The sequence below is a fragment of the Neomonachus schauinslandi genome, chromosome 6 (genome assembly GCF_002201575.2).
Source record: "Neomonachus schauinslandi chromosome 6, ASM220157v2, whole genome shotgun sequence".
Taxonomy (NCBI): domain Eukaryota; kingdom Metazoa; phylum Chordata; class Mammalia; order Carnivora; family Phocidae; genus Neomonachus; species Neomonachus schauinslandi.
Genome location: NC_058408.1, coordinates 84,279,752 through 84,423,930, shown reverse-complemented (window position 1 = coordinate 84,423,930; position 144,179 = coordinate 84,279,752). Strand labels below are relative to the sequence as shown.

General features: G+C 45.3%; 1 protein-coding gene across 2 annotated transcripts; it reads right to left on the bottom strand.

The window, feature by feature from the left end:
- Window positions 1–25,243: 25,243 nt before the first annotated feature.
- On the bottom strand, window positions 25,244–131,308 carry SIPA1L2 (signal induced proliferation associated 1 like 2). 2 transcript variants are annotated; one of them, XM_044916027.1, is made up of 21 exons: window positions 129,832–131,308; window positions 112,655–112,788; window positions 110,781–110,969; window positions 104,109–104,283; window positions 100,430–100,533; window positions 90,692–90,849; window positions 84,734–85,310; window positions 81,086–81,360; window positions 68,277–68,534; window positions 66,218–66,301; window positions 64,613–64,713; window positions 64,120–64,223; window positions 61,562–61,950; window positions 54,795–55,019; window positions 52,025–52,175; window positions 50,130–50,349; window positions 40,964–41,095; window positions 30,452–30,505; window positions 29,754–29,877; window positions 28,714–28,795; window positions 25,244–26,560 (listed from the first exon to the last, which is right to left on the bottom strand). In XM_044916027.1, exons 1-21 carry the CDS (start codon window positions 131,306–131,308, stop codon window positions 26,414–26,416), a joined length of 5,160 nt encoding a protein of 1,719 aa, XP_044771962.1. In that variant the 3' UTR covers window positions 25,244–26,413. The 2 variants fall into 2 exon arrangements, with proteins under 2 accessions (XP_044771962.1, XP_021551805.1); XM_021696130.2 differs by lacking the exon at window positions 30,452–30,505.
- Window positions 131,309–144,179: the final 12,871 nt, after the last annotated feature.

The window sequence follows — 144,179 nt, the reverse complement described above, 5'->3', positions numbered from 1 at the left end:
TCCAGCAGGAGTGGGGAAGGGCTGGAAAGTCAATAGATTTTAAGTCTATCTTGAAGGCAGAATTATGGGGTTTTGTGATCATTTAGAAGGGAAGGGAGAGAGGTGATTCTCTGCAAATCATATTTATTGAGACAGAAAACATAACAGCGTATGAGGGTCATAAACTCGGTGTGGAACCCAATGTGTAAAAGATGCTCAGGCGACATCAAGACCGAAATGTCAGGACCCCAAGTGCAGAAGATGCCTCAGTCGAAGTCTGCAGGGATCGTAACCAGAATTCGGAGGCCAGCCTGCATGGGCTGCTCAGGAGCAAACTATACTCTGTGGAGACTCTCACAGGGAGCATAATTCTTCTCTCTTTTGGAACCACAGAACCATGACAGTCACAATGCAAACTGTTGTTTTGTGAATAGAGCATCTTGAATACATATGTTTATCTCTGGCATTTTTGGCGATTGAGACAGTTGCCCAGCTCCGTTGGCTTTCTGCATTCCAGACCTTTCGCCCCATGCCACACTGTGCCTCCTTCTATTTCCTCCAAGCCCACAGGAGGGGAGGATCCTAGAACCCCCCAGGAGTGGTCTAACATGCAGATCCCTACCCAGGGCAGGCCCAGGAACCTGCACTTATCATGACTAAAGGTGATGCCAATGCAGGGAATTCTCAGACTTGGGGTCATCACTCTGTTTTCCCTTGTGACTGCTGCTGAGTTTTAGATGAGCTGTCAGACTGTCTTGTCCCACTGCTCCCCGCCCCCCACTCACACTGTTAATTGATTTGGTGTGAAGGTCCCTGGCACAAAGAAACCTCTGACTCATCTTTATCCAAGCTCTGGCAGGCCTCCCTGTGGGTCTAGCAGCTTCTCGGGTGGTTGAGTCTATCCATGCACACACGGGCTCCAGCTAATGGACCTGGAGCCCCAGGGGCCCCTGTGTGACTCAGGAGGCGCTCCCAAGGCCACTGGCCAACAAAAGAAGGAGGGGGTTGGAAGCACAGCCACAGGTGGAGGTGGGATTAGGGGGCCAGTGTGCGCAGGGCTGGCAGCTCCCTCCCCCAAGATTCCCTCAAGGATGCCCTGTCCTATGATGTTCTGTGACTCTACTCAGTGGCTGGACCCCAGTGCCAACAGTTACTGGCTCATCTCAGAGAGCAATTAGCTTCAGTTCTGAGGCTCCAGTGTGGATGAACGTGCTAAACAGCCAAGGGGGGTGTTTTCTTGTCAACTGGGGAGAGCTCATTTTGCCTCTAACTCTGGGATTGGCCTTGACGCCGTCAACAGAAGGCAAAGCATCTCCTGCTGGGGCAGGGGACAGAGAATAAGAGTGGTCAGCTCCTGTTCTGGTTCAGGATTTCCAAGTCCTCTTCTCTGAGACCATCATTCAGATCACCTGCCTGGTGAGGCTCTCCTCACTCAGACTTCCTTCCACTTGGAAATGTCACCCAGAGCAGCTTACAGGTCCCGGGGCTGGTTCGCAGGCGGGCGTCTCTTTGGGCCCACATTTCTGGCTGTGGGATGTGCTGGCTTCTCTATACCCATAGCCAAACACCTATAGTTCCGCTCAGAGCTCTGGGTATTGAGGAAAGGCCACATCCAGGCAGAGGGGACATCGTCTGCAGAAGGCAGGTGGCCATGCAGACCTGTTGCCTCAAAGTGGCATCAGGCTTGGTGAATGACCACCGTCCCCAGTCTGGCCCCGTCTTGCTGTCTCAGGGTCCAGGAACCATTTGGACTGGGGATGGTGCCTCGCCCTAAAAAACACTTTGGAAAATTAGGCATACAATCATCATGCCGATTTCCAATTTTAGAATGAGAAATGTAGCTGTCAGGTGGACCAGATGTTCACATCAGCCTGACTACCAACACTTTCTCTCCCCGTGGACAAGTTATCTGGGAAGCTGAATATGAAAATGTTGTTTGCTGAGAACAGAGCTAGAGGAGAATGGACGACTATATATAACATCGAGAGAATTGAAGGTACTTAAGATTTGCTTTAATCAGCTCTGATAGGAGACACAGACATGGAAGTGACTGCCATGGAGAAGAAGTTTTTATATTTGATCCCTAGAAACAGGAGGCGTAGCACATCACGTAGGGTACATGAGGAAGCACCATGCTTGGTCAGGAGGTGGAGGGGGCAGGGGAATGTGTGGGCAAGGGACTTTACTGTGAGTTCTAGGAAGGAACATGCAAGCAGGCCAGGCAGGCTTGATATTGGCTGGTTTGAGTAATTTCAGGGCTCTGAGGCATAGGGACTGTCCCTAGTTGTCTGACACCTGGCCCCGGGTGATTAGAGTAGGGGGTTAGTGACCTGAGTGTGAGAGCCCCATAGAGGAGCTGGTTGGAGTGTTGGCTTAGTGGCTTGTCTGTGAAAGGCACACTCCAAGATGAGTGGTTTGCCATCCTTAGGAATTGACTAACTCTAGGAGGGACACTCAGTCCCTCCACCGTTACCGAGGCCCCAGGATATCAAGGCATAAGAATATATAACAAAAAGACATGATTAATACAATCTGTAATTTATGTGTGCATACAGATCATTTGAATGTTTAAAGGAGTCAACCAGTTTATTTCCCAAGCATTTGTTAAATGGCTGCTATGGATCAGGTCCTGTGAACAAGTTGGGCATATTAGAGCTCAGAGTTTAGCATCAGTCTCTGAAAGCCCAATAAGTCCGCATCCAAAATAAGGATACACCTGGTTTGGTCGATCCGAGACTTGCTGTTGGCTAGACAGGCACTGTCAACATTTGACTCCATGACTGTCCTTTTTCTGACTTTCTATGCCTGTCCCATCCACGTTCTAAAGGACACCCACGGCACACTCAGGCATCTAATTAGGTCACAGACCACTCTCTCTGGCTCGGTAGCCTTTCACGTTCTTGCGAATGACTTTACATAGCTCAGTTTCCATCAGTTCTGCACCAATGTCTTGATTTGAAGGGCATTTTTCCAAGAACCATCTTCAGGCTGATTTCATACATTCCAAGAAAGAAAAATTGGGGGAGTGAATTTTTTTTTTTATGTCTTATATGTGGTTTTATAGGCAAAGATGTCCCCGAATCTTATCAATTCTCACTGTCATGGGAAACATCCCTTATCATACTCCCCAAGTGTGGCTCTCAATGTGTCTTCAAAGACCTCAGGCAGACCGTCTGCAGTGTACCCAGTCCCAAAACCTTGAAGAGAAGGTCCACAGGAAGCACAGTGAAACGTGCCTGATTTTGGCAATCTCCATCTCAAGGTAGGTCCAGTTCTACCGTGTGGTTTTCAGGTCAGGATTTTGCAATGGGAAAGGCAATTTTCAATAGCAACAATGTTATAGAAGTCACATCTATGTCGATTTCCCCCAAATCAACTTCACTTTCTTAAGAAGATCCAGCTCTGGAGATGAGCAGCTTATACGAGGATTTGGCAATTATCTGAGAAATGAAAATGCCCAGGGTAGAGCAAAGCACAGAAACATCTGGAACCACATCAGGGAAGGCTCCATTCATGAAGGAAGGAGAGGTTGAAGTTGGCTGCTGTGCACAAAATAGGGGTGTGAGGATGTACAGATGACGGGCCCCCCCAGCTCAGGTAGGTAAGTCATCTTTTAATTCCACCTTCAGTGTTCCCTGTGGGCATCCATGTTCTTCCTTCCTGGGTCCCCACTGCTTCCTTAAATGCCAGTTATAGGATCACTTAGGATGAGATTTGGCATCATGGGACAGAAAAACCTAAAGAAACGAGTTTATGTCTCTCTCAGGTAACTAAGAAATTATGGCGGTCGGCAGAGCGAACAGTGGTGATCCCACAAAGGCCACTGGCACCCAGACTCCTTCCAGCACTTTGCTCTTCCATCCCGAGCAGGAGCTCCCGGTGTCACTTTCCAGCAATCACCCCTGCTCTGGCCACCAGCTGGGCTGCGCCTCTTCCCAGATTGTCCAGTCTTTCCACATCCAAACCTCTCATTGGCCAAAACTTAATCACGTGGCCAATAACAAAGTGTGGGAGAAATTGGGAGAGAGTCGTTTAGCTGGGCACATTGCCACCCAAGTGAATCAGGACTCTGCTCCTGACGCAGAAAGGAAGAATTGCTGAGGTGGGCACCTAGTGATTGCTCCACAGTGGACACGGGATTCCACTCCCATGTGAATGTCACGGCCACAGAGTGGTACCCCGTTTGGGACGATTTACTCTGGTTGTGCGGAGTCCCAGGCTAAGTGTTTAAAATGCATTCGCTCTTCATTCTCCTGGTAACGCTATGAGTTAGGTGATTATTATCCCCGTGTAGAGACGCAGGAACTGAGGCTCAGAGAACACACCAGTGCGTGGCAGAGCTGGGCTTTGAATCCTGCATGTTTATTTAACCTTTTTGGCCCAGAGAGTGGCAAATGTCTAGAAACATAGAGGGGCCGATCTGGGCAGGACTTGGGGCTGTCCCGGCCCGTGGCAGCAGACGTGCCTGAACTTGGGAGTCTCCTTGTTGATACTGTGGATGGGAGCTTGCCTTCCTGCCGTGCGAGGCTGAGCCGAAAACTTGACTTTCTTCGGGTCTCCTGGCCCCTGCTTTGCTCTCATTAGGTCACAAGGTGCCACCTTGTCAATCCCGCTTTCTTTTAGTGTCAGCCATTGGTTGCTTCAGTGACATTGTTCTGGTCCTGGGCATAGAGAAGGCCACCAGCAGCACCTGCCAAAATAGGAATGTGCCATTTAGCCAGCACGTGTCAGGGATCAGAACTGTGCGGACAGGAAATGGAGGTGGAGTGGAGACCAGGAGGGGAGAGGGTGGGCGGGGGACCTCATGTCCACACTGGTGGAGCCCTTACATAGGGACCAGACACTCGGGGCCCCCGAGATGGTGTTGTAGCTGATCCCGTCAGACACCTACCCTATGCAAGGGGGGGCCATTATTATCCCCACTTTACAGACAGGCACCTCAGATCCCAGGGATGCAGGCAGGGACTCAAAGCCACTCAAGTTAAAGCACAGAAGAGCTGGATTCTTTCAATCACCCACCGAGAATCCAAGCCAGGGAGGCGAGATCTGGAGTGAGAATAAGGGCCGGGCTGGGGGTCATGGAGAAGCAAACACTAAAGTTGGAACCAAAAGCCAAGGGCAGAGTTCAAAGCTGGAGAACAGAGGAGGAGTGAGGAATGGTCATCAGGGCCTAAGGACAAATGGTAGGACCACGTGGGAAGGCTGACACTGAGCCTGCCGGCCACCTGCCTTTTAGATGGAGCTGATCAGTACGCTGATGTCTGGGAAGCAGACAGACCCACGGACTGTGTGCAATGGTACAGCTTGGGATCAGCATGGAGTGGGTCCTGAAGTCTGGTCGGGGCACTGTTCGCCCGGTTGTGGGTCTGGTCTTAAGAAGGAGGTCTTTTCTAAAAGAGGGGGTCCTTTCTGAATTCATACAAAGATGCTTCTCAGGCCAGCAGCAGCCTTAGAAATAGATGTGGGTCTGCCAGAGGGTGCTGCATTCTCTAAGGCCACACCTCTGCCATCTAGTTCCCACCCTAACACACACACACACACACAAAAGGTGTCTCCTGGGGGTACAAATCAGAAACCCAAGTGTGTGGAGGGGCTTCATGGGATCTGTGTTGGGTAGGAGCCCTGCCCCAAATGCCACCTCTTGAATGGGGCTCTTTCTCAGGACTCAGACCCCAAGTTATGCCCCTCTGCTGAACTCCCAACCTTTCTCTGCCCTCCATGTGCTAAATCCACTCTAGTTACTTGTGTATGTATAAGCCTCACCTTCCTAGCAGGTTCCCAATCTGGTTGACCTCTGTGTCTTCTAGAATATCCAGCCCAGTCCTAGGCACTTAACATAGAACGAGTATGGAGTATTCCCGCTGCCTTTTCTCTGAGACCTGTGGATTTTCTGGAACTTCACAGATCTTTACTGACAAATGGAAAAGGACTAAGTCCATTTCCTCCCACCCTACAATGATAACACGACGATCAATAGGAGATTCTTTTTTTTTTTCCTTTTCAATAGGAGATTCTAATAGCACTCCTGAGCCTGCTGGGAAATTTTACTCACTGAGCTGTTGTTCCTGGCCAGACATTTAAAGATATTCTGTCATTTAATCTTTACCACAGGCCATGAATTTTGCATTACTATACTCACTCTACACCGATGAGGACCTGATAGCTCAGAGAAGTTAAGGGATTTGTCTAAAGGCAAATAGCAGAATTGGAACTCAAACAGTTTACACCAAAATCCATGTACTTGTCCTTTCTTTCTCTTTCCCATATAGCATTATTATGTCAGTTTGCAACAAACATTTTATTGTACTTCTAGCACCTGCAAGGCACTGTGGATCCAATGACAAATAAAATACGATCCCTGCCCTTAATTTTGCCTGTGGGGACACCTGGGTGTTTCAGTTGGTTAAGCGTCTGCCTTCAGCTCAGATCGTGATCCCAGGGTCCTGGGATCGAGCCCCACGTCAGGCTCCTTGCTCAGCAGGGAGCCTGCTTCTCTCTCCCTCTGCTGTTCCCCTGCTTATGCTCTCTGGCTCTCTCTCTCTCTGTCTGTCAAATAAATAAATAAAATCTTTAAAAAAATTTGTTTGCCTATGGATTCAAGCTAAAAAGGATCGTGTGAGTGGAAATGACATAATTGTATGAGTGTTGGCAACACACTGGTTAAGCATAGTGGCCTCTGGAAGTTTTCCGCTCACTAACTGTCTACGACCCATGATTAAAAACAAGCAGGCTTCCCAGGGCCCTGCCCATGTCAGGGAGCGAGGTCCCCATGCCTCTTGAAGGGCACGGTCTGAAATGAACAAGGCCTGCTCGGGGGTTTGCACAGTTGCCTTGGAAAGCCGCCTGGGGTGGGGGGTGCTGTGCCCAGAGCCGACTGGTGCCCAAGCCCCATCCTCCATCCCCCCGGACCCATCCCCTTGTCCCTGTCATGCCTCAGCACACAGGCAGCCTGCAAGGAGGGGGGAGCGAGGGGGCCCCTCCTGGCGAGCCCGAGGCCTCACCAAGGGCCTGCTGCTCCCATGAACCTGAATCAAGTACAGCTCAGCCGCGCAGCCTCTGAGACCTGGGAGCTGTAATGACAAAGGAGCTCAAGTCGAGAAGGTTCTTGCTTCTCAAAGGAACAGCGAGGCTGCCTTCGGCTCCTTTGTTAGGCACCAGAGCGGAGGGTTAGAACCTGCTTTAAGTGGCCGGGCAGGGGGCCCTCTGCGGGAACCTTCCTCAAGGCCCCAAGGATCCCCCTAGGATGGGCAGCACACCCCAGGGGAGAGACTGCGTTCCCAGGGGCTGCCCCACACTCCAGGCGGGGGCTGGGTCAGGCGCGAGGACAATATTTGTAGAGTTGTTCCTTGAGACATTTCCCATTGTTCCAAACTTTACCCAGGGAGTTGTCTGACAGAACCAATAGTAACTCCTCCTTTGGCGAGGTGGGGCGGGTGATGGAGGAGGCAATCTGAGCCAGGATTTTAACCCAGGCAATGGCACTGGAAGGAACGGTCAGCCTGTTGTCAAGTGTTTTATGGGGCCCGCGACTCCGGTTGCCAAGTGGTGGACCCCACGGAGCTTGGCCTGCTCCTCCCACCTCCCGCTCCCTGTGGGCCTTTCTCATGACCCCTTGGAGCTCTGCGGAGACCTTGACAACTAGGACTTCGCCCACCCGCCTGGGAAGGAGCTCTGACGGCAGGGGCCGGAGGCAGAAAATGTCTGTCCAGGAGGGTGAGAACGAGTGTGAACCCAGTGCGTTCCCTCTCTGGGAGGCCTGGGCCAGCTCTGCACCAGGGGAGGCTCATAGGGACAGCTTCATTGTGCTCCTCTGGGGCCAGGGAGTTTGGAGACTCAGCTAAGCTTGCCCCACAAGGACTGCTTTTTGGAAAGGTTGCTCCCTTACTCAGACATGGTCTCGTTCACATGTCCCGGAGGCTGGCCATGTGCTTTCTGGCCTTCAGGTGAATGAACAAGAACTTGAAAGGGAGCTACTTTAAAGGCAAGGAGAAGTGCTTGGATGCAGCCGTGGGCCAAGCTGGGACAAGCTCTCCACTGACCGGCAGACAGGTGTCTAGGCCGTGCAATCGAGCGCCTTGTTCAATGTCCTTGAACAAGTGAAGATGCAAAACAAAATGGCGGTGGGGCTTATGGGAGAAGTTCGGAAGAGAAAGTGGGTGTAGAGGGAGGTGCGGAGGTGAAGGGGGGAAGACCCATGGCACAACCCTGGGATGCTTTACTCTGCCGTGCCACCAACTGCATGGGGTGGGAGGGAACCTTGCGAGGCGTGCAGCTGACAACCGGTTCTTCCTTGACATTGGAGGACCCAAGGTGCTGGCCTCATTCAGGAGGGTGCCTGGGGGCTGCCTGCTTAGCTCTTGCTCTTCGCACTCCCTGCAAGCTTGCAGGTGCACACACGCAGACACACAAGTGCACACGGCTCACACGGGCACCAGGGGTCTGTAGGTTGTGCACCTGTGAGCTCCAGGAGCAATAGAATGCAAAGCCACTTACGTAAATTTAAATTTTCCAGTAAATCCGTTAAAAAAGTAAAAGGGACAGGCAAAATTCACTTTAAGGATCTACTTTATTAACTAAATATATGTCCAGTATTACCATTTCAACATGTAATCAAAATAAAAAATGATCAATGATCTCACAATGTCTTTCCTTGTAGTAAATCCTGGAAATTTGGTGTGTATTTTCCACTGGCAAGACATTGCAATTTGAGAAAAGCTGCCTGGAGAAGGTGACCGTGACATGATCAGAGCTGGTGAGTCCCAGGGAAGGGGTGGGTTGGGGGACATCTTCCTCCCAAGAGAAACGGACTTCATCTGAAACATCCGAGAACACTCCAGGTGTGTTAAAGGAAATGACAAAGCAAAAGGTAGTCCGAGCCGCATTTTGGGAGTCAGCAGAACCACAGGGGCTGTGGGTGGGGAGAAAGCAAGTCTGGCTACATCATGGCGGGCGGCGTCTCTGACATTTCCTCAGTTTCCCCTCTACGGTCGGTGGAGTTGTGAGTACGTGGACTAGGCCCACAAGGGAGAGTGGTATAACTAAAACAAATGCTCTGATTCACTGAGGATCGGCACTCAGGTGTGCCTGGGAGAGCACCTGCTGAGAGGCGAAGCTAGGGACAGCCGGGCGCCAGCAAGCAGCGGGGGTAGAAGCCAGGAGACCTGAGTTCTGACGCCAGCTGGGGCTCTCCCCGCCGACAGCTCCCTTTCTCCTCTGCACCAGCTTCCCTGCTGTAGAATGAAGGGGTGGGCCAAGAAGACACCGGGCTGGACACACTCCCCCTGGAACCCCAGTGCCCCGGCTTCAGGACCCTCCCACTCTGTGTGGTGTTCCCCCTGACGCCTCCCTGAATGGGTCCTCAGACGCCAGCTCTCCTGCCCTCGGGGCTCCCCCTCCAACCAGCAGCCACCATCATCTTCCTGCCCAGTGCAGAGCTGAGCACAGCGACTGAGGGGGTCAAGGGACCCAGTGTGGGCGAGCCTCCTGCTCTCCCCTGATCCAAATATAGAGCCTGTGTTGGCCAGGAGGTTGCAATCGCTTGGGGGTTGCTATGGGCTGAGGCACGGTCCCTCATTGTTGTGGCTGGCAGAAGAGGGGGACCCTGCTGAGCCCCAGGGTGAGGTCCCCAGGAGCCTGTGAGGGTCTGCACTCACCCAACAGATACCCCTGTGTCCAAGGAGGTGATGTGAAATAGCCAAATAAAAATGCCATGGCAGCAGGTAGTGAGAGAGAGAAGGAGGAAGAAAAGCAGTTTTACATTTTAGTATCTTTATCATCACTGTCTCCTTGCTGTCGAACCAGGAGACCTGCATTTCGCCTTGCCCCGGGCCTGCAAATTATATAGCTGGCCCCAGGCAGCACCTGCTTTCCGGCCCAGACCAACAAGGAAAGAGCAGAAGTCACTAGGTGGAGCTTTGTTCCCTTCCTTTCTCTTGGTGCACAGAATTGGGTTGACAACACTTCTAAGTTCTAAGATCAAGGCAAACTTAGATCCATATAAGGCTGCTCTTTTGTTTTTTTTGTTTTAATTTTTTCCCCTTTAACCCCTATCCTTAGTCCCTCCCACCTGTATTTAGCATTCACTTTCATGGGGTTCATCCGGTCCATCCTCTAGATGTTAATCTATGCATATTTATATTTACAATAAATATAGTTTGTTGCTTTGTGGAGTGTTTGTTTCAAATTATATCTAAGTGGTATCAAGTTATATCTAAATTCTCTTCCTTTTCCTTACTTTTGGGCTCACCATGATGCTTTTGAGGCCTAATGGTTGGCTCTCCGCACACCTAGTTTACACCTAGTTTATGCTGCAGGGAGTCTCCCCATGGAAACAAAATCACATCTTATTTTCCCTGCTAGGGATAGATGCCTAGGTCTTGCCCAACATTTGACTGTAGGAAGTAGCACCATGAAGAATATCCTCAGACATGTTCTCTTCTGCACAGTCGTGCAAATTTTTCTTGATATACATGCATTATATACATATGAGAAAAAATGGGTAGTATGGTATTTTTTTCCCAAATGGCACTAAACACTGCCTGGCTGCCTTCCAAAGGGCCACACTCGTCCCCCCTCCAGCCAGTAACGCCTGAGAGCTCCAACCCCTTCCACAACGACCTCAGGACCAATTGCTGTCGTGCAACTTTTGCCTTCTGGCCAATCAGTGTGGGTCCCATTTTATTTCTCTGGAAGTTTCCTTTGTATTGTTCTGATTGCTGGTGAGGATGAGAGTCTCTCCATATACTCATTAGGCTTGGAATCCCCCCTTCCGTGACACGCCCACCCATTCACATACATTGACTGCTTTTCTATTTTATTTATCCTCCTTCCCTGGATAATTTGCAAGAGCTCTTCACATATTCTAAATGCTAATGTTTATTTGTTATAGAAAATGGATACAATTTATCCCAGGAAGTGTTTTCACCCATTTGTTAACTTTGTTTCGGATGCCAGTTATTGAACGGAAATCCCGACTTTCGAATTTGTGAGGTCAATCAAATTTTTTCTCTTCTGGTGTATCCTTTCTGTACCCTGTTTAATAAAGCCTTTCCCAATCAAAGTTGCAAACATAATCTTCTACCACACGGATAGAACGAGTGGTAGTGAGCATCAAGGAACCAACTGAGAGAGAGTCTGGGAGCTGGAAAATCCACCAGTCTGAACGTCTGAGAGCTGATTAAGGGCAACAGCCTGGAATTTGGCAATTAGACAGTCCTGCACGCCATTCCTATACATGGTATGAATGCCTAGGTAGAGATTACCCTTTGTCCTCAGCTGCATTTGTAGCCAGTTCTTTGTCCCTTTGGTTTTATGCTGTGGTCCTTTGATGTATTTAGCCCTTGAGGTGAGGCCAAGGAGGAGTGCCGGGCCTGCCCACCCCGTCTCCACGCACACGAGCACGCGCGCACACACAAGGACACCCACTAGCTGTGGTCCCTTGAGGGCTGCTCCGTCCCCGGCAGAAGCTGGAATGTCACTGTCCGTTCCTCATCCTTCTGACTGTGGAGGACAGCAGCCCCTGGGATCGGCTTGTCGGCAGTGACACAACCATGCATTTCAGTCACGCTCCCTTCAGCGCCACGAAAGGAGGCTCAGCAAGGACTTGCTGCATTACTGATGGTGACAGTGACAACAGAGATCTCCTCCTCCCGGCGTGGTGCTTGTCCCCTTGAGTAGGCAAGCGCGAAAGCTGTCAGCAAAGACAACCAAACTAAAGTGGCCTCCGAGTGTCCTGGCCGGGGTGCCATGTACTTCCCATGGCCTTTCTGGACTGGACGCTGACTGCCTTATAGCCTCTCTCCTTTCCACAAACATCCACTCAGCACCTGATGCTTGGTGACAGTCTGCTAAGGAAAAGGCAAACATTTGCACAGAGACGTGGAAAAGACACTCACATGCCAGCTGGAGAGACCAGCGTCTGAAAATACACCCTGAGAAGTGTGAGTCCGATATGTTGAGTTCATACGTTGCCAGTGTACATTTGTTGAGCCCCTGGCATGTGCTGGGCAGTGTTCTAGGCACCGGGACACAGCCACGAACAGGACGGACGGAGCTCCCAATCCCGGAGCGCACGATGCCCCCAGTAGCTAACACGTATGGGGCAGTGTGTGCAGGTGCTTTCCCAAGGGCTTCCCTTGTATGCGTTCTTCTAATCCTTTCAAAAGCACTACAGGGTGGGGACTGTTAGCATCCTCCTTTTACACATAGGGGCACGGAGACACCATGGGGCTAAGTAGCTAGTCCGTGGTCGCACAGCTCATGAGATTGGAACCCAGGCGGTCCGGCGCCAGATGCCCTATGGAGGGGCCTCTTGGACAAGCCCTGTGCAGAAAGGAGCCCAGAGGGGAATGTATACAATTTTCTAGAATTCAAGTGTCCCCCTGGCAGCGGTGCAAGAATAAGGGGACTCCCAGGATACATTTTAGCATTCCTTCCACATGAATGGGCACACCACAATCACAAACGTGCACTAGGCGCCTCCTCTGTGTCAGGGAATGTGCTAATTGTAAGGGACAGAAAATGTGCTGCCAAGCGGGCAGCAGGCACTTACTAAGTGTTTGTTGAATGAATGAATGATTAAGAGAGTAACTGAATAAATGAAAAACAAATCTCTCTTGCAGGTAGGTGGCACAGGTGAATGATGACATTGCAGGGCACCTGCCAGGTAAAAGGCACTGAGGTCACACACAGAGACTGTGGCTGTGATGTCTGGAGAGGGGTGCGGCAGGAGAGTTCACGTGCAAAGTCATTCCCAAGCATGATTTTGAAGGACGTGAGATCGTTAGGCTGAGAAGATGGGAGGGCATCTGGCAATGCACTAGGTGTCAGGTGGGGTGGGGTTAAGAAGCCAGTGACCGTGTGAGGAGGGAGTGGGCACAGAGGTGCTGGTTTGCTGGACAAGTCAGGTGAAGGGGGCGGGGCTTTGTTCCGAGACACAGGGTAGCATTTCAATCAGGGGTTCGGCAGGGGAAGAAGAATATTTCACAACACCCGGCTGCCTGGGGTGTGGCGTCTGGGGGCACGTGAGGTCAAGGGCGAGGGCCAAGTACAGGAGACCACTCAGGTTAGGGGCGTTGAAGGCCTGGAAGAAAGGGTGGAAGCTGGAGGTATTTAGGACATGAGAACCACCACCACCACCACCACAGAGTATCTTGGTGATGGATTCGATGTAGCCAGGCAGGAGGAGCTGTGACCAAGGCTGACTCTCCGACTCCTGGCCCGGGTCTGGGGTGAATGGCCGTTACCCACTGAGATGGAGACCAGGACGCCGGGCACGAGCTGTTTGGGGAGGCAGGAGAGGACGGTGTTGGGTCTGCTACTTAGCACTGACTCCTCCTCCCCTTCAACACGGGGCTCTGAAGGAAGCCTGGGTAGTCCCCCCTTTCCTATGCTCCACGTACTCTTGGGGAAAGCTGACCCCAGGCCCAAGTTTCAGCGGGGCTTTAAAGGCTTCGCTCAATCCCCGCCTGCTGTGATTGGCTCGGAGATGAGGGTGTGGCCCAAGTTGTCCAATCAGAGTGACCCTTGGGGTCTCTCTGGACTCTTGGGGCAGAGACATTCTCTCTCTCCCTCTCCCTCTCCGCAATCCGCCCCCCCCCCGCCCCCGGAGGTGAAGAACCAGGGTCTTGGGAGCATCTCTGTGCCACCAGATGAAAACCACTCGGAAACCTGTTTGACCTTGATTCTCTGTTCTGCGAGCCCAAAATTCCCCTAGGGTTCAAGTCTGTTTGAATTGGGTTTCTGTTAATTACAACTGAAAGCATACTAATTGACGCAGAAGAACAGACTTCTGGTTTGGGAATCCCAAACTCCAAGCGGGAATTGAAACAGAGCCGGGTGATCTAAGCAAAGGTTCTGCTACAGGTAAGAGAAGCCACACTAGCTGAAGGCTAGTAAGCCGAAGGTGGTTTGTCTAAGTGACTCCAAAACCATGGCGAAGCTGGCTTGAGGCAGTGGCCCCAGAAGGACTGGCCGCAGGAGAGGTGCAGCGAAGGGTGGGGAGCAGTGGTCAGAGAAGCAGCATAGCCCAGCGTCCTGGGGAAGGTCTGGAAATAGGAGGAGTTTCTTAACTGCGCTGAGCCAGTGGCTGGTGTGTAGGAAATCTGCAATAAAAGGTGACTATCGTTATTAAAAATAAATGTCCCAGGGCGCCTGGTGGGCTGAGTCAGTAGAGCGAGCGACTCTTGATCCTGGGGCTGTGAGTTTGAGCCCCATGTGGGGTGTAGAGATTACTTCAATAAATAAAAACTTAAAAAAAAAAAGTCTCTTTGTTTTGGCATCTGGTAGGCCACCGGTGGCCACCGGGGCCATTGGGGTCAGGAGCAGTGGTGGCAATGGAAGCTGGTACTTGTCATCCCAGGTGGGCATGCAGACAGCCAGTGTAGACAGCAGGGGCAACCTCCCATGAAATTAAAGATTTAAATAGCTTTGAAAAGGAAAGAAAGAAGACAGTAGTTAGCAAGTTTCTCAAGATTCAAGAAGGTAAGCAACGTGTCCAGGTGGCATTGGAGAAATGACAAGGAGAGGGTGAAGGTATGAGGGGTGGGGGTGAAGGGGGGAGGGCAAGAGCCTGGGGGAGGTGCTGGCCTTGTTGCAGGGGAGGACCCACTCATCTTTGGAAATGGGACAAAAGAGAGAGACAGAAGAGTAGGGTGAGCAGCCGAGAAGGACAAGGAGGGAGGGAGGCAAAGGCTGAGAGCCGGGTCAGAGGGGGCATCAGAGCGTAGGATTTCAAAGCCAGAGGGTGTGAGGGAAGACAAGATCCGGGGTGTGGCCTTGGCGGTGGGTCTTTGCGGCCGGGTGGGTGTGCAAAGACCCATCCTCCATGCACCCACCCCAATACCCAAATGCACACGCACCACCTTCCTTCCATCCTCCCAGAAAGCACCTGTTCGCCCGTCTCACCTCTTACCTCCTTCCCATTCTCACACAAAGAGCAAAAATACACGCAATTATCCATTTAGTTTGAAAATGAGCGAGTGGACAGAGGGGCCACTGAGAAAATCACATATTACTTTGAGTATATAGTTGGGTGTTGGAGAATGTGCTCTGAGGGAGAGTTGCACTGCTGAGGCTCGGGGTCCCGGACGTTTGACAATACTCTGTATTTAGGGTCCCCATGCACAGACACAGGAAATGCACCCTGAGTGAGGAGAGGGCTGATGGTTTCCACTCTGAGCAGTCCTGAGCTCATGCTGGTCGCTCAACCACAGGTGGTTTTCACCCAGCCACCCAGCACATTCTTTGCGAAGGGGTCACCATTCGCCAAAAGGGCAGCAAGGCTTAACCTCCTCCAGACCATGCTCTGTTCTCTCCTTCCAAAGTCTGGAGAATCAGCCTCAAAACCAATGGCGTTGAGCACCCAACCACACTGATGTGTTGGATCCCACCTGCTGAGGGGGAAAAAACCCCAGGAGCCCCTCCCCAGGAAGGGAACTCTGTCTCCAGTCCTCCCAATATCCAAATACCCTTCTGCCATTGCCCTGAGCACGGACTCTGGCTATGGGCTGGCAGCTTCAGCTCCTTCCAGCAGAAGCAATTCCATGATAGAAGCTTGAAAACTTCTAGCCTGAGCTACAGCATGAGCTATCATGCTGACCCAGGCCCCACACAGTGTAGACCGATTGAGGCGTCTTCCACGGAGCCACACAAACAGGCAACAGTCTGCTTGTTGTTCCCTGGCCTTGGGAGAGACGCAGGGGCTGGGAAACCGGGTTCTGGAGACTTGCAGGAGCCAGGCAGAGCCCTCTAGATGGCTTCTGTCTTGCTGGTTTTAAAAATTTAAAACTTGGAGAGGGAGAAATGCTTTCACTGCCAGGCGTTTAGTTTGGTGAGGGAGCTGGGCTGGCAGAGTGACTTGGTCCCTGGCTGGGGAAGTGCAGTGTTGGGTCTCTCTCCATTCCTGGCTCTCAGGATGCTCTAGCCAGCTCTGCCCTGCTGCGGTTAGCAGGGAGCCCTGAGCCCAGTCTCCACCGGTGTCCTCGGTTCTCTAGGGGGAGAGGGAGGACCCACCACCTGGGATCTCCCCGGGGCTCCTCCCAGGCCCAGCCTCTCTCATCCCCACCTGGCCCTGGGTGACATAGGCAGGGCAGGGCCACGGGGCGCTCAGCGGTGGCCCCGGTTAATCCCACTTGCCCAGGAGCCGTGAGGTGGCTCCCTGACCCCTGTACTCTGGCTGCCTTGGGTTCCCCACTTGACAAAGTGTCTGGCCTACCTTCCACACTCACTCTGGGTTTCTGTTGCTGCTGCCGCCGCCGCCACCAAGTCCCAGGAGACACATACGAGGGATGACTTAGGACCCTCTGCCCAAGGGCCGGGTTCCCACCAGCTCTGTGCATCCATCACCTACACAGGCGTTTGGGGGTTTGAACAGAGCATTAGTCCACATCTGTACCCTGGCAGAAAAAAATGTCTTTACAAAGTTAATACCCACATTGTGTTTGATTCCTGGCACCTACGACGTAAAATGGGGTGAACCTCTCTTCTCTTCCTATCATGCCTGGAGGGGGCACCCGGTCATTGCACTTCTCTGCAATGAGGGGTTGGGGGGAAGACGCGAAGATGAGACGAGTCATGGCATGAGGTCAGGCAGGCAGGTGCTCCTTGGCCCACCCTTGCCCACAGCCTCCCCTGTCCTCCCACCTGGTTGGTCCAGTGCTGTCACACCCTCCATGGGGCACCGGGAGTCCCCTGTCCATAGAGTCATCTCTCCCCACAACCACCCCCTCCAAGAGGCTGGCTCAGTTCTCCTCCCAATGCCCAGCACAGGGTCTGCCCCTCACAGGTATTCAGAATAGTCTCTGGGTGAGCAGAGGGGCAGGGGTGGGACAGGGGACATGGGTAGGGGAAGAAGGGGGCATTGTCTTTGGGGGTGGTTAGGGGTTACGTCACAAAAAGATATGATCCATGCATGTCAATTTGGGGACAAAGCTCCCATGAATACTAAACTGTACTTGAGAGTATTGTCCATACATCATCTAGATCCTAGAATCTGCTGAGAAAAAAGTCCCGATATGGGATATTTCCTTCTAGGGTTTCCTAATATTGACAATAAATTCAAGGCCCAACCGACACGCTCCCTGGCTCCTTAAAGCTGCCGCCCAGGTAGATGACAGGCAGAGAGTGTATTTAATAAGTAGCCACTGGGCATCTTTCTCAACCTTCTTCCTCTTCAGGCCAGGTTCTGCCCCTTCTAACCTCAGCTCGCAAGCGCTTTTGGTGGAGGACAGCAGGGAGAAGCAATCTGTGGGGGTCATGTATTCTGTCCGGGCAACTGTGTACGATTATTTGCCTCTTAGCTTCACAACGGATTTGTGCCCTGAGCAGCGGGGTCAGCCAGGATCTTGTGAACATCTAGTCTCCTTTCTCTTCCTGCCAAGGCTGGGGAGCAGAAATGCATGTTATATAAACAGTTCCCTCTGTTCGTGAGCACTCGAGGGCACCAGTGGACATTTCTCAGTCCCCTAGTAGCAAGCATGGCCTAGCATGGCCCACAGAAGCTCCGTGAAAACACAGAAAGCCTACTCAATTAGCCTTTTCAGAACTACCAGTGGCGCTGGTTAGCCATGACCTTTCTAGGGAAGGGTACTCACGAGTGAGTCAATGTGAAGTGCCCAGAGGCTCTGAATGGAAGTGTGTGGCCTTGATCTAATGTCGTTCAGGAGCACGGATTCCATCTGCCTTTCTCCCTGGGCTCTCTCAGCCTGCATGCGGGGCTGAGCTGGGTAGTTATCCTTTTTGAAGAACGGGGAACTGAGCGATGCTCCTCGCCCTTCTGAAATGATGATGTGGGGCAATGGAGAGTCTTGAATCTGACCTGTTCTGCATCTGTGCCTTGATTATACTCAAGTGTTCAATGGCCTGGGTGAAAATTAGTGTGGGAGCTGGGCCCTGAGCAGATCGAATAGGGTTCAGTTTATGATTTAAGGCAATACTGAGAAAAGAGGGTCTCCCCAATAATTCCTCATCTCAGAGATGTCCCATGATGCTTTCTTCTTCTTACTTTTCAGTCTTGATTGTCCTAAGTTGATGGAGATTAATCAGATCTGGAGGACGGATGGCCAGACCCAAAATGCAACCAGTGCCCTAAATTCACAAACACGATACTTCCTTTGCCATGGTGGCCAATGAGCAAGTCATGGCAGACCACCTTATAAATTGGGGGTCGCCTGAGTTCCCCAGCCCTCAACCCATCTATCTGGGATGCAGTTGTCTCTTCTGTAGAGTGAAGATTTGAAGGTTTTGGTCTCTCCCAGCTCGGGCCCTCCCAGTCAGCCCCGAGGCCTTCTCCTAATGGCCTGTTTCTTTCGAAGCATTTTCTTGCCCATGGTTTCCAGGCCTCCGAGTCCTCCAGCACCCCTGAAGCTACTCATCTTTAATCCCCTCCCCTGCTGCCCTGGTGTCTGATCTCGCTCTTCAGCTCACCCTGCCTCATTGTCCTGCCAGATGCTTCAATTGCTGAGCTAACTGTGAAAATTTAAGGCCTGGAGCAAACATTTCAGAATCATTCTTCCTCTTCTACACATTAATTACCAAATTAATCACTCTTCAGGGAGAAGGGCTCCTTTTCCTCCGTTGCTTCTCCTGCGGGCTCCAGAGCCAAGTTTCTGGGATGACGCGTCTTCTCTCTGAATATATGGCAATTGATCAAAGTCTGGCTGCTCTTTAACATCCAAAGACCATGTCACTAGTGTCCTTAGATTTTCCTGTCTTGTTCCAACAGCTCTCTATTTTTTGGGAAATTAAGCTTTTTTGGTTTCTAGATGCTTATCCATCTCAAGTCCCGCCCAGACTAACTCATTCAGGTCCCTATTCCTATCCTTTATTTTTAATTGTGGTGAAGTGCATATAACATTAAACGTACCATCTTAACCATTTTTAAATGTACAGGGCAAGTATATTCATGCTGTGTGCCAACATCACCACCATCCATCCACAGAACTCTCTTTATCTTCCCAAACTCCCCTAACTCTGTCCCCATTAAATAACAGCTCTCCATTTCCCCTCCCTCACCCCTGGCAACTACCATTCTACTTTCTGTCTCATGAAGTTGACTATTCTAGGGACCTTGTGTACTGGGCATCATAGAGTGTTTGTCCCTTTGTGTCTGGTTTACTTTACTCAGCATGATGAACTCAAGCTTCGTCTGTGTTGCAGCAAGTGTCAGAATGTCCTTCCCTTTTAAGGCTGAATCAAATTCCATTGTATGGCTAGACCACGTTTTGCTTATCCATTCATCCATCAATGGACACTTGGGTTGTTTCCTTCTTTTGGCTACAGTCAATAATGCCGCTGTAAACATGGGTGTGCAAATATCTGTTCAAGTTCTTGCTTCCAGTTTTTTGGGGTAGTGACAGAAGTGGAGTTGCTGGGTCAGATGCTCATTCTAGGTTGAATTTTTTAGGAAGCGCCATACTGTTTTCCATAGTGGCTGCACCATTCCCCATTCTCATCAACAGCGCATAAGAGTTCTATTTTCTTTTTTTTTTTTTAAGATTTTATTTATTTATTTAATTGACACAGAGAGAGAGACAGCGAGAGAGGGAACACAAGCAGGGGGAGTGGCAGAGGGAGAAGCAGGCTTCCCGCCGAGCAGGGAGCCCGATGTGGGGCTCAATCCCAGGACCCTGGGATCATGACCTGAGCTGAAGGCAGTCGCTTAACCAACTGAGCCACCCAGGCGCCCCAAGAGTTCTATTTTCTTCCCATTGTCACCAACACTCACTCTTTCCAAGTGTCCATTCCTTTATAATCAATTCATCGTAAGGCAAAACTGTGGAGGAACAAGGCCATGCACAATGAAGTCTCAGGGAAGAATAAAGGCAACAGATTTCTACTAGAGCCAAGGGTTACTGCAGGAGGGCTGGAGGAGTCAGATTTTCCAAGCAAGAATATTGAAAATGGCCATTTATACTGGCAAAAACCTTTATAAGTAAAATGTACATCCATAAGTCCGATGTTCACATTCATTAATATAATGTATTTATATGGGAGAATGAAGTTCATGCACCCAAATTGGTTCTTTGGACAAAAGAAGGGAGGATTCTTGTAGACATCTTTCCACATGTGGCTATGTTATTGGATAATATTTAAGCAATATAATCTTGCATTTGGAAATCAGTCAAGGGCAGCAATGATCCTCATACAAACAATGAAATAGGAGACAATTAGGGCAGCCAAGTTTAGTTCAGTTGTACATTTCAGGACAAATCACCGAAGAGGCTTTTGCTTTGAAAGAATAGAACAAGATCTGCTAAACTAGGGAGAAATACTTGATTTCAGAGCTCATCTCAATGGGATTAGTATAAACAGTGTGGCCCCATACACCAGTCTCTTTACCTGGGTCCCTACCAAGCCTCCACTTTGCACAGCCCTTCAGAAATGAAATGGTTTTAGGACAATGTTGGCTGAGCAATGGCCTTCAGATAGTTCAAGAGTAGCAACAAAATAGAATCAAGTAGGAGTTGAGGGGCTAAACCCACCGGCTTTGGTGCCCTGCTGCAGGAAAGTGCCGTTTTCTCTCTGGAACAGTGCTATTTGGGTTCTCAAGTATTTAATTTAAAGGGATATAGAATGCCCAGCCTTGGAATTCTGGAGTCATGGAAGTGGAGACTGTGAGTCTCTGCCTGCTGTTTGGCAAGCCCTCAGCCCAGATGGGGTTCTGTAATGACTTCTACAAGGTGTCTAATCGGATCCTAGAAGAGCACATGACTGCCATATTTAATTATTCCAGTTTAATGGGGCATTCAGCTAGGTCCCTCTTGGTTTCCTATCACTGATTCCGGTTGTGGAGAAGAGGGGCAAGGACCCAGACGCCCAGGCCCTATTTCTGTTATGCGCAGTGATAGAGGAGACTGCCAGGGCCTGAAATCTCCATCTGCAGATGTGTATTTATAGCTATTCTCTCAGCCAGCACCCATTCAGTTGAGGCAGATAATTTACTGAAATGCTACGACTCTGAATCCCCCTTGAGCACAGACTTCATAATGATTTCACTGCATGTGAGGAGGCTGGGAGAGCAGCTGATATTCAAACAACAACATCACCCGTGCCTAACCGTCCGATCGATGGGTATTGATGCCCAGGATATTGGTAGTCTAACCCTTAATTTTGTTCTTTAATAACTTGGCTATAGCTCAGCAGCCAAAGGACATTTGCATGTCAAGGGAGCTGATTTTTTTATTTGCTCTTCTGAAAAACCAAACTGCTCTGCACATATTAGGCAGGTCTCTGATATTAGGGATGAAAACCAGAGGCTGGTGTATTTCAGAGTCTGCAAATCGCTTTACCAAAACCTTGATTGTAAGGATTTAAGAGGGCAGTGCATTTTCTGATATTAAGATAAATGGGAAGGGCTTAAAGGACTTTTTAAAGGTAACTTACAAGCCCCCAAATCTTCCATGTTAAAAATGCAAGAATGTCACCTTTGGGGGTGATGATTTAAGCCTTTTATAAAATTCATAAGGGGACTTTTCTTTGTGCTTAAGCTTCTGCCTAATTCCTATTGTTGACAAGCCAGGAAGCTTGGTCTTTGGGTTAGTTTGGAGGTCACAGGTCAGAAACCTAACGCATGCCTTGGATTTGGACAGGTTTCTTGCCATTTTCCATCCTGTGGAGCATAAATAAACACATTTACCTCCCACCTGCCTCTAAGCAGGTGTTGAATGAAACCCAGTCAACTCTATTTACTTTATTTTCCACTACTGAGTAGCATGCCTGAACTGGGTACACTAGATCTAGGGGAGTGGTTTAAAATTTTTAAGCATCAAATCCACAAACACTCAAGCGACCTGCAACTTACCCTTACCAGTAATTCCAAGGAGCAAAGTGTCTGTAAAAATCTGTATCGCTTCCTTTTGTCCCTCCCCCATCCCCAACTTGGAAATTCTGAAAGACCTACATTGGCTTGACATCAGAGGATCTGAGGTTATTTAATAATCTCCAGAAGCTGGAACTTGAAGTGATGGGCCTTTGCCTCTTACAAAGTTTTGCCCAAATGTATTTCACGGTGACTCCAGTGGTGAGGAGGGTGGCCATAAAGATGGCGTCTTGTTGGTAGTGACATGCTTTCCACCTGGTTGGAAACAAGAGTGGGGTTGACTCTTCAAGGGGCTATGTTCACAGTTTCTCCAAAACTAGGGAATTCATCGCTGGTCAGTCTAAATTATATGTCAGCTTTCGTTCTAATCCACAATTCCAGGTCTCTCGGACTCATATTTTTATATAAGGAGCAAGTTATTTTAATATCCTGGTATTCCAGTATTAACCAGTTATAGTTCTTCGTGAAGAAATCTTTCAAGAACATTATTCTTACTGTTTTTTGTAGATATCTCTTTGAATCTGTAGATAGGAAGCTCTAGTTTTATGGTTTTGAGTTTGATGAAGACTTTGGTTACTGATACATAATCAATTTCTGCATTTTAATGGGCCATCAGAACAACAGACTCCTGGCATTTCAAAAGAGAATTGTGAGATCAGCAGAGGCAGGACTGGGATCATGCCCCTCCCAAATTTAACTTGTATTTTTAATGATAAACCTTGATACAGAGAATAGCAGGATGGACGCCTCTAAAATACAAATTAACTCTGTCACATAGTTGACTTGCCTTAATACATAATAGATCACTCCATGTGGTTAGGAAAAAACCTGCTGGATATTAATTATTCCAAAGTAAAAATAATTTTAGTGGATGTATTCCAATATTTAATTAGTTTGTACTTGGTGAATGTTCCAGAAAGTCAACGTGTTTAGTTGGTAAAGGGTACATCTTGTAACCAACAGTGTTCACTAGGATGCCAAGTTGCACAAAACCACTTGTACTATAGGAGCATGAGGAGACTTTTCTATGGCTTGGCTGTTGACTGGCAGCACCGCTTTGAAAAAGGTTTAACAGGCCAACATCACTTTGGCCATTCTTTGGCACGGCCCTTTAGGGGCAGACTTGAGAGATGATTCACTCTTACGCTAGTGTAGCCTGAGAAGTACTTCTTCAAAAAATACCTTCTGGTTTTGTCTGCAGGTTCACTTTAGGAAGGTGGGATTGCTCTCCATTCAGCTAGGTTTTGGTCAGATTTCTGTCTTTTCTCTAAACAATGTCAACATTTCTGTCTGCTTCTTGCCCTCCATAGCACACGCATCCACTGCTGGTCAGCGATGCTCTCAGGCCCTTGCCAAGGACCACCTGCTGTCAAGCTTTTATTGAAAGTTGGACAGATTTATGGAGAACTTTCTGATGAACATGGAGTCCATTCTTTCTTCTGAAGTTTAGGGCTTATCTCTGAATCAAAACTTTCCCTCCTGTCTCCAACCCATCAGCAATTCTGTGGGCTCTATCTTCCAAGGGTGACTTACCTACTTTTCTCCACCTTTCCCGTTCCATTGTAGCTGTGCTGCGCCCACCTCTCCCTGGGACCTGTCTCTTTTTTCTTTTTTTTTTAAATTTTTATTTTATTATTTTGGGGAGAGAGAAAGAGGGAGAGAGCAAGTGAGTGCAGGGGGATGCGCAGAGGGAGAGAATCTCCAGGAGACTGTCCACAGAGCGGGGAGCCGGACGTGGGGCTCAATCTCATGACCCCGAGATCTTGACCTGAGCTGAAACCAAGAGTCGGATACTCAACAAACTGAACCCAGGTACCCCTGGTCTCTCTTTTCTACTCTTTCTCTTATCCCAGGGTTGGTCAGCTATGCTGGTGGGTGGCCTGAAAGCAAAGGGTGGAGTGATCTTCCAGCTTTCAGGGGTAACCAGAATTTAAAAATATACAACAGAGATAGAATGTGACACCCAAGCTCTAAAATATACTACGTGTCTCCACACAGAAGTTTGCAGATGCCTGACCTAGGTGATCCTTTCTCCTTCAGAGGTCCAAATAGTCATTCATTCATTCATTCATTCATTCTTTCATTCATTTTCCTAATAGTGTTTAAAAACACAGATCTTATTTTGCTCTTTCCTGCTTCAATAGCCTCCTTTTGACTTAGAACAAAATCCAGACTCTACCACAGCTTATAATTCTTTAATGATCTGGCTTTACCTATCTTTCCAACGCGTTCCTATCACTTTCCCCATTACTACCTATGTTCCGTGCATCCTGACTTTCTACAGCCTCAGGGCCCTTGAACTCTGTGCCCCCTCTTTCTAGAATATTCTTCCCCCAGCTTCTCATGGCGGGCTTTCTTTCCAACTTCAAAGTCTCCCACCCACAGGGGCCTCCCATGAGCCACTATGTCTCAATTCCTGATTTGTATAGAGGGAGTGCGTATAATAATTACCTCACAGGCTGCTATGCAGATATTAAAGGGCCAGGATGGTGCCTGGCACATAGGACCATCCAAACAATGTCAGTTGTTATAATGATTATTTAAGGAAGCCATCCCAGGCACTCTTTATTTCTGCCTCTCACATTTTGAAATAATCTTATGTCTGTCCCCCCACATAGACTGCATGCCCCAGGCAGACAGGCCCCGCCGGGTCTTGACCCCTGTTGGTTGGCTCTTGGGCTTCTGGCACAATGTCTGGCACACAGTGAGAGGAAAGAAAGGGGGCGAGGAAGATCTCTCCCTGGTCCATAACGTCCTGACTCCCTGAAGAACTGCATTCACTGGAGGCATTTTGGAAGCGCACCTGTATCGTTCACAGGGTGGCCTCAAGAAACAGCCTGAGGAAGCCTACTTCTACATCAGGTATAGGAATGTTAAGAATATTTTCAGTACACCTCTCAGATGCAGCCCATGAAAGACATCCCTTTTAGGGTAAGTTCTAGAAATCACCTTCCTTCCTCCAAATTCTTCGTATGATTTCTGTTCTCAGAAGGTTGAGAACTTTGTACCTTACTGGGGTTCCCTTCCCACTTGGGCCCACATTCTGTGTCTTCTTCATCCTACATTTGATTCAAATTTATAGTTTACCTCTTCCCGATTATTTTTCAAATTCCTACTCTTTTGCCTTCTGTATCTTCTTGTAAGCAACACCAAATTCCTGGCTGGGGCAAATCATTTAACTTGAGCCTCAGTTTCCTGAGCTGTAACAATGGGAATCCTGCTAATGAAATGTGCGGAGGGGAGTGTGTGGCACACAGCAGCTATTAATACGAGTTACTCTTTCCTTCGAATGAGTCTGTGATTCAATAAGAAGGCCGCAAAGCAGGATTCAGTACTGATTAAGATACTTAATGACCCCGAACAAATTCCCATAGACTCAAATTATTGACACAGAGATGCTAAAAATCCACATTCACCTGACAACACCGTGACTGACGTGGCCTCTTTTGAACATTTATTAAAAAAGCAAAATGTATGTTCATCTCAAATAGAACAGTTAAAAATGGTAAAGCAATACAAAGGACTTGTTACTAGCAGCATCCAGTTGTTAGAATTTCCAGCCCTGCTTCTCAGTCTGTTCTGGGCAAGCTCGGCCTTCCAGAGCTTGCTGCTACCTACACCTCCCTCGTCGTAGTGCAGGTCAAACCAAAGTTTATAAAATTAACAATTTAAGGTTAAATAAGCTTAAATAAGGGCGTTAAATACAAGACACTTCATCAAAGCTTCTGTACAAAGATAAACAAATTTGGCATTGTATACATGGGATTCTGCTGGCTCCCCGCCGACGGGAGGTTCTAGAAGGTTCTAGGACGTAAGCAGGCGTGCGCTACTCTCAGCAGAGCGTTAACTATACACAGTGAACTAAGAGTTGAAGGGACTGCTTACTGAGCCATATACAAGGCATATGTATCTTTTTTTTTTTTTTCAATCAGAACACTGTTAATATTCAGGCACCGTTTGCTCCTGCAAATAAATAAGTCTCTAAATGAACTGCATTCAAACTAGTGTTCAAGACATCAGTGCTTTTTTTGTTTTTTAATTTTCCCACACGGCTTCTCCCAACTAGTTAACTATGCCTCTTTCTTATTGCTATGATAATGTGGTTGTGAGAAATAAAACTACTATACATCCAAAAAAATAGAGCACCTTTAACATTAAAGTATATGTCTGATTATTTGTTTCTGGGTTTATGTTACAATACTAAAGCCCAAACTATGGTCAATTGCTTTTACCATCTCTACCAGGTCACCTGATCCATAGGACGTGAAGCCCCACCGTCTCCCCTCTTGAGGTATGCCCGCGCCTGAGCACCGGGGCAGCGGAGTCCGACACAAAGAGGCCCCAACCGACGCCGGGGTTTACATTCATCTCGACACCGGGAGTTACATTCATGTGCGCACGGCCTCGCTGTCCTCTCTGCTGTCACCAGATGGCTTCCAAGGAAAGAGTCGCCTCCCTACCCTGTGGGGGTGAATGGTGCTAGACGGGGTGGGACGGCAAAAACATCTATGATTGGCTGCAAGCACACTGAGAAACCACGCGTTGGCGAGTTCCCGGGGGGTGGGAGGGGGGTGCGGGGCGTCTCCCCGAGGCTCCCCCCGGCGGGCCAGGGCCGGGTTAAGACTTTTTGTCGATGGTGTTGAAGAACCACTCGGTGAACTTCCGCAGCTGCGCGGTGGCCGTCTGCGACTCCTCCTGCAGCCGCATGTTGTCTTGGCGCAGGTGCTGCACTTCCGCCTGGAGGACCGCCTTGTCCTGCTTCTCCTGGGAAGAGCGCACACAGACGGCGTCACACGTGGGCCCGGCACATCCCCTCTCCCAGCGTGCCTCCGAGCATCCCACGTGCCCGAGGCCACTCAGCGGCCAGCCTCTCCAAGACCGCTTCGCCCCTTTTGTTGTGACCCGTGCAACTGGGACTCTGCCCTGAAAACCCTGGAAACGGTCAACCTCTTCCCTGAAAATCCCTTCATCCTCACGCCTCTAGAAGAATCCCGGCTCTCTCCTGAGCACACTGCTTCCCCGGCTGCTCACTGAGGGCAGAGACGGTGCCCGCCTGTAGCGGAAAGACTCAAGGCTAGGTGGTCTGGCAAACAGCTTATCTCTCAGTGCCCGGGGAGTTTCTTCCCTAAAACTTCAGCTCCTCTGAGAAGTGAGACATCAGGTTAGAGGACCTGCCACCCCTGCTCACTGCAATTATCTACGCTGTCTCCAGTCCCTCCCATCACTCAAGGAGGACTCTAGAATGTGGTTCGCTTTTCTTCTCTCCCCTGCCACTTGTCATGTTTGCTGATGATTCCAAATCCAATCCAGTCTCTCCACCACTTCCTCTCTGTGATCTGGAAACCCACCCCTCCTCAACCCCTGCTCCCACAACCACATCTTGTACCTTGCCATTACCCATAAAAAGCACAGTGTGCTCCTGCGTTAGCCTCCCATTTCCGGACCGCCACCTCTTGTCCTTTTAGAACCGTCTCTCCAGTATCCACCCCTCCAATAATTATCTCATGCACCAGGCTTACCTTATTTTCACTGTCCCCTGCTGTGACAGCATGTCTCCTCACCCAGCTCATACTCTAGGTCCCTCAGTCTAATCCCATCCTATAGATACGCCAGGGGCTTTGTCTCTTTCTCTCTCTCGTTGTCTTGATTTCCTGTCTCAATTCTTATATTCAACTCTCCAACTGTCCTACACCTACAGCCGGGGGAGGGGTGATGTCCCAGTTTGCTTGGGACATTTCCGGTTCTAGCTCTGGAGATTCTGTATCTAGGAACCTCCCACCCCAGGCAAACAGGTGGCCATCCAAGCTGGAGAGAAACACCAACTCTGCCAACAGATGATCGCTTTAACTGAGGCTGCAAATTCAAATGTACCTTCAGCCTTGCTTGGCAAATCCTATCAAATTTCACCCAGTGCATTTACTCACTACTCTGCACCTTACCCTCTGACCTCAAACCCTTCCTACTCCTTCCCACCACCACTCCCTCTCAGCTCACGACTGGAAAAAAGAAACCATCAGAGGGGAACTCTGCCAACCTATCTCTGACTACGTGCGTGTGAATGTATGTATGCATGCACGTGTGTGCAAACACATACATGTGCGTGCACACGCACACACACACCCTGTTCTACTCTGCTCTCTCTATAAACTGTCCCCACGCTGAATCAAGGCCAGTCCCCGCCTTGTGCGCTAGGTCAGGGCGTAACTCTCTGACTCTTCCCCCCACCATTATCTCCTTCCCAACTGGATCATTCCACCAGCACTGACACCAGCTGTAATGTTCTCCCTTCTTTAATGAACTAAGCAGTAACAAAACCCTTCCTGTGACATCTCCCCGCTACCCTCCTGCTAGCACACTCCATTGCATTCCCAGGAACAGCACGATGGTTACCCAGCACAGTGCTGATGATACAACATGGGCTCAGCAAATGTTTGGGGAATGAATTAGTTAACTTCTTTGGGGACCGACCACGCACACCTGGACGTGTAGGGTGTAGAGCAGAAGTTGTGAGGGTCATGTAGCTGACTCGGTGGGAATACAATAGCTTGGGGAGAACAGGCTTTCTGGCAGCAACTAACTCCTCCAGGTCAGCTCATAAATAGTTGGTACAACTGATCACTCACCGAACCAAAAAACGCTAGCCGCCTATATGTTTCTACCTCGTCCTGAAGACTGCCCGTCCAGAGGGCTCACCCTCATTTCGTCCTATTTCCTGCAATCCTTGGGTCCCCTTAGAGTGAAAAATATGAGCTGGAGGCCAGAAAGGAGAATTAGATCTTAGGGCTCTCTGTTTCTATTGTTGGCTTTGACTAGGGCGGTTATCTTTCCTGAGTGTCTTCATTTTTATTTCTACTGGTTAGAAGGGGGTGATTGTGCAAGGCAGACTTCTGATGACAGATTGTAACGGATCCCCTTACCTTCCGAAGGTCAGTCTGCAGCTGTCGAAGAATCAACTCCAGCTGATTGACTTTCCCGGTCAGTGTAGATGGAGACCGCTCCCTAAAGAAGAAGGGTGGAATCAGAAAGACTCAAGGCCAATGAGGTACAGACACAACACTCAGTACTTTTGTTGGTAAAGTTTTCACTCAAAGAATTATTTCATGTGCTTAGAGCCCAGCGAGGAAATAAATAATATTACGCCAGATTTGGAAAAGGAACATATGGTATTTTGGTAGAAAACCCCTTCTGGGTCTCTGTTGATTTAAAAAGGGATTCAGAATCTCTACAGGCTTATATGTTGGTAACAAACAAACAAACAAACACAACCCAGAAGATAGATTATCTAAATCAGTTTAGCCAACTGAGACTAGGTAGACCACTGAGGTCCTGGGAACCAAATATAGGTTCGATTTCCCCAATTTGCCTTTCTCTGTCAAGAAAATATCATGAAGCTCATTACCAAGATGAATGGGCCAGTTAATGGTCACACAAGTTCATATAAAAGTTGCAATTAGGTAAAGCATATAGACTCTGTGGGTGATAAACATGTCAAGAATATAGGGGAAGGAGATGGTCCCTTCACCTGAGGCCGGGGTCAAGGACCAGGCTCTGGGGGGCGCTGTGCCCTTGGCAGGTGCGCACGTGCAGCCTGGCAGCGGGACACTGATCAGCAAGGTCCCTGTCCGTCCGGGGCTGTGGCAGCAATTACTGGCAGATGTGGAGCCCGGCTGCCACCCTCCCTCTCTCTGTCACAGAGCCTCGTCACCATGGGCACGGGGTGACATGTCTTAGCAGGCAGGGACCGCCCACAGCAGAGCACTTCTGCTACCAAGAGCCGCCCACCCCAGCAGGGCAGGGAGCAAGGTTGGCCCCACTCAGTCCCATATCTGGATCCTGAAGGACCCAAGTGGGGGGCGCAGGCTGGAAGTGATCTCCTGGTGGCCTGGGGCTCCGCTGAACCTGTTACTCAGGGGCCTGGGGAGAGGAGGGGAGGGGGGCTCCCCAGGGGCTCACATACCCAGTTGCGTCCATGAAATCTTTGCCGCTGCCTGGGTCTACACATAAAGGCGGCTCCGGTGCGCCTTCCAGGTCCTGCCCGTGTTGCATATCGGTCAGAGTACAGAAGGACGCCACTCTCTGGTCTGAGGAGGGGAGACACACACACACGCCAAGGAAGTTTAGTACTAGCTGTTGGGCCATGTTTGCGGAAGCGAATTTAGTCACTAACCCCAAACACCCCGCCCCGCACCCCCGCATAAGTGACTGCCCTGTTTTAAACAAAACAAAGAAAAACAAACTCAGGCAAGCTGCTGACAATCAGAAAGCGTCAGGATTGGCTGTCCTCAGGGGCGGTATGGCATGCGCACATCACAGCCACAGGGACGATTAGCAGATCCTCGATTTGCTAGAGCCAATTTGCTTTCTTCCTTCCACATCCCAAGAAATGCTAAAGCTGCCGGCTGGGCACGAAATAACGAAATAACGGCGCCGCAGGATGATGTGGCTGATTAACAGAACAGAGGAGACGGACCCCTCTGCGAGGGGGCCCCAACCCCGGGGTGGGGGGAGCATCCCGGAGACACAGCAGCCAGGACCCACGTCCCCTGTGCGTGCCAACCCTCCGAGCTCAGAGAACCATGCAGACGTGCAGACACGGGACATAAAAAGAAAAGGTTACAGAATATCCAGAGCCCGTGGTCAGCCCCGGACAATCACCGAGATAGGACGCGTGGTGACAGAGCAGCCCAAGTTCTTCATCTGAGTCAAGACCTGAAATAAGATTTAGAATTTCCTGTGAACAGTGGTATCTCCATGCACCTGGAAGCCTCTGGGGCCCACACAAGACTCAGATAATGGGGTGCCGGAGAGCCTGTGTGTGTGTCATGCTGGATGAGGCGTGGCCCATGACAGCCTGTAACATGCGATGCCGAGCGATGTGGCTCAACGTTGCACGTGTAACGGTCCTGGCTGGATGCACGCGCGTCCATGTGTGCAATGAAGAGATGCGGCATGCCTCACACAGGCGAGTCCAGCCGTAAGAACACGAGACCATTTGGGGTTTGCTTAAACGACCCACTCCGTGAACGTGAAAAGTGGGGTGGTGAGCGAGCTTAGCTTCGTAATCTTACTAGAAACAGCCGTGCTAACAATGGTCAGCTCGACTACCCGGCCTTAGCTCAGCATCGGGCCATTTCTATTCTTGGCACCAGTAACTTCACATTCAACGTTTCCCGAGCTAGGGCAGGAAAGGGAGTGTGACAGTCTTTGAAACAGGCACCAGCCTGGCCCAGCTCTGCAGGCTGAACACTCACCCAAGAGCATCGGTCCAGAAATGCTGAATGACATGCAGAAAAACAGTCCCGCGTTTGAACAAGGTGGAGGTGAGAACCAGGAATATGTCTAATTATCCACTTCCCCCATTCCCTGGTCTCTTTCCTTGGTGCCTGAGCACATGTATGCATCTACAGTTGGAATCCAAGGGATACAGCAGGTGTATGAGTGCTGTGGTGTCTTTTTCATATGATTTGATTAATGGCTGAGAAATTGCACTCAAGTCCGCGTCAGGGGTGCTCTGTTCTTGATTTATCCCACTCTGTCTCCCTCTGGCTGCTGGACGAGTCTCCTAATGAGGCTACCTGCTTGTCTGGTTTATGGAGGGTCTTGCACTTCCTGTTAATTAGAAGGAATGGGGGAGGCTGCCAGGGCGCATGAAGGAAAGCGAGCTGGAACGCCGTGGGCACTGTGCTGGGAGCTCCCACCAGGGGCCCCGAACCCTCTAGGAAGTGGTGCTGAGCGCCCTGCATGACCGCAGGGAGTTCTCCAGCCTTGCAGCTCGCTTTCCTAGATCAGATTTTCCAACATCTGTGACAGGTACACAGATGTCCTTCAACCAATAGGTCTATAAAACTTTAAGCATGTCCTCCACACTTCAAACCTACAAGATGATGGGACATTCTGTAACCATGCATTCCTGAGAGACAACCACGTTCCCAGTTTGGTACTGACTCGTAGGATTTGTGCGTATGAGGAGACAATTTGTAATTTAATTAAGATTAATGGCACAATTTGGGTACTGCCTGCTTCTACACAGGACAGGATGTAAATGGCAGAGGTGGGGGCAGGAATCATAGAGCACACTGGCCAGGGGCTGAGCAGCTCCAGGGGTGGGGTTGGGAGGGTCTGGGGCCGCCATGACATCCAAGAGAACCCTCTGTTCTGTGATGATCCTGAATAATGCCTCACACTTAAAAAAACAAAACAAAACAAAACAACACAGCGGATTTATTTTTTTCTACAGTAAATTTACTGACAAAAAAGGAAGGTCAAAACAGATAAAGAATTTAGTTTTCTCACTCTTTAAAAGAGTTCTATTGACTCATCCAGATTTTATGCAATCCAGTGATAATTTGGTGAGTTTCCATCTTTCTTAATATATTTGAGTCTGATGGTCCAGCCGAAATCTCTGGATGAGAATGTCTTCGCTTGCTCCATCTATTTTTACCTTAATTGATAAAATATCCACATATTTGACAGAAACAGAACTTGCTGCTGGCAGTCATTCAAGCATTCCTTGGGGAGAAACAAGGTCCTACCGGTCAGGAGGCAAGAAGCCAGAAGGGGAGTTTTGCCAACAGTGTAATTTCACAAGAGGATTTCATTCTGGATCTGAAAAGCTGGGAGGTTGAAATCCAAACAGAACGCTGCTTGATTAAGTCCAGACACTTAACTGCTCTGTAAAGTAGCTAACCTTAGTGACAGTTTCCAGTGGAAGCTTTATTTTTCCACAGTTTATTTCTGTGATGATAAATATTCAGTGACCTAGTAGTTACTGACATTGAACCAAGTGGCACAGACAAATCCGTTAAGAAGACAGGCAGGGGAGTATGAACTTCATGTAAACGGTGACTGTAGCAGATACAATCACCCACAATCTACACAGATAGCCTGTTAGTCCTTTTCCTTCCCATTCTTCTCCGTGCAAGAACATCTGGCTGGGGAGGGGGGGCACATGGGGCATGGGGTACACATGGAACACTCCACCCCTTTAAATCATCTTAGAAAATCTTATTTCAGTGCAGGTTCTTGTTAGTGCATTTGGCACTATGCAAGAGGATGAATAGTCAACAAGATATTCCACATCAATCCACATCAAAACAGTTGCCTGGGAGTAACTCCCGTGGCCCAGATGGGCAGCCCGGAGCACTTCGAGATCGGGAAGGCCAAGCCCGCATCAGGGAGGAGGAGGGCTCTGATGGATTAGTCATGTCTGCCGAGGGCATGAAACTAGGAGAAGGGTATACGCACCGGATAGGGGCCACAAACGCCATGCAAGCGTGAGGCTCCATCTAACCGAACCCACGTCCACAAACAAAGCTCTTCTAATGTGTCTCTGCCACATCACTACAAATGACAGAGAAGCTGGGGCTTTGTAGCTCCATGTACCAAATTAAAGGTACTGATACCGAGCACTGGGCTTATCAGATCGTGGAAAGCTGACTTAACTGGCAACAGGGAAAGAAAAATAAAAAGGTTACACTGCACTTTGGACATAAATGCTTTGACTTAAGCCTTTTGCAGCCTGTTCATAAATGCTGCAAGATAATGGTCTAGAGTCTGCCTCGCAATAATGAGCAAAGAAAAGGGCTGGGATTATGCTTCATTTAAGAAACAGCTACTGTTGCTGGCCAGAGACAATTTCCTTACTTTTGAGATCATTTAAGTCGATTTACTATATTAAATTAACTTTGCATTTTTCATCTTAATAGCATTTTTCTTTTCCATTTTTTTAACTAATTATGTCACTTTGTTTATGCTTGTACATGTGCACGTGCACGCACACACACACACGCACACACACACACACACACTCTGTCCGTGGTCAAGTACCAGTAACTTCAGCGACTTTATCAAGGTTGAGCTGCCGCTTCACAACTGAAAACAGTGCTCACTGTAAAAAATTAGGCTTATTACTCTGTTTAAAAACCAAGGGCATATGGAGCCTAATAGATTAAAAAAAAAAACTTGTGTTCTTTTCGGACGACCTGTTTGACTGTTACACTCCCACAGTGGGGCCTGATGAACGAGCTGTTGACTCTGCACATGTCCTGCACACAGAAGCTCAGGGCACGCACACCTCCTCGTGCTCGTGGGAAGATGGTGGTTGTCACCACCAATGGCAAAGGGTTGAGATCCAGAGGGGAGGAGAAGCCTGGCCTGTTGTTGGCTGCGGGACGTAGCAATCCAGAGTCTCCCATCATTCGTTTGTAATTTCACCTTTTAAACCCCATTTGCATTTAAAACATCACCCGTTCAATGGATGTGCACCACCCACTGCCTACTGGTGATATTTTGATAAATGAGAACTGCTTTAAATTCTAGCACTTTCCAAGAGACTCCTTTCCCCGGCTACACCACTGGCCCCACAGCCAGCTTTTCTCGTTGGGTTTGTTCCCTTGCCCACACTTGCGGGGGATGGGCTCTACTACATATATATCACTTGGCACACCCACACCTTACATTATTCCACCTAATAGAGGGAATGATGCTTGCAAGGCCAATAAGCGGATGATCTTACTGGATCGCACAGATCACTGAGGAGTTCTCAGGCACCAAGGGTCACGTCACATCTCGCCCCTGACAAACAGAAGGGCTGCACACACTAAAACACACTTGAACTGTGACTCCGCCCATTTTTTGAACTTAACTATCGCAGAAGAGCGGAGTCCAGGGCATGAGCTCAGCTCGCTGTCCTTGACCTACCTTCTCCCTCACAGGCCTATGAAGGAGATGCCGATGTTCTGACATTTGGTCTGGTGGGCAGAGTTTGGTTTTCTGCCTATTTCCAGTAAGCAAGTTCTCAGGAATTGGATTTCTGATCAAAGGGGGGTCCACCATTTGGCTCTAACTCATATTGTCGTACTGCACAAAAAGATGGATCATTTTATCTTTGTAATGATACCAGCTGTGAGTATTCTTCGGGGTTTCCCAGAGTGTGGGGCCATTTTTCATCCTCCAAAGGTGTGAGCCGGTAGCTCATTATCATTTTGAATTTACATGTGTGATTGAACATTTCTCAAATACTTATATTTTGTCATTCTACTTTTGTGGACTGGGCATCCATAAGCCTTGACCGCTTGTTTATCAGGGATTTTGTGTTTTTTTGCTGGTTAAGCCCCTCCACGCACTTGGGATAATGGTTTACAAATCCTCCCCCATATTCCCATTTATCTAAATGTTCCCTTTCAAGTTCATAAAAATCTAAGTGTTTAAATACTTTTATCTGGCCACATTATATTTTGTATGTTCTCTCATTATCTGATAATTAAAGCATTACCTTGCTTCTAAAATGGTAATCCTACTGTACTGTTTCTAGAATTGACTTTCCTAAATCCTAAATCCAAGTGGAATATATAAATTCCTTTCCCATTTAGCTCTAAATTTTATTCCAGTCTTTGGTCTGGGCTCTCCCTCTTTCTCCAAAAGGACTAATTTCTATTTTTTTGAATCACTACTATGCTGTTTAATTATTATTGATTTACAGGAGACTTTTTTTGTGGAATATTTTTCATCTATTTCCAACTGGATGCAGTCAAGCTCTTTAACATATCCTTTAGATATCTGAATTGAAATTGTACGAAATCTACAAATTAACTCAGGAAATTAATTGATTCAGCATCTTTACTATAAGCTTCCTACCCATTCTTATCTTTACGTATATTAGGACTTTTCAGTTACTGAAATGTCCTTTGCTTTCTCGAATTATAACTCTAATGACGGCTTAATTTCCAAAGAATGTATAATCTGATCTTGCAGATACAGCTAAATGCCCTTTGTTACTGTTCTGGTGGAAGACTGTCCGCAAACATGGTTATGTGCACATGGCAGCCCTCACACCAAGACGTGGAGCCCACCTCCCACCCCTGGGATGTGGGCTGGCCTTCAGCATGTGGGGGATATCATGTTCTGAGTCTTGCAAGACCAGGAGGCCCTGAGAAATCATGTAGCTTCTGCTTTTGCTCTCCTGATCGGATTCCCTGAGCCACACGTGAAGAAGTACAATTGCCCTACTGGAGACAGGGTCCAGCCAGAGCCCAGCTGGACATATGATTGAAGTCACCTTAATGTTCCAGTTCCAGCTGAGCTCCAGCTGAATACAGCCACCTGAGTGACTCCAGCTGAAGCCACAGGGAGCAGAAGAACAACCCAGCTGAACCTAACCAACCCCCAGAATCATGAGACATAAATTATCACGAGACACTCTTGTTCCCAGTCATAAATTCTGGGGTGGTTTTTATACAGAAATAGATAACTGAAAAAATTAACAACGCTTTTAAACAAGGCTTATAAAATATATTTTAAAATATCTTACCTAGTTACTTTGTTTTATAATTTTGGATAATTTCTTAAAATTTTATTTTTATTTTTTTAGTTCCAGTATAATGAACATAACAGTGTTATATTAGTTTCAGGTGTATAATATAATAGTTCAACAATTCTATACATTTTTCAGTGCTCATCAAGTCCTCCTAATCTGAATAATTTCTTTACCTTTCATATTTTGTAGATACAGAAGCATATGTATAAAATTTAAAATTTAAAAATTTTAAAAAAGGATTTTTTTCTGCGTTGGTGATAAATGTGTCAAGTACTTTACTACAGAATGAAAGGACACAGTCTCAAAGGATGACCCTGTTTAGTTTCTGGACTGAAGGCACCTGCTTATAGACCATTTTCCATTAAGTATTATGTAACTACTTGGAATAAAGTAGATCTTCTTCATTAGGTTTCAAAGGTATCTCTCAAATCTTAATTTTTATTAGAAATGGGTCCTCATTCTATTAGATACACCCTTTTTGGGAAATTGGTATGATAACTTTTAATTATTTCATCTACTATAACTTTCTATAATTAGAAGTTTTTCTTTATTAAACTGGCTAAACTCTCACCAATAACAATGGATAATCTTTTCAATCTCCTCCTGAATTTCATCTAAGCTTAACGTCGTGATTAATGACTGAGACTGTCTCAGGATTTTTCTTGTGTGTTACCAGGAAAGAATCCTCTCGTGCAATTATTGGCTGCTTCTGAATTTCAAGAAAAATTTATACAGGGACATCATTATTCTTTGAAGCTTTGAAAACAATGAACTCTAAGCATATTAGTTTCAGATGACATTTGGGATTTGGGGATATTCTTAGATAATTTTTCAATACCCTCCATATTTGGGCCATTGACAGTTTCGTATGCTCTGTCCCATTTTCTTGAAAGTAATATCCAAAATTCTTATTCATCATATTTCTTCCTATATAGCTGCCTGACATACCTTAATAATTTTTTTATTTCTCTTATGTATTGGCGAATGCTAACCTCTTTTCTCATTTCTAATCTTGTTCATTTGTATTTTCCATTTTTTGATCAAATTTATGTTGCTTTAACAATGTTCTAAGAAACGTTAATCATTGATTTTATTTATAAATTGCATTGAAAATTCATCTGTCAGTTCACAAAAAATCTATTTGATTTCCTTCTTTTTTGTTTGCTTTCACAGCTTTTATAGAATCTTTTTAAAGTATAGTTAAGTTGGTTAATTTTCATGGGTTTTTTTTTCCCCATTTAAATAAATGTTTCTGAAAACAGTACATTTTTGTTTAAGGACTATTCCCTGGCTGCAGTCCAAAGATTTTAATAGGTAGCATCTTTTTATCACCACTTATTAAAAAAGAAAAAATGCCCTGTATTCCCGAATGCTTCCTAGAATAATGATTATGAATTACATTAAGAGTTCCAAATGCTGAGAATTTTTTGTGTTTTTCTTCTATTTTTCTTAATTCTATTTTCATTGCCTTGTGGCCAGAAATGTATGGAAATGCTCCTGTCTTCGGAGAAGCCTCACTCACAGTTATAGACTATCCATTATGTTCTGTGTACCAACAGAATTTGGATGTATTTAAACAACCCTGATTGGGGCAGATTAGTGTGGTGCCCCTGCTCTGTTCTGGTTTTTATCTTTTTCTTTTTTTTTGAAGATTTTATTTATTTATTTGAGAGAGCAAGAGATTGAGCGAAAGAGTACAAGTAGGGGGAGCTGCAGAGGGAGAGGGAGAAGCAGGTTTCCCATGGAGCAGGGAGCCCGATGGGGGGCTCGATCCCAGGACCCTGGGATCATGACCTGAGTCGAAGGCAGACGCTTAACCGACTGAGCCACCCAGGTGACCCGACCCTGCTCTATTCTTGAATGGTATGGTAAAAAAAAAATCTAAATTCTTACACTCACATATGCAGTGTCAATTTTAGCTCTTAAAAAAAGGTAAATACATCATATGCCAAGGTGTGGAACACAAACAGATCAACAGGGAAGAGGCATACCTGCTTGGATGAATCACACTGCTGGATTCTACGAGGGTCACGGTGTTAATAGGCAGACACATTCCATTTTTTGAAGCGCATTTTCAGATGTGTTGACTACTTATGTCAATATATGGGCACAGCATTATTCTCAGAGCGCTCTGAGCTCAGTAAAGCATTCTGAACTGCCTTTGTTAGCTTGTAACAATTAAGCAGACACATAGGGGATTTTCTGGACTATCTTTATCATGTTTAGTCTAGCTCAGAAATGGTTCTGTGGAACTGGTACAAAAAAGATCAAGTCATAGGCAGGGCAACTGGGTTATCTCGGTGAAGACATTTCTTTGTAAAGTGCTGAGGTGACTGATGATGCCCACTCGCCACCACGCCAGCGCGTGTCAGGGTGGACCTGACACCAACACAAGGGAATCTAATTAGCAAAAGTCTGGAGCTGCAAATTCCCAACTGTGTTTTCCTAAGTGGGCTATCGTCTCAAAGTGGTATGCTGCCCTACAGAGTAGCACTGAACATTACTGCAATTTTGAAATACAATTTGTAAATGTTTGGAAACTTCAGAAAGGTCAGATAACTAAAGTCCTCTCTCCTGGCAAAGAGAATCCCATGCTCGCTCTCTTTGGCTCAGGTGCAGTGCATCCGAGGCACCAGCTATCTGGTGTTTCCATGCCATGATTTTTCTCCTTTGCCCGTGGGTGCCAACTCCCACCCAGACTCTAACTCCAGCTCAGAACTACTCTCAGATGAATAGGACCGCAGAAGTGGAAGTTTAAGACTGTCAGAAGCCTTCCATGTTCTTTGGTAAAGGTCTTCATTTTATAGACAAGAAGGCTGAATGAAGCCTAATGCAAACAGTAAGGACCTCAGAGGATTACTGTTGAACATTCACTGTTGGCCCAAAGTGTGGCCATTATGGTAGTTAAGGGACATGTCCAAAGGCTCACAGCCTGGCTATTGAGCTGTGACTGTGACCAGAGTCCCCGGGTTGAGACCTTAGTCACTGTTGGGTGTGCCATTTTGCTTTCTCCACTTCCTGCTCTTAGCCCATCTTCTGAAAAGATCCATTTCAAAGCAGTGATTTTATTCTGAAGAGGTAGAAGGGAACCAAGCAAAGACAGAAATGGGGGGGGGGTATGGATCCAGAGATAAGCCGATAAATATTGTTTTAAAAAAATGAGCATAAAATGCAAATGGACCTCCAGAGGTCAAAAACTATGCCTTGAGTTGGTACAGCTCAGGTTTCCTGTGCATTTGATACCTACATACTCTTCGGGACTAGCTCTTCTCATTGAGTTATCTTGGCATGTGCTTGTTAAATAAAGACAAGATAAATAAAACAAGCAGCCTACTCTTGAGATACTCATCACCTAATAAGAAGACACAGACAAGTGAATAAAGCAGAATTCAGCCTGGTAAGTACCATGCAAATATTTATGCAGTGGAGAAAACCGCAGAGGACAGAATAGATGTTCTTATATTCTCCTGGGGGCAGTAAGACAACACAGTGTGTACAAAACATGCCAGAGAAAATGCTGTTACCTGCTGCCTGGGTTGCTCTGGACAGAGGTAAAGACAGCGTTCCTGTCCTTTGGGGCTAGGGTGCATCTAGGTCAGTTTGGAAGCCCAGGAAGTAACTGGGCCATGGGCCTGGGGTTCTAGAACCAACTTCGGGTAATGTCAAGGGAATGAAGGCGACATCACAGAGCAGATGGGGCATTCTGAGGCTTCCACATGGAATAAGTACTTTGCAAGGAGGTGAACCAAGGACCCTCACTCCTATTAAGGGAGCACTAAGAGCCTGTTCGTTTTGCAGAAATTTCCTAACAGAGTTTCCCTTTACTTACCTACTGGAGCTAAACATCCCAGGTGTCTGAATTAGCCTGCAAGTAGCCTTCAGTTTCCCCCCTGCCCCACCCCCAAAGCTTAGGACCGGAGGCACTGATCCCAATTACTTAGAGCAGGAGAGAAGAGATGGGCTGCTCAGGCGGCTGCAGCCCCTCCTGTGGGGACGGCCGCGAACATGGAACTCCATGGCCCAGGCGCACGGGGATTCTCGAACAGGGAGGGCCCTACTCAAATGGGCCTGTCTCCCTTGTCAGTTCTGCCAGTCACCCAGGAGCAGCTGTAATCCTAGAAGGACAGCACCAGCAAATGGCCTGTCATAATCCTGGGTCATGTGTTGCCCCCGTACCCACAGGTATGACAGTCCTGAGGATGCAGGTGAAGCATCTTCCTTGTTTGGGTCTGCCCTGACCTGCGAGCTGGGAAAAGGGTATTTCCTACGGAGCAGCTTCAACCTTCTAAAATTCACGTCGGTGTGGCAGCTGGAGGGGCCCTCAGAGATGGGTGTGCCCAGCTACCCTCAGCGACCACACTGTTGGAGGAGGAAGCTGAGGCCCAGACAGGGAGAGCCAGGGGCTCAGGTTGGGCAGATCATGCTGCATCTGTGTTTATGCCAAGCCACCAGACCCCTCTTGCGTGTGCTGGCCCCGCCAAACCAGGTCCTCTGAAGGCCCTTCCCTTCTAGATGCCCTCATCACACTCAGAGGAAAGAGATGATTTGTGTCCTACATATTCACTTCTACATGCCAGGTAAGAACACAGAGGTCAAAGAGGAAAAGTGACTTGTCCCAGGTCACAGCTGGTGCCTGATCTGGAATTCAGGTATGGGGTCCTCTGCCCAGTGCTTGTTTCATGAAATGGCACCGTCTCCCTAAGGAAATGTACTTAGTCACAGCTCAAGCCTTCCCCTGCTAGTTTTCATCCACAAAGATGTGCCAAGTATCCAAAACCATAACTCAGACAATCCCAAATACAGCCATGTTCCCTATGTTGCCGTCCCAGGCCCTGGAGGCTGCGAGTCTTTACCTTCAAATGCCCGCGCCGCGTCCACGAGGTGGGACCAATCCAAGCCCGTGGCCGTGTCCGGGAGGGGCATCAGGCCAGGATCCGCGCACTTGGACTTATCCGATAAGGACCCGTCGGAGAACCAGAACTCATCTAAACAGAAACAAAGCCAGAGTGTCAGTCGGATGGCAATGTGGGCGCGGGCGGCCCCTCCAAGTTGCTGGGGAACTTCGTACAGATCTCTGGCCCCCAGTGAAAAGGGCGACAGTACGGTGCCATCATCCAAAAGACACATGGCTGGAAGGATGGTTTGCAGAGAACCCGTGACCTACAGACTCATTTCAAGGTCAGCCAGCGACGCCCTGGGATGGAAGGGATTTTAGAATGGTTCGATGGTGCAGTATTGAAATCAGGCAGCTTCCTCCCAGGCCGGATTTCTCTGGAGGACATCCATCCACATCTGACTAGCTGCAGGACTGATTCCTGTTTTCTGCAGGATTACTTTCCCCTTTCAAGTGTTGCAAACTTCTAGTGTACACACGGTTTGGTACAATCTTTCTCTAGCCTGATGGTTTAAAAAGCTTCCAGAACGCAGTTATGTAAGCTGAGCACCACACGTTCAAGATGCCCCAAATATCAGTTTATTATAAAAATGCAGGAGGACTTTGTCTTCATTATTGACGGGCAAGAAAGAGAAGAGGCGGTCTTTCCAATACGGGGGTTGGACTGCTTTGCTGACTTACTGAGCTGGTTCATCACTGGCTAAACCAGAAACTCCTCGCCGTCCAGCACGGAATTTTGTCTGTCCTCTGTCCGTACAAATGGACCTTTTAGGGACTGGAAGTGTTTATGTCAGTGATAAGACTAGTTGTTAGAACTCACTACGCCTCTGAGGACAAATTTTTCAAAGGCTTCACCCGGACTGTCTCTGACATGTCTTTTCTGAACCTGCCCCATATGCGGCATGCAGCTGCCTGTGAACACATCTGCCTAATGAGACCAATCAAAATAATGACCACCTGGCTGTCTGAGCCTGCAATTAAGTTAAATAAGGGGCATAATTAACCCAATGCACCTGTAATTTTTGTTCCCACACCCTTTGGGGAAGCTATGAAAGGCTGGCATCTGGACGGAGAGCGAGCGGTGGTGTTTGACCTTGACCTTGACCTTGAAGGGCACTAACGGTCTTCCACCTGCTTGACACCTTCACAGGCAGCTCTCAGCCACCTTCCCCAAGCCCCATCGGAGTACTGACAGTCTTGGGATGCTTTGACGATTCCTGAGCAGCCTGAAATTCCACGATCTGTGGCCATCTGTCATTGAGCCATGGCACACATCTGATCCTGGTGGCCAGGAAGCCAAAGCCCAGAGTGAGTGAGTGAGCGAGTGCACCCAGCTATTCACCCAGCAGGCAGGTGAACCACTCTGCTCGCTGCTGCCCTGTACACAAGTCTCGTGGAGACCACTTGCAAAGCACGTGATGACTCTGGATCTAGGAAGATCTCAGGGCGTGAAATTTCACAACCAGAGGCATGCCCAGGGCATGCTAACTCCCTCCAGCTTGTATGGAGAAGCAGAGAGCAAAAGGAGGGAAATACAGTTAGTGGTCTTTCTTTCTTTTTTTCTTTTTTTCAGATTTTTATCTATTTGTCAGAAAGAGGGAGAGGCAGGCAGAGCAGAGGGTGAAGCAGACTCCCTGCGAAGCAGGGAGCCCGATGTGGGACTCGATCCCAGGACCCTGGGATCATGACCTGAGCCAAAGGCAGATGCTTAACAGACTGAGCCACCCAGGCACCCCTGTCTTTCTTCACTACAAACTAATATCTCCTTTTCCCCAGTTTGTGAATGGAACTTTTGTGTTTATTGGAGACTATGGAACTGGCAAAGATGATCAGTAGATTAGAAGAAGTCCCCTTTCCCCCAGGGTTTACTTGGAGCATATCCACTGACCTGTCTGTGATGTATTTACTAAGTGACTACCACATGCCTCACATTGTGTTCACTGTGTTCCGGACAGCGGTGGATAAGGCAGACAAGGCCCATCCTCTCTGGAACCTTACAAGAGATGGGGGGAAAAGACAATAAACAAATAAACAAGGTAATACAAGGAGTGACAAGTCTTTCAAAGAAAACAAAACAGGGGGATGGGACTGAGGAGCCTGAGGGCATGTTGGGGGCGGGCTTATCTTAGGAGGTGGCATCCCTGAGACTCCAATGATGATAAGGAGCTGCTGGATGAAGAACACAGTTCTGCTAGAAAAGCTCTAGGGATTTAAATCAAAATCCATCATTTGTCACTGAGCAGGAAGATCCTTGTGTCAATGACGGTCTCCTTAAATGACGTAAGAGCACCTAAATTCTCCTCTGAATTATCATGATGAAAATCACCTCAAATTCTTTACAGTTGTTTGGAAAATTATATAATTGGAAAAAAAAAAAAAATTACTGTTTTTTTGCCTGAGACTCCAAACCACCCCAAATCCTTTGTAATACTTTTCATGGATGTTAGGTATCACCACTGCCATCACCTAGACGGTGCTTACTGAGCATCTTCTACATTCCAAGCGCCACTGGGTACTATGTTAGCCCCCAGGGACAGGATGACTGGGAAGAGCCAGGCTGGGCCCTTGAGGAGCCCAGTGAGCAAGCAGATAAGCCTTGCTGGGGCTGCTGGGGCTGCTGGGGGGGGGTCTGGTATGGTGCAGGCAGGTGAGCCACTCCCACCGCTGGTGCACACCATGGCAGCTGTAAGTGGCTAGCTTCCAGAGTTTTGCAGAGGAGGAAGGAAAAGTACCACTTAGGTTATCAAAGCCTGTTTCTTCAAATCCGGCTCTTCAGAGCTAGCGTTCCATCAGGAGCACACACTGCTTTTTTGGCCAATTCAAAGAAGAAAGTGGCTTGTGGATTCCCAGGGATGGCTCATGTCCAGACACCGATGCCCGGGCCCTTGCTCTCCTTCCCAGACATTGATCTTGTGGCTTCCTGTTTGTTTATCCGCGACCGGAAAGGGCTCCCTATCTCTACCGAGTCCGACTTTATTTGTTGTTATAAATGCCAAGGAGCCTTCCTGATGGTCAGATAGCTAGGGTTTCGCAATTCTGCTCCAAAAACCAAGGAAGATTGAGAACATTTGAAGAAAGAGAAATAAGGGCCCTATGGAATCAGTCAAACCCTGCCCTGCTGCTGACGGTCCACGGATGCCTTCTGTAATGCCAACTGTAGCCAAGGGTCATCTTCTGCCTATCAGCAGCTCTTACCACCTACACCCCCCACGCTGAGCCTATACCGGAGTCTGCAGCAACTTGCATGAGTACTGAATTATAAAGAAAGTACTCATTTCATTTATTCTAAACTCTCCCTCTATTCAAGCTTCAAGGGGCATCCTTTGCGAGGTGCCTAGGTCAAAACTACAGGACTTGGAAACACACGTAAGTTGATGCTCTGTTCTTACCTTTTGAAATTTAAGAACTCTTTTGAGTCTATGCTCATAGGAAGATTTCTACCATTCCTTGGAGAGCTTTGATCTCCATAAAAAAACAGAAATTCTCACGAAAGACCCCAAATAGGCAAAGCAACCTTGAAAAAGAAAAGCAAAGCTCTGGAGGTTTCACAATTCCAGATTTCAAATTCTATTACAAAGCTGTACTAATCAAAACAATACGGTACTGGCACAAAAACAGACACATAGATCAATGGAATAGAATAGAAAGCCTAGAAATAAACCCAAAACTATATGGTCAATTAATCTTTCACAAAGGAGGCAAGAATATGCAATGGGAAAAAGACAGTTTCTTCAACAAATGATGCTGGGAAAACTGGACAGCCACATGCAAAAGAATGAAACTGGACCACTTTCTTCCACTAAACACAAAAATAAATTCAAAATGGATTAAGGGCTTAAACATGAAACCTAAAACCATTAAAATTCTAGAGGAGAGCACAGGCAGTAATTTCTCTGACATCAGCCACAGCAATTTCTTTCTAGATATGTCTTCTGAGGCAAGGGAAACAAAAGCAAAAATAAACTATTGGGACTCCATCAAAATAAAAAGCTTCTGCAAAGCAGGAGAAAAATCAACAAAACTAAAAGACATCCTACTGAATGGAAGAAGATATTTGCAAATGGCATATCTGATAAAGGATTAGTATCCAAAATATATAAAGAACTTATACAACTCAACATCAAAAAAACAAATAATCCAATTTAAAAACGGGCAGAAGACATGAACAGACATTTCTCCAAAGATGGCATACAGATGGCCAACAGACACATGAAAAGATGCTCAACATCCCTCATCATCAGGGACATGCAAATTAAAACCACAATGAGATATCACCTCATACCTGTCAGAATGGATAAAATAAAAAACACAAGGAACTGCAAGTGTTGACAAGGATGTGCAGGAAAAGAAACCCTCATGCATTATTGGTGGGAATGCAAACTGGGGCAGCCACTGTGGAAAACAGTATGGAGGGTCCTCAAAAAATTAGAAATAGAACCTCCATATCATCCAGTAATTGCACTATTGGATCTTTACACAAAGAATATGAAAACACTAATTCAAAGGGATACATGCACCCCTATGTTTATAGCAGCATTATTTACAATAGCCAAACTATGGAAGCAGCTCAAGTGTCCACTGATAGATGAATGGATAAAGAAGAGGTGGTATGTATGTGTGTGTGCACACACACACACACACAGGCACTGGAATATTATTTGACCATAAAGAAGGATGAAATCTTGCCATTTGCAACAACATGGATGGAGCTAGAGAGTATAATGTTAAGCGAAACAAGTCAGAGAAAGACATATACAATATGATTTCACTCATATGTGGAATTTAAGAATTATTATAAACAAAGGGAAAAAAAGAGACAAACTGAAAAAGAGACTCTTAACTATAGAGAACAAACTGATGGTCACCACAGGGAGGTGGCTGGGAGGATGCGGGAAATAGGTGATGGGGATTAAGGATATGCTTATCCTGATGAGCACTGAGTAATGTACAGAATTGTTTAATCACTATATCGTTTGCCTGAAACTAATACAACATTGTATGTTAACTATACTGGAATCAAAATAAAAGAAAAAGAAAAAGAAAAAAAAAGAATTAAAAAAGGAAAAATAAGGGGAACAGCAACAGTTTTCGGAGGGGAACACGAAGGATGTGAGCCTTCTTAGTAGGCAGTAATATTTACATAAATAAGGCCTTCATATTATCCTCTTGAAGGTTCTCTTCCCATTTCAAATATTGTTTAATCTTGAAGACGGATTTTTTAATCAACCTGTGGCAGTTCTGTTCAGGATAGAGTCTCTTATGACAGTTTGCAGATCTAAGAGTATTGGTATGTCTTGTTATTGTCTTAAAATTACATTCATAGCCTTCTTTGTAAAAAAAGTATTTAAGGGCGCCTGGGTGGCTCAGTTGGTTAAGCGACTGCCTTCGGCTCAGGTCATGATCCCGGAGTCCTGGGATCGAGTCCCACATCGGGCTCCCAGCTCAGCAGGGAGCCTGCTTCTCCCTCTGACCCTATCCCCTCTCATGCTGTTTCTCTCTCTCTCTCTCTCAAATAAATAAATAAATAAATAAAATCTTTAAAAAAAAAAAAAAAAGTATTTAAAACGGCAAAATTTTTATAATAAACATTTACCAAGAAAAAAATTACAAATAAAAGAAAATCAGGAATTCTCTTTAAACATGTTGGGAATCTGCCAGTGCTCAGGACTGCACTGAATAAAGCCAGGTGCCCAACTGGTCAAGGAGGAAAAGGATACTGGGAAAGCTTTTCAATATCACTGGTTCTCTGGCCTGTGAACTGTGTGTCCAAAGGGCCACTCCCCATTTTTTTCTATCTGGGCCACCGAAAAAAATTTGTTCTGAAATCCACTCGTAAAGAAAACAAAGGCCCTAACTGCAATGCAGAAACATTTCAGAATTATTTTCAATTGCTTGATCAGGTCATAGTCTCACACCTCCAAGTTGAGGACACAATGATACAGCACATTTCAGTGACTTCACAGGAAATATACATGAATCATGGCATGAATCACATCCAAAATGTGTTTGTGAAGTACCTGTCTCACCAGGTTGAATTAAGATCTCGGTCTCTAGAGAAGAAAGACTGAGATTCAAATTTGGGACATTTACCAGCTAAAAATATCTGAACGAGAAGCCTGTGATTATTGTTACAGATACCCGTAGAAAAGCTGCAGCAATATTCGCTGTCAGGAGATGAAGCTGCTGACCCTTTCTCTGCACTATCCTTCCTCCAAATTAGGAACGAGTCTCTACTAGGGACAGACTCTCTCTCTGAGGATCCCATGCTAGGAATGCATAGGTTTAAAGCTTCACATGTATGCTTTCTGAGTTTCTGCCTAGCTCTTCCTATGTGGTTCCTTGGCCATCCAGTGCTCGAAGTTGGACAGAACTGACCTCCCCTCCAAGCTTTCACGTGAGGCTAAGTCTCTGAGAAACTAAGAGAAACAACTGGACGACCTCCAGTAGTCCTCGTTTCTTGCTCACTAGACATCTGTTGTCCCAGTTTTGAACCATACTCCAAGAGCAGGATCTTCTCACCACTACTCTGCTGAGTGACCTGAAACCACAGAAAGGGAAGGATGACTAAAGTGTGTCGAGGAGATAAAAAGTGTACTCACACACCAGGTGAGTGCAGGAGTCAGACACATCAACGCAAATTATGGCCCACTCCCTTGTTTACATTTTGTCATTTCACTCATTGAACTGAGAGAATTTTTTCTGAGGAGTTGCTACGGTAACTCAGAGAATTGGAGAAGTCTCATTGACAGATGAGGTTTCATTAAAGAGCAAATGGCAAGGACGGCTCTTACTGCTTTTCCTAGAGAAACGGACAATGAGGACAAGTTAAGGCAGTTTTGAACTTGGATAGTGAATAAGTAACGTATCCTACTTGTGTGTTTATGCTTTGAAAATACTAAGAACGGATGCAGTCCTTCAGTCGGTGGATGGATAAGTAAACTGTGGTACATCTAGACGACGGAATATTATTCAGCACTAAAGATTAGAAGTAAGCTTTCAAGCCGTGAAAAGCCATGGAGGTAAGAGCCAGTCTGGAAAGACTACACACTGTAGGATTCCAACTATATGACATTCTGGAAAAGGCAAAACAAGGGAGACAGTAAAATGATCAGTGGTTGCCAGGGGTATGGGGGAGGGAGGGATGAACAAAGCACAGAGGAGTTTTAGGTGAAATGAAATTATTCTGTATGATACTGTAATGGTGGGTACATGTCATTTTACTTTGTCCAGACCCTCAGAATGTACAGCACCAAGAGTGAATCCTAATGTAAACTATGGGCTCTGAGTGATGATAATATATCAGTGCGGGTTTGCAGATTCTAGCAAATGTATCCTGCTGAGGGATGTTGATCAGGAGGGAGCCTGTGCCTGTGTGGGGACAGGGGGATTTGGGAACTCCCTGAGCCTCCTGCTAAATTTTGCTGTGAACCTAAAACTGCTCTAAAAAAAAATTCGTTAAAAAAAAAAAAAGTAAAGCTAAAAAAAAAAAGGATACATATCTTTCATATGGAAGCAAGTAAAGGGTAGGATGGAAGAATTACATCAACACAGGCCATGGATGATTTCATGACCACACATCAAGCATTTTAAATAAAAGAAATTACATATGCAAGAAAATAGTTTCACTGATTTTATGAAGGCTTTCAAGAGAACATTAAAGTTATCTATTTACAAAAAAGGAAAAACATTTAGAGAATTATTAGGTTATTAGAATGTATTTGACCTTTCATATGGTTATCAAGAAGGAGTTTGAAGGTTTCTTCAATTTAGGCAAATGGACTCGTTATAATAGGTAGGCTATTATGTTACTTAAAGAAATAGATTAAGAATTTCATGAGACAAGGTTCATTTCCAATTAGGTTACACATCAGAAGAAGCATTATTAGAACTTTTATTTCATTTAGCCTGAGACTTCTATGTGTATGATGAAGTTTAAATTGGTTCTAAAGATAATGCTTTTTATGATGAAACAAGGAAAAAAAAACCTGATAATGAATATATTTCTGATTAAGTCCTCATTCTTTCTGTACAATAGAAATTAAACTCTGAAAGAAAGAAAATAAAGCTAGTGTAAAAATAATTATCACCCTTAAACTCTGACACATTAATAAGAAATGGACACTATATAAATATCAAAGATTTCAGGGTGTGAAGGAAAATCATGCAGAAATTGCCTCATCAATCTGTGAGCAGCAAATGGGAGGAAACTGGACGCAGAGAGCTGAGGGATGAGCTTGAGGACATGCTGCCGCCCGTGGGGAGAGCCCGGTTAAAGACCCGGGTCTCCTGACGCCCGTCTACCACCTTGACTGCCACTGGGTATGTAATGTCAAGAAGAAACAGAAACAGAAGGCTACCCACCAGAGTATCTACTTCCTGTGCCATAGGTTCTTCTTTATAAAATCAGGTCTTAAGATATTTTTTATGAGTTTAATAGCTAAGATATTTACCTATACACACACACACACACACATAGGTATCTATAGATATATGACCACTACTTGATAAAAATGTTTAATATGAGTTTTTGGGCGCCTGGGTGGCTCAGTTGGTTGAGCAACTGCCTTCGGCTCAGGTCATGATCCTGGAGTCCCGGGACTGAGTCCCGCATTGGGCTCCCTGCTCGGCGGGGAGTCTGCTTCTCCCTCTGACCCTCCTCCCTCTCATGCTCTCTGTCTCTCATTCTCTCTGTCTCAAATAAATAAATAAAATCTTTAAAAAAAAAAGAAAAAAATATGAGGTTTTTAATTTTCTTCAAAATTGGTAGTATTGCCTAACTTTTTTTTTTAAAGACTTTGAGAGAGAGAACAAGTGGGGGAAGGGAGAGGCAGAGGAAGAGGGAGAAGCAGGCTCCCCAGTGAGTAAGGAGTCCTATCATGATGTGAGCTGAAGGCAGATGCTTAACCATCTGAGCCACCCAGGCGCCCCCGGTATTGCTTAACTTTTAGAAAATGTCCACTCTGGTGCTTTTTATCATATTTAAAATTAATAATAAAAAAGAAGATACCAAATAATACATTTATTTTAAAAAATAAACCAAACCCCCCAAACCTCTGTAGGAGATGACCTGAAGAGCCCACACCCACAGAAGCTCAGCAACCCGCCCCCCGCAACCCTGCACTTACTTCTCAGGTTCCCCATGCTGGGCGCAGGGTGGGTCCGGGGGGGCAGCGTGCTGTGGTAGGGCGGGGTGGTGCTGAACAGAATGTCGTTGGGCAGGGCCTGGTCAAGTACTGAACTTCGAGAACTGCCGAAGGAAGACCCCCTCCGATTGCTGCATATGCTCTCATCCGAGAGGGTGCGGTACAGCGATCGTCGCGGAGACAGGTTCCCATAGAACGAAAACTAGGGGTTTAAATGTAAGGGGAGAAGGGGGAAGACAGACGTGAAAGAGTTGAAAGCACGGAACTGATTGGAATAAATCCGGGGGGTACACAGACCCCTCGCTCACCCTGCTCTCTGGGTTCGCCCTAGGCAGACAGGCAGGCATGGAGCATTAGCTCAGGAATGCTAAACCAGGCGTGTGGGTCATCCAAGCACATGCACCAGGGCCCTGGTGCAGTTATTGGATTTGAATGTTTTCCTCCTTTGACATTCTGTGAAATATGATCACGAATTAGACATGCACAGCTTTATTAATTCTGAAATGTTAAACGGAACCTCCATAACCTCAGAGCAGTGCTCCTGGAAATGTAGAAGTTGCAATTTCCGGCACAGTTATTCAAAAGCATACATAGCGCTGGCTTGATTTTAATTTGAAATGACTACGTTTTCAGATTAGGCAATTTCTGTACCAATCAACTGCATGGGAGGTTCAAGCTCATCTAAATAATAATAAAACTAATTCTGAACACGGTAGCTTTCTAGGCCATGCAAACAGGTTCAAGAAAAATGCTATCAGTCCAGGAAAATCTTCTTGTCTACTTAAAAGTCATCAGCCACAAAAGTCCATTACGATTATTGAAAATGGAGCTATAGAAACCGATCATAACCAGATTTAAGGGAACCACTGAAATGACTGTGTGTTAACTCCCAGATAGGGTGAGGAAAGTTCTTAGTCAAGAAGCAAGTGGTCCAATACTCAAGAAAAATGAAATTGAATCTGACTTTTCAACTTTTTCTTCTGCATACTGAACCACATTCCTTTTATATAAACAGCAGTAAAAGCCAGAATGTTTGCATCAAACAAATACAGAAGTGGCTATTTACATTTGTGAGTGCAGCAAGGAGGCTAAAAATATTTCCATTGTATGTGTTCCTTCCATTCTGTCAGGCCTGTCCAACTGATGAATGGTAACTGGAATGTGTGCAGACTACAAAGTTAAATTTACGCTATGAAAAGAAGGTGATTTGTCTTGGGTGGGGGAAGACCCACATGCCAAGGAGAAGTTTATTCCTATAAAAAGAAAAGCTATTTGCACTTTTTGCACAATGGTCTGCACCCAAGCTTATACAGTACAATATACACGATTGGATACAAGTTTGGAAAAAAAAAGGGGACTCATTATGATTGACTTCTTCTGGGATTCCCTCTTCACACACACCAGCAGGTCCTTCAGAACATGATTACAGGCGCATTAGATTAAAGCGGCTTTGAGGTAGTATCTAATTAGAGTGTTATTCTAAGAACACAATTAGGTTAATTGCAGTATTGTTTTATTATAGGAAAGACAGAAGCAGACAGACTTGCTGTTTACCCTGATCACAGTCAACATGGCAATGCCTGATTTTTTTTTTTTTTCCTTCTCATTTGAATAAGAGTGAGCTCCGGATTAGAAGGGAAAATATCCAGATTCCCTGTCCTCTCTATCCATGCTAGAAAGCTGCCCTTCCTAACCTCTCCCAGGCTTGCTCTGCTAACCGATACAACAAACCCTGAAGAGGGTCAGCCACGCACAGACTAACAGGTAGAATCACGAGAGAATGCTTGTGGGTGGGTGGGGATTCCTGAAACTTCTGAGTCTCTTTAGACCCTTCTTGAGTATTTCTGGTAACTTCAAGGCCTCTGGGAGTCGCTAACCTTTCTTCGCCCCTCCTCCACTAAGGGACTGTCAGGTAGCATCAGTTTCAGGAAGTCTTCTTTGGACAGCACGTGTTGAGTTTCTGAAGCAGCATCCCCCACCACGGTCTGCTGAGCTGCTGCGGACAAGAGATCCATCTCGCCATACAGCCTGTGGAACAAACCAGAGGGGAAATTAAGAGCAGGGGTCAGTCTCTCTGTCAAGTGCCTGTAGCCTGAAGGATTGAAATCTGCTGTTTCGACAACTGCATACTCATGCACATGATGCTTAATTATTAAGTCAGTTCACTGTTGCTGCATCTGCGCCAGACCCCCACGTCATTTTACATCTTTGAAAGGAGCTCAACTGCAAAGTTAGAGTTCTGAATAATTCAGAAAGAGATCAGATCCCCGAAGCCCTGGATGGGAAAAAATAGAGCCCATTTTTTTTTTTTTAAAGACCCATGTCAGAAAACACATTTTCAATAATTCATCAGAGATTATCATATGTCCTTTGCAGGCACGCTTCCTTGTGTTTCTTAGAAACTCGAGAGAGGCTTTCTCTTGTGGCTAGACAGCCACACCCCCACATCTCACCCAGGCGACACGGAGAGAGGCACCCGAGGGAGCCTGAAGTTTACGAGTAATCGATTCAGGCATGTGCCAAGCATGTTTTATTATCAGCAATTCCGCAAAGCCGTTTGGATAAAGAAAGCAGCTGTCTCCCTTAATTATCAGGATATAAAAATGTATTTACGGACAACAAAAGACTGTCTCACAGAATTACTGTTTTCAGCTCTTTTCCAGGGAGAAAACCAGGGAGTCATCTTTGAAAGGTTTACTCTGGAAATGCAATCTGAGCAACCAACATTCCTGAGGACACAGGGAATCACCGTGGGCAGAGGTGAGCGGTCCTTGCCGCACGACCTCCAAGGTCGTGTTCCAGGAATCCGTGGCCCAGGGCAGCAGGCCGCAGAGGATGACCTGGGTGTTACTGTCACGTGTTACTGAGATGACTCTATTTCAAAAGCAAGGCTATCATGTCACAGGGCGAGAGCTCACTGGGAAATTACCAGAGTAAGAAACTCACACAGACATGCTCAAAATTTTAACAATGGTTATCTGGAAGTCTCTGTGGCTTTTGCTTTGTTTCTGAGGTGGGTCAGGTTCAATCAGTGAGCGTTCCACAGTATGATTTTAAAGGGATAACTGGAAACTTGCAGAGGGCATAACCGATCTTCTATTTTATGTACAATGAGACGGTAACATTCTGTAGTTCTCTGTGGCACAAACACACTATGCTTGGCTAATCCTTTTCCGAGCATCTTTCAGTGATCTGGTGGAACACTGTTTTTGCAGTCTGCAGGTGTTAGAGATTCATCACTTCCACATTAAATGGAGTGTTTCCTCGTTTTAGGAGCCCTTGACTTAGCTGGACAAGGCCGGGGGTGCCTGTTGCCCCCACAGGATGAGTACGGCCCACCACACAGAGGCCTGGCCTGAGCACTGACCCCATGTGATGCTCTGCTACCCACATCCACAGACCCCTTCCTCACAATGCCCCTGAGGTTGCCCTTCTTTGACTGAAGGTCAGTGCCATCAAACCTGTGTGTTAAAATGCACAAACTCTGGGGGCTCTGGAGAGAAGAGCATCCACACGGGCACCTGTCACCCCTTCCTGACTCTCTGAGAGAGCCCTCCGCTCCAACAGTGCTTCCATACAGAACTTAAAAGGCTTGGGATGCACTTCTGGGAAGCACTCAGAAGACATATTAAAGAGGTAGAAATACCAACGTTATCATCAGGAATTTGCATTTATGGTCCAAAAGGGTGGTTATCACTATGAAATTCCTTTCTAAATAACTCATCTGCAATTATTGACATGATGGTTCTTTTTTTTTTTAACAAGAAGATTCCATTTTTAGTTTCAACACTGAAATGATTTTTTAATTGAGAAAGCAGTATCAGGCTCTCCCTATTTAAGAAGTGGGATCATGTTTTAAGGGGAAAAAGTGATACTAGTTTACCAACCAAACAAAATCACTGCAGCCCCCAGCGCACCCTCCACGCGTGCTGGTGTTGACAGTACTTGTGGACACAGCCGAACACGGGGACCTCATAATTTGGTGCATGGGAGGGTTTTTTTTCCTTAAGGCTGTCCTTTTAAAAATAAGCAAACGAATAGCGAAATGCATTTGACTGCCCTTGCTTTGTATCCTTGAAATGTGATTTCTTTACCTGTCTCTTCAAAGAGACAGTAGCAGTTTCCACATGTCCTATCAAAGAGATTATCGGTGCCTTTTTTCTTTTTTCAAATAGGTACATAACATCCCTCCCTACCTGTCCCCATAAAACTTAACGACTGAAAGGGAAACCAAAGTCATGTTAAAATTAGGTAGAGTACTTTTCCTTTGATGATGTCACTTACACACCAAATTTAAGAAACACACTCACGGACTCTGTGGGAATTCAAATTGTCCTTGAACTTGTTTATTTACAGGCTCTACGGTTGCACCATCAATAGCATATTACCATGACTTTTCTATTGCAGGCAGCTTTTTGGAAATAAGAATAAAGAACAGAGATTTCTTTCGATTTTATATGCAAACGTCAAGGAAAGAGAAGACTTTCAAAGAGAAACATAAATGCTAACATTTCAGAAGTTTTACAGAGATGTTTCTAGATTACTCCTTTTTAGAAAATCTATTTCTGTCGGGGGGAAAAATACACGTGCTTAGTCAATCCCCACAGTGTGTAAGGTTGCCTAGAGACGAGCCGCCGGCCACCTTACCCCTGACACTCAGTCACTTCGGGCTCCTCAGGTGGCGGGCTGCCCTCCGATTTCTTCCAGCCGATGACGTACTTGCTCACTGCCCCTTGCCTGTGGTAGGGCTTGGACACGGACCCAGGGACCTGCTGGGCACTGCTGTGAGACACGATGTAGACTTTGGATGTATCCAGAGACCCACTATTTTTGGAACAGTGAGCTGAAGGGCTTCCTGAATGGTGTGAACCACTGAGGAGAAAAACAAAGACTGTCATAGAACCAGATTCCAGCAGTGCTGGCATGCCTCCAGATTCAGGGCCACTGTGCGTTACCCCTGGGAATGAGGCAGGCAGACCCAGCCGTCCTTCCACCATGGGCCTTGATAGAATGCCTAATTTTCCACAGGCTGAGGACGTTCATGTGAAAGCTGTACCCCTGTGGCTGGAAGGATGTTAAAAACAATCAGAAGAAAATCAGAGAGAAACACAAGCAACGTACTTAAACTGATGCTTCTAAAGACAGGAAACCCAAAAGAAGGTGCTCGAGCTCAGCTGCTGTCCGGAAAATGCCAATGTAAATCACGACAGAGTATCACGGCGTGCTCACCACATGCGCAAACATGGGAGTGTCTGACCATGAGTGTCCAGTGTTAGCCGGGCCGGGGAGCCATGGGTGCCCTCCCGCTGCTGGTAGGAGTGAAAAGTGTGTCAGACAGTTTGGAAGGCAGTCTGGACATGACCTGCGAAGGTGTGCACTGCACGGCATATGACCCAGCAATTCCGCTCCTCAGTGGACACCGCAGATAGACCCCTGCACGGATGCAATTGGAAACAGGTAACAGTGTGGACAGGAGGACTGATCTTAATAGGTCCCCAACGGTGCAACCTGAATCATCAGTAGCAAAATGGACAGTCAATCAATAAACGAGAATGGGTAAAGGGAATATGCCATGAATAAATGAGCTGAGCACACAAACAACTCGGCTGAGCCTCACAGACGTCATGCAGAAAAAGAAGCAAGTCACAAAGAATACGTCAAGTGTGATTCCATTTTTAAAGGAAGTTTATAAACAGGCAAAATAGCGTTCAGAAACATACATATTCGGTTAGTAAAACAATGAGGAGACGTGAGGGCAGGACGATCAGGAAAGCAAGTTAGTGGCTACTGAGGAAGAAGGGGCTGTGGGTGGTAGGACACGGGGATCTTCTGACACAGAAATGCCAATTCCGTATCTGGTGGTTGTGTGCATGTTTGCTGTATGACCACACGATAGAACAGCCACAAAATAAAATTTAAATGATGCAATCCCTAAAACAAACGAACAAAATTTTTTAAAGTCAGTGTTTAACCTAAGGCCAGAAGGACTCCCCACTGATTGTACAACCGCCTCTTGAAATATAAAAGCCTAAAGACCTTTTTTTAATTTAGGAAGATTGACAATATAACGTTTTATGAAAAATGAATAAGAACGGAGATCAGGGGATTACTCTACAAACATGAAAACATTTAAATGTTTAAATTATGGTAGGCCTCCTGGTAGGATGAAATACAACCTTATTCTGAAACCCCTGATAAGCACCCACCTTTCTAAACAACCTACATAATCAAGCAAGTATCATATGATGCAGGCAGTAAAAAAGAAAAGTCCAAAATTAAGAATGGTTATTAAAATGGACTTGTTATAACATTTAAAAGGAACTAGGGTAACAAAATAAACCAACTCATTTTTGACGGTTTACATAGCTGGAGACACTGTGGTATAGGAAAAATTAAAAAACAAACAAAACAAAACAAATAAAACATCTCATTTACTATTATGAAGTAACTCAGCTGCTGGTGGTAGGTCTGGCATTCCTGCGTGGGCCTCAAAGCAACTTCAGTCTGGGCTCTAGAACGTGGAATCCGGGGGGAGATGTTTCCTGCCTTCCCAGCCCCAAGCTACCCAAGGAAGAAGCAAGGACTAAGGAAGGGAGCTAATGAACTCTTTTCATTTGCTGGGGTGCCCACCTGGGAGTCACCTCCCAAAATGAAAGCTCCACATCCAGGCAATGGGGTCTGAAGGCCTGTATATTTTCCCCTTAAGCTGCTTATTTTGAAAAACTTCAGTAAGGTATAAAAATAGGAGAAAAATGCCCATCCATCCTTCATCTACAGCTACTAACTGTTACTATCTTGCTACATCTGCATTATTCCTCTGTACATATATTCCTTCCTGAACCATCTGAGAATTAGTTGCACTCCTGCGTTTCAGCATAGAGCCCCTAAAAATAAGAAGGACGTTCTCCCACATGGTAACAACATGATTATCACACCCAGGAAATCACACATTAATGCAGTGTTATCACCTAATATATAGTCTAAATTCTAATTTCCCAACTGCTCCCAATAATGCTTATGGTAATAATTTCCCCATTCAGAGCCCAGTGAAGGACAGTGCGTTGCCTTTAGCTATACCACAAGCATCACGTACCTTCAAGTCTTTGATTATCCCTGAGATGTTTTATAGTTAAAGTCTTAGGGTTCCCCAAGTCTGGGACAGTTAACATGCTGCATAAGCCACTCACATGTCCTGCTGAAATGACCAAAATGAACATCTTTTGAGAATGTATTATGAATAATGATAGCAGGGTCAGAGACCGTTCTGTGCTTTTCCATTCATTTTACAAAAGTTATTTTGCTAATTCAGACTTGATTAAAACTGTCTTTTACCCCAAGAGTAAAATATTTCACCTTAAACTCTAAGAAGATCTTGGGGTCATGGGTTTGAGCCCCACGCTGGGTATAGAGATTACTAAAGAAAATAAACAAACTTTTTTTTAATTTTTAAATTTTATTATGTTAGTCACCATATAATAACCTCATTAGCTTTTGATGTGGTGATAAATAAACTTTTAAACTCCAAGAACAAATTTACTGAATCGATTTGATGAGTAATATGGCAAAACTCTATGCTTAGCAGCAATAACATCATTATAAAAGTTTTCTCTGAAATGGGCAAATATTCTAGAATGTTGGTAATAAGCTTTTCATGAATCCTTCCCTTGTAGACTAAAGTTCTTATTTTCCAGTTTCACCTCCAACTTCCAATAACTGCTACTAAGAAAAGGGTATGAATAATGATAAACAAGAGATAATATGAGCCAATATGCAGAAGAGTCCAGAACAGGAAATCATTATTATTTTCTGCAGTTGATTCATTTCACTTTGCAAAACCTTAGTCAGGCTGATACGAATCCTACTTTGTGTTCTGAGCTCTTACCTAAGTGCCCTGCCCTTGCAGAAAGAAAAAAAAAGGGGGGGGGGCGGGGGCTGCTGAACTAAAGGTCTAAGCAGCAGAGAGAGCAGGCTGCATCCTGCTTGTCTGCTTGTCCTGCTTTCTGGATGACTCCCACGTACCCCTCCACCTGCCACAGAAGCTTGTCTTAAAGAGTTTTAAGTCCTCTGTCTCCCTCAGCCCAGTCCTGGAATCCTACCACATACACAACTCCATGCTTGCTTTCCTCCTGGACGGCTGCTGGGGAGCAAGCATGTGGGCGCTGGGGCTGGTGGAGCTGGCGGTACAGGAGCTGAGTCTGAGTATTAAGAGCATGCCATGCACTGATCTGGGCTCCTGAAAATCAGACCTGGGAACAGCTGATCCCACGTGCCTCCTACTTTTCCAGGGGAAACCCCCCAGTGGGTTTATGAACTCAGTCAGTAAGCATTTACCAAGCACTCTTCCTATATGCCCTCCTTCGTGTCCCAAGGAGTCCAAGGCCCACCATGTGCAGAGAAGTGCACTAAGTTCTGTGGATACACAATGAACAGGACAGGTCAAGCGCCTTCCAGCCTCCGGGACGCTCCCATGAAGGGAGGTACCAGTGAGCTACAGTTGTACGCACAGAGATGCACAGAAAGCACAAACCATTTCAGCCAGGGGTGAGTGCTAACCAGAAAGTAAAACGGGATGGAATCCAGAGTGCGTGGGGGCTGGGGTGTGACCTCAGCCTGGATGGTCAGCCCTGGCGTCAGCCCCTACGAGTTCATTCTGCTCCTTCTGCTACTTGGGCTACTCCCAGTCACAACCCAGACCCTTGGGCGCTGGGCCTCAGCTCCCCAGTGACCACGCATCAGCTCGAACAGAGACGGGAGAGGAACGCAGGGGGCTGGTGATTTTGTCATCGCAAACACGCTGGCCCTTCAGGGTCTAGAGAATCTGACAGAGGCTTTCATGAGCAAAATTCCTTTTACCTCCACCTGCAGAGACTTTAAATCTTAGTGTAAATATTTTAAAGGTAAAGTATCAATATATTTAATGCTTAAAGTATTTCAAGATAAAATACTTATATTTTATACATACATAAATATAACAATCTTTAAGAATTTTAAGTATTTTAAAAACTTCAAAATGTTTTAAGTCTTATTTTCTCTAGTTCTCCTGTGCAGGTCAGAGGACAGAAGGAAGTATTCAAAAGATTCAATTTAATGACTGAATTTTGTACTGAGCAAAAGCCTACAGTAAGTTGAAATGTGGCTTCAAAGTCACCGTCCGCTAAGAACCACAAGAAAACCCCAGCCAGGTGGCAAAGATTCTAGTCCTCAACATATATCATTTCCGCAACAGCTGTGCACACATTCAGCTTAAAGTGGTAGAAAAAAGTAAGATCAATCAGAAATTCAATCTCCCACTTTTATATACTTTCTAATAGCCTCGCCCATTAAATTAATGAATGGTTAAGGTATTCAAGAAAATCCACTTCAAATGCCTATAAATATCCCTACCTCTATTTATAAACGAACGTGCTCTCAAAGCGGCTTCCAGAAATTTTCCTTGATAGTGCTACAAAATTCTATTTGCGATGCCCATTACATTTGTCTAACAAGGTCTCCTGAAGTCAGCTGTTTTACAAAACTTGTAAACTCTGAACAAGACACTAGGTGGGTATAAAATCCCAAGATGATTTCTATAGTACACCCAGTTTTCAACTGTCCTGGAAGTTGGAGAGGAATAATGCAGGTAACCGCAGTCCCTGCTAATATGTCTCTATTATATCAGTGATTTATCACTAAACATGTTCTAAGTCAAACTATTGAAGGGAACTGGTCAGTGGTAGTAAGAACATCTATTTTGGGAATAAGCTCCATATCCCATGCTCCCTCTGCCCCAACAGAAGGAGACTGAGTGTGCGTGGACCCTTAGGTTTCCCCTGTCTGGCAACCGCTCCCCCGTTTCCTGGTGAAACAACACCCCAATTTTCTTCTGGGGAAGCAGCCGTCTTCACTGCCCCTCAGCCGCATGGCTCAGCGGGGGCGCGGGGGTGGGGACCGGCCCTATCGAGGCGGGGCACTGCTTGCCTCAGACAGTGGCGCCCCCTACCACAGTGGTAAAACCAAGGGGACGTGAGGTGATAATATGGAGATGGGGGTGGTAGAGTTTTTGCCGAACCTAGAGAAGAACCACACTTTGCTCCTGTGGACACTGGAGCATGGGCTCTGGGGGACTGCAGGTGACACGGTCATTTTCAACCAAGAGGGGCCCCCTGAGATTTTGGGGGCTATCATGTGGAGCTTAAAGATGGAGGTTGACCCAGTCTTGGGTGGCATCATGGAGCTGCAAGCAGAAGAACCTTGACAGTTCTGGACTTTTCAGTCACAGGAGCCAAAATACTGCCTTTGTCATGTGAACCGATTAGTGGAGAGTTTGACTTGTAACATAAACACCTTCTCGTGACATGAACGGTAACTAAGACACTGATAAAGGTGTGAGCCACAGGACAAGAAAAGCGGAACAGCGGCAGTGAGTTTGCACACACGTGTGCAAGTCTCACAGAGATAATTTTACATGACTTCCAGGGGAGGGAAGTTGGCTTTGAGAATGGGATCACATTGGCTTTGAGAACGGGATCGCGGCTCCTCCTGCCTCTGCCCACTGACTGCATAGGGGGTTGCCCACTGTGGCTTCAAGCAGAGACCCCGTGAAGTCCCCGCCCCTGGTGGTGGCCATGGGAGGAAGGGAGAAGGTCCGGGGGCAGCAGTGGCCTTGAGAAGAGCTCGGGGGAAAAGCCCGACAGTAACCGGGAGCTGAGTTAGGAAGCCTTGCAGACAAGAAGGGAAATCAGGGTGGTCTGTGTGTAGGAGTTAAATTCTGTCCACTACCTGAACAAATAGATTTTCGTCTCATCTCTGACAGCAGAAATCACAAATTACAGGAGTTTTAAAACTGTTGTACAGACCTACATCACGTAAGAGTTTAAAACTACTTGTAACTGTGTATTAAACATCTGTACTTCAAATACAATTCCTTTAAATTTAGCGAGTCTTTATTAAAAAGAAATTGAACTGATAATCTGAATGTACTCTCCGACGTCGGGTCCCCCGTTCTGTAAGGGGGCCTTTGGAACACAGAAGCCGCGAGCACTGCTTTCATCGGGGAGAGCTACGCACAGACAAACAATGCAGGGCCCCCCCCAATTACCGGGCGCTCTAAACTGAGTACTGTCCAGCTTCTGTCCACGTCTCCCAATAACTTAGGAGCAGATTAAACTGGGAAAGAGAGGTCAGTGGCCTGACTCAAGCAATTACTATCTGTGCGCAGTTCTCTCTCGAGTTAAAAGAGGAGGTAAAGTTACCAGCCACGCTAGTGACTTCCTGGCGTGCAAATTTCATAATCACTCTTCCAAAATAAGCACTTCACCCGAAGTCAGGTGGCGGGGCGGCCAGGTGACAAGCCACCTTGCTGCTCCCGTTTCAGGCCCCTCCCCGACCCCCGCGGGACCCGGGGGCACTGGTCGGGGTGGGGGGCGGGCACTGACCTGGAATGAGACGAGATCTCGCTGAGGTCACCCATGCTGCCATTGGCCGCGCTGCCCGCTGAGATGGCCGGTGCGTAGCCGTGTACCGCGAACATCTTCGCCTGCTCGTCGTCGGGCCCCGAGACGTCGGCCGAGTCGGCCCACTGCTCGGCGCGGCTGTGGATCACCGACCTGCTGCCCGCCAGGTGCACAGGGCCCAGGACCGCAGCGGGCATGCAGGGGGCCGTGTCGATGCCGCTGTCCGTGGAGGCCCCCTTGATGTAGGTCAGCCCCAGCAGCTCCGGGTCCATCAGGTCCCCAGACCCAAAGTGCTTGTCGTCGCTGTTGCTGGACGTGTTACTGGAGAGCGTGTTGCTGCTGGAGTGACTGGAGCAACTTTTGTCTCCAATCTTGGGAAGAGAGAAATGGGAAGGCTGCAGACAGAGCCCATACTTTGTTTCTTTGTGAAGACGATTAGTCTCACCCAAATGCACAAAGCTACAGAACAGATGATCGCCCCCGAACCCTTTCTACTCGCTCTTCAACATGAGGCAAGGAGAGAATTCGCTTAAAAAAAAAAAAAATCTGATTTGATGCAGAAGTCCCAGATTCCTAATTCCTCTCACAATTCATTTTAAGTTAAATGGGATCTTCTAAAGCCTCTGTTCAACTATTTGTGCCCAGCGCACGGAAGTATTACCACGGTGTCACTAACCAGAAAATAATCAACACATGTTACACAGACTGGGAAAGCACACGGAAAATTACATAAAGGGGGAGAGCAGCCTTTTACCAAGAAAACTCTCCTGTGACAAAGTACAGTGCCAGCCCTGGGTGTGGGCAGATGACTCGGGTTTGAATCACAGCGGCACGGTGTTGTCCCATCACTCAGGCCCTCTCTGTGCTCCTAACACTGAGCTCGGGTGATTGGTACGCGGGCCCAGCAAGATCATACACTGTAATGTCCCGCAGCCGCAAAGCGCAATGTGGTGTAAGTGACTCCTCTGAGAGAGCCCAAGTCACCGGGTGCCCCAGGTGCTAGTGTGCAGGGGCTCTCTTTGCGGTCCCTGGAAGAGAAAAGATGTCCCCATCTGACCGAGGTGCCCCTAGAGACATGGCTCCTCTGCGTAGCCCGGGAACACCTACGAGGCCTGAAGCACCAGCGAAGGGTGGGATCGTGAGGACAAGTCCATGCCCTGACCTGTCGTGAAGTGGCTTGGCTTTTCTTCTCCAGGCCACCCCATCAGCTCCTTATGCACACCCACCTGCCCTTGACCTTTTCAGTGCACTGATACTCTCCGGGTCTACTCCTACACTTGCCTTCCTTTGTTTAAACCATCGTTAGAGATTTGTGAAAGTGGAATTCTAGGGATACTGTTAGGCTGACTCAAGACAAGGTCCCAACAGTGCTAAGGGCAGGAATGTCACATGTGTTCCCAAGCCCCTGCGCTGTAAAGCTCGCCAAGGACTCCTGAAGGAAGACGGAAAAAGCAACTAAGTCAGAACACGGTAAAATTTCTTCACCTGCAAGTTTTCAAAACTAAGCTACTTTAAAATGTTGGCTTTAGGGGCGCCTGGGTGGCTCAGTCGTTAAGCGTCTGCCTTCAGCTCAGGTCATGATCCCAGGGTTCTGGGATCGAGCCCCGCATCGGGCTCCCTGCTCGGCGGGAAGCCTGCTTCTCCCTCTCTCACTCCCCCTGCTTGTGTTCCCTCTCTCACCGTGTCTCGATCAAATAAATAAAATCTTTAAAAAAATAAATAAAATAAAATAAAATGTTGGCTTTAGGGCGCCTGGGTGGCTCAGTCGGTGAAGTGTCTGCCTTCGGCTCAGGTCATGATCTCAGGGTCCTGGGATCGAGCCCCGCATCGGGCTCCCTGCTCAGCAGAGAGCCTGCTTCTCCTTCTCACTCTCCCTCTGCACTCTCTCTCTCTCAAATAAATACATAAAATCTTTAAAATAAATAAAAGTAAAATGTTGGTTTTATGTGGCAACGACCCACAATTCATGTTTCACGTTCGACAGAAAGTTTTGCTTCATCGAGCGACAGCAGCCTGTAAGCTCACCCAGCGGGTGAAGAGTAAAGGAACAGTAAATGAAACACCACATGCAAATGACCACGAGCCACGTGCCAGGCGTGGTGGGACCACTGCCTGCAGGTTAGTTAGCAGCCACAAGCATTACTGGGAACCATCTGGAACTGCACAGTAAGTGGCCAGCTATGGGCAGAGCTGCTCCGACCACACATGCCGCTTCACAGTTTCTGGCCATGCCCACCAGCTAATGCCCACAAGGGGGTGAAGAGTTCACAGATAAAAATAGGACTGTGATTTAGTAACTATTACACTGGGTATCAGGGATCAAAAGGCTGAGGATATAATCTTGGCTTTGCCAATAATTTACTGTGTGACCTTTCTTTAAGGTTCTTTACAAATCAAGAAGGGGAGAAAAAAGGAACTTGCCTTCTTTACTCATTTTTACCTCGGCCCCACTGAGAGTCCCTGGCAGAACTGCTAATGCTGTGTGCTGAGATGCCTCAGAACGGCTGTGCGAGAGATTAGCCCGCCAATGAAGGACTTACGTGGGAAAGCTTATTGGGGGAGTCCTTGCAACTTCCATCCTTCGGCAGGGCTCTTTCTTTGTAGGAACTCAGGACCTTGGAGGGCGGGCCGTGCCATTTGGTTTCTGTCACATAAAGAAGAGAAGAGTTGAATATCTAATTTCTAGTGTTAACAAAAGAGCAAAGCAAACACAGAAGCAGGACAACAAAATGGTCTGGTAGAAATGAACAGGACTGTGGTCCTGGAACTTTCTGGTCTCACCGGACTCTAATAAGAGTCCACAGAACAACTACCATAAAGCTAATGTTCCATTTCCGTGGGCACCACAAGTACTGTGGCCCATGACCGTGTCCTGTGACACTGGGAGACCCAGCCGACCACATGGGCATCGTCACAGGATGGTGCTCACCATGGGATGAACGCATGCATGAATGAATGAATGGACAAGGGATGGGAGAAAAGAGGGAGCAGGATGGAAGGGCTGGCCAGTTGACCAGCCGCATGTCTTATTACCCAGGTGCCTGCTTCCTTCCAGGCTGTCCTCCCGCTCCCTGGCTCCTTCACACTCCAAAGGGCCTGTGCCCTGGGGCTTGAGCAGCAGAGGAGAGTGGCATCTGCAAAGAGCACAGAACTGAGTGGCCTGCTGGCCAGGCCCCCCCTCGCACACCCGCTGTGCGTGCTGCTCCCGCGCGGCCCATCCCGGGAAACCCCCCCAGAGGCTGCTTCCGGCAACCGGAAACGCCGCTGTCTGCCGGCCCAGCCCTGCCAGACAAGCTTCAAGCACCTGGACTCGGGGACTCTCGTTTCCCCACTGGCTCAACAGAGGCACCTGGATGACAGCCATTTACAGACACAAAAGGGCTGCCGAAGCCAGGAGGCTGGAGGACTGTCCAGGGTCAGAGAGGCTGTCCCCAGGAAGCCGAGTTGGGGCTCATGCTTTTGTTTCGTTTCGTTTTGTTTTCTCTTGTGCTGAGAGTACACGGCGCTGATACTTCATGTCAACTTTTTTAAGGAAAAGAAAGTAAGAGGGACCGGCTTGAGACTACTTCTAGGTGGACTTTGTTTTATGAAAACCCCACAGATGACAATAAAATCTGACAAAAGAAAGAAATCCCAGGAACGTTCTTCCTGCTACCAAGTGATTTCTTACTTAGAGGATTCTGTGACAGATCCTGGTTTGCAGAAAAAGCCAGAAATGGCTTTTCCACTGATTAAAAAAAAAAAAAAAAAAAATCCCCTCTACTTTTCAAATGCAACTCGATTGAGAAAAATGTCTTTACGTTCAAGAACTCCATCTATTACCTAAGGTAGCGAACACATGTAACTCTGACTGCCAACATCTACTTCTAAGCCCAGACCAGAAGGCAGCGGGTTCCAGGGAGAGACGTTTGCCTCTGCACCTGAGAGAGCAGTAACAGAAAGCCACTGTTCCCCCAGGGAGACCCTTCTCGTCTGACCTGGCCATTCTCTCATCTCCGGATTCAATTAAGAGCAATACAGGCAAACGATGTTGCCAGGAGCACCTCTTCCTCCTGGAAGTTGTGAATGTTTCCCGAGTTTCTGCAGCTGTCAATTCAGCATGCGTGTGTCCCCATGCATCCTTGGGCGCTACCTGACCTGCTGGCCGTTGGAGGCGACCCTCCCGCACACACTCCAAGGGACAGTCCTCAGCCCGATGTGTGAGGTGCCCTTGTACTGTTCTCAAACAGGAGGCAGGACAAGACTGCCAAATGCTAAAGCTGCTTCTCCGACCTGGAGCTGGTTTCGGAGAAGACGCACTTCCCAGAGAGGCTGGGAATTTACTCCTCCATGGCAATTTAAGCGAGGGGGAGACTGCCAAGGGCTACTGTCTGTAGAGTCCCCACACCCTTCATTTTCACAAAGACTTTCCTTATTAAAATGAGAAAACAGGCAGGCTCCGAATATGGACAAATGAGCTCTACTTACATAGAAATGATGAGCTTTCGGGCCTGGACAAGTGACTTATTAAAAGCCTGTCTGGCATTTTTACATCCCCCAAATGGCCTCGTACATAGCAGGCACACAGTAAATGCTTCTGTGTGAGTCCCTGACCAGGTCCCTCCCAGGGGCCAGCAATGAGGGAAGACTGAGCAGTACCCGTCATACGCTGCTTGTGGTCTCCAGGGTCCACTGCTGCCAGGCCCGGGGTCGCTGGAGGACGACTGGTTGCTGGGTGAACTTCTGAAATGGTGACTAGAATTATTAACAGGGCACCGAGGTATCTGCGGGGCGCCAACATCGGGACCTGGCCCATTTCGTTTCACCAATGAACTCATTTTACAGTGACAAAGAAAAGGAAGAAATACACATCGCAGAGTAAAACAGAATGAACTGTGGACAAACAGACCAAGAACGGGTGATGCCGGAGACATCGGGTGGCTCATGGTTGGCAGTTTATTACAGGAAAGAGATGTAGCAGGAATAAGCCTTCACCATCTGAAGATTTTAAAGCACAGTAATGACTCCAGTGAAATATGGAAATATGAAATAATAGAACCCACCAGAATAGAGAATTATGAAAACATTACTACTACTTGTTCAATGAAAACTTAATGCAAGGCATGTTCTGGTCCTGTATTTAAAACCAATGCAGACAGAGAACTCTAAATTTGTCAAAACCATTTATTTTCACACATTTATTGGATGCAATCCTATTTATTTCAGACACACAAAAATAAGTAATACTCATGAGAATGCACTTGATAAAGATGTGCTTGCCAAGTTTCCATTTTGTTGCTAGAACCCTCCAGACCTTTTTTTTTCCCCCTATAATTTACTAAATTTTACTTTAATAAGGGAGGCTCTTGTAGACCCCGCAGACCCCTTTCCTTCTACCTGGGCTATCCATGTGCCCTTCTTTAAATATGGGGAGTTTATAAACTCAGCGGACCTCTGAGGAAGGAGACCCAGAGCCAAGATAATTTAATGTCAAATCAAAGGAACACTGTTTCTGCATTCAACCTCTAAACAATAAACTGGAGAAAGCAGAGAAAGACCTCATGTTTTAATCTTACCAACTATCAGCAATACTTATATAGGCCTACTACATGTCAGGAATGGGTCTGAGCAGTTTGCAATTACTGATACAGTCCATCTTCATAATGCCTGCAGAGGTCTCTGTTATTACTAAGTTTATTTTTCAGATGAGGAAATTGGAGGTGGGAGAGGATGAGTAATAGTCGAGGTGAGCATACACCAGGTAAGCAGCCTGGCTCAGCACCCTTGCTTCCAACAACTCTATTAGACCAGAGAGCCCGGCAAACCAGTCTGAGGAAACTCATGGCGTCTCCATGGCCCGTAAGTTACGAAAAAATGAAAACAAAAGCAGTAGAAATTAACAACAAAACAAATTTGCCATTTTGTTCACTTAAAACTACCTAATGCGAATTATGCACCCTGAATTCCCACCAGCCACTAATACCATAGACGCACTTTTAAACAAGTGGATACTCTCACTGAAAAATTAATTCTAGGGGCGCCTGAGTGGCTCAGCCGATTGAGCGTCCGACTCTTGGTTTTGGCTCAGGTCATGGTCTTATGAGTTGTAAGATCAAGCCCCGTGTCAGGCTCCCTGCTCAGTGGGGAGTCTGCTTGAAGATTCTCTCCCTCTGCCCATCTCCCCAGTCTCTCTCTCTCTCTCTCAAATAAATAATCTTAAAAAAAAAAAAATTAATTTTCAACTTAACTCAGTTTGCTTAAAATAAGAAAAAAAGAGCAAGGAAATGCTAATGATCTTGGGACCTCTTAAAATACTATACATGTTAGGATGGTGGGATTTAGTCACTGATTTTGCAGTTTTATTTATACTCAAGACTGCTTGCACTTATCTAGAGGCTCATGAAGAATCCCTTCTCGGGTGTCTTGCCCAAGACGGTGGAGGGAGCAAGGTGACCAGGAGGACCAGGGGAGGGAAAGGCGCGGCGCTGGTGGGTGGGTCTGGGGTAGGACCTACATGGTACGAGCAGCACCACCGGGCGAGGCGAGGGGCAGATCCCAAGCGCCACCGCATCTGGGGCCTGCCCTACGGCCCCACCTGCCAACTGGTGCAGAACAAGCGGACTTAGAACCAAGCCAAATAAGAAGGTCCCCCCTGTAATGTCAAGTTCTAACCCCAGCGTTCTGCAAGGGCCGTCCCGGAGGAAAGGTGCAGCCTCACCTCGTGCCATCGGGCAGCTTCCGGTCGAAGGAGGTGCTTCGAGGGATGGCAGCCTGGGCCTGCTGTAGCAGCTGCTGACACTGCAGTCGGTCCGGTGTGCCGGGGACAGGGGAGGCCCGGGCCAGGGGCTGCAGGGCCGGGGTGGGCACACGGTGCCACGTGGTGTTCCTCCGGAAGGGCGTTTTGTACTCACACGGGGTGCCTTCACTGTCCAGCTTGTACTCCACCATGGGGATCCGGCAGAGCTCCGAACACCCTCTGTTGGGCCGAGAAGAGCCGGTAAGTAGGGAGGCTCAGTGCCGGGCCATCAGCATGCCTGCTTGTGGCTTCCAGACGACGGAGGAGAGCCATCCACCCCCAGGAGCGTCCCTGGCTTATGGGGACTCTGTCCATGACCCAGTGGGAACCAGTAGCATCCAGTATCATGCTTGTGGCTCTGGTTAATTGACAGATATTGCTTTAGGCATTACGTGTCTATATCCTGTCTCTCTGGGTCGTTCGCAAACTTCTTAGACCCGAATGTATCTTTATCCAATTTGCATACGTGGAATCATACACACTGAACACGGGGCAATAAATACACTTGAAGAGATTAAAAATGCCTCATATGAAATCTGAACAGATTCAAAAGAAGTACAGTTATATAACTAGGAATTAGTCACAGGTCACCTTTTCTATGGAGTCTGAGAAAAGTGAAAAACAAAATTAGTAAACGCTGTCACAGTCAAGGGGAAACCCGAGTGCCCATCCGGTCAAAGTGGGGTTCTTAGTTACCATGTCGCTCTCTTAAACTAGCGTTACCGTTCCCCAAATGTCATCTGCTGGAGTGCTCTCTCATGTGCTTAGGTGACCAGTTAGGAACGTAAGACCTGTTAGCCTCAAACTGTGACTTAAGCCAGACATCTCTCAAGTTTCTCATTAATTACACAGTGCAAATGGTACTATTAACCTGACCAAAGTCAGCCTGTGCAACCAGCTGGCATGGTATGGCAAGGACACAGAAGACAGGGTAAGTGTCAAGTCTGAGCGCCAGGGCACATCGTCCCAGTTTAGCGTGTTCATAGAGCTGGTGCCTCTCCATTCCAGAGTCAACAGAGAAACTTGCTAATATTCACCCCCTGAGAAATCCACTAGGGTAAGGTGTGGTTCTTTAAAAAGGAGACTTCCCATTCTCAAGATGGTAGAGGAACATTTCAGCCTCTTTTCAAAATCATTATATAAGAATGAGGAGAACAAGAAACAGAAACAAACTTGCCCACCTATAAAACTTCAGACAGCTGAAACTCTAAACCACAGCAATCACAGATGGAAGGCAAAACCCAAGAGTGTGCAGAGGGAGCAAGGAGAGACGAGACCACTCCCCTTACACAACCCCGAAGGGGCACAGGGACGGGAAGCACCAGGCACTGCAGGAGGCAAAAGTGAGAGAGAAGGCTTAAGAGGGGGTGATTTAGAAAAGAGAGAACAAAGAAAAGTTGGACCCTGGGCACCATCAGCACCACATGGCACCAGGGTCTAGTCAGGCAATAACGACCCCTGACTCTAGGGGGCAGGAGCAATGGTCTGGGGAACTCCACCGGAAGGATCCAGACTCTAGGGAAAGAGGAGAGCATGGCTGAAAACAAAAGATTAAGTGAAAGCCTCACTGGAAAATGAGACCCAGAGTCATTTCCCCTTCCTTCAAACCCAACTTCAGAATGCTGATCAGTCTACAAAGACCAACGAGGATCTTCCTCTGGTGAAAAGACAAGGAGATGTAATTAGATGTAAGCCACCCAATCACCCTGCAGTGAGGCTCACCAACCAACCATACCCCTAGAGAATAAGAAAGAACTTTTGAAATTTAAAAACATGATAGCTAAAATTCAAAATAAAAAAAATCTACTAAGACTAAGGTAAACTGAAGAACTCTCCCAAAACATTACAGGAGAGCAAGCATACAAAAATTAGTTCGATACAAGTAGTCTAATGTATACCTAACAGAGGTACCAGAAAGAGAAGAGGCGGGGAAAGATGGGGAGGAAATTATTAAGAAACCATGCAGGAAAATCTCCATAACTAAAAATAGGTAAAACCAGATTAAAAGGTCCACAGAATGCCCAGTGCAATGAGTGAAGAAAGGTCTATGTCTACATACATACATACGTAGGATGGAATGAAACTTTTGGAGGCAATGGTGTTGATTATGGTGAGGGTTCCATGGCTGTATACTTATCTCCAGACTCACTAAGCTGTGTGCATTAGATGTATACAGCTTTGTTATGTCAGTCATACCTCAATAAGGTCTTTTTCAGACATCATGTGGAACTCAAACTCTTGGGTTACAGAGGAGATCCTGAGTTTCTGGGGGGACAGGACGTAGGGAAGGGGGACCGGCCTCACACAAAGGGTCAGGGCATGGAACAGCTTCATTCTTCTCAGCAGCATTACTGGATGAAAGTTACTTCTCACCCATCAAATCAATAGTCCTTGGAGCTTGGGATGAAGAAACAGGTAGGAATATAACAATGGCCTGCTTTTTGGCTTGGGAAACCAAATGGATGGTTGGTGCTACCCTCTGAGAAGAGAAGAGAAGGAGACTGAATAAACCATCCGAAAGAGATACAGACGCCTGTTTTAGTAAACTTTACTTCATCTTTTATTTTAACTTTTCTTCCCTCAAAGCAAAATTCATCTTTTACCTAGGCAAGTTGAAATTACCCTGGATTTCCTGAATGCGTTAGTTAAATGATTGGTCAACTCTGATAAGCCCAGATTTACACTGGATTGCATGACTATTATTATTATCATTATTATTTTATAAAATTCCAAGGCTCTACAACATTGACTCATGGACTTGTACTGTTTCCAAGTGTTTTTCTCTTTAACTAGATGACACATCCCTGGGACTACTGATTCATCCATTCGACCAACAACCTAATTAGAAATCATAAATGTGGGATATGACAGTAATATCAAAATATCAAGAAAACCTACTCTTGTCTTCCACCCTATTCAGTGCTCTAAGCAAGTCACTGGATAGTCAGGTGAATCCTGGGCTTTGGTCTCAAAGGCTGCAGGTGCCCGAAGAGTACAGGTCAGGGAATCCTTAAAGGCAGAGACCTATCCAAGTGAAGAGTCTTGGAGTTATATTTAAATGAAAGGAACATGAACCTTGAATCTTGTGGACCAAAGGGCAACGTGTATCTCCAGTGCCTGTTTGGGTTCCTAGTTTACTAGGCTAGGCTTAAAAGGAAGAGAAAGTAAAGAGAAGATAGATGGCTGAGGCGTGTGGAATATTTAATTCATGCTCATCAATTGTAGCCTTTAATAAGACATTGTAATTTAGCTTGAATCTTTGAGGAAAAACATTATATAAATGCATAATCATGACTAATATTTTAGAGAGTGCTGACAAAAACGTGTGCAAACGCATGAGGTTGAGGGGAGACTCAGGGTGGAATTATTTCATTTCCAAACTTTTGCACAAAGTCATATGTAAATGATCTTCTTAATACTAAAAACTGGCATTCTTTTGCCCTAATAAAGAACAGCTATTTTTGAAAGAATGGCTTTATTTGAAAATCAAAATTAATTTTGTGAGTATGTGACACTTTTATAGCAACTACTCTTATAAGCTAGGTTTCTGCTTTGTTTACTTCTAGGACTAAACCATCAAATAAATACCACTAATTTTAACATACCATCAAACCTAGTCAAACATAGTTCTGTTCTAAGAAATGTCTGTAAGGACACAGAAAATTCAACGAAGTTTTAGGGAAATAGGAAGAGGTCCAAAATAAGAGTTTCCAATTAGCCTACAGCAGAGGTCCTCCTGCTGCAGTCAGTACGAGAAACTCCTCCCCCTCTGCACCTGCACCTGTTCCTGTCCCCGCACACACCCCTCTTGCCTCTGTGGCTAGTTCCAGCGCAGGACGCCAGGCGAGATCTCCCTGCCCCTCTGAAGCATCAAGCCCTGAAAGGGCACACAGCAAGGATTTCTGACCACTAGGTAAAGACCAACCGAAACCCAAATGGATGAAATGCAAGAAGACCTAGCACAAAAAGACATTTCCCCCCAAAGTGAACTGCTAATCTTATGTGTAACTGAAACAGGTTTTGCTGTTGTTGTTGTTTTTAAGAAAAGACAAGCTTTTAGCTTTTTTGCATTAGTTACAAATTCAGACCTCACCGAGAAATGCCCTCGGCTTCCTTTCGACATACACCAAATCAAGTCCACGGACGTGAACTGCATTTCTAGCTTCTGGCACACTTTTCACAGGTTGCTTGCCAAACGAAGACACTGGATGATGTTAGAGAGGGCTGTGGGGATCACTTACATGTGAGCATACTGATTTCCTCTTTGCTCAATAACAAATGTGCATGTCACCTATTTATGCTTCTAATTAACATGCCAGGTAGAGATCAATACACACTCTGCTTCAGGGTTAAAAATACATACAACTGTTAACATTCCTTGTCTAGCCAGGAACTTCTCTGGGTCTAACACTGCTCTGTAATATTAGAAGGAAGGCAAGAACATTCTCTGGACCAAAGTGGTCATAAAACGTGTGCTCACTGAACACGGGGTATTACAAAACTGTGAGACTGACAAGCAATCCAATAGCTGGAGCCCTCAGAGCATCTTACATTTTACTGCTTTACTCTGCAGAATGCTACTCCTTGTCCTTCTGAACTTAGCACCATGGGCTTTCTGGGATGGCTTATTCCCAGACCAGGGACACCCGTCTACGTCCTTGTATCCACACTGATCAGCGCTCTCCCTGCTTCCTGCAGCCTGAAGTGGTTTCCCACCAGCAGGGTCCTAGGGCAGGCAGCTGCTACTGCTTCCTGGCCTCTGGACATGGCGGGCAGGGACGTGGTGCTCACTCGGGGGTCACAGTTACAGGCACCTGTCTGCCCTGCCAAGCACCACACTTACGCATCTCTAACTTTAGAGACACCCTGCAAGGTCCCCAATGGGCTTCCGCCCCCACAGACTGATGTTTTTCAAATGACACCTCCAGTTTCCTGGAAGAACCCTCCATTAGCCGTCAGTCATTCAAGCATTTGAAGGCAGAATCACCGCTAGCCAGGCTGTGGTCCCTGTTCTGAAGGCTCATTGCCACCTTCAAGCCTGACTATCAAGGCCATCATGGGTGGCTCACCCAGAGGGGCCACAGCACACTCTCCTCTACCCATCCTCAGCAGGATACCTCCCCAGGAATCACATTGTTCTCCATTAAAGACACAGTTTGGGCTCTTGGCTCAAAACCCAGAGCTGTCAACGTGTAAGAAACAGCACTGTCTCTTTGGACCCACGTTAAATCATAGGAACTATGCAAGCTTTTGGAAGCGCTAGCTTCACAAGAAAGAGGTCAGTTACAAATAGATACTACTATTTTTTTTTCCTTTTATAAAACAGAAAAAGCTAATATTAAACAGCAAACAGTACATCAGTGTTCATGAAAGTTCTTCCCAGATAATATGTAGATGTGTAGAACTATAGAATGGCAAAGTTTATATAATAATCAGAACTGCATAAAATTTTAGAGCTGTAAAATTCCCTTCACTTATAGAACAATACATCATTATCCTATTACTTCCTTCTTCTTTTTTTTTTTTTAAAGATTTTATTTTATTTATTTGAGAGAGAGAATGAGAGAGAGCACAAGCAGGAGGAGTGGCAGAGGGAGAGGGAGAAGCAGACTCCCCGCTGAGCAGGGAGCCCGATGTGGGGCTCCATCCCGGGACCCCGGGATCATGACCTGAGCTAAAGGCAGACGCTTAATTGACTGAGCCACCCAGGCGCCCCTGTTACTTTCCTTCTTATATGAAAGTAAGACACATGAGATTATGCCACTTCAAAACTAAGAAGGGGGAAGAGTTCTATGGGATGATAACTAAGGAGAATACTTTTGGAAAGAGGCAACATGAAACCAAAAACCTAGAAAATTGAGAAGATTGAAAGAAACAAGTTATATTCTACAAAAAAATGAAAAAGGAAGAAGCAAAAGAAAAAGGCAGTTGGACACGTTAGCTGGATCTCCACCACCGGGTAAACCATGGACCGCGCAGCCAGGACTCAATCACATAATTGTAACTTGCATTTACTGTACTCTGAAACTGCCGATGGGTTTTACTTTTTTTGGCTGCATCACAGAGAACCTTTAACTGAACCCAATAATTGAACATAAAGCCTTACAACATACTGTCATGCTATCCTTGACTTCCAATCCACCACTCACCTTGTATGGCACGAGCCGGTTTCCATACACACCACGGCATTTCAATGTCACAAAAATGTTTGAGGGGGTACAAAGGAAATCTCCCTCCTTGAGAAGAAGGCTCAAACAGGTTGGAAAGTCGATACAACCAATCAGGGACAGGTTCATGGCTGGAACCCAGACTCCTAGCTCAGCACTCTTTCCAAAACACTTTGCCATCTCCTTAAGAGAACTATCAAAGAATCAGTAATGTGGCCCACATCATGTCAGAGTTTCCACAAGGAGCTAAGAGAATCTTTGGGAACAAAGGCGGATAGATCCCCTCAAATGAACTACCTGCTTCTTTTATATTATGCACTTTGTAACGAACCTTTTTATAGCCCTAGGGATTGAAGTAATCACTGATATTTTAATCATTTTAATGTCTGTTATGCTAATAGCCTGCTAATAGCTAAAAGACTCTTTCCAAATCATCCAACAAGGTGACAGGGGTAATTGACGCTCATTCACTTAAATCACAAACTTTTTCTTTCTGTTGCATAAAAAAATCAAAAGCTTCCAACAGGGAGATAACCACATAGCATAACTTAACTGTAAAGGTTAGGTCAGTGTCATATATGAAATAGGTACTACATGAAATATTAATCCACTTTTCTACGTATTTCCTTAATTTTTATAGAAATAGACATCTAGACGATACATAGAAAAAGATGCATCTAGACCATAAACCCACTTGACCAAGCCCTTTGAGCAAAGGTCTTGACTTGAAAAGTTGTGTGTCACACTAAATGGGAAGCGAGGCTATCTGGCCCTGAATAATTCATCAGCTTGCACCCCCCTCCTTCCTCAACAGCCACAGGGACAACTGAGTCTTCCCCTACTGTACACCCAGCACACCATTCAACTTAAAACACGGGCTCAGAAAGTTCTTCAGGAAGCCAACCTCCTTCCTTTTTTTTTTCATAGAAAGCTTGAGACCAGAAATAACCTTTCACTGCATTACATCCTTCAAAGTTAAATGCAGAAGATTCCCAATAGCTATTTGGTGCCCGATTTTTTTTTTATTATTATTATTATTTTTTAAAGATTTTATTTATTTTTTAGAGAGCGAGCGAGAGAGAAACAGCATGAGAGGGGAGAGGGTCAGAGGGAGAATCAGGCTCCCTGCTGAGCCGGGAGCCCGATGTGGGACTCGATCCCAGGACCCTGGGATCATGACCTGAGCCGAAGGTAGACGCTTAATCATCTGAGCCACCCAGGCGCCCTGGTGCCCGATTTTTGATGAATGGATTTCCATTAAAGAGAATGCCCATTATCCTAGCATGGTATACTTGTCACGCAAGCACCTGTTATTTGCTTAACAAAACGCTCCAGCTCACCGTCACCCTCTGAGCTCCTGTTACAATGTCAGTGGTGTTACAACATTTCAAACTGCTAAAAAGGCAGGAGCACCAAAGTGTAGATTATTGACTGCAGAGAGTGGAGTATTTTCTGCACTGAGATACTTAGTATCAAGTAAGAAATTGTTGCCATGGTTTGAGAAAACCATTTTTGAATGGAAAACCTGTATTTTAGAATGCCACATAAACAAAAAGAGTCCACGGAAGTAAAGATGATGTCCGTCCTCCCCACTTACATAGCCTCAGTGCCCTGCACAGTTTGGACACAAACCAGTTAAAGGTTAACAAAATGACTGAATGAGTAAACACAAGGCCACCACCTTTTTGTTCCTTCTGTAATGCAACATTCTTACTTCAAGGAGGGAGAGAAACATCTGAACTTTACATTGGAGGGACAGGGCAGAGGAGGCAGAACCTTTCACAGTTCACATTGAAAGTTATTCCTGGAGGGTGCCCCTAAGACAATACCAAAGGTGGGGCGCCTGGGTGGCTCAGTCAGTTAACAGTCTGCCTTCAGCTCAGGTGGTGATCCCAGGGTCCTGGGGTCAGGCTCCTTGCTCAGCAGGGAGCCTGTTTCTCCCTCTCCCTCTGCCCATTACCCCTGTGCTCGTTATCTTTCTCTCTCAAAAAATAAATAAAATCTTAAAAAAAAAGACAATACCAAATGTAACTGATTTTTTTTATCCACACAAATAAGTTGGAACTCTACTTTAAAAACCTCATTTAGGTCAAGATTTCAACTCACCATCTACTTTAGATCGATCTATCTATCTATCTATCTATCTATCTATCTATCTATCTATATTTATATATATCTCCAACCTGCTAACTTGACAAAACTGAGTTTCCCTTCCTAGTTCAATTTCTAGAACTAGGTGCATGTACTTCAGGAAGTGGAATGGTCTAGCAACCAGCAGCAAAGCAGAACAATGTCAAGCTTTGATTTACAGAATAGCTTAAATTAAAATAAATTTATAAAGTGAGCATGACGCTTCAATAGAATGATGAGAGAACAACTATTTAGGCTCAAGACGACATGAGACAATTTCCACTGCTTTGCATTATATAGAAGAATATGTCTGGGATGGTATGTCAACAAAGTATGAAAATTCACATGAAACAGAGGCGCCACAGCAAGAAATTTCATTTCCATGTTTATTGGACATATTTACTGTATCACTCACATTGTATAACAACTCATGCATAATTCGGATGAGTTGTTATTGCCTTTATAGCGGCCTTTTAAGTTGATGTGCTTGCCTTCAAATGACATTGATAGAGTGTCAGTCACCTTTGAAGGCTAGGAGCAGGGGCAATGGGATCCCTTGCAAAACCGAGGAAGAGCTTAATGAAGCATCTTCAGCCAAGTCTTCTTCATCTTTGCCACAGAGATGTCTGCTTGGGAAATACCCTCCTCCCTTTCAAAGCTCATTTCCATTTGAAGAGTGCTATTCCCCAACTGCCTCTTGCCACTCATTCCCCCTTCTGTGTGAATTCTGCTCCTGGTCCAACCCCAGCATGACATCAGTTAATAAGCATTCCCAAAGGGATCCTCCCTGCTCAGTGTGTTCTGGAACTCCACAAGGAAAAGGGAAAATGGCTCTGCCTTCCTTTCAAGCTGAGGGACAGCTGAATTACCATCACCCTGACACTGGAGAACGGGACTTCAAACCGTGGGGTGGCTTTTGAGAAATACTTTCCCAACTAAAGACATCATTTAATCCAGCAGCTTCTGCGTCATAAGCAAACACCTTCGGATGTGTGAACAACCGGAAGTAAGTCTATTAGGGGACAGGCCGGTCCTACTGCTGATGGGGACAGACAGGATGGAGGTGAGTTATGCCCCACTGAGACCCTGCAGGAAAAAATCCAGCTGATACACGGCAAAAATGAATCCAAGCATTTTTCACTGCATCGTTTGCGATGCTCACAAAGATTGAAGTATCTTGCAATGCATTGGCTATTTTTGTAGTCCTATGGCTCTTGAATTAAAGATACACACACACACACACACACGTCCATTTAAATGAATGTCCTTTTTTTTGCCCCCTCCCTGACAAGTGCTCGCAACACTGTGTGAACAAGGTGGCGGTAATTATCCATGCCACAAATCACACGTGTGCTTGTAGCTTGAGGCAGATCCTTGTGCCAAGGAAAATGGCATTGAGCAATGTTTCATTTAAAAGTTTTGTATTTTAATTTTTTAAATGAGTCAAGTGCTACCCATTTCCCCTGTTAAGCCCCGCCCCACCCTCCCCAAATTGTTCCTTACAAAAATCGAACAACACAGAGGCTGAACTTGCTGGAGCACAAACGAAATTTAAAATGACGTGTCATCCTTGCATCTCGGTCTAAAGCAAAGGGCTGTTATTGCGAGGATAACTTCTTGTTATGTGAAGCTGCCTGACAACAGAAAGTACTTTTATCAGGAGCCTAGACAGTCGCAGCCCAAACTCACAGAAGTATGTATTTAAAAATCTACAGATCCAAATTCCCACCAAATTGGAAGATTGAACGGAAAGGCGTTAAACCTTCGTGACTTGAAGAAATGGGGGCGGGGGGGGGCAGGCGGAGTGTCACTACCAGGCAAATAGCGAATTCTGATCTGGGCTAAGGTAAAAATACAGAAGACAGTTATTCCAGATTAATCAGGAGAGAAATCTGTATCTTCAGGGAATGACATTAATGAGACTCCGAGGAAACAAAGGTAAAATCTCTAAATATCTTGAACAGCTTCAATAAGAACATTTGCATTTAAAACAAAGGAAGAATTCATTATGTGCAGACCAAGGCAGATAACAGATAATGCGTCCTTGGATAGAAAAGTAACAGCCGGAACTTTTAAATGGTAGTGTTTGTCTGTTTGTCTGTTTGAGCTGAAAAACAATTCAGTATTTCTCAGGAAATTGTATTCTTCTAAATCATATGTTCTAAATACCAACCATAATAACTTTAACATCTTTATTAAGCAGATCTCTTGAAAAGCCTAAAAAAAGAAATTTCTACTGAGCAACAGTAGACCAGAATTATAAACAGGCGAGAAATGTTATTTTTTTAATTCAAAAGAACACGGTAACCTTTTTGTCTAATTCCACAGCAGTAATCAACCTCTAAGACAGATAACTCACCAGATTTATAAATCTATATTTCCACCAAAGGAAGAAAGAATTCTCACTATATGGGAAAATTTTCTGGGAACTGGCTTAAAATTTTTTTTAAAACACTTCACTTACACAACACTGTGGCTTCAAAGGTCTAAAGGACTTGCCTTTGGTTATTTCCAAGTCTCATTTTTAACAAAATAGTTTGTCTTTGATTTCTTTGCACTCGTACCATTGTGTGTGATTGGTGGGATTCTTGGAAAGCAAACAGACTGGACGGGACAGAACTTGGAAAGGCAATGAGAAGCATCCTGGATATTTCCCGTGACACGCGGCAGCTACTCTCAAGAATTTCAACTCATTCAACCTTTATTTTGTAAACCTACTGAGCAGATACAGGAAACAAGGCCACAGAAAGTCAGGCGGGTGGCAAGTGGTAAGAAATTGAACAGAAATGGACTTTTGCAATATTCTGCACATTAGCCAGGGAGGAAGGTGGTATGCCTCTGGTCTGTTTTCTAAAAAAAAGGTCCTGGTTTAGAGCTGATCTAGCTAATCAACAGTAGCCGCTAGCCACATGTGGCTAAGGAAATCTTAATTAATTGAAATGAAAAATTCACTTTCTCGGCAGCACTAGCCACAGCTCAAGTGTATGACAGCTGCGTGTGGCCAGGGGCTACTGTTTCGGATGGCGTGGATATGGACCATGGTCATCGTGGGAGCTGTGGCTGGACAGCGCCGGTTCAGAGGATGAAGTAAGGAGACAAAGTACAAGGAATGACTTCAGTGACCACCGAAGTACGTCCAGAAAGTGGGCAATCATCTTGCTATTTGGAATGATAAGAATTTCTTTTAGAGCATGGAAAAACTCACATGAATATCCTAAAGTTTTTAATTTAACTAAAATGTGTGGGGTACTGATTATGCCCGAAGGTGCCACGTGCTTTACGTGCATCAGTCTTATTTAATCTTTGTAAGAGTAGTATGAGGTAGGCAATATTATAATCCCCATCTTACCGACAGCAAATAAGGTTTAGAGAGAGCACGTGCACGACCCAAGGTCACACAGCTAAGGCGTGGCTTCCAAGCCAGAGGTTGGAAGGTGGCCTGCAGGAAGTCCTTGTGAGCTGGAGTGAGAAGGCACTCTGGCTTTACTACCAGGCACTCTGCAGCCCAACGGTGGTCCACAGCCCACACGGATGGCTTGTTCTTAACTGGCCTTCTTTCCCCCTGGGCCTGATATATTCTTGATGTCAAGTGTGATTATTTTCTATTAAAAATGGAACACCATCACCCACTAATTCCATTCTCTTCCTACTCTCCATCCATCCACCTCTGAGCTTCTTTGCATAGGGTTCTTGGGACAGCTTACGACAATGTCCCGAACCAGTTCAACCTGAATGTAGTCACATCACAGAGTCTATTTGATGTTCCACTCCTCCTTCAAACATACAGTACTGATCTCTTACATATCCTGTTAAGAATCAATGACTTCACGCTATAGAAAGGAATTCTAGTGATGCAGAGTATTTCATTTGCTAAGGGCTGAGTGATGATAAAGAATATTTCCTCTTGGGCGCCTGGGTGGCTCAGTTGGTTAAGCGACTGCCTTCGGCTCAGGTCATGATCCTGGAGTCCCGGGATCGAGTCCCGCATCGGGCTCCCTGCTCAGCAGGGAGTCTGCTTCTCCCTCTGACCCTCCTCCCTCTCATGCTCTCTGTATCTCATTCTCTCTGTCTCAAATGAATAAATAAAATCTTTAAAAAAAAAAAAAAAAAAAAAAGAATATTTCCTCTTAAACATGGGTTCTCAGTGGTCCAGGTGAATCAAGCAGGTGCTCTGCTCCTTAGTTTGTAATATCTCAGCCTTTACATGGGCAGTGTCCCTGGAAATTGCTTAGAAAATTAAAATTGATCCTTTATTACACACCAATAACTTTTTTAAAGCTCTTTTTCAATTGCTCTAATGCTCGATGTCCAAACGACTTTGGCTGAAGACACACCCGACTACATGTTCTGTGGATCCTGCAGGAGCAGCTGGGACAGCACCCGCTATAGAGGCCAAGGAGGCGCCAGCCCTGCTTAGGGCCTCGCATGCCTTACCTCCGGGGTGAGCCATCGTCGTGGGGCTGGATGATGACCACCTTCACGGTCACGGAAGTCCGGAGCAGGTCGATCATCTGCTCATGGGTCAGAGTGGCCACGGCCACTTTGCAGATCTCCACGAGGCGGCTCCCTTGGCGAAGGCCAGCCTTCCAGGCAAAGCCGAAAGGTTCCACGTCTGCAACGATTCCTTCAAAATTCACGTGGAAGCCAAGCTGGCCCAGCCCATTCCTCCTCAGGGTCATTTCCACGGTCTCGCAGCCTCGCGTCACTATCTGAGGGGAAAAGAGACCGTGAGACACTGCTGTGGAGCCCTCCCCCCACTCCGCAAGGTAGAGGCACGCACACGGACCTCCCAGCCCTGCCCGCCAACCTACCAGGTGACACGCTAAGCACATTACAATGCTGAGTTCACCATAATCAGCTGTTCCAGATGGACTGTAGTGATGGGAAAATGTAGTCTCTTTCGAAACCACGACAAGTTTCATCCATTAAACATTAAAAGCTACTCAATTTCATCCAACTTAAAAAATGGCCCAAACCCCTTCCCAGCTAACACTCAGAGGGTCACCCCCAGGAGGGCAGCCACAGAAGTCAGGATGTTAGGAGATGTGCAAGTGTTCTCTGCACTGGACGTACCACTCTGTCCTCCGGGAAGCCCCCTCCGGGCTTGCCTGGGTGATGAGTACCATTGGGACCTGCTTGTCTGGGTGATGAGGACAATTTGGCTCAAACGCAGGCAGGCCTGCCAGGCTCCCAGGCTCCCTGGCATCCGCTGACAAGGTTAGTGTGCAGGATGGCGCTCTTGCAGGCAGCAGAGACCCCCCGCCCCAGTGCCTGGGGGCCACCTCTCCTTCATGGGGTCCATCCTTTCGGGGCCTAGGACAACCCCAAGCAGTGGCGCTTCAGTGCTTTGACCTTCCCAAGAGCGTGAGTCCACAGCAGTGCCACAAAAAGGAATGTGGACGCAAGGTGGTCAGTATCCCACACAGCGCACTGAGGCACCGATCATTAGTTAATGCCATCCTCAAAAGCGCTCACTGAGAGTAACTTACATGCACTGAGAGAAAAACCAAAGGCCATTAAATGTCACCTGATGACTACAGCATCACTTATTTGCAGGAAATTTAAAGTCGGGACGTATCATACCCGTATCCCCCAAAGCACAGAGCTAATGGATAAAGTTGCAGTTTAATAAATGCTCCATTTCCACAAAACACGCTCTGAATACCCAGATTCCTATTTAATAAGACCTACGAGTGTAAGTACAGCTGTGGGACTGGGCTGGCTCCGTGTACGTCCACTGTGTCTGTTTCCATGGTTACCTGCATGGGTATACACGTTGCCCATCAACTTCCCACAGATACATGATAGCTGGGGGCTCAGGAAAACGGGACAAGGCATTGCTGGTCTTCGCGGTGAAATTTTGAAAGACCGAAGCTTGCGAAGTTATGAACTGAACTAACTGGAAATTGTTGGAAAAGTACTTTTGTAATATTGTACACCCTGAATAAAATTTTCCTTCACTTCTTTTTCAATTTTGTTTTGACTACACTTTCCTACCAAAAGTCTACATATGTGTGACATATGCCCTGCCTTCTTTCAAATATAAAGGCAATTTTCAGGTGAGATTTAGCATCCACATATCACACTGAAGAGTGATCAAGCCTTTCCTGAGACCTATGTGTCTCTTCTCCTTATTTCTTCCAACTACCTGCTACCTGCCCTACTTTTGCGTTTTGCTATTTATTTATCCCTTCTGTTCCTTGCTTCTTAACATTTGCAAAGGGTAAAGGATCAGTTATTTGGAGTTCCTTACATACTGACATGAACTCAATTACCATAGGAATATCCACGGCCCTACCTGGGACTGGTCACATAATTGGTGGGGCCCAGTGCAAAATCAAAATGCAGGGCGCCTGGGTCAAAGACTATTTAGAATTTCAAGAGAGTAACAGCAGAGCACTCAACCAAGCATGGACTCTTCTGAGAGTGGGCCCCGGAGAATGGGTCACGGGTTGCACACGAACGAAGCGGGCCCTGCCTGTCCCCTTAGGTGCCAGCTCTCATCCCTTCCTGGGTCTGTACCTGCATAACTGACACCTTTAATTTCAGTTTCCACCATGATAAAATGCACACCAAATCTACCACCTGCCAACCAGCACTCATTCCCCGTATCTGCACTATGAATGCGAGATCCTCTTTGCCACTGCCCTATACCAATCTTATGTTCTAATCCCTCAACTGTCTGTGGGTTGGTTTGTTTCCAAAATCTCCTGCTGCAAGTCATCCTAGACACACAATACATTTCCTCAAACATGTTCCAGACATCATGCACCTCCGTCAACATTATCCACACCATTGCTTTTCTAGGAAAATGGTAGAATGGGGTCCACAAAACAGCAGATGGGTAAGGACCTATGAAATGTACATTTTGGTGGTTGGTGAAGTGGCATTTGTTTGCGTTGTATTTTCAGGAATACAGATTATGATGACCCAGCGGATCTCCTAAAAAGAAGTATTTACGGTATTACCAAAAGCACATGTATCTCGAGACTCACAAGGATAACTCAGTTCTCCAGACACATAAGCTAATCATATACTTAATCATCCCCAAATCACATCTATGTTTGTGCACATACACCCGATAATACTGTTAAACACACTGAGGTCTGTTCCTGTAAATAGTGTCTACAAATAATTAAGTTATTTCTCCAAGGCTAGCAGACACTGACTTGATTGTATTGTCTCTAATACATGGTCTCGAATAACAAAGGGGAGATTTATATTTGGTGGGAGGAAAGGGGAAAGGAAATGGGTATAAATTCTCCTTTTTTCATGATTCGTAATTGACTAAATCTTTTCTAAAAACTGAAATATACATCCCCTTAGGGGAAGATTTAAACATGAGAAATTCTTTTGTCACAGCATGTTTGGGTTCTTATACTATATTTGATTTATCCTTATAGCTGGTTTGACAGACTCAAACTAAAATCTGGCTCTTTCTGTGTGAAAATCAGGAGCAGAAATATTAACTGTTACACTCCGTGAACATCATTTAGGGGTTCTGTACTAAAAATAACATTTAAAAAAAATCTCTTTCAGGACTGATGTTTTTTTTTTAAAGTCTAGATTAATGAGTAATTCTATAAGACCTCCTTAAGAAACTGTGGCTGGAGAGTAATAATATATTTAATCCGGCAGACTAAAGAAAAATACCTGCTGTATAAACATGCACAGAATTGAAGTTGCAAAGAAGACACAGTCATTCATAGGGTCAACAGCAACTGTGTGCCCATTTCTCCCACTGAGAGGGTCCTGTCATGTCTGTCTCCACACACAGACATAATATCTAGACAATTCTCCATTTTTTTCTTTCGGATATGCTATAAAAATACATCCTGATGTCCCCTTTTGGAAGGTGGTTTAACTTTTCCTTTCCAAACAGTTAGCAACGGGTGCATCTCCACGACTCACATATTTAGCAACTGCTCAAAAGGACACAGAATTTAGTTAAGACCTGTAGCCATATAAAACAGTAATGTATTCCCTAGGTGCCATAAACATGGTGGAATTTCCACAGTGGAAGCCATCATGAATCTGGGATTGAAGATCTAAAGATGGTGGAAACACAAAACCTGTACTTACTCCTAATCGCTGGACAATTTCCCTGATGTCTTCAGCACAGTTATCCATGGAGGACAGAAGGATACATTCCCCTCTCTCATAAAACACTTTGATACTCATTAATCCAGACGTCCACCCAATGACGTCCCTGCAGGAACAGTTAAATACAACGTTCTTGGAATCCTTTTCAATCAACATTATGAACTCATTGGAAATCCCAAGAAGACATTCAATGTCAGCAGACTGGCCGAAGTCCCGAGCTATTACGTGCCACATGATTGCTCCAACGCTGAACAGATGGGCATCCTTCCTTGGCTTCACTTTCTCCTTCTTCTTTGCACCCAATGTAATGAAGCTGAATTTCACAGAGGTATCCACAGTGGCGGTCGTGACAAAGTTCTCCGCCAGATCCTTCAAGTACTCTTGCCTCGTTCGAGTGGCCATGGCTCGAAACTTCTCTGACTTATGGGCTGCGTTTTCTGCATTGATCACTTTGGCTAAAAGGAAGTCCCGAAATACTGCTGACTTTGGAAAAGTTACTCCTTTAGGAATTGGTGGACCAAATGGTGGTACATCTTTTGATCTAGAAACTCCAACACTGAGAAAGAAAAAATAAAAGGAAGTAAGATGAGTTACAATACCATAATATTTACCTTCAGAAATCTGACATATACCTATACTCTCAACTTATGCCATCTATTTTGTAGCTTTTTGTCATACTAATTTCTGGATACCCAGTGGTTGGTTGGTCGGCTGTTTTTCAAACTGACTAGATGGGCTGGTACTCTAACCCTACAGCTGGTCATCACTGGGAAAGACAGTGACACTTTGAATGGAAGTGAGGTTATTAGCCCCATGTGGCTGCTTGGGACCTCACTGGTACTGGACACCATGTTCACACTTCACAGGGCCAAAAGTTTTAAGTGTCCCATTTTTTTAGGGAAATGCTCACTTGGTCACATTTTGAAAATCTCAGTGGAAGTTTTAGGGGCGTCAAATTTTAAGAGATTCCAGGGACTGAAAAGATCAACCGTAGAGTGACATTAACAACCACCCTAATATGTCAAAACCAACAATGCTCCCCTACATCAGGCAGAAGGTGTGGTTGTCTCAAACCCTTCTTGGAATGAGATCAACTACGAAGAGTGAATTAATGATAGTAAACAAACGAAGGGCTGGACTGAGGAATGATGAATCCCAGAGCATCTACAGCATGTACTCCCCAATGACTGAGTAGCCACTGAGAAACCAAGAATCAGTACTAATCCCACATCTGCCCAGGCTGGTATTTTCTACACTGGAATAAACAAAGGAAGCGATCTATACTTCATCTTCATCATTGCTGAAAATCTTGAACGTGGTGAACTAAGGGATAAATAATTCTGTCCAAATTTGTTCTATAGGGTGTGAGCTCCTCTTCCGGAAAGTGGCTGGTTAGACTCTTAAAAAGATCACAGTCTCCAGCTCTCTTCTACCTTTGCTTTAATGTGCACACTCTTCAGGAGAGTGAGTCATTTCTGGGGAGCTGGGCAGCATGATGGAAGACTGTCTGCATGGGGCCTTAGCTGGTATGAAAGGGGAGGGAAGGACGGATTCCCTTTCGGTTAGAGGCACCTAATTCATTCAGGGATGGTAGCATGTGCACTAAACCAGACAGTGATGGGGACAGACTCAACTTGCATCCTCAAAGGAAGGCCCTAAAAATGCTTCAGAGGCTGAAGTGTTTTGGGACCGAACTCATAATTGACTCATCTTCCTCCTGTTACTATCCTTAGAGTGGGCATTCTAGACTGAGTAGGAATTAGTTTGTCTTCACATTTTAACTCCCAGAGAGCTGTTGCAAAGCTACCTGCCTGGACTTGTGATGAGGCTAACCACACCTTGTTGCTTTTCCACTACACCGGTCAGCGAGCTCAGGTGGCCTATCCGTGCACTGGGACCTGCCATCCCACTAAACTCATGTGATCACCTCCCCTAATTTTTTTTTTCCCCCAGTAATGAGCACAGTTTCCTGGAAGACTTTTACCCACAGAAGGCTCAGGAGGCCCAATCTCATTTGACACCTTGCAGGATTACTTTTGTGTACTTAGCTCTATGGATCTCAAGCGACTCTGACTGTGGCTTATATGCACTTAAGCCAAAGCATCAGAGAAAAATTTTTATATCTAAATATGTTCCAAAAAAGCTCTCACTATAGAGCTCCATAGTGGTCAGAGAGAGGTACCTTATAAAAGGGCAATTGCTTTTGTCCCAAATTACTGACCCTAATATCGAACTGGACATTCCCTCCACCATGTACAGTATATTAACTACTTGATCAGCTGAAATCCTGTGTATCTCAGATCCAAGTTGAACAAGAAAAGCAGCCAGAATTTAGGTCTGGCTATTCCAGGATTACTATGATATTATGGAATGGAGATCAATTAGAGATCTCTGGTTACAGAACTTTACATAATTCTTTCAAACAGAACTGAGGTCAGAGGAATATTCCTTGGCCAGATTTAGATGATTCCCAATGGGCTGAAACAAGAATGTGTTTCAGAATTCCTTTTTTTTTTTTTTTAAAGATTTTATTTATTTATTTGAGAGAGAGACAGAATGCGCGCACACATGAGCGGGGGGAAGGGCAGAAGGAGAGGGATAGGGAGAATCTCAAGCAGACTTTCCGCAGAGCACAGAGCCTGATGTAGGGCTTGATCTCCCAACCCTGAGATCATGACCTGAGCCGAAATCAAGAGTGGGACGCTTAGGCGACTGAGCCACCCAGGTGCCCCTCAGAATTTATCTTACCCAAATAACTTGATGGCATATCTAAATATAAGACCCTCCACTGAAAACAATAACACAAAGATGAACACTCCCTGATATGCAAGTTAAAGGGTTTTGGGAGAGCGAAGAGGTGATGAGCAGATGCCTTGCCCTGTTTGGGATTCTAGCGCCACCTCCTGCTGAAAGGCTCTGAGCTAGCGACTTAATCCCTCTGTGCCTCAGTCTCCTCATCTGTAACGTGGAGGTTAGACAGTGCCATTCTCAAAAGGCCATGGTGAGCATGAAACCAAATACTGCATGCAAAGCTATCATTATGCAAACTGCTTTATCATTATTAGTATCACAAACAATCATCATCTTTATCATTGGTCTAACACTATCATCTAACTTTCGTCAGGAGGGACTACGTATTAAATCTTCGAGAAGGGAAGCCATCACTTTCAGCAGATACCACTCATTCTTAATCGACAGTTTCCTACCAAGCCTACACAGCAAACAGTTTACTCATTCGGTTACCATGGGACACACTTTGCAAAGAGTTTATCTTGAAAGTATACAAACGCATAAATCCCTCAAGGTTAGCTCTACAATAGCTATTGCTAGTAAAATTAAAGTACCCTGTATAAAGAAGGAGGCAATTAGTTAAGTTTGCTTTTTTAAGATTTCAGACTACAATGCTGGTACTTGAAGCTTTGGGGATGTGCCTCATTGTCTCTCTCCAGGCTCAAGGAGACCCAGCCTTACTTCTTGGGAACTCTGCATCAGGGGAGGTGCCTCAGACTACCTCTGGAAGGTGAGAGCATGCGCGTCTACGCTTCTGGACTTGCCAACCATGACAGTTTTTATCAGAGGGGGTCACCTTAACCCAACAGGATTTGTGGGGGTTCCCTGAGGTGCATGTGATCCTTCTAGTCTTCTTCAAGATGCATCCACCGGTTAAGACATAGCAATTTAGAGAACAGTGGACCTGGAGTATATTTTATCATTTCCCTGGAAATTATTTTAAAGAATTTACTTTGTCACTGGTAGAGCTCCATAGTGGTTTTGAGGAGTATCATATGAAAGAGCCATATAAGGTGTTTTTGGAAAATTTGAGCACTGTAACCTTATTCCATGGGATAGAATTAATATGACTTCAATAACTGTTATGGAATTGATTTGACTACAGTATTCAAGAAGATCATTACTGACTTGTTGAGGAATGCTCATGAAGTTTTTTTTTTTTTTTAAAGATTTTATTTATTTATTTGACAGAGAGAGACACAGCGAGAGAGGGAATACAAGCAGGGGGAATGGGAGAGGGAGAAGCAGGCTTCCCGCGGAGCAGGGAGCCTGATGCAGAGCTCCATCCCAGGACTCTGGGATCATGACCTGAGCCGAAGGCAGACGCTTAACGACTGAGCCACCCAGGCGCCCCGCTCATGAAGTTTTTAAGTGATCAATATGAATGCTTATGAGGCACTTCCCAAAATTTGAGGCACTCTACTGACTTTATATTTGAATCTCATTAGCAAATGGTAATTTAGTGATAACAATGTGGTTTCTTAAAAACCAACGATTCCACAGATGAATGATTTGCATAATGCTATCCTCTATCATAGAAAACAGGATGCAGTCTCCTTTTTTTATAGGTAAGATCTACATCTAGTCCAATACTGGTTTCAACATCCCTCCATAGTAATTTTATTAAAACCAGAAAACTTGAAACAAATGAAAATAGATGTTACTGATAACTTTAAAATTTCTGGTGCTCATGAACTGCCTCGTGATATAAGTATAAACTAAAATGGAAAGTAATTAAAAATACTTGATTTGACCTAAAAATAGCGGCCAATAAAGTGACACCAAATTCCATAAAGCCTTAGGCTTAAGTTTCCAATCCATTAGGAAGGTTCATTTAAGATCATTCTTCAAAATTACCATTCATCGGGTGAGATCTCAGAAGAATAATCCCACTTACCATGTTTGTACCAACATTATCTGTTTTAAACCAACCTTGCTAGAGAAGAGACGTTATGCTTTTTATAAATATCATTTTTTTAAAGCAGTTCTGAGCATTCAGGCCAGGGGTCTTTTGCCCAGATGTGACTCAGGGGAGGAAAATGCATCAGATGCTCAGATCAATTTTAGGTCTGTGACATCCGTGTACTGCACAGTAGGGCTGGAGAATGAGCCCATTTGAACAAGCTGTGAGGCAACATTCGGGCTAAGAACTACCAGTTTATAGACTCTGTGTTCCTTTGAGATGGGCTGGGCGTGTGGTGGAGATATAAACCAGCAACATCTAACACACAGACTAGTTTCTCTGCCTTTAGGAGAGCACGCCTTACAGTCTTCCCCATCTCCCCGATCCCTCCCAGCACACACACATGCGCCCCACCTCAGCCCAGGAGGTGGCTGAAACAGCACTTACTGTTTTAGGGTGATAAAGGGAAATAACCTTCGGGGAGTGCCAGGGACTCGAATAGGTGTTTCTGCATAATTTCTGCTATTTATTCTACATGCTGATGTAGGTACTCTTATTCTCAACTTTAAGAGAACGAATGAATGTTTCCAAAAAGTATTAAAGTAACTTGTACAAAGCACCAGGAGCAGCACAGCTGGATTCTAAACCCAGGTCAGACAGCCCCTGTCCCCTTTTACCCCACAAGACATATCTTCCAGTGGCAGCCACCTCCTCCGGAAGAGTCTGTGGGGAGGGGAGAGGAAACAGTGAGAAACAGGCTCGGGATTCCGAGGCACACGTATGGCCTTCGGAAATCACCGACGCAAGCGTCAACTCTGGTCTCAGGAGCCCTGCGGGAGTGAGTGTTTCCAAGATCTTGGATGAGAAGCAGTGTTTTCCCACTAAAGTCATTACTTCTGCTCGGGGAGAACTGAAACGGCCACATACATCAGCCACCTCCGAGGCTGGTATCAATTAAGCTCTGGTTCCGGCAGCGGTTGGATGCAGGTTTTAAGGGGAAAATTGAGGAAATGCGTAATCTACAATTTTGAACTGCTAGACATTTCGCTGTTCAAAAGGGGAAGGAGGCAATTATTTCGTACAGAGAGGAGCTGAGTGAAGACAGAGGAAATATAATTAGAAAAAGAAGAAAAAAAGATAATGATGGGGTTAGAGGTAATAATTGGAAAACAAAGATATTTCAGGAGAAGGTGTGCTGTTGGAATATACCCAACAGAATGAAAGGCCAGGGGCTGCTGGCTCACCTGTAACACACATTTTCGGTGCACGGGTTGTGCGCTTTGACGATGACAAAGACGTGCTGGAAATGGGACCGGATGCTTCTTGGAGTGAAAGGAAGTGCTCCGGGCTCTTGGAAGACAATGGTCACAATGTCATTTCCGATATGCCTTTTCCTCAGAAGCTGCGGTCAGGAAAGAGAACACACACAGAGTTACAAACGCGGTTTTCCGTAAAGACAAAATATGGCAACATATACAACCCGCTCCTCTGTCCATTGTAAAGGATTGATTCAGAAAGCAAGAGCCACTCTCTGAAAGTCAGTGCTCCTCAAAGGGACACAGGAAAAGCAAAATGGGCTGCGTCCGAAACATATATGGAAAGACATGCCTAACGCAGTTAATCTCTTGCACTTTAGAATTCAACTCCTTCTCACCTTGAGCTTTCGTACCCTGATAGAATAGGATGTTAGCACTCAAAACGCTTTCAGGAATTTTTTTTAAAGGTTTTATTTATTTATTTGAGAGAAAAAGAGAGAGAACACAAGCAGGGGGGAGGGGCAGAGGGAGAAGCAGGCTCCCCACAGAGTAGGGAGCCCACTGTGGGGTTTGATCCCAGGACCCCGGGATCATGACCTGAGCCAAAGGCAGACGCTTCACCGACTGAGCCACCCGGGCGCCCCTACCCCTGCTTTCAGGAATTTCATAGTTTAAGCTCTTCAACTTAAAGCAGGGAGACAGAGCGAAAGAGAGGGTACAGTTTTGCTAAGATTCTACACCAGTGTGTTAGGGCCTTAACCAGTGTCTGGTGCTCCCCCACAGGCCTGTATACAACAGCAACACAGAAAGACTGTTACTTTGGTGGCTAATAGATTCAAACTGATTAACTGAAATATAGCCTTTCAAATGTGATTCAGAAACTAGAATTCTACCAGATTAACGGCTGGAAAACTCCATGGTATATAATCTTTTACATTACAAATGTGGCAGAAGACAAGGAACCCCAGAGCAGCAACATTTTAACAGAACTTTCACTTTTATTCTCCTTTGCCCAGAATGGTCCCGTCATCCCAATTTGCTCCTGGACAACTCAGGGCTCTAACTTAGGTATCTCCTCACCTGGAAGAAACCTCCCTGCAAAGCCTACACTGGCAATCCACCCATACACCCAGCCCTACCTCTAGCGCATCAGTTGTAACAGAACTGTGCTAACTGTTGATTTACTTGTCCCACATCGGGCCATCATCTTTGGGAGGGCAGGAGAAAGGTCCTGTTGACTTCTGATTTGTTTCTTTTTTTTTTTTTAAGATTTTATTTATTTATTTGAGAAAGAGAAAGAGAGAGAGAGAGGGAACACGACGGGGGGAGAGGCAGAGGGAGAGGGAGAAGCAGACTCCCCACTGAGCAGGGAGCCCTACATGGGGTTCAATCCCAGGACCCAAGATCATGACCTGAGCCGAAGGCATACGCTTAATGGCTGAGCCACCCAGGAGCCCCTGATTTCCCTGTTTCTAATGGCCTGCCCAGGACATAGCCAACACCCAGTCCACATTTCCTGAAGGCATAAATGAGTGGTGCAGACACAGGATCCTAGCCACATCACGTTGTGCAATAAAACCGTGATTGCACCTCTGAATATATGTCGATAAACCCATACACAAAGCACCCTCTAAGTTGATGCAAGTAAAACCATAGTATCTGTGCTCACAAAGTTTGTGATCTTCAGTTTTAATAGATACAATAATCTTTATAGGAGCTGGTGATGTCACTGCAGGAATGAGATAATCTCAGGTAGTAAATCTCTCTTTACTAGCAATAACAAAGACAACGAGCTTGCTCTTAAATTTATTTGGCACCTACAGAACATACCTCACTGTAGAGAGCATTAAGTTCAACTCTTAAAGCCTTTTCAACCCAGATACAAAGAGGATTTCATCGTCAGGCCCCTGACTTGTGATTTAGCACGATAAAAGGTCTGGGAACCTGGGGATGAAATGTTCCTTCTTCCAGAATTCTCTGATATGCCAGTTAAATCACCGATTCATATGTTGAAAAACTCCCATTTAAATCACCAAGGTTAAAGTCAGACACACAGAAAAGTCGCCTTTCTGTGTGGGTGAAGTTTTGAAACATATATTCATATACATTAATACAGGCCCAATGAGCTATCTGTAGCTTTAAAAATGTTTGCTAAATATTTAAGTTAAAATGTGCTGTTTTGGATGCATGTAAAAAAAAAAATGAGTAGCAAACCAGGTCCTATACACTGTGTGATTATTTCCCCTTACTATAGTGGACACAGATGATAACCACGAGAAATATTTCACGTAAAGAAAACAAAATGGGCGGGGCGCCTGGGTGGTTCAGTCATTAAGTGTCTGCCTTCGGCTCAGGTCATGGTCCTGGGGTCCTGGGATCGAGTCCCGCATCGGGCTCCCTGCTCCTCGGGAAGCCTGCTTCTCCCTCTCCCACTCCCCCTGCTTGTGTTCCCTCTCTCGCTGTGCCTCTCTCTGTTAAATAAATAAAATCTTAAAAAAAAAAAAAAGAAAAGAAAACGGAAGCATATATATCCACAACAAACATCAATAGACGAGCTGGAAATCGTACTAGGTTAAGATGTTCTTCCCTCATTTCCACAATCAGTGAAACACAGGATTCCCAGATACTATAATAGGACAAGGGAAAGTCAGGAGCAAATGAAAAGTTAAAGAAAATGTACCTTAAATACCTAACACTGTGTTTAGCATATCTGTTGAACATGGCACACAACCGCTGACTCTACACATGACTCAGTATCCTCGAAACACAAGAGTTCTCAGATCGACGGGAGGAAGATGGCGCTCACGATGGCCAAGGCCATGCAGTGAATTCTGCAGCCCCTCCTCCTACGTGGCCACTGTGTTACACTTCACCTTGGCCGGCCCTCTCAATTACGTGTGTGGGGCAGGCATGAACCCATTAGTCTGTGCTTCCCACTGTTGAAGGAGCGACGGCCAACTGCACAACTATGCCCATCCATTTGCTCTTTGTCCAGAAGGAAGACACTGGGTCCAGTCCTACACTTGCCCACCATTGGAATACTGAAAGCACCACTTAAAAAGCTGGTTTTCCCTCAACGACATGTCCCTTTCTAAGCATATTCTTTGGCTTTGTAAAATGGGCCAAAAACTTTTTTAATAGTCTAGTTAATTGAACCAGGGTCACAAATGTACTTGGCAAAACAATAAAGTGCATGGGGCGGGAGGGGCGGGGAATAAGGGGATTCATTAAGAAGAGCAAAATCTGAAGCTCTTTGTAGGAGAATAAGATAAGAAAACTGAACACCTTGTCCATTAACGGGATGCTTGACTTTGTTTAGAGGCTAAAGAAAAATAACATCTGGAAAGTGAACAGAAATATTTTTCACTGTTTTCCAGGATTTTGCCAAACATTAAATAACCTAAGCAATTTCTCAGACTTCTTATCTAAAGGTAAATATTTTCTTTCGTCGTTAGTTATGTGTTTCTTCTAACTGGCCGGTGAGATGCTGTGTCATCAGAGTCCGGAGCTGGAGGGGAAAGGGTACGGCAGCCTGGCAAGATAATGAAGGCGAGCGCCTGGATTACCAAGACACCTCTGGCATTATCTCTTGGGGGAATTAAGGAACAATGGCTTCTAGCCCTAACTCCTTTCTAGACGTGAAGTTCCTAACACTTTTCAGGGCCAAGAGCACCACTTTGCAAGTCTCTCACTGTAAGAATGAGTCAATAAATACTGTTAGACAGATTCACATAGTCAGTCCTACGAAACTTCCAACGCTTGATTCAAGCAGCGAAACAGGAATAAGTTCTTGTTACGACAAGAAAAGTGAAATGTGATTCTTCACCCAATTGCACACAAAAAGCATCCAGATGCGACAGAAACAGCAACCTTTGGGTTTATTCTCAATTCCCTAACCAAACTTCAGGGCTTCACAGGACCCATTTTAACTCGATGCAACAATCAAAAGCGAGTGAAAACGGTCAGGGAGCCACACTTGGATCAGCGGAGACATAAAGTGGAGCTAGGTCAGATCTATTAGCCTCTATGCAAACAGGCTCATTTGTTACTTTTTTCTTAGCATAGTAAGGTAGAAAAAGCATTTAGCACCTCATTCTGGAGGGGAGGCGGGGCAGCCTGCCCACTATGGAAGAAATACAGGTGGATGTGGTTCACAAGTTTCTAAGAGTCAGAATTAGTGAAGAGAAAGTTTAATTTGAAACTAGAAAAGGCTGATCTCCAGTCTCCTGTCTTAAGAAACAAATATGTAAAAATTTGCATGATTTCAAAGGGAAAACTGCATAATTTAATGAGTATCTTATATATTCTGTACTTCAAAGAGATGAGCCCAGAACTGAGCAAAAAATTAAATGTATCCCCATGAAAACCGATCACAAATTCTGGATCTTAGTCCGTGGGTTGGAATCTGAAGTTCTGTCGGTAGGAATAGGGTTGACCAAGACTCCTTTGACCCTATCCTTCCCACCCCTCTGACCTCTCCCACCCCACCCCTCCCAGACATACACCTTGTCCCTTCAAGAGGCCAGCTGTTTCTGCCACAGGCACTTTGCACTTGCTACCCCCCTGCTTGGAAATTTCTCCCCCTCACAGAGAGGGCCAGCTTCTCCCCCTTCAGAGACCTTCCTAATTCTGCATGTATGCACACAACACAAACATACCACACCCTCATGTACTCATTACTCAAGACTCAACACCAGGGGTTAGAGTTTTGTTTTGATTTTTAAGAGCTATCTAGAGTTTCCTGTGGAAAGTAGAAATGTGAATGGAGATCAGGAGTCTAATAAGAATGAGGGGGAAACCTACACACATGACCACATAAATTCGTAAGATCTATATTCAGAGAGGGAAAGCCTTGCCTACCCACTCCCCACAAAAAAAGTGAAAGCTAGGTTAAACGCTCTTATCTCAGATCAGCAAGATCATACTAAATTTAATTGCCATTTCAAGGATTCATCGTGGACTTACTTTATATAACCAATATAAAAATACTATGTAAAATATTTAATATAAAACATATATTTTACCAATTGGAAGCATAAATGTACAAACCAGTTAAGCAAGCAAGGCTGAGTTTTCTGCAAATGGAGAAATAGAAATAAACCAAGAATGCAGACTTTTAATGATTTAATAACAAAGTAAAGATAAGAGGATTATGGAGATACAAGTATTTCTGATATCTGGCAGGACCAACCCTATTGTAAGCAATCATGCTTATTATCCTGTATAAGTACACATTCCTATTTAGGGCCTGGGGATAAATCTAATCATGGAAAGCTGACTAAGCATTTTATTCTTCCAAAATATTCCATATTATTATTTATAGGTGAATCCAAGTGCAGTCAGGACCTGCTCATACAGCACTTAATGAGGTAGATTTCTTCTGTATACGAATGGTTTCTTAGCACTTCCAATTAGGGACTCACAGAAGTGCACAAACCCCTTAAGACAGGTCAGCCATCTATCCAAATTACAGAGAGAAAGGGTTCCAGCCTGGCTGTCCCTAACAAGCTGTGTCTCCATTACCTCTGTAGAGGTCAAGTCTGCCCCTAGGCTAATACCAGTATTCTTCAAACAGAATCTCAGAGACCTAGGAGGTTGGCCTTATTCCTTAGGGACCTCTTGGGGGCTTGGACACCCCTTTCAAATAGAGCAGCTCTAACTTTATGCTTGCACTTAAAAAAATCATAATTTACTGTGTGCCAGGCACCATGCTACCTTTATCCATTTTATATACTTAGACTGAAGAAAAGGTCTCTCTGCCCAAGTGAAATCTAAAGCTGACTTGTGGCGTTCTCCCACTGATAACATCCCATGATGGCTGCTCTATGATTCGTCTACTGGACAAGCAGAGGGGAAGCACACGGGGGAGACAGCCCTGGGAAACGGGATCCGACTGCCAGACTGGCCCAGAGAGACTGATGGGTCTTCAGGGAAGAGAGAAACCACTCCTAGAGCAGGCTCTCTTATCATTCCCTGGAGCTGGCTAGGTTTTCTTTGTAAGAGTCATACATTCCAAACACCGAACTCTTTTGCAACAGTGGTAAACTCTCTAAAGACTTTTAATATGTCTTGGAATCAGCGTTCAGCTTGATTTATTACAAGAACAAACACAAGAAATTATATCTGATGTGGACGAGTCTGGACCAGTTAAATAGTCACAAATACCATGGTGCTAATGAGGCCAAGGTTATAGGCACCATTCATGTACAGGCCAGCTAACTTTGCTAAGTTCTGTGGCCTCGAACTTCACTCAGGAGCCCAGGTGGTCATTTCAGACATTTCTACCCCTGGTATTCACATAATCTGCAGGCATGGGTGGGGTGGGTGGGAGATGTCCAAAGGGCCAGTACGACCCATAACAAATTTGGAGAGCACATGTTCCAAGATTGCACAGTGGCAACATTTATCTACAAACAGAATATTCTGGTAACAACCCAGGATTAGCAAAATATTAAATGCCGAAGTAAAACAATTTTCTGAATTTACTGATAAATTAGCCCCTTACTTCTTTACCTCTCTAGGCCTTAGTTTCTCATGCCAGAGCTCTAGGATTGGGAACAGGAAAATAAAATGCAAATTAAGTCATTTAAAGTGCTTGCACTTTATATCTAATAAATGATGAAATAGTAACAGCAACTAAAACTTACTGAGCACACTCTGTGCCAGGCACCATTAAGTGCCTTATATGTATTAGCTCATCTAATTCCAGCCACCGTCTATAAAAGTTTCATTTATTCCTTGAGCAAATGTTTACTGCCTGCCTACCATGTTCAGGGTAGGGTTCTGGGTGCACAGGGACACCTCGATGAAGAAACGAGATCAAAGTCCCTGCATTCAGGGATAAAGGAAACTAAGGCATAGAAAATTTTGCCAAGGTCACAAAGCTGGCAGCTGGGATTCAAATCCAGACCGTATGGCTCCAGAATTCTTGCTCTGTTAACAACTACATTTTTCTATTGAAGCTGTTTTTCCACCTAGAAGCACGAAGCCTCAAAGAGGGCTCCAGAATCACAAGAAATCAGACACTAAGAGGGGCATGTTGTGGATTCTCTAGTCCAAGTATCATGTATGCCACATCTACCCACTGCCAAACCTGTAGAAAGTATCTCTAAAATCCAACATTTTTTACCTCTGAGCCCAGGTGCGGCCCCAGAATCCTTAACACAGTTTTCCAAGTAGCCACTGCTGGCCCTCCGAACCGGGTCCTCATTATATAATTATGCGATTTCTTGAGCGGCTAAGATCTTACCCAAAGGTACAAGGCAAGTGACTGGCTGTGGCAAGTTCAGAATATGTCCACTGACTCTTACTTCCACTCTTTACCAACCCCTTTATATCATGAACACTTGCCCACATAGTGTTTCGCACATAGATTTCCCAATGGACCATATGAAGGGTCATATATATTCCAGACACAACAAGAGCACTCATTAAAAAAACAAAACAAACAATTTTACAGTTTTCCATCTCTAATCCATCAGCAAAACTTACTCAATGTCATGAATTCTCACTCAAGTTTAAAAAAACAACAACCAAGAGGTAACCAAGTAAGTCTTTAAGCTACAGAGTCTGTAATGTATCAGTTTACAGGGTGTATATATATATATATATACATATATATATATATATGTAGTATATATAAATATATAATATTTATTATATTTATATATAATATTTATATATATAATATTTTATATAATATATAATATTTATCTATAATAAATATATATAATATATAAATATATATATTATATATATTTTTAATTTCCAGTTTGGGAAGCTTAAAACACCCATCCATCCCCCACTCCCCAACCTCCATCCATCCATCTACTTTTTTGTGTGTAGGACTTTAACGATAGTTTCAGTGAAAAAAAAAATCAGGTACAGAGAACTCATAAAGCCACGGATTTTAATCACCATGCAACCAAAAGGAGTCAGGGAGAGCCTGGTTTGAGTTCTGCTAACAGCAAAGCTCAGCAGACGTTAGAATTCCAGAGGTTGCCATATGGGAAATGATGGGGGCCAATCCAGTTTGGAGTCCAATGGCTCAAGTAATTAGGGAGTTGGAAGGGCTTTGTGGTTTGAATACTCAGTGACTGGGGTCAAAAGGCACCAGCTCTACTTCTGCTAAAGTACTGACAGACTTCTTGGCCTCAGTAAGCCCTATCAGCTTTCTGAGCAGCGACTCACAGAGTTTAATTACTGAATGATTCACAAGTAACTGCTGGACAACTGCACTGGTCTAAATTAAGATTCTTAATAGTGAGTGAATCTGTTTGGCATTATTCCAAGTAATTTTTTTTTTTAAGAACTAGAAATCCTTTAGGTTAAAACATATAAATACATACATGTGATCTAGTGATTGTAACTCTACCTCTTAAAAAAGCACACAGATATAGGGGCGCCTGGGTGGCTCAGTCGCTAAGCATCTGCCTTTGGCTCAGGTCATGATCTCAGGGTCCTGGGATCAAGTCTGCATCAAGCTCCCTGCGCAGCGGGGAGTCTGCTTATCCCTCTGCCCCTGCTCCCTGCTTGTGCTCTCTCTCTCTCTCTCAAATAAATAAAAATCTTTAAAAAAAGAAAAAAAAAACCATACAGATATGTGATCAAAAGGTAGATTTTCTGATGGTAGTGGGAAGAAATCTGATTATTAGAAAACACTGCAGATCATTCAGGAAGGACAAGGGACTGAGCTTAAGTATTAGATAAATGGCCAGAAAATCCAGCTGGCAACGAGAAGGAAAAAGGAAAGAGGAGCTGTTCCTACTGTGGAGAGCTGGGCTCATCCCAATCCCAGCTGGAAGGTCAAAAGCGGTTCTTGCAATTAGTGATGGCAACGGGGCAAGTGGTTTCTTTGCAAAAGGTGTATTATGACTACCTTCATTGAATTTCATGAGCATTAAAAAAAGAGAGAAGAAAAATTCTCTGTTGTGATTAAGCTTAATTCAACAAATTCTTTTTTTTTTTTTTTTAAGATTTTATTTATTTATTTGACAGAGAGAGACACAGCGAGAGAGGGAACACAAGCAGGGGGAGTGGGAGAGGGAGAAGCAGGCTCCCTGCCGAGCAGGGAGCCCGATGCGGGACTCGATCCCAGGACCCTGGGATCATGACCTGAGCCGGAGGCAGACGCTTAACGACTGAGCCACCCAGGCGCCCCTCATTCAACAAATTCTTACTGACCAACTGCTATGCAGTCCCTGGTGTGCTAATGTATTTTTATAGCAAAAGAGTGCAGTTAAATGACATCAGAGCTAAACTTCCTAGACATAAAAACAAACTTTGTTTTAACTCCTGATTTAACCCAAATACAATCAAATCACTAAAACTGAATCATGCCACAAATAAGTTATAAAATCCGTTCTTACAGTGTTTTCTATAAATAAGTTATCTACCCGCACTCAGAAACCTGAGCTCAGCTTACCTCGCTGGCTTCTTTATAATGAACACAGTGGACGCTGGTTTCCGTTAAGATTTTGCCTAGCAAGCAATAAAGGTGCATGTGGAAGAGTTTCCAAGTTTTATAAGGAAAAAGTGCAATACAACTATGCAAAAATATTCCCTTTTAAAGGCCAACTACTTCCAAATGAAAGATTCAAAAATTATTCATGCCATTGAAGGGGAAAAAAACAAAACAAAACACCCCAATGATGCTTTCCCAATTCTGAGTGCACGAAGCCCATCGGCCGGCTGAGCTCAGATCTAGAATGCGGAGGGAGGACCCACCTGCTGTCTGTTGTTGGGCATGTAGGGCAGCATGGTGGACACGTGGAACATGACTTCATAGTCTTTATATGTGGTGTAGAGGGAGTGAGTTCCTGTAGAATCAGCTGAAAACAGAGGTGGAGGATAAAAACAAGTCAGGCAACTGCGAAAGTTAGGAACGTGACACTTACAAGGTCGTTCTTCCAAAGGCAATTCATTCGCCCACAACAGACCACCCAACTATCAGCCACCAGGGTGTCTTGGCGGCCACTCTGCTCTCTCGCCGCGCACTCTTCCTGCCACTTTCCAACCCACGTCTGTGGCCTGAATGCTCAGGGGTCTCCTCATCTGCTCTCACCCCTGTGCCTCCCCCCTGCCCTTTCCCCAACATGCTGGCCTTCACGATACTGACTTCGAGGACCCGCCATGGATGGGGTGGAGCACAGGTGAGCGGAGGAGGCCAGAAGCTGGAGGTGCAGCTGGGGGCAGGTGTGGGTGCCATTATTTGAGGGGTACGAGCTAACTAACAGCTCTCCTTGCCCCGTTGTGTGTGTGTGGGTTTACCGTTAATTCTGAAGTGATTCTTGGGCACCTGATCTTCCAGAACTCAACACCACGAAACAGGACTGACTTAATATGGAAATGAGAACAAAAAATGTTCAAGATTTCTTTCCCTGAATGATGTAATTAATTTTCTTCCCTTTGCAGCAGGCAATGCAATGGTACAGTCAGATGATTAAGACGGTGGAGAATGAAAGTGATCTCTTACTGTATATTATGTGCTGACACATGTTTAAAACTATGACATCTGAACCCCTCTTAATCATACAGCTATTCACCTTTTGAAAAGCAGAATGATTCTTTGCAAATTCAAAATCCATCTGTATTATCAACAGATTACCACAGACTGAGAGTTTCAGGCACCTGAATCAACACACTTACATAATAATCTTAGGGTGGAGTTTTGAACCACTTTGCATATGGATAAAGACAAAAAGATACATAGAAAGTAAGATGTAAACAGAATTCAGAATCGCCTTTCTAGATCTTTGACCAACACGTAAGTTTATTTATCTACTTTTTAAACAAGACAAAATGCTATTCAAGGTCATTTAAAACAAAGTTTATTCCATTGTGTTTTTGGGAAACTCTAAGTAATCATCTGGGGTTAACTTCTTTTTTCTTTTTTTTTTTTAAAGTAGGCTCCACGCCCAGTGTGGAATGTGGGGCTTGAACTCACAACCCTGACATCAAGACCTGAGCTGAGCTCAAGAGTCGGACACTTAATTGACTGAGCCACCCAGGCGTCCCTCATTTTTTAAATCTAAATATTTTAATCTTACTTTAAAAACATTACAACATTTAGCCTTCATGGGCCTTTATTATTTTCTTTCTGAATCTTGCACTTTTTCTTTTGAATATTGATTCTAAATCAGAAACGGTCCTGAAAATTTTCTAGAAAAAAATATCACATCCAGTTTTGTGGATTCTGAAAGGTATTCATAGCAGACAATTTAATCAAAAAGGGAAGTATTTAAAATGTTTACATATGGATATTGACAAATTAACTTGTAGATGGTAAGAGAGGATATTCATCCAATAAGCTGTATATTGATCAGTCCCCAAACAAAGCAATTATCTCTTTTAACTATATATTAAGTACATATTTGTTATTTTTTGAAGGACTTCTTGGAAAGTAATATTCCATTTCAACTGTCTTGCCTGAAGACAGAGAGTGTGGCTTTGAAAGTGAGCAAGCATGGTCATAAGGGAATGATGATGATCTTCTTCCCTGAAGACCTGACTCGTTAATAACAACATGAAGGTCAGGGGCTGAAATAACCCAGAACATTCAACAATTCTCATCATAACACCCTGCTATTCGGACAGTTAGAATTCAGTGAGAGAAGTCCTTATAGATACCTAACAGTCTAGTCAACAGGTTTCAGTTTCAGGAAATTGCGATGAAAGAAAAAAGATGCACTTTGTGGGGGAAAACACTATTTTTCCTAAAGATTTTATTTATTTATTTGAGAGGGAGACAGAGAGCGCACAAGCAGGGGGAGTGGCAGAGGGAGATGGAGAAGTAGACTCCCCGATGAGCAAGGAGCCCGATGCGGGGCTCCATCCCAGCACCCCGAGATCATGACCTGAGCTGAAGGCAGACGCTTAACCAATTGAGTCACCAAAGCACCCCCGTGGGGAGAAAACACTTTAAAAAATGCAATCATAATTTGTCTATCCCAAATAGTACTACAAGATGGATTTCTGAAATTAAATATTCTGAAAGTTTTCATCTCAAATGTCAGTATGGTAATTGAGAAGGTGAACTGACCAACTTGTTCAAGGGTCTGCTGCAAATATTTCTATCGGAAAAGAGACGTAGGCCATCACGGAAGTCCCCAGTTTTGTCACCTCTGCATGCAGACCCAAGAGAGGCTGTGGACGGCCTGGGGTCTATAACTCCAGGGCAGTTTGCCAAGAAAAAGGAAGAAAAATCAGAAAAGGTCTCATGTGGTGACTCAGAGTGGGTATCACAAATTATTCCCTAATTTTTACAGATCTGAGGCAAGAGCAATATGCATCCGATATAATAGTCAACATCCAACCTTGGCATGTGTGTAGGACACACAGGGGCCCACCTATGAGGTAACACTGTCTCCAGATTTGATAAGCTATGTTCTACACGTAACTTTCAAAAACAGATTAAAAAAAACAGATCTGATTGACAGGCACACAAAGACCTGGCCCCACCCTGATATAGGCAAGTTATCGATGAGGGTCCCCAGTTGAAGGACACTGGGGGCATGGAGCCACGGGACCTCAGACGGCCTCACACAGACATTCCCATGGGGAAAAAGTTCCCACTTCACCACCCCTACTAGAAGTGGGCTACGTGCCTTCCCACTTCCTCCAACTGTAGGATCTATCTGCTCCCCTTTGATTAAAAGAGTAAGCAGTTAATTGCTTGATAATAAGGAGAATTTCCCAAAATACACAGAATTACTCTGCCTGGAATATTTTAGATGCTGATAGCCATGAAATCTAACAGCACAAAGACAAAGATAAAATATTCAGAATTTATGAGGACCAGAAGGAATGGGATTCTCCAAATGAAGATACAACAGAAATCTGCACATCACGGGATGGTGCTGAGTCTGTGTTTTAAATTGGCACCTTAGAGCTAATGTGTGCCCCGCTCAAGGGGACCTGAGTAAGGTCACTGGAAAACAGGATGCATCAGCTTTTAACCACTGCTTCAATTCCCCAGTTAACACCGTGAAACCAGAGATGAACAGAATGAGCCAGAGAACATGGTGTGCGTGAATGTGCTAATATTTTGCTTTTTAGAAAAGAATGCGGTGCTTGTCCTTGGTATATCGGAACAAGGGTATGAGAGAAGAGGTGAGGCTAAAAGAAAGAAGGAAATATTAAAAGATTCTTCATGAAACACTGGGGAATCTCTCTGCTGGTGTTACAGTAAAGGAATTGACCTTTTGAGCTTCCACGAAACACATACCTCTTGAGAAATGTGCTTCCTTTGCTCATCTGAGGAAATCTCAACTCTATCCCAAATAAGCTTGGCTAGGCTGCTGTCGGGGTCAAGAATGGGAGGGCACATGATCGCTCACTTAGATTTATGCGGTGTGCCTACCTTAGGAGAATTAAATTTGCACGCACACACAAATAGGAAGCTTACTTTTATTGTCTAGCTGAGCTCGGTATTTGGTAAATCCTTTCAGCCGGACTCGCTGGCCCAGAAGATCAAGGAATTCTTCAAAAGCTGGTCCCGCTGTCTCATTGTTATACATCTCCTCCTCGGTGCTCTGGCCTGCTTTGCAATAAAGGATCCCGATCTTGTGCTGAAAGCTCAGCTGAAATGGGGGAGAAAGAGAATTACTTGGCAAAGAATATCAGACAAGCTAACTTCCAGTAAAATGCAAACAGTAAGCATGCCAGGACAATTCCCATAAGCAAATTAGCAAAAGAGGAAGCAATTGTCATTGCGCGAAATGCTACAGATATCTAACAAACAAACCCGGAAACCCCCGAATACAGCTGGAGAAATGGCAGAAACCCTACGAAACAGAATGGATGGCCATGGCCGTGTGGGATCAACTGGGCTTCCAGGATGGACAGACAGCCTCAGGTATCTGCTTAAAAATACAACCGTGCAAGTACCTAATCTTACAACCTCCTTGCAGTAAGGAGCATCATCTTCCAAGTCAGAAGGAAAAACAAAGCCACCAACTTACAAGTTTTCTCCCCTCTCTGGTTCCTGACGCTTTTGTTGTTGTTCTTTGAACGTTCATGAAAATATGAAAGACCGTAATGAACAAACAAATCAAAAGAAGGTCTGGTAAGGAAGGAATCCCAGTGGGAACTGTGATATATGTATATAAATAGAACAATGTTTTGTGTCCATGAAAGTAACTTGGGCTATAAAATTACAGTCATCTCTGTATTTTTGACAATCTTGCAAAGAAACCATCTGCTAAATATACAACAGACCATAAAGAATTTTTAAGAGCCGCTGAAGAGTTCCTGTGGTAATTCTAACTCACAATTAATCTCTTATCATGCTGGAAGCCACAGGACTGCTTCCTCCCAAGGCTGGAGAGACACTGGATCCAGCTGCACAGCTTTCTTACCGTATCCGAAGAGAAACTACTTCTCACTCATGAAATCAGAGCATTCGATCTTACTACCAGGCAATCGGAGCCTCAAAACCTGACAGATTATCAGACATCACCGATTTCCTAAAGGCATCCATCCATAACACCGTTCGCTTTCATTATCAAGCCATAAAATCGAGCCTTTCATCAAAATTCATAGCTGACTACCAGTAAAATAAGGCAAAACGATATTCGTTTCCCTTGAGTGGCAGTGATAAAAGCACGTTACCCAGTGACAACATACGATCCAAGAAAGGTAGGAAGACACCTGCCAGGGTGATCTAGGTAGATGGTAGGAAGCACCTCATTGCACACTAGGATACCTTTAGAGTTGAACAGAGAGTCAACCACCACTACATTCTGAATGTAGTCGATGTAGACTAAGTGCTCTTGGGGGGGTCGGGGGAGGATATAAAAGAAAGCATCGTCCGCTCACAATCTGACTGAATGAGCTACCTATGGTGATGGATCCCATGGCATGGCGGACAGCCCACAGGCCTGGGCTCCTGTCAGAGCCTAAGACCCTCAACTGCACAGTGAAGACAATGATTCGTGCCCTAAGTGTGGGGATAGATGCTGTGCACAAGCTACTTAGAGCTAGTATGATGAATTTTATTGAGCTAGTTCTTTAGGAGGGTCAAGTAGAGAAACATTTCCATTCATCCAGAGACTGAGGAATAAATGTTTCTGATCAACTCAACTCTCCAAATAAATGAGATACCGTGTTTTCTGCAAATAGACCATCAACTAGAAAAAATATGAAGCGTAATAAAAATGCCTTCTATTACTTCATTATAAACACTCATTGTTCCTGAGTGACTCAGAAGACATTTCAGGATGCTAAAGCCACTCGGGAAACACAGGACCAGCAATTATCACCACAGATGTCAGCGATCTCAGCGACTGTCGGGATCCATACGCATCCTCTAACGAGGCCTTCCCATCCTAGATATCATGGTAGCTTGGTGACTCTCTGGCCAGTGGAAGAGGATTTCAACTCTCTCCCGTTATTTGGCCCTAGCCTTAATGAGAGTCCACCAGAGATGCGCTAAGCAGCACTAGCACGTGTAACCCCAAGGTCCCACGGGCCCGAATGCCCGTGGATCCAGCATCCGCTGCCTTGCCAGCACCCACGGACTGCCACGTGTCATCCACATCCTGGGAGCTCCATCCCGTTTGTCCTCTGCTGCCTCACCTGCTGCTCACATCGGGCACCGCTCTGCCAGGACCACACGTCCATACCATCTGGCCACCTCGTCCTGGGCCACCGGGTCCTCCAACGCCCCCTGGCCACTCCTGCAGCCTGTCCCAGGCCGCCCTGGCATCTCCAGTGGGAAACCACTTTCTCTTCTCACACCCACCGCCATGGGAGGAGGCCCGTAGCAAAGCTGTATGGGGCCCCACGGTTTGGGCTAGTGTGGCCTCGTGCCCGTTAAGCAGAGTGCTCACCAGACAGGCACAATTTCTCTATGTGATTCCTGAGTCTTCTGGACTCTCGTTCAGGCAAAGGTCAAACACCCAGAGGACTGAACTCCCTCGGGCCTGCTCTGCTGGCTACGGTGCTGTCCACTTCACACCCTTCTTCCCAGCCGTCGGACAAATGAGCCAGAGTCTGGGCCCTGACTGTGAACAGGATCTGCGTTCCCTCCCAGAGGCCCCTGGGCCCATGAAAATTAGGGGATGTGGCTCCAAGAGATTTCAAAGCCCCCAAGTGTTCATGACAGCCACCAGAGCTCTGGTGCAGTGAAAATGTCCTGTGGCACGCATATAGCCTGGCACGGGTATCACACACGTTTACCGTGAGGAGGCCACGAAATGGAACTATCTCTAGACTCTTAGAACAAGCAGTTGGGGTTTGCTCGCTATGATGGCAGCCATTCCGCTGAAACCGTCACAGGATGAAACACTGGGAAGAGACTTCTCTGACTTCAATCTCTTACAAACCTCACGAAAACAACCGGAATGTAGTATCAGCCATCACTCTTCCTGGGCTGCATCACAAAGCCAGCAGCACACCCTGCAGTTAACTGGGGCACAAAACAAAGGGGAGACCCCAGCACCCAAGTACCAAAATTCCCAATTCTCTCAGAACAGGGTTTGTATCCAAGCTCCCCAGACCTGGGGCCGCCCCCCTAATCCCTCACCCTTCCCCCTGACCTTGATTTAACTGTTCTGAGCTACAGCCTGTCCCACAGTTGTGGGAGGGGAGCTCGGCGGGCTCTCGGGCATCAGGACTGTCAGAAACCAGAAATACCTGCTTGTCGAAACTGCATACCGCATCAGTGCTGAGAGCTGGATATACAGACAGGCCGCACAGACAGAGGACCCAGCACACGGGGTCTCCTTGGCTTCCTGGGACAGGATGACAACTGACTTGCTCCATTCCCAAGGGCAGAAGCCTTGTCCTCATTAACAAGGAAATTCAAATTTAAATGAAAGTGACCAAAACAACAAAGCCTCAGAAATGCCTTGCAAATAAACTGGAGTGGGTAGGGAAGCCCTTCCTTCTAGTGCTTTCTCTGGACTAGGTCAGCTTCCGGCAAGCACACAGTCTTACTTATTTAGATCATCTCTTTAGACCCTTGTGACTTCACCAGAAGCAAGCCTGGTATGCAAGTAAACATATATATCTAGGGTGAGGGGGACAAGAGGAAAGCTGACCCGAGAACAAATTAATCATTCTGCTGAAGATGCCATGATACTCTCAAACAGCGAGTGGCCATAATTTATCTGATTTTTTTTATGTCAACCTATATAATTGTATAAAGTCATCTGACATATAAATTAGGAGAGTCTTTTAAAATAGGAAAAATAGGATTTGAGAGGTTGAGAGGTGAATTTATGCAGATAAAGTAACAAAAGTTTCAGAGTCTCGCTTAGTAATTACTTCCCTTGTCATTCTCCATCGAGGTGAGTCTTTCTGCTCAAAATATCCTCATGAACTTCAAGAACGGGGCACATGATCTGAACATCTACTGAATGAAGTTCTCGCTACAAACCTATGTCCTGAAGACAGCAGATGCACTTAGTGACTGGGCTGAACCCGGGCAGTTACAGACCCCAGGGAAGCAGCACACGACAATATATACTTTCTGTATTTTTTTCAAGATTAAAACCCCCTAAGAACAGTACCGGAAAACTGGCTCATCCCATTCCCGGGCAGATTTACTATTAAGAAGGTGAATCAAAAGAGCACTACCTGGAATAAACTCTCAAACACTCTAAAAAGTTAGTGGCAACTTTTAAGGATCCTTTAAAAAGCAGGATGTTAAAAAAAATAGCCGTCCATTCTCTCTTCAGGATGAAAATAAATAGTATCTCTTCCTCATGTAATATGGGAATCAGACACCATCAAGAGGTATGGGTAAGTGACAAGGCCACACTGTACACAATTAGGAAAATATACCAAACTCAAACAAATACAATTGCCAAAGAAAAACCACACAGAATTCAGCTAGAGCTAAACAATGCATCAGTTTGCTTAAAAGCAGAACCCGATTTTCATAGCATTAATTTTGACATCAGACTATAAAAAGGTGTTCATTTAAAAGCACTTAAACTCTTCATTAAAAAAAAAAAAATTGCCTGGCATAGCTTCTGGACCTGTTCTGCTCAACAGACTGCCTAAATACTTGCTTCATTTTGTGAGGAGATGGTCAATGGTAACTGCCGTGATGTCTCCCAGGGCCCTGAGGACTTTGGGATTCAGGCCCGTGGACGAGGGGCCATCTGTGGGATTTTCTAAAGCAGCCTGAGGGGACCAGATACCATTCACCACGCTGAACAGCAAGTACAGTGATAGATTTTAAAGGGGAACCACATACACTAGCAACCTAAAGGGACAGAGCACATTCTCCCATGACCGGAAATACCATAAAAATAAATATGACAATAAGATATGAAAATAAGTGCTGTTCTTCTCATCAAACCTGCTTGCACCTGGAGTATCTGCACCAACACCAACACGCCCTTCCTATCCCTCCCTGGTAACATGTTTTCCTCACCTGCTGCACGGACATCTCGTACATTCCACACACTTTATCAGTCACGATCGTGGTCCAACTATCCTGGGTATCATACAGTTTTACAAGTCAACTGCTCTAGGGGAGAGTTTTGGTTTGATTTAGCTGTTGTTTTTAATATGTCAGCCTTCCTTCTTGAAACAGACATATCTCAGGATTATTCACTCTGAATGTTACAGCGCCCACTTCCTTTGGCTAATCACGCAGTGTTAATTTCTTAGACAAATTACTATTTCATCACTTTTAGAATTCCAGCCATCTGAATATCAAATATGCCATCAAACTACCACATTGGTGTTACTGGGTCAACCAGAGATACCTATTCTCTTTAAAACAGGCAAAGGAATTTTCCTTAGAAAATTCTGAAAATAGACATCACTATTATGTTTTGGGTTTTTTTTAAAGCATGCGTTTAAAAACAAATTCGTGGGGCGCCTGGGTGGCTCAGTCGTTAAGCGTCTGCCTTCGGCTCAGGTTATGATCCCAGGGTCCTGGGATCGAGCCCCATATCGGGCTCCCTGCTTGGCAGGAAGTCTGCTTCTCCCTCTCCCGCTCCCCCTGCTTGTGTCCTCTCTCTCGCTGTGTCTCTCTCTGTCAAATAAATAAAAATCTTAAAAAAATAAAATAAAAACAAATGCGCTCATTTGAAATAAGTTACATACACTGGGGTACCTACCTCTTAGTTTCCCGCTATGAGTTATCTCGTATCTGATGCTTAAAAGACCTCTTTCCATCGGCTGGGCCACGTCCCTATCCTGACCATCATTATTTCTCTCCTGGACCATGTCAACAGTCCATAATTGAACTCCAGGCCATCATCAGTCTTTATCTTCACCAGCCTGTCTCATTCCCTTCCAGCAGGATAATCTTTCTAGAATATAGCTCTGATCATGTCTCGTCCTCCCAAAAAGCTTCAGCGGTTCCCTACTGCCTCCTGAATCAGGTGCAAACTCCTTAGCCTAGCTTTCAAGGTCCTACATGCTCTAGCTTCAACATGCCTTTTTTTTTTTTTTAAACTACAACCTCCTAAGATGTGCCCTTGTCTTATAAAGAAACTCATCACAGTTCCTAAAACAGCCAACTGCTCCCATCCCCCTCCTGGAATTCTACCCAAGTCCCAGTTACAATGCTGCTTCCTTCAGATGTGTCAGCAGATGTTATTTCTTCTTTTCCCAAAGCACTCACTGCATTTATACTTCCTCAAGATCCACTACCATATTCTACCTTGCAGAGGTCTTTGTGCTCTTGGTCTTACTGACCCCCTGGGGCGAGGGACGACTTCTTAGTGTCAGTCTCCCCAATGCACGCTGTCCATTTCCACCTGTTAGCATCAATACCTCACACACAGTGGACAAGAACAAATGTGAGTTCAGGGAAAGGCCCAATGTGAGTTGTTTAAACCCTAGAAAAAAATACCACTGATCTCTAATAATCACGAATCAGATGTGCTTTTGCTAGTTGGGATGCACCAAAACCTTGGTAAAAACAATACAAGTCAGGAGGAGTATTACACTAGAAAGCCATCATGTTTCTTAGGAACAACCAGAGGAACAAAATGCTTCAAGGCATTAAAGATAAATGATCTCAAAAGAAAGATGGATGGGAAAAGTCCAAAACATTTAGAGACACAGACACGCACTCACACCCAAACAGAGCCTCACGCATTGTACACACCCCTTGTTCATCCAGCTTGAGCAGCTGTTCCGAGACCTTGGGTGAGTTTGAAGCCTGTCTCAGGCACTGAATGCTCAGCTCTGGAATGACGTACTCCAGGACTTCTTTGAGAGGTAGTCCCCGTGCAGTACCATGCCTGGTGGTAGAGGGTATGGCGTCTTCTAGAATTGCTCCTCGCAGGGTTGTCAGCTGCAGGGGCAGAACAGAAGATTCCAGAACATCACAGAAGAGCTCATGTTTACTCCCAGTTACTTCTTGAAAGCCTTTTTTTAGTTGCCTTCCAGAGGGAGAAAGGTCAGTCTCTTTTCTGAGTGGGGCAAAAGTGACTACAGCTCTCCATGGGTGGAAGCAAAATCAACACTCAAAGAGTCTTTAAACAACAAAAGTGCACGGGGCTCAGGGATAAGCTGGGAGGGGTTGAAATATTCAGGAAGTGTGCCTGGAGAATGACGGGAGCCGGGCAGGGCATGATGTTCCTGCAGCTCTCGGAGCCAACTGGAGCCTGACGCTGAGGAGAAGCTAGAGATCCTGGGGCTGGGCCTGGCCCCTGGCACCTTCCTCCCACCCCTCCCTTCTCTTTTCCTACTGCCCTATGTTCCACACCAACTTTTGTTCCATTCCTTTCTTGTCTTCTATTTCATTTTCCTGGTGAGTCCTGAAGCTGAATGGGGATAGCCTTTGACACCCGCGGGCAGGGTGATTCAGGGCTCAGAAGATTACTGGCTACGGAATTCTGCCTCATGACTGTGATATGCCCTCAAATGTGTGAGGGACGCACACGATCGCCATTCTGACACCTGCCTCAGAGAGGAAATCCCAGCATTGCAAATCAAGGGACCTAGCTCTGATTCCCCCCACTCCGACTCTGGGAAGAGAACTGTTAGCGGACAAGAGAGTCAGGGTGACGGTTGTAGCAGCAAGGTCTGCTGTGTGCAGAACGCTCTAGAACCCCACTGCCCAGCAGAGTCTTGTGCAATGATGAGAATGCTTGCTCTCTGCACTAGCTGATACAGGAGTCACTGGCTCCATGTGACCGGCATGACTGAGAAACTGCATTCTGAATTTCATTTAATTACTTTAAACAGTCACGTGTGACTAACAGCTACTGGATCGGACAGCACAGGCCTGTGACTTAAAATACGTCACTACAAGAGAGGAGCTCTATCTCCTACTTGTCCAGCACAGAGCCCAAATCACTACAGCACCTGGCAAGCCACGCAGCAGATCACAGGCTCACACACACACAGGTGACCAGCAAAGAGCTCCCTTTCCTCTCTCTGATCTGGAAGGAGCCAATCGAAATACGCATGCTGGAACACTTGCCAAATACACCCCCTCTCTAATTATAATAGGTCAAGAGAATAAAACCTGAAATGCAGGCCAGATCTCCTTCCTTGTAATCGGCATCCCTACCTATTTGGCTATGTATACATATTGTTCCGTTCGTTCAACAATCCCACTTTTTACTCAAAGCAAGGCAAGCGAGGCACTAAGCTGGGGCCTTGGAATAATGCAGTGTGCACAGACAGCCGGCCACACTCCCCGCATTGCGGACCACCTGATTTCCTGCACTAGATTTCGAAGCTGTTTGTCAGTTCCAACATGAATGGTCCAGTTCATATGTGTCCTCTCTGAGCCCCCAAACCTTGCGCTCTTATCATTTTATCCTTTCTATCATGCAAGGGGAAAGTAAAATCATTGCCCCTTAACATCCGTGACAGGGTTTCAAATTTTTATTGGGAATAAAATACTGTAGGCTCTTTCAGTGATCTTAAATGCTATAATCACTAACATTATACTTCATCTGAAACAATCTAGTGCAGTAATGTCAGAGGTTTCAGCCCAGGACAGCAACGACACAAGACAGCCATTACCTCACTCGTCCTGAAGGCCACCCGGTAGTTGAACTGGGACCCCTCTTTCTCCTTGGCGTCTTCCACCTTCTCCCTCCGGATGCTGACAGCCACCGGGCCAAGGTTTTCATCGATTCCAAAGTAGTTCTGGTGCTCTGTAACAGGAGACAGGGGTGGCATCAAAAGAAAGGAACAAAGGACCGGATGGGTATCTATGGGCGTGTGTGTCCAATCTCTGAAAAAAATACTGCATGGGTCTGGGTACACAATTCCCCAACTGTGTTTTATCAAAGTGTTTTGTTTCCAAATCTGATGTCCTCATACATCTCATCTTCTGTTACTTCCTCCTTTCATTCTGCTCGTGCCTAGCTCATGGGCACCAAGGGCCTTCCCGCCCCCGCCTGCCCCCTGCCACCACGGAAGAGCGTCCCCGGAAAGAGTGTGCTGCCATGCCCAGAAAGTGTCCAAAGAAGAATCTAGGTCCTCGAAGACCGTTACTGAACAGCTCCCCTCCAGATGGGAAGGTCACCTTCTCTGACCGAATGTGGGCACTTGGACTAGCCAGGTAATCTTGGCACCCAGTCCGGTGGCAAAGCTCACTCCTTCATTACAATGTCACTAAAGTACCTGGCCGTCGAACGTGAAATTTTACAACAGATGGAAAAGACATAAAAGGTCATTAGTTGCTGAGGTCAAACTACATCTACTGATTCTATAACTTGGTTTACTCTGTTCTCAGCTAATCGCGACTTTCACATAAAATCACTGGCCCTGCAGAGCTCTAATCTGTACGGTCTCACTGCAGGAACAGATTTTGGAGGTCCTCTCGTCTATCTAGTGCAGAAATCCCTGAGCACACTGCTCCGAGGGGTGGTTGTGAGTCTCATCACACATTCAACAATACATGCCAGGCACCATTTCGCAGCAGGGTCACAATCCAGGACAAATTCCCATCCGTGAAGCTAATATACGAGCCTGAACTCTGCCAATGGCGGGAAGCTCACTACTTCGTGAGCAACCACTTCTGGACTGTGGGACCAAAAGTTCCTCTGTCTGCTGAAAGAAGTCAAAACACTCTACTGCAACCAAACTTTTTAACTGTCATCTTCTGAAAGGACGCAGACTTAACACTCAGATGTGGTGTGAACCCACACGAAATAGGGGGATCAATTACCTGAATGTTTATTCACACAGCTTACCTATTTTTAGCAGCCCCATCATCTCAACGATCCATGCGGAGCAGGTGGGAAATGCAAACCCCTAGGTGGTGTTCATTTAATTCTTAATGAACTGCTACCAGGTCAGGTCCCCAAGGTGTATACTCATAAAAGCAATTTTTTTTCACCCTCTATGCAGAACCAGACTCATCCCTTTTGACTGTCACCTTAAAGGTTTGGGCCCATCTTTCCTGACTCTTCATTTTTAGTTAAAAAGAAATAAAATGAATCAGATATTTATAAGCTTGAAGAAAACTGCAGGTATTCTGAAGTCTTTTGGCTATGCTAACATTTTCTGCCACACTGATTTTGGAAGGAATGAGAAATGTTAATCAGAAAGAAGAAATCAGGGTGAAAACAGCTCCTACCATCAGCCAGGGCAAACGTTACCCAAAGCCAGTGATGACTATTGGCTAGATCTTGAAAAGGCATTTGCTTCTTTTCTACTTTGCTTTCACAGTCATTTACTTCCTTACCTCCTATGACCAAATGAGATGAACACTGTCCTTACTTCTCTTTAGAGTCCAGGCTACGAGTAACATATGTGTACTATTTCAGGGGCTGGTGGGTGAGCGATTGAGTTACTATAGGTCTGGGCTTACACAATAGGAAAGAAGCCTTTGTTTTTGATGGGTAACTCATCCCCTGGGTAAATTACATGCTAATTAACAGCCAGGTTAACTGTTAACAGACAAGAACAACTCCAGTGAAACCAAACACACATTGTAAAAAATGTAGGGGGTTGAGGAGAGCTGACCCAGAAGCAGTTATTTGGATTTTAATCAACAGTTTAAAAATATTCAATGAAAGTAGAGATTAAAAGTTAATTGTCTACTTCAGACTACCAGGTACATTATCATTTTATTAAAGTTGGCATTAGTGACTATTAGACCCACGGCATTATACTAGATCCTGTGGAAAATGCATCTTTAAACTTAAATCAGTTAAGAATTTTCTTAGTTGCATTCTGTCCTGACAAGAACCTTTCTCTTGGGGCGCCTGAGTGGCTCAGTCGTTAAGCGTCTGCCTTCGGCTCAGGTCATGATCCCAGGGTCCTGGGATCGAGCCCCGCATCGGGCTCTCTGCTCGGCGGGAAGCCTACTTCACCCTCTTCCATTCCCCCCTGCTTGTGTTCCCTCTCTCGCTGTCTCTCTCTCTGTCAAAATAAATAAATAAAATCTTAAAAAAAAAAAAAGAACCTTTCTCTTTATCTCTTTGCTCCTAAGGCAGATGCGTTAAGAAAAATATTCAGCAAGTGACTAAAGTACAACCAGTCATCATCAGGCAAAAGCTCCCTTCTTAGAACCCATTTCGACAAGTTACCTGCAAAAATGCTCAAATCGATTCTCTATTAGGCATTTGACAAACACTACTGACATGAATCCAGTGAGCTTCGAATTATTTTAGGGAGAAAAAGAGGGACCAAGCCAACAAAACCCTTTCTTGTGGTGAAATTTAGAGTCCAGATTATGGGCACTGAATCACTAATTCTAACACCTGACAACTAAAAATCCTACAGCGTGCGCTGCTCCCATATCAGCAGGTGCTGCAGGCACAACAGATCAGGGGCAGCCAGGGGCTGGTACCAGGGGAAGGGGCTGGTCACAGGGGAACACACGGGAATTTTCTGGGCTGAGACAGCTATCCTGCATCTTGATGGTGCTAGTGGTTACATACCATATTCATTTGTCAAAACTCTTAGAACTCCACACTTAAAAAAGGGTGAATTTCACTGTAGGTAAAGTATACCTTCATCTTTAAAAACCAGGTAGGAAAAGGTCAATGAGAAGAAGAGCCAGTGGGCCTGGCAAGCGGATGGGTCTCTGGCAAAACAGGAGTCACAAGCGCTCCCCCAGCCCTGTGGACCAACCCTCCACCCCCGCTGCCCCTCGGTGAGAAGAATACCTCTCCTCCAGTATTGGCTCTCTCCCCGCATTTTCTCACACGACCTCCACCTGGGTCGGCAGGCCTGTCTGCCGCGGGGGGCACTGTCGGCTTCCGGGAGTGTCCTTTCCGAGTGAGCCACCTCCAGGGCTCTCCTTCGGGGTCTGCTTTGGGGCTGCCCCTCGGGCCTCTCCTTGTAACCTGGATGTGTCCCAAGGCTCCCCCATCAGCCCATGGCTGTCCATTCCGACTCCGTCTCTTTCAATCTGTTTGAACGTTTGTCTTGTCTGTCTGTCCTTCCACCCACCCACCCATCTTCTCCAGGAAGTTCCTCAGTGACATCACCCCAAACTCTCTACAGACTCCTCTCTCCCATAACTCCCCTAATTCATGCATTTGCCCCCTTGGCCTGGTGCATCCTTTGCTTTTCTGTGCTTGATGTTCTAATGCATCCTTTAAGACTCAACTCAAACATCGCTTCCACTGAAACTCTTCGCCTCACCTCCAGATGAGGCTGAGTCCTTCAACTTTTATATCCTCAAGGCCTGATTTGATAGGGCCTAATAAATTATAAGTGCTCAATGGAACTGTACTTGAATTAAGGAACTCAGGTAGGCTCCCTTGGTGCTGCTCAAAAGTAATGGTCTTACTGAACCTCAACCAGGACCATGAAAATAAAAACAAAGAGGCAGCTCATTTTATGCTGGTGAGTGGAGAAGGCAGTGTGAAAGATCTTGGGACCAGAAATGTAGCAGGTTCTGCCCCCATGAGAGGGGTGATACGGTTTCTTGAACCATTTACAAAACTGAGAACTGATGCATCTGTTAGAATTCACGTGTGTTAGTGTCCTAGTGCTGCTATAACAAATTGCCACAAGCTTGGGGACTCGACACAACACTCATGTATGGGCTCACAGCTCTGGAGGTCAGAAGTCCAAAATCCGTTTCAGTGGGCCACAGTCAAGATGGTGTCTGGGTTACATTCCCTCAGGAAGCTCTAGGGAAGAATCTTTTTTTTCCTTGCCTCTTCCAGCTTCTAGAGCTGTATTCCTTGAATTCCTTGGCTCACGGGGCCCCTTCTTCTATCTTCGAATCCAGCCCTAGATCCTGCTTCAGTGGCCACAATGCATTCTTCTCTGTCAGATCTCCCTCTGCCTACGTCTTACTTGGACACTTGGCATGGCGTTCAGGTTCCACCCAGAGAATCCAGCATGGTCTCCCTGTCTCAAAATCCTTCACTTTATCACATTTGGAAAGCTGCTTTTGCCATATAAGGTAACATACACAGGTTCCGGGGATTAGGGCCTGGGTATCTCTGGGGGCCAGTATTCAGCCTACCAAACACACTTCATTCATTTGAATTCATTCACTCTAATATCGAGCATGGCCTAGGTCTCAGCGATGTGCCGGGCACTGATAAATATGAGGCCTACAACACTGAGCAAGACACAGCTCCTGCTTCACAGAGTTTTAGTCCTGTGGGGCCAACACTATCGGAAACAGACGAGAGTTACGCATTCTAAGTTCTGTGACAGGACTAAGCATGAAGTACCATGGAAACACCGCTAATATCCACTACAGAACCAACAATCCAGAAGAAAAATGCCACATACGCAATAAAAGCAAATGTCACAAAGCCCGTCTCCCCTATTTTAACATATTCATATGCACATAGTCTTAAAAAGCTGCTCTCCTTCTTGCTCTGCTCCATCTTTCCTCACTCTTAATTCTGTTCCCACAAAACACTTCTTTGAATTCTTTTACCTACTGAGTATTCAAACCCACAACCACAACGTGTCCCCTCCCCCTATTAAGGGTTGTACTTGGTTTGGGTGATGTTTTGTAGTGCTCTGTCCTTCCTTCATGTCTTCCTTTGGATTTAGTCCAAGGTCCTTGATGTTTTAGGATAATGTAAATAGTATCTTTTAAAATTTTTCCATTTCTATTTGTATGTTTCTAAGTATAGAAAGAATTCAGATGGGAGATTTGATTATTTCTCCTTTTAGTCTGACCAGTTTTTTTTTTTTCCCTTTACATATTCTGAAGCTCTGATTTTGGTGCTTGGAACTGACCCTTTTATCATTATGAAATACCTCGGTTCATCATAGTGACCCATCTTGCTTTACAGTCCACTTTGTATTGCACGATCAGGCGGGGACCCAACTGCTCTATGGGGGGAAATCCAGCTACCAGTACAGGGAGGTCTTTTGCTCTTGAGCCTGTCCATGGCTCCAGGGAAGGTTCTCCCATTCCCCTGTCTGGAGGCATTTAGCCCAAATAAGGGCACAGGGCTGGGCATCTCACTGTGTTGACTTTCACTTAATCCCTACTCTCTAGTGAAGTGCCCTAGTCCTGCCCTTAGCTGTGCAGATGTTCAACTTCTCTAGAATAAATCTTCAGTTTTCCCCCTGGGTGGGGATGAGTAGTAAATGGACTACAAGGGAGAGGAGAAAAACCTAGATTTTTAAAAACATATTGAACTGGTCCCTTGCTCTCACCCCCGCCCCCAGCTCTTCTTCTGAGGTACCTGGTTCTGCATTGAACGGACTGGCTTCCTGATGGCCTGTCCCTGCCACACACAGTCCCTCACCAATGCTGGAGGGGTGGCGTTTTCCCATCCGTAAAACGGGTCTGGCTCTTCCGTCTGCTTTGGCGTATCTAGCCTTCCACTGATTTTCTCTAGTTCTCTTTTTTCCTTTGTGGCTTTATGCCCTTTGTTATTCCTTCACTATCATTTTTAGTGGTGTTTTGGAAGAGGGAGAGATAAAATGTGTCTCCAATTCGTCACACTGAACTAGCAGTCCCAAACTCAGGTACTCTTAAATACCTACATTTTTTTTTTTTTAAATACCTACAATTCTAATAAGTCTCATTACTGGTTTCTGAATCTGGGCTATGCTATCAGCTGTTGAACCTTGGGTGAATTACATAACCCTTCTTAACCTCAGTGCCAGCTCCCTGCCCTCCTGCAAATATATGCATCACACTTAGCATCTTTAATCTCAGAGAGGCATTATAACTGAAGACATGAATATTACTGACAAAAGCCTAAATCACAAACAAAAAAGAACTTAACATAAAATAAACAGCATCATGGGGCATTTCAACTTTGAACCCAACACTCCTACAAAGCTCAAGGGTCAGCCTGAAGACGATTCACGCTTACAATCTCAAAATGCCGATCTGTAATCACCTAGAAGGGAACCCTCCTACACTGTTGGTGGGAATGCAAGCTGGTGCAACCACTCTGGAAAACAGTATGGAGGTTCCTCAAAAAGTTGAAAATAGAGCTACCGTATGACCCAGCAGTTGCACTACTGGGTATTTACCCCAAAGATATAAATGTAGGGATCCGAAGGGGTACGTGCACCCCGATGTTTATAGCAGCAATGTCCACAATAGCCAAACTATGGAAAGAGACAAGATGTCCATCAACAGATGAATGGATAAAGAAGATGTGGTATATATATACAATGGAATATTATGCAGCCATCAAAAAACCCCGAAATCTTGCCATTTGCAATGACATGGATGGAACTAGAGGGTATTATGCTAAGCGAAATGAGTCGATCAGAGAAAGACATGTGTCATATGATCTCACTGATATGAGGAATTCTTAATCTCAGGAAACAAACTGAGGGTTGCTGGAATGAGGGGCGGGGTGGGAGAGATGGGGTGGCTGGGTGATAGACATTGGGGAGGGTATGTGCTATGATGAATTGTGTAAGACTGATGAATCACAGACCTGTACCTCTGAAACAAATAATACATTATATGTTAAAAAAAAAAAAAGAAGAAGATAGCAGGAGGGGAAGAATGAAGGGGGGGAAATTGGAGGGGGAGACGAACCATGAGAGACTATGGACTCTGAGAAACAAACTGAGGGTTCTAGAGGGGAGAGTGGTGGGGGGATGGGGGATGGGTTAGCCTGGTGATGGGTATTAAAGAGGACACGTTCTGAATGGAGCACTGGGTGTTATACGCAAACAATGAATCATGGAAGACTACATCAAAAACTAATGATGTAATGTACGGTGATTAACATAACATAATAAAATTAAAAAAAAATAAATATAATCACCTAGAGGGGCTACATCTCATTTATGGTAGTCTTCTAAAGAATGCAGTGGCATATATTTTACTGAATGATTCCTATCAGGAACCATCATTTTTTTTTTTTAATTGAGGGAATCCAAAATTTGCATATTCCCTTTTTCACCCAAGACTGCATATTAGCCAAAGAATCTTTTTTCTTTTATGTCTGCCTCCCCACACTCGTTTCAATTTTTCCCTCCCCATTTCACACAGACACACTCTTTGAATGCAAGCTGAGAGAGGACGTTCCTGCCACTCACAATCATCACACCTTTGGATAGGCCAGCTCTGAGGCCCCCTAGCTGTTCTCTAAGGGGTCTTTTCATGCTTTCAGTTAGCCAGGGAATACAGCAGGTTACCTGGCTGTGTCTCGAAAGAAATCACAATCTTCTGCTTCACAGCGTTAACAGTATAGCTTCCAAGTACCATTAAGAACAGGGCAGACTCCAAGCTCTCCAGGAGGGAGCCAAGTTAACCCTATGCCCGCCCCCTTCAGGACAGCTCATCTTGCTCATCTACATCATGTGAGCCTTCCCATCTGTGGGCAGAGGACCATGAGTAAGTCCCCCTCACCCACGGAGCCTGCCCTGATCCCAAGCACATGATTTCCATAAAATTGCTTTAAGAGTGCATCAAATAAAATCCTTCCTTGGCAGAATGGAAGCTGTGAAAAGACTGGAAAAGCTGAATGAAAATCCACATATCATGCAAATACAACAGGGCAAGATCAAAAAAATCGGTTAACAAGATTGCAGTGTAGGAAATGAGATTTGGGGCATCTATCTCTGGTGCACTTTGGCTAGTCGGTAAAGGAAAAAGAAATCTAACTCAGAAGAGTTTAAAAAAAAAAAAAAAGGTGGGGGCCACCTGCGACCCTGGCCCAAAGGCTGTTTCCAGGTACTTCAGTATCTTGGAAGCGACATTTATCAGGTTCGTCACTAATGAACTGACCAGGTGAGGATCCCAATTCTGCAGGGCCTCCCGAGGTCAGGTATGTAAGAGCAGCACCCACAGCTTTCTGCCTTAAAGTTTCTCAGGGGCTAGCCTTGCATGGCCCACAGCACCCGTAACAAGTCCTCTAAAGCCACGAGAGGCCATGAATCTGGGCCCTGCAGCCCTTCGCTCTGTTAAACGCGGACAGCAGAAGCTTTCCTGCTATTTTTCCATAAAATGCAGTTTAACATTTCTTCGTTCTTTCAACAGCAAGCTGATCACTTAACTGCTGGCTCACTGCCTACCGGGGTTATGTCCATGGCTGCAGGTGACTGCTGTCTAAATCCCCACCTATGATATATCTGCTTTCACCGTTCCCTGCAAACAATTCCGTGTCTGCATCTTAGATCAGCTCCCCTGTTCAGAGCTCTCTGAGACTTAGAGAGAAAGAGTCAACAAGGGACAATGGGTGGATGGATGGAAGGATGAGTGACTAGAACAATGGGGCCTGTTTTTGCAGATAATAACATGAAGAGTCATTAGATAACTTCAAGAAATCTCAGGCTCCCTGCTCATGTTTCAGGGATTAAATTACTGAATTTACCACAATGCAGAGAAGGATGCATTTTTGCTACATGAAGGCTCCTTTGACCAACATTTAACCAAAGTATTAGCTAAGCTTGAAAACCTGAGGCGTTACAGTGAAAATAACAAGATTTAATAAACCTGACATAAATGAACTCATTTCCTCCTCCCTACTTCTGAGGAGGTATCCCCATTTAACAGATAATATTCCTGAAGCTGAGGGGCTAGGTGACTCGCTCGAGGTCACAATCTGGGGTGACAGGGAGGGTGCACACCCTAGGTAGGCTGTTTCTAGGACTCTCTCATGCAAAGGGTGATGAGAGCCACAGAAAGTTTGAATTCTAAAAATCAATTAATGCGTGCGTGGTAAAATGAACACAACTTACAGATGAGCCAACACATCTGTCCTGAACATAAGGACAGTATCTTGGGAGATACCGTTTTAGGAAAACCTTGAATAACAAGGGAAAGACTAGAGAAAAAAGGTAGCTGTCAAAGGCTTCCTTCGATAATCCATAATTTTGAGTGTTATTTGCTACAAGAGTAGGAAGGAGGAAGAGAACACTAGAAGAGCAAGAAAGAATCCACTGCATAAAAGCTGGGAAGGGGGCAGTGGCCCAGCTTTTTCCACCTTATTCCTTAAGTGGGGCAAAGAGTGAAAGAAATCTTGGAACGAATACAAGGTAGGAAGGTTTCAGGAAGCTTCCAGGTGCTCTGAGACCTTACGTTCCAAAGCCTCTGAACTTGCAACTTTCTGTACCAATAGCAAACTGTAAGAAAGCTTCCCCAGTGGAGCACAGAAGTATTACACTATCAATCCCTCTGCTCCTAGGGAGATAAACAGAACAAAGTTCCTCTTCCTCAGTAACTGAAAAAGACTCTGAGGCCAAAGTGTCCACAGGAGGAAATCGCATGCAGTTCTCTCCAAGTTCCTAAAACTCGGCAACAGGCAAGTTGCAGCCAAGTTGGCAACGGGCGGGAGCCGTGACCTCCCGAGAGGTTCCCACCGCCGGCCACATGGAACGGATACCACGATAACCAAGAGGCTGAGCCTCCCGGGCAGCTGGGCAACTCCTCCCGGCTTGGGGCCGGCTGGGCCTCAATGGGAGCTCTGTTTGCGGAGGCCAGGCTGGCCGGGCAGAGAGGTGAAGAGCAGAGTCGATTATGTCTGCTCCGGGAGGAATGTGGATCCCAGAATAGTCCTATTGTTAGGTGGTCCTCAGTTCACCCGTATGAATTTAATAGTGTCCAATTCCCTATTAATTTTCTTCAGTGACTGTATATAACCAGAAGGGGGAAAAAACAAAGAAGCCATCAGGCATGAAATTCAGACTAAATACAGCCATGCATCGCTCAGTTATGGGGTTCATTTGATATGTAAAGGTATACGCTCGCCCACAACTGTCACATTTGTGAAATTTAAGTGAATGGGTTTGGAATGGGGTGGCAGACTTCACCAGACACCAGACACTTTTTCCCCTCCTTATCTTTTTTTTTCTTTTATTATGTTATGTTAATCACCATACATTACATCATTAGTTTTTGATGTAGTGTTCCATGATTCATTGTTGGTGCATAACACCCAGTGCTCCATTCAATATGTGCCCTCCTTAATACCCATCACCAGGCTAGCCCATCCCCCCACCCCCTCCCCTCTAGAACCCTCAGTTTGTTTCTCAGAGTCCATAGTCTCTCATGGCTTATCTTTTAACCATTAAAATGAAGTACTGCCCCTTGAAATATTGTACCAGTGGTGTGGACAATGGTTTCTTTCTAGAGAGAAAGGTTTTACACATTTATTTAAGAACCACTTGGGGAAGGAGTTGGCATGCTTTGTGACAGGCACTGGTTCTATTCCCGTCACAGGAGACATTTTTATTATGATCCCATCTTATAGATGATTAACTGAGGCACAAAGGAGTCGAAGGACTTGCGAAAATTGAGTTGGGATGTGAACCCAGGAGGCTGGCTTCAGAGCAGTCTGGGCTCTTCACCTTAAGTTGTGCTGTCCTGCCCCTCTCCCCCGCCAGGCCTCCAACCACAATTAGAACGCATGGGCACTTTTCCCTCTTGGCAAAAGGTAAATCTCCAGCCACCAAACAGTAAGTTGGTATCGAGACAAGTGGGAGGGTTACTACGCGCATTCTAGAAGAATCCTTCCTTTTTATTTGTTCATTTAGCAGATGTACGTACAGATATTATACTTCCGTTAAAATACTAATAACAAAAATGACCACTGGAGAAAGAGGTGAGCTTACGGAGAGCTGGTCAAGGGTAGTTAATATAAACGTGAACTTTTCTTAGGGAAAAGAGGCTCTAGAAAGAACTCTTGGAAGTGTGGCAGATCCAATAGAGGAGTTCATTCCCAGGTGGTACCAATGGCACAGCTCGAGGCTGGGCACAGGCAAAGGAAGGGGCCCTCAAAGCTAAAAGGACGGCAGAAATGGACCTTGCAAAGGCCAGGACTGTACCCTACATCATGAGGAGGATACGGCTTTTGTTGGAGGCCCAGTCCACCTGGAAGCAGCTAGAAATGCTTCTCTGGAAAGTTCTAATCTTTCCAGAAAGAATTCCAATCTGCCTACACCCCTGAAGTCTTGTAAAGCTAAGATGGGAAGGAGAAAGCAAAGTCCTCTCTGGCATATTCCTTTTATAAGAAACAGAGAAGAAAGGAAATCACAGGTGAATGATGGAACCAGAAACCCCGAAAGCACCAGACAGAAGGGAGACAATCAGTCAAACTAAGATTAGCTTTTCATCTACGCTCCAAAACCTGCCCTGTAAAACCAATTCAGCTCCTTTACAGAGGATTTCTAGAAGATACATATTTCTTTCCTTGGACTTGTTATAGAAAATTCCAAGGGAAAAAAAAAATGAGTTGGGCATAAAGCTTTCTTCAGAGTTAGTTCAGCAGAGATTTGGGAGCCAGAGAACCCAGAGTGTCCCAAACAGCATCCCACAGCCACCTGGGATCAGCATGCAGATTTTAGGAGAAATTCAAAGAGAAAGCCTGTGCATTTCAATAAACACTGAAGACAGTATAAATTCTAAAGCCTAACAATCCCCCTGTTCTTCTAGGTAAGTTTGAGAAACATACTCCTGGCATTCCGCAGATGTGTATAGAAAGGGCAGTGGGAAACTGACATTTTGTCAACTTTACTTTACTTGAAACACACAGTGGCCTCAGCTGCTCACAGTAATCCTAAGGAGTCTAATAAAGTAACATAAACCTGTAGATTTGTTACTTTTAAGAACTGCCTGTAAGTTCTTGTTTGTTGTAATTTTAAACATGCTCATGTTAAATATATCATGAGAATTTATGATTTACAGTTTAAAAAAATTTGAAGCAAACTATTTTTAAGCTGGTTTTGATTTGTAGAAAAGCTGCAAAGATAGTGGAGTTCTCTCACACCCCTGGCTCTGTTTCTTAGTTGTTTGCATCTTACGTTTCTTTGGTACATTCATTGCATTAATGAACCATCATGAAGGCTCTGTACTCTCAACTGATAATTGATCAAGCCCATCCTTTATTCAGGTTTCTGCTTTATTAATGTCCTTTCTCTTCCAGGATCCCATCCAGGACACCCCGTTACAGTTACTCGTCATGTCTCTTACAGACTCTTGCACACTGTGAGTTTCTCAGACCCCCCTAGTTCTGGATGACCTTGGTAGTTTGGAGGAACATGGGCAGGGATTTTGTAGAATGTCCCTTGGCAGGGATTTGTCTAATGTATTTCCCTAATCAGACTGAGGTTATGGGTTTGGAGGAAGACCCCAGAAATGCCATTCTCATCATGTCAGGGGTATAAACGAATCACATGACCTATCAATGCTGATGTTGACCTTGATGACCTGGCTGGGGCGGTGCTTTCCAGACTTTTCCCTTGCAACCTTCCCCCTCTCCGTGCGCTAGCCCTTGGAAGGGCTACACTACACACTGTCCACATTCTAGTGGAGAAGGACGATTGTTATAATTTTTCAAACTTTATGAAATTAAAACATCTTTTATAATAATTTACTTTTTTAAGTAAAGATTTGTTGGTTAAAATGAACATCACTGTATTTGACAGGAGTCGTTTCGTAGGTATACTGCATCTAAGAGAGTAAGAAATACACGTCCCTTTATCACTGTGTTTCTATCAAGTTGATGGGTTTGTCTCTGAAATAAAGCAAATACAGTCATTAACTCTTCTGCCCAGATCATGGTTGGCAAATACCTGGCATCCCCCCATGCACCCAAGGCAGATAATGATAATTGATAATGGCTTGTAAAATGCTGATGCAGCTCTACACATAATAACACAGAAGGATGATCATCCAAAGCAAGTTCCACAGACACAGTGATAGAAGGTTCCATTTACATAAATTTATTTGCATCAGAAAAAGCCTACAAGGATAAAGAGGAAACTGTTCATGGTGATTATCTCTTAGGGACTAGGGTGATTTTATTTCTTTTTCTTTTGCTTCTTTACTTTATTTTCCTATAATGATCATATAATACTTCTATGCCATGTAAAAATTCTAGACCGAAAAAAAGGTATATATTGCGAATCTCAGGATTTTCCCCCACATTAAGAGCACATGTTCCTGTACCCACATCAAACAATGTCCCAGTGCCTCCAAGATTTAGCCACGTCCCACTCCAAAGTCACCCAAGAGACCCAGCTTTATCCTCTTCTCTAGTTTGACCTTTCTTTACCCAAAAAGGACATGGTCTGCCTTCTCGAGCTATTCTTGTCTAGAGCTGTTCTGGTCTGTGCTACCTGAGGGAAGGCAGAGGACAGTTTTAGAACTCCCGAGTAACTGCAGGTACGCAACTTCCTAACCAGGACAAGACTTGGTGGGCACGGACGGACCCCGGGGGGTGTCTTTGCTGCCCCGCAGCTCCACTCCAGCCTCCCTGGGGACAGCCCATTGCTGGCCAGCAGCACTAAGTGCCAGGAGGCAAAGCCGGCCACTGTGCCATGAACGAAGCTCAGGGGTCTCCAAAGAGACTGGCACAACCACAATCCCTGTCTAAGGGTAAGGGGCCCTTCCTCGTGGCCTGCTTCACAAACGGGAAACTCACAGAAGAGGGAACCCGCGATTTCACCGGGACTTCCACGGGCGCACAGCAGGCAGCACCCAAGTTTCTTCACGGGCATCGCCAGCAGCAGTGCGGAACCTTCTCCAGCATTCCCCATGCTTGCTCCAATCCTGCCCCGCTCTCCCTTAAAAAGCTGTTTCCACGCAAGGCTGCAGATGGATTTGGGTGGACAAGTGATGGAGCCACACGGTTTGCTGTGGCTCGCCACTGCCCTGCATTAATCCTTCGGCAGAGCTCTTCACAGCCGTCCGGTGGTTCTGTGCCACAGGAGGGCACCTCGGTGTGAAGTGCAGCCACCCCACACTAACCACCCAGGACAGAGTAAGCCACATCGCGAAGGCTCTGTACTCTCAACCCTTCCCAGCGATTGGGAGCCACTTACTTCTTCTGGAAAATGCAATTTCACACGGAACGGTGGAGCATGGAGAAAAAGAAAAGGCATTCTGGGAAATATCAAAAGATCCCTGAATGCCTGCTTCCAGAGAGAAAAAAAGAGCCAAGGGAAAAGAGAAAAAGGAAAAGAACAAAGCTCCCCGCGAACACACCCGATCTGGGCCAGGCGGCCCAAGGGCTTCTGTTTTTAGGTCGCGCAATGACGTTCCTGCAACTGGGGGTGTGTTTGCAGATCAGAGTCCAGAGGTTGAAGCCCGGTGCGAGCCAGCTGCCCATCTCCATTCCCACACCGCGGCGGGGGGGGGGGGGGTGGGAGGCGGGAGGGAGGGCACTGACCTGCTGGGGAACCGATTGCTGCCCCCGCCCCCAGCCCTTCACGGCTCTGCAGAGGGACGAGCCAGGGCGGCAGCGGCGGAAGCTGCTGGAGCCAGCTTCGTTCTGAGACACACAGGCCCACCGGGGAAGAGCTAAAAATAGGAGAAAGCAGGCAGTATTCACAGCTGCAGAACGAGAGCAGAAGGGCCGGCTTGGTCCTATTCTCTCCTCGGACCCATCAGTAGCCACAACAGCCCAGCCCAGCGCTGCAGAACCCTGATGCCAAAGCCACCCCATGCCCTCACTCGGCAGGCTTGGCAGGGGATTCTAGAATTCACCTGCCTGGCGCCTTCACAGAACCAGAGTGAGCCCAATGCCCAGGGCCCCCTAAGCCTTCTGTCTGCATCCACGTACAACTCACCCACAGGGTGTCTGCCCTCAACTTCTCCAGAGCTTATTCTGAATTTCACATTCAAAGCTAGCAAGTTTGCTGACGTAACTGCCAATGCCCTGGAAAATCCTTAGCAGCAAATCAGGAAAAGCAGAAGAAATACACGACTCACAGGCACTCTTTAAAACTACCAGGAAGTGACAGTTGAGCGTTCAAGAAAAAACCTACAAAATGCAGTCAAGGAAACTAACAGAATCCAGCACCGAAAACCATCTCTAGGAACAGATCCTAAGGACATTAATGGTGACCCTGGCTGCAGAAAGCAACCGCTGCTCATTCCATGTACGTGTACACGTGTACTTAATATACCCCAGAGTACGGATGAGATGCTGGCACTAAGTATCTTCATAAATACACATGCACACATCCACACACACATAACAACTTGTACGTTCTGATATTTTAAAGGGCGATCCGCAAACTATTTATAAAGCTCAGTTAGCCAAAATGACTCAATGCCTGAGGATTTCAGGGTATAATAATTCTAAGAGACTATTTTATTGCTGGCATGGACAGCCATGGCTTCATCAATTAAAAGAATCTTAATTAGGAAGCCTATTTCTTCATGGCCTCCCTTTCCAAAAATAACTAACTTCCACCTAGAGACCATCTTGGAACAGTATTGTGTAACATGCTGCCGCTGAATGAACACGATCGTGAGGGCCACTCATGCTTTCACAGCACAGACTAAAAGGGAGGTTCAAGTTTCTGAGTTCAATCAGGGGCCGGCACTGAGAAGAGAGCACGGGGACACCCTTGGGGGCCCAAGACCCGCTCACAGAATTATTTCAGTCCCATTATGTCATCAGTATGAAAAGGGAAACATAACTCAAATATATGACCGGTTGTAATGCAAGTGCCTATTTAACCGAACTGCTTACCCAATATCATAACTGTTCTACCCATTTCTACAATTTCATAATATTAGGATTATGGATGATTGGTTAAATCTGAATTGATGCAAACAATGAGGAAAAAACTTATGGATGTGACAATTGCGACTGCAATCTATATGACAAGCAAATTCTTTTAAGCCTGTAGTCAAAAGTTTGAAAAAGGCTCCAGGGACTGACGTGGATGGAGTGATCTCTCCCGAGGTCTGAGTTACACCCAACCCATCACCAAAAAGAACCAACTGGAGTCAAAGATGACATGCAAACACTGTGAAGGTAGAAACTGATACTGCATAAACTCCAAGTACAGTGAGCTCCCAGGGACCCACACCTGTTGCAGAACAGTTTATTCACCAGACTGGCTAGGCTCACCCCCACCTCCTTAGGTGCTCTGAGGGGTGACAACTGGGAACATGAGGAGGGTGGCCAGGGACACTGGAAACAGAAAAAGACAGCCCTGAAAAGCATGCTGCCCTATAGGGAAGGAGCTCACGTGGCAAGCCACACCCAATAAGAAGGCAACGGGCTGCCCTGAGTGTTTTTATGGAGCCTTTGTGACTGACAGGTGTGTGGGACCTGTTTCTCTGTAGGAGTCTCCAACAGAGCAGATTTCATGTCCCTGGAATAACTAAGGACACTTATTTAAAGGCTGAGGATTCAACTGCATGACTTCTGAGGAATGCATCCTTCAAACCTGAAAATCTCAATGAAAGTAAACACTATTTTGCCTAGGCTTAGAGAATTCCTAAAACCGCAATGCCAAAGGATTATCTGCAACCTGATATTTAAGGCCATCTATGGAACTGTCGGTAAACGATTTGTCTATCATGCTAATTCATACATTCTCTCAGCAAAGACTTAACTAACACTTCCAATGCACTAGGAGCTGTGAAGACAGAAGTGAGAAGATGAAGCAAAGGTGTAGGGGGAAAGTACAGAAAAGACTGGAGGGCGGGGGGGAGAAAACTCGACAGAATAATCCACTGTAAACAGCAGGAGAGATTAATCAGAGGAAGAAGAGAGGGATGAAGTTTAACCAGGGAAGAGATCTGAAAAGAGGTAAATCCAGAGCAAGTCGTAACATCTGTGATGCTCACAAATGCGCGAAGAGAAAGAGACAGAGAGGTGGTGATTCCACACTGGGGATTATAAACCAGCAAAGGCAGGACACTGGGATTCCCGAAGAAGGGGTTAGTCTGGCAGCAACAGAGGGTCCACGAAAGCCCAGCGGACCATGGCCTTGGACTCCCCGGTGAAGGTGCTGCAGCCCAAAGCAGCATACGATGACCAGCCCGACACACACACACACACACACACACACACACACACACTCAGGACTCTCCTTACCTTTCCCGTAGAAGAACTTGCGGTAATAGTAGGCCCCAAGGTCAATGTGCTCTATGATGTAGCGCTTCACTTTCTCCCTGTGAATGGGCTGGTTTTCTCTGGGCACTTCCAGGACGGAGACGCCCGCGTTTGTGCAGTGGGAGCTCAGAGAGGACTCGAAGGAGCAGCCTTCTCCGGAACCAAACGATGAAGAGCTGGCTCGAGAGAGGGCGATCCTCCGGTCACCTTCCCCGCCGGTCTCATTCCGAAAGTACGGACAACTCAGGACCAGCTCGTTGCTTTTCCCATCACCCTCATCAGCATCCAGGTTCTCCTTGGAGTTGAGATCCTCCTTGCTTCCCAAAGGGGACTCACAGGTGCCCGTCTGGCCTGCTGGCATCTGAGTCTGGGATGCTGCCGAGGCCCCAGTGGTGATGTTTTTCCGCTTCCCCATGTTGGCCCTCGTTGCCATGGCTTCGTTGATATTAAACAAAATGCTCTGGACATCATAATGTGCAAAACACCGCTGACAATTCCAAGGGCGAACACCCCGCTCCAGACGACCGTCTTCCGGATCACACGTGAACTTGAAAGTTTCGTGTTCACTTTTAACAGTCCGCAGCTTCCGGAAGAGGGACGTTTCCACCGACTCCGACTTTAACCTCCGTTTGAAAGGCTTGTCCCTGTCTCTCCCCATGAGGAGGGCACTGTCCATGTAGTCTAATCCCGAGATGCGGACAAATTCTCCTCTAGAAATCTGTGCTGCCGCATGTAGGCTGGGAGAGATTGTATGATCGCAGGGGAAAAACTCAGGGAACCCAAAAGGGGCCACCGCTTTGTGGTCGTAATTCTCTACACGGTACCCTCTGAGCATTGCAAAGAAGTTCTCACCAGATAAGCCCTGCCGGTCAATGGAAGACGTGCTTCCGTACTCGCGGTGGAGGGCGGCCCCGGTGTTGGGGTTCACGGCGTTTTGGTCTAAGACGTCTTCAGCGTCGATGTCGCTGATGGTGACATCACTATTGCTTCTCTGTCTTATGGGGTGCAGTCCTCTTTGAGGAGAGTGAACAAAGATGTCTCCAATGGTGTACTTTGTCTCCACAAAGTCTAGATCAAGCTGCTCCTCTTGCTGATCATCGCTCTGGTCGTTTTGCCCATTGTGCGTGATGGACGTGACACTTTCGTAACTGGTCTGAGACCGGCTTTCCCACAGCGCCTTGCAGGCTAGCTCCTTGGAGCAGTCCTTCTTGGGAGGCCACTCGCACACTCTTGCTCTCACACCCATCTTGGGCACAGGTGGGGTACCATTAGCCGGACCACCACTCTCAGTGGGATTTGAGGCATTTAAAGAAGTGGTGGGGCCCATGTTGCCATTAATGGCTTTAAATTTTCGAGCAAAATAATCATCAGACTGCATGATTCTGGGAGGATCCTTGAACTTCGAAGAGGCTCTGCCAAGCTTGTGCTTCTCTTCTTGTGACTGCCTTGGGTCGCTCATGTCTGCCGAGCCAAGATGCTCCAAGTCTCACCTGCAAGACTGCGGTGAATCTAATTACATTGTTATTTACAGTGTGATCCTAAATGCGCATTTAGCCTAAAGGCTTCCTCTATAGCTGTACTTTCTCTTTTTAACCAAAAGCAAACAACATCCTCAGAGTATGGTTTCTCCAAAACCAGCTTGCTTCTCAGTTGCTGAAATAATTTTGTATACCTCTGTCCTTTTCAAGAGCATTCCTTAAGACATCTGGCCTTGAGTATTTCCTTCACCTGAATTAAAACACAGAAAATAACCATTAACAATTTTTGTAGCTCAAGTTCAATACATTTTACATATGGTTTCTCATCTGTCCTTCTCTCCAACTTCTGCCCATCCCCAATTCCCCCAAACTGTCATCAAGTTTCATGTCTCTGTTGTTCATTCTGCTCCTTCTCTCTGGAACATTCTGCCTTCTCTACTTGGCTGGCTAGAATTTATACCCCAGAGTCAAGCATTACCCTCTCCAAGAAACCTTCCCTCAGCCCACATCTGAGCAAAGAGTGCTTCTTTTGTGTTCCCACAGCACCCACATCTACACTTATGGTAGCAGATCTCCTTATACTCTTACTGGCTGGTTTGCTGACCAGTCTCCTCCATTAGCTAACTTCAAGCTCCTCTAAGCAGGAACATAACGTACCTTTCATCTCTGTACCAACATTATCTATTAATGTGGCCTGGCTTAAATTAAATAAGCAACATGTCAATTCGTTATAGAGTAACACAACGGTCATGTAATTTTTTGAGTATTATTATGCTTTCTTTCAAAATATATAAATTCAAAATGTCCAGCAGCAAAAGGGTCAATACCAGGCATTAGCAAATGAGTTTCTATAACGTGGTCTCGCAATCAAGTAAGACCTTGCAGAGATCCCCATTAACATGGGAAGGAGCCTTGAAGAATTTGGTATCTGATTAAGTGTAACTTTCTAGTTCATCATGCCACTAGCAATTTGACAAATGTGCAGGGGTAAAATAAAAGCGTAATTTACCTTTGTGGTCAGTAGAAACTTGACTTTTAATCAACTTTTTCTTCAATTACTTTTTCAATTTGTTCTATCTTTATTTAGACAAAATATTTTCCAGGTATGCCATATCTTCCCAACTTATGGGAAACTTACTCCTTGTGGGCATAAGAATGAATGAATGACTCTAATTCTCCTGAAAATAATGATGGTAATAAAGGTATAACATAGCTGATTTCCCTCTGTCCTCATCAAAGCATAAAAAACAACTGCAATTCGGTTAGAAAATAATAAAATTCCAACAGGCTGAACAGTATTAGAACTCTTTCAAATGGATTCTTTTTTTTTTTAAGTAATCTCTGCAGACAACATGGGGCTCAAACTCATGACCCCAAGATCGAGAGTCACACACTCTACCTGCTGAGCCAGCCAGGCGCCCCTCCAGTGGGTTCTTAATGGCTTTGAGATGAACATGCAGTAGTCTCTTGGAATAACTGATATTTTCTTATCATGGCAGCTTGCTTTTCCCTCAATGGAAAAAACTCAGTCTGGGCATGATAAGATGCTGTCTGTTCCCAGTGCAACTTCATAACTGAGGAAATATAATGATATTTTAGGATGTGGTAAACAAAGAAGGAAAGCACAATCAGATGCTTCAATGCACCAGACCAGCGTCTGTCCGTGGTTCTCAGAAAGAGAAGAGAGATGACTGCATCTTATCTATGTCACTTGGAATCATTGTGTTTAAAAGAATCACGGATGATTCTGAATCATAGTTATTTCCTCTACAATTTAGGCTATTATCGAATCCTTTCCTGGAAACTGAAAACTGACAACTGATATACGAAAGAAAACAATTTTAATCTATAAATTCTGATAATTCTCCTGCTTATAGAATATAACAAAATCTGAAAGCTTATGAATTACTTCCGATGGCTGGTACAGAGCTATGTGAATTCTCAGCAAGCATTAATAGGACACTCATTCTCAGGTATATACTATTAATTTGTAAGTATCCTGTTACAGAAGGAAGAATCATGCCCACTAAAACCACCAAACTGAGTACTTTCAAAAAATATAATCAGCAACTAAGTATTTACCACCTTAAGATATTAGAACAAAATGCCCCAAAAGAAACTAAGAAAGAAGGAATGAATAAAGATAAAAGCTGAAATTAATGGAATAAGGGAAAAACAAGGTAGAAAAAGGATGGACAAATCCAAAAGGTAGTTTTTTTAAAAAGAGCAAGGAAAAAGATCTACTCATTCCCAAGCCTGAAAAAGGAAAAGAGAGAAAGAATAATATTATACAAGTTTGGAAATGAGAAAGTAAATATTACCATATATACAGGAGATTAAAATATATATTAAGTCTAAAAGAATTATACCACAAGCAACTGTATAGCAACAAATTTGAAAACACAAAGGAAACTAATGATTTCCTAGCAAACCACAAATCCCAAAACTGATCCAAGAATGGGAAAAAAATTTTTTTTAAGAATGGAAAATTTAGACTGATGATCACTGAAGACAGCAGAAACAGAACAAATCCCTACGTAAAAATATGGCCAATGCATAGATGAAATGCAAAGAGCCATCTTAACCATGACTTTGAAAGTCCTTTATCCTCCCTGGCCGCACCTGGCCCAACCCCACCCCGGCTTCAAACTGAGCAAACCAGCACCTCCCACACGGGTAACCCACTCACCACACCCCCTGGGGCAGCTCTGGGGTTAAGCCATCTGCCAGGAGCTGTGTAAGACAGGAAACCTTAAAGCCAGGATTAGCGAGGACAACACATGCACTGAATAATTACTTCCAGAAAAACAAACCATAAAATTATCAGCAGTCACTCTATTTGAAAATCAATATTCTAAGCATTCACATCCCTTACATTTCTAACTTATCATGGTTTGTAACAGACAGCATTAAAAATACAAAATCTTTATTTCATAGATCGCCCATAGAAATGGAAGACAACATGTTGTCAAAATAAGAATTATTATTTTAAAACATAAATAAATAATAGAAACAATTAAAAACAGATGCATCTGTGCTGAATTTTATTATTACGCTTGACAAAAAGCAGAGAAACAAGGGCAAACTCAGAGCACACAAAACCCTTCCCCGAAGTAATCTTCTGAGAATATTCCTTCAGTTATGATTTTTAAATTTGTGGTCCTTTGATAAGAACATTAGCTGTAGCAGGCAGCAACTGATTTTCCCGTCTAGGATCTGTTCCCCTTTCTTCTCCTGAATCCCTCTGGGGAATCTTACCTCCAAAATCATTTAATTCGTGTGGGGCTAACTCCACCCCCTAACACGTGACTCAGGTTTGCCCAATGAAAGTGCAGCATCTCCCAGCTACAGTGATTGGTCCAGGGATGAGCCCAAGAACGAGCCAGGCCAATGACAACCCTACCAGGAAAAGCAACCCCCCCCACCTCCCGCCATCACCCACCCCCCAACCCAGCATTGGTGCTCTGATTCCTGGCAGCCCTTAGGTGGTAGAACAGAAATAGGGAGCTGCTGGGCTCGCCTTGCCCATGTGACTGAGAATGGGAACAAAAGCATGGAGGCTGAGCCTCAGGAGGGAAAGAAGGAATCCTAAGGACAGAGCTCTTTACTCCAACTGGACCTGAAACCAGCTGTACCCATGGGATTCTTTAGTTGCTTGAGGCAATTTTAATTACCTTTTTTTGGTTTATTCAGTAGACTTCTGTATAGTCCAGATCAATTTTAAATGTTCTAAGAGACCACATTTATATTCAGTTTAAAAACCAAGGAGAGTAAATTCAATGACCAAACTACTTTGTACTATGTTGCAGACTGCCTGATCCATGAAGAAATGAGTTGAAATTATAGTTCTGGCCCTTGAATCCAATATCAAAACCAGAGTTTCTTGGGCAAGGTCCCTGCTCTAATATTTTAAGTATACACTCCTGAACATATTTCATGTGTGCTGCTAACAATGCAAAGTATTCAAAGCCCCAAAATTCCAGACACAGTAGCTGATTAATAAAGTTGCAACAGACCCCCTCCTGCAGTCACCCTCTAACCAACATTTTTCAGCTGCCATAGCTCCCCAAAGTCAATCTCCCTATTGACAGAATCATATAGCACCTTCCTTTTAAAGGTACTACTAAATATTTCTAAATACAAGGTATTACAGAGAGCACCTTCCTTTTAAAAACATTACTGAATACATTATTTTTAATACGGCGGTAAAAAGAAAACACCTCAAAACAATTAGAGCACTTGTTTTTAAACAAGATATATTAGAAATATTAAGATCATGCAATTTAAAAAATATAGCCCACGGGGAAGAATGAAAATCGATGTCTTTGAAAGCAGATAGTAAGGAGGAATGGCATAGGCTCTAAACAGGGAGAAATGCAGAAAGCAAAACAGTGGAGAAAATGAAAACTAAAGCATGATCTGGAATGACCTGTGAAATAATCCAGAACCTGGGCGTGAGGCTTTGGATGAGAGGGAGACACAGACATGCACATGCGTGCGCACACGCATGCACACACACCCCTACCTCAATGAATCATGTTTGCCCTGCAGGGGTGCAGATGAAGAGCTGTGGATCTGGGGCAACATGCCTGCATTACAGGCACCTGGCACGTAGGACTCTTGTGCCTCTCTCATTATCTTTACTTTTTTCACAAGTTCTAACTTTCCACCTTTGTCTGTTACTATGGAGCAGTCATCTGAGAAGGGTTTTTTTTGTTTGTTTGTTTGTTTTGTTTTTTAGAGAGAGAGAGAGAGTGAGTTGGGGGGTGGTGCAGAAGGAGAAGGAGAGAGAATCTCAAGCAGGCTCCATGCTGAGTGTGGAGCCTGAAGCCGGGTTCGATCTCATGACCCTGAGATCATGACCTGAGCTGAAATAAAGAGTCGGACGCTTAAATGACTGCACCACCCAGGCAGCCCTCAGCTGAAAAGTTTTTGAAAGCTATAGATCTGCACTCTTAGTTGCACGTACATGAAGGTAATGAAGGTATAATCTAGGAAGCATCTTGCAAACATATGTCTCCAAATTTATTCTTTTGTACTGACCAGGTATTTATACACCCTCTGTGCTCAAATCCCCTCTGAATGTCAAGTGCAGGGTGGTGTGCTATGCAGCCCGACTGGTGTTGCCAGAGACCAGACTGACAGAAGACAGGAAAAGGATGGTATCTTAGAGAAGAGCCCGCAGGAATTAGGGGACTGCGACTGGCCCCCAGACAAAGCACAGAGCTCGCAATAATTACAGGTACGCATCATTACAGAACAGGACAAAATGCAATCCTCCAAAGCACAGAGCTGTGTTTAAAGAAAGTCTTTCAGGGTTTCTGGTGAGTCTGTGAGGCTAATATGAAAAGCCTGGGCCAGTTCTCCAGCTCAGGCCTCATCCCTCTGTCTCCCTGCCCATCTCCACAGCAGCCCTTTGAAAGACCTTGATGTCTTCACACTTCCTGACCCAACATCGCAACAAAAATTGCAGCTTCTTACTTCTCAGGGGGGGAAATAAAGTCAATACAATTTCACTGGTCTTCTGTCACCACTTAACAAACTTCCCCACTTCTGAACCTGTCCTCCCATGTTTGCCCTGGTTGACAATCAGTTGTGGGGTGGGAGGCAGAGGGAGAGGGAGAATCTTAAGCAGGGTCTATGCCCGGCATGGAGCCAGACGCAGGGCTCGATCCCACCACCTTGAGATCAGGACCTGAGCCGAAATGAAGAGTCAGCTGCTTAACCGACTGAGCCACCCAAGCGCCCAAAGACTTGCCATCTCTGTTAAGATAAAAATCCAAACTCTGCCTTACAAGTGTCTTCCCAATCTGTCCTGCTCAGTCTGCAGCCTCATGTCTGGGGGTGCCCCCTCCTTGTCCTCTGTGCTGTGGCCCAGACATGCTGAGTGCCTTTCCATTCTTCAAGCAGCCCACTCTCTGCACCTGCATCTGAGCTGTCCCTGGAAACAGAGCTGATGCTGTCTGGGCCGACCTGAAAAGCCTTCGCCCTCATCGCTCTCATCCCCGACCAGTGTCCCTGCAGCATGCTCCCATGGGGCCCTCTCTTTCCCAAACACCCACCTGTTACACCTTCACACCACAAGGCCCCAGGGCTGTGTCTGTTCGGTGTACTCCTTACCTGCCGGATCGGGCACGCTTTCCTGTGTGTGGTAGATGTTCGATAAATATTACTAAATAAATGAATAAATTGCTAACCACACGTTAGGCAGTAGTAACCTTTTAGAAGATAAAATATTTGACATTTAAATGGAAAGTTCTGGGGGCGCCTGGGTGGCTCAGTTGTTAAGCGTCTGCTTTCGGCTGGGGTCATGATCCCAAGGTCCTGGGATCGAGCCCCATGTCGGGCTCCCTGCTCAGCGGAGACCTGCTTCTCCCTCTCCTACTCCCTCTGCTTGTGTTCCCTCTCTGTCTCTCTCTCTGTCAAATACATAAATAAAACCTTTAAAAAAATAATAAATAAAAAATAAATAAATGGACAGGTCTTACAGTTAGAGAATCTACTGCCATCATCAAAGTTTAAGAATTTTGCAGAAACATGTTCATTATAGAAACTCAGATAAACGTGGATGGTTGACAACTCTTTGCAGGATGCTGTTTGTGCCAAGGCATGCCCAGATCCTTACAAGAACAGGTTACCTTGAACATAAAAGTCAACAGCGAGGCCACTCTGGAAGGAGCTTCTCCGCCCCCCATCTCCCCCGCTGTCCTAGCCAAATGAGGTAGTTCCAGACATGCCTTCTAACGGTACGGAAGGAAAGCATGCCATACTTCATCTTATAACCATCTCAGCAGTGGCATCTATTAGGCTGACGGCCCATCCCAGACACAATGAGAAATGAGGAGTCCCAAATAACCAATCCCCCCATCAGTCTCTGTCCTGCTCGGAGCTGGGCAAAGCGGCAGATTGTTTGCAGCACTCCATTTTTCTTAAGGTGGCGTGGTGCCAGCATCCTGGGGCTCTGGATATATGCCCACGAGTGGTACCAGTCCCCGAAAGGATGGCAAAGGGAAACCGATCAGAGGACCTGGTCAGACGGGCCCCGGGGCCTCACGTCTGAGTCAGAGACGAAGCTGTATGATCCGCAGAACCCCCACATCCCTGTTCTACTGAACAACTGTGTGTCTGCTCCTGTCCTTCCTGTCCATGATTTTACATTATTTTATCCTTCTAACCGATGGCAAAACACTGGTAGGAGAGTTCTGCAGCGTTCTCCCACAAAAACGCCATGGTATTTTCCCACAAAAGATGGAAGTGTTATTTCATCAAATATTAAGGAGTAAAATAAAACAGACCCCAGCATGTGCATATTATGGGCACCACCCTGACCACTTGCCCCCTCCTGCCCTAACTAATGAAGATACTTCTTAAGAGTATCTTAAAATATCCTACTTTCCTAACTTCATGGTCAACTGAACTCACACTGTCCACTTGGTGTCATTAAAAAAAAAATTAAACATCAAAAAAAAAAAAGGAAGTCATTTAATTCATTCTTCAGGCCTTAATAAAGAAACTTAATAAAGACTAATAATCTGTAGGCGGGCCTAATCAGCAGCACAAATACCCAGGTAATTCCCCAAACCTAGACATGGACCGTTTGCCGAGACAGGAAAAGGTACAGAGCTCACCTTAGAATGATCATTAATTAAAATGGACCTCTAACATGTTTCTACCGCTTTCTTCCTTTCTCTGAGCTCATCTTGGATGTCAAGGACATTGCCCCTCCCCCCACAGTTTCCAATTATTCTTAGCTTTCATCCAATTCTGTGGTTCTTGCTCCCCAGCAAAAATGGAAAGTTGTCACCAGCACTCTGTGGGCACTTGACAAAACTCTACATGTGAGCCTGTGTGTCCTCACGGGTGGTGGCGGGGGGGGCCTCCAGGGAGGCCAGGGCTAGCTCTGGAAGGCAGCAAGCCACAACTTGAGAAATTCAAGAATTTTAGAGCTTGAAGGAATAATCTGTTCTCATGCTAATGGCCTTGGCAATAATTTGTAAAGGATAGAACAGAGAAATGGAGAAAATGTGGTATTTAAGCATAATTGTCTTTAGATAGAATGTTTTTCAAAGTTTTCCATGAGACATCAGTGAGTCTTCAAAACCAATATTACAGTTATAATTGAGCCACTTATCAGGATTGCAGCTGTAGCAAATGGATTGAAAACCACAAAATACACAAATTATGAGCCTCTTTCAAGGCAAAAAATGGTTAAGATTATATGGCAGACTTATAATAAAAGCCTAACTACTGTAAAAATGCCTATTTTTCATACTCCTATTCCATCAGCTCTAATACTAACATGTATAATTGGGCAGGGAATAAAAGGAGGAATACACTGTCCCCACTTTTCCCCTCTCTGTGACCAGGAAGGCAGGGAAGGAGCTGAGGTGGGCTTGTACTGCAAGTCTGATCACCTGAAATGCATTCACCATAAAATCGCCATGTTCAGGTACATTCGGCCTGGTATTAAGAGAAGTTATGGCTAAAGGGCTATAAAACAATCCATTAACTCAAATTCTTATCATAGTAGACCACTAAAATAAAGGAAATGAGACAATTCGACAAATGGCCTGTTATTAAGGAGTAATGGTCATAAATGGTCATAAATATACAAGTTCAACAGTCATACTTTTTTTTTTTAAAGATTTTATTTATTTATTTTTTATAGAGTGAGCGAGACAGAAACAGCATGAGAGGGGAGAGGGTCAGAGGGAGAAGCAGGCTCCCCGCTGAGCCGGGAGCCCGATGTGGGACTCGATCCCAGGACCCTGGGATCATGACCTGAGCCGAAGGCAGACGCTTAACCATCTGAGCCACCCAGGCGCCCAACAGTCATACTTTTGACTGCTAAGTTTTTGGTAGATCTGGACATGAAAATCAGCTCTTAGATATTTATCTTGAACTAAACAATGGGACAGTACCAAAGATAAATATTCCGGGGCATGAGAATACTAAAAAGAGCAAAATTCTCCTCTTTGTGATTTTGTAACATAGGGGTAACCTAAGATTTGTGAGCAGCATAAAATCTTTTCTTGGTGGAATGTTCACATTGGTGTTAGACAATTTTTTGAAGTATTCCACGTTGCTATTTGGAGAATTTCTCAAGTGATGTGCCCAGAAAAGCTGATCCCCCTTGGTGTAGTTAAGGATTTATCCATCAGAGTAAAGCAGAACCCCAGTAAAAAGCCTAAAGGATTTGGTCTCCACTAGAACCCTATGAGTATATACTGAATTGTAATCCATGGTGGATAAAAGGGCCAAATCCAAAGTCTTTGCTCTCATGTGACAGATCTAAGTGAATCAGCTGTAAGCTCCATTAGAGTAGGGTCCTGTCTACCCTATTCACGTTTATACCCCCAGTCTCTAGAGTCATGCTTGACACTTAGTTGGCACTCATGATTAACTTACACCCATCCATCTGAATTGAAGTGGTTACAAACCAAAGCACCCCAAAGTACTGAGTCGACATATCATCACGGCACATTCAGGGAACACAGTGATTCTTGATTCTCTCTGTTTGGTTTCCTTGCTAGATCCTCCTCTGGTCTTCTTTAAATGCTGACGATACTCAGAGTGTATTCTAGGCTGCCTTTTCTTAATTCCATATATTTCCTTGTGCAATTCTAGCAGTTTCCTACACCATCTCTATGCAGATGACTCTGAAACCTATCCAGAAGCCCAAAGATGTCTCCTGTACAACACTGCCAGGAGTGTTATGACAGCCAGTTGAGTTAGGACAGCTTATGTCCTCCTGCCCCTCATCCCCTTTGCACCTGACCCTCCTCCACCCAGCTCAGGAGTGACACCACCATGCACCTGCCACCCATGCCCAGCACGCTCATCCAGCCTTCCCTGACAGTCCACATCCATCCCAAGGCCTGTAAGTTCTATCTTCTGAATGTTTCCAAATCCACATACAACTCGCGATTTCAACTCTCCCCACTACAGTTAGAACTACTCCCTTATTTTTCCTAGATTATCATAAATCCCTTCAATAGTCCCCCATTTCTGTCACAATAAAGCCTGATTGTCTTAAGGTAGCACAAGTCACTTACGATCTGGTCCACGAGTAGCTGCCTAGCCCTTTCTCCAGCTGCTGAAACTCCACAGTCCCCAGTGCATTTTCTTTTTTTTTTTCTTTCTTTTTCTTTTCTTTTAGAGAGGGGGAGACACACACACACACACACTCACACACAGAGAATCTTAAGCAGACTTCATGCCTAGCGCGGAGCCCGACATAGGGCTCAATCTCACAACCTGAGATCATGACCTGAGCCAAAATCAAGAGTCAGATGCTTAACTGACTGAGCCACTCAGGTGCCCCTGTCCTGAATTGTCTTCTGCAAGGGGCTCTGCACGGGCTTCTCCTCCCACCCAAAGACTCTTTGAGACTCTTTCCCTCTACCTTGCTACCAAGTGTTTGCTGGGTTTGCTGGAAGCCTTCTCAAATCTTAATATTGGTTCTAACTTATCTTCATTTGGGCTCCAATAGCATCCTGCACCTTCTTCCTTACCATACATTATACCAAATCTATGTATACCAGCCTATGTACTTGTCACAAACCTCCTCTAAACTCTAAGCACTGTGAAGGCAGGGGCATGTCTTTGCACATGGGCACTCGGCAAATATCCAGGATCTATCACATGCTAGCTAAGGTTATGGCAAAGTTACACATTGTCTCTGAGCCTCAATTTCCTATCTGTAAGATGGGAATGATTTTACCTATTTCAAAGGATTATTCTAAAGATTCAATGAAATGTGGATGCAAAGTGCTTATCCCTGTGTTTTCTATATGGTAGGTTCTAAAAATATTAGCTGACAAAACTGATGTAAGTAAGTATCTATATTAACTAATTGGCTTATAATTGGGCAACTGAAATGAGTAAGATACATAACTTTCCCCAAGGAGCACAGCCTTGTTTACAAAACATAATGTGGTAACTGCTGGTTTCTATACATACAACAACGGGAACACAAAGCATTAACTGATCTGCAACAGTTGAGCTGACTCTCCAAGAGGCAAACAGAAGCTTTCAGAAGGTAAAGGAAACTGCCCAAAACAATCTCCAGTCAGGTACGACCCTCTTGCTAGCTACAACTTGTATTTAAAATTATTTTAGGGACTCTATTAAATGATAACGAGATTATTTGGAACTTTCTAACTTAAGGTATGTCAATAAAAAACAGGAATCAATTCTTGGTAGTAAGCTGCTTTGCTTTTCCTATCCGGTCAACCAGCTAATGTCCAAAGGAGAATAAACAAAGAGCCATTTTGTTAAATGGAATATTTTGATCATGGAATTTTTTTTCAAGGAGACAGAAGAACAGCTGTGGGTATTGACTGTTTTCCATTAAATCTTTTAAATCAGAAAGAGATAAAAAGAGATAGCCCTGCACCTCCTTCCCTCAGGAGGTTATTAGTTAATACATTTTTTCAGCGATGTGGCCCCCGAATTACAGATGACACAGTAGGAAATCAGACGTCCCAATTAATAATTTAAGCTGAGGCATTTGTGTTTTAGGAGAACACAAGGAAAGAAAAAAAGAATTTCAATCTAGTGCCCACTGATTTAGACTGTCATTCTGTTATTTTCATATAAAAATCACAGAAAATAATCTATGTTATTCTTTAAATAAAGGTTTAGTGACACTGGGTGGCAAAGAAAAACCTGGTAGGCTAGAGCCTGGAGAAAATACTATTTGTGACCTTTCTTGCTGCATTCCTCAGAGAGAACCAATCCTCTCACTCTCTTCTGTTATTTTCCACTGAATCCACAGGGAAAACTCTTGCAGAGCGAAGGTCTATCTCACCTTGCTCCCCAAAACTCCAAACAATCAATACTATAGAAAACTGAATTCAAACACACAAGGTGGCTACCTTCAATGTGTTCTTTGTAAAAATGCAACAAGTAAACCAAAAAGCCATCAAATCCGAAGATGCTCCCTTTCGACTGAGCATAAAGGGCATGAAGAGAAAACCCCACCAATCTATGCAATAGTCTAGTATTTGATTGTTAAAGAATAGTCATTTTAGCAGCAAATACACACCAAACGCCATTCACTAATCACACACTCTGAGCCACCTTCCTATCGTTCTCATGTTTATTTGAATTACAGGATACTGAGTTTCCCTGAACAGCTTTAGGAGGTTTATTATCTGATACAAAAAAGCCTTTGTTACTCCAGTAAACAAAAGTATTCAGTTCCACTAGGCACTGTACGGGATGCTGGGGGACTGCTGGGGAGCAGTAAGGATGAATGACAGAGCTTGCTAATCCTCAAGAAGCTGAGCAGGGTAAGATTCGCCCATGCATAATAAGTAAAGGAAGAAATGAGTTAAAAGGGTAAGACAGCACTTCTGACCAGCGTGTTGTAAAAGCTATCCACATGCATTGCACTCCGTGCTGGTGAGGACCGGGGGGCAATGGAGATCCTCCCGTGCTGCGGACAGCAACTCCATCTGAACCCCATAAAGACAGTCGTTTGGCTCAATACTTCTATATCTCAAAAATCTACCCAGATGTGGGGGAAAACACAGATAGAAAGATATTCACTCCAGAACCACAAGAATGAAAAATCTGGAGAAGTCTTAAGAGCCAGTAGCCAGGGGTTACTATGCCTCATATGGTAAATATGATACAACAGAATATGATACCCAGTCCAAAAAAGGTTCTTTGAATCTGCACGATGTTGGGATTTACAGTATAGGATAATGTGAAAAGAGCCAAATACAAAACTTGATGTTAAAACTATATACATAAAGTACTGCAAAGAAGCACGTTCACTTTATGAGAGGGATTACCTATTATGGATAGGCTTATGCATGCTTTTCGCTCTTCTTTGTATTTTTC

Bases quoted from the DNA above. Each gene is read 5' to 3' on its own strand.
- SIPA1L2 (XM_044916027.1), bottom strand. From the start codon at position 131,308: ATGAGCGACCCAAGGCAGTCACAAGAAGAGAAGCACAAGCTTGGCAGA. The intron at 50,350-52,024 runs GTTAGCGACTCC...TTAAACCCCTAG, and splicing joins TGGAGGAGGGGCGAAGAAAG to TTTTCGTTCTATGGGAACCT. The intron at 29,878-30,451 runs GTGATTGTCCGG...TCCCCTCCTCAG, and splicing joins TCACCACGCGTCCTATCTCG to ACCAGAGAGTGGCGTCCTTC.